This window comes from Thamnophis sirtalis, unplaced genomic scaffold (assembly GCF_051295495.1).
Source record: "Thamnophis sirtalis isolate CommonGarterSnake01/CBP01778 unplaced genomic scaffold, rThaSir2_p1.2 scaffold_2, whole genome shotgun sequence".
NCBI classification, from domain to species: Eukaryota; Metazoa; Chordata; class Lepidosauria; order Squamata; family Natricidae; genus Thamnophis; species Thamnophis sirtalis.
Window position 1 is genome coordinate 63049512 of NW_028261382.1, and position 134696 is coordinate 63184207.

The 134696-nt window shown below is 45.2% G+C and overlaps 2 protein-coding genes across 3 annotated transcripts in view; both read right to left on the minus strand.

Moving 5' to 3' along the window:
* Nucleotides 1-4161, minus strand: part of ULK1 (unc-51 like autophagy activating kinase 1) — a 98390-nt gene extending 94229 nt beyond the window's left edge. The window contains exons 1-5 of one of the 2 annotated variants that reach the window (XM_087705789.1): nucleotides 3909-4161; nucleotides 3201-3272; nucleotides 2662-2758; nucleotides 1066-1158; nucleotides 893-934 (exon numbers count right to left, since the gene is read on the minus strand). In XM_087705789.1, the coding sequence (XP_087561915.1) occupies nucleotides 893-934; nucleotides 1066-1158; nucleotides 2662-2751 (225 nt within the window). In that variant the 5' untranslated portion in view covers nucleotides 2752-2758; nucleotides 3201-3272; nucleotides 3909-4161. The remainder of the gene's footprint in view (nucleotides 1-892; nucleotides 935-1065; nucleotides 1159-2661; nucleotides 2759-3200; nucleotides 3273-3908) is intronic. The other variant, XM_087705790.1, reaches the window with a different exon arrangement.
* A 17901-nt stretch (nucleotides 4162-22062) lies between these two features.
* Nucleotides 22063-109555, minus strand: MMP17 (matrix metallopeptidase 17). Its single transcript, XM_087705791.1, has 10 exons — nucleotides 108832-109555; nucleotides 49333-49465; nucleotides 45038-45164; nucleotides 36804-37087; nucleotides 33588-33764; nucleotides 32580-32679; nucleotides 29319-29401; nucleotides 24911-25063; nucleotides 23402-23659; nucleotides 22063-22757 (listed from the first exon to the last, which is right to left on the minus strand). Exons 1-10 carry the CDS (start codon nucleotides 108964-108966, stop codon nucleotides 22435-22437), a joined length of 1773 nt encoding a protein of 590 aa, XP_087561917.1. The 5' UTR covers nucleotides 108967-109555; the 3' UTR covers nucleotides 22063-22434.
* Between the last annotated feature and the right edge of the window lie 25141 nt (nucleotides 109556-134696).

The following is a 134696-nucleotide window of genomic DNA, read 5'->3' on the forward strand; positions in this document are numbered from 1 at the left end:
GATGGCCCTTTTTTGCCACTGCAGGCCAAAACAGCTTGGCCCAGAGATTTTTTTTTCTACATGCCATCATTTTCCTGAACACCTAATTCCCATAGCGTTGTCTTATATTTAAAGAAATTTTACCCATGTAGTAAGGTACTACTATTATCCTTCTCATTTTTTCTACTACCTTCTCCGATGGGTACCTCATCATTATATGCCTTTGTTGTTTGAACCAATTCCTTATATGTCCAATCACACTTGGCCAACAAAGAATATTATATATATATATAAAAGCCAAATGCCACACAGTCATCACGAAATCCCCAGAACCGTAAAGCCTACAAATGTGAAATTTGGCACGTATGTTCCTCTTGGCTTCTAGGTACTCTCTGAGAAAGGATTTTTCGAAATGGCCATTAGATCATTAGTATTTCTTATACAGTAATTAACACACTCTGATGCTAAGGAGTTCTACTCCCCCTCCCCACCTGAAAAGAACTCTGTTCCAACCGCCAGTTGCCCTATATTAACACGCCGTGATGCTAAGGAGTTACACATTCTACATTAATGTCCAAGGTTTAAGTGTCAATGTATCAAGCCCCATCGTAACTACTCATTAATTTTCAAGCTTTAAGGGTCAATTTATCAAGCCCGATCACATAATTTTGTAGTGAAGCACGGGTATCCAGCTAGTATTCCATACACAAAGTTATCCATTTCAGCTGAAGACCTCCAGCCCCATGGGTTAGAGGTCAACCTAGCTGGTATTTGGATCAAATCTTCATCCTTGTAGTCATCTCCTATAAAAAGCTAATTAAACAACACCCTCTCTTCCCCCGTTGGCTTGGCCCATCAACCCTCCTCTCTCTCCCCCACATAAATCTTTGGACCTGAATTTGGAGCAAAATACCTGGAAGTCGTAGAGAGCCACGATGTTATCATGTTTCAGTTCCTAGAAAGAGAGAGATTGGAGGGGGGGGGGAAGAACCGTTACTTATCAAACAAACAAAAACACAGTTCGTAATTCAAGTGGACGCCAAAGTTCTTTCTCCGAAGTCACTTCCCCTTTTCCCTTCAATTTACCTTCAATATCTTGATCTCCTTCCCCAAGAGAGTCTGGGATTTCGCCAAGTTTTTCTTGTTGATGCATTTGATGGCCACTTCAACTTCAGGCTTCTGAAAGTTGGAATATCAAGGGAAGACGGTAAATAGGGCCCCCCTCCCCCGGGGTTTTCCATCACACACTTCCACAGACCCACCAAGCTGGGTTCATGAGAGTTTGTTGACCTATTCACAAGCAGCTATGCCCCAAAACCCATGGTACAAGATATTTTGTACCGCAGACTGGGTCAAACGCAGACAAACAACATTTTGGGTAGTTTGAGTCACTCGAAGCCTCGAGATAGGCAGGCAAACAAATTTGATAATAATTGACAGTATAAAAGTTGGTCTGAAACGGTTGGGTTTATTTGGTTTTCTAGTCTTTAGCCAAGACAAGTTCAGACTTGCCCTCCCTGATTTAATTTTCTTTCCCTTCTTAACAGGATCTCCAGCACCAAAACCTCTTCCAAATGAAATAAGGCCTTATTTCTAGCAACAAGCCTTACGAAGGATGTGAATCTCCTTCTGTCTTCATCTCTTTGCCCTTCAAGTCCCCAAATAGATAATTGCACATTTACTTTATTACAAGCAATGCAGGAGAGGATACAATAGACAATCCGGAGACGCTTGTTTTTAGCGCGAATGGCTGCTATAGAAGCCATTCTAATTTTGCAAACTCTTTGCCAAGATCCTTCCTACTCAAAACAAAAATGGCGAAACAAAACCTTTATCACCTTTCTTCCTCCAATCATAAGACTTTGGAGATGTGCCCACCAATAACTTATTCATACATAAAATGCAGGCCTTACTCCCTGCTCCCACCCTAAAAGCACTCCAGGTGTCTTGCCTAAAGATTCTTAAGTCTCCCATAGTGACCAAATAGAAACCCGAAATATATTTATTTATAGATCCTCCGAGACACAACAAAGAGTTTTTTCCCTTGCTTTGTGGCTGCTTTGAGATAGGGAAACCTTGCCAATCCTGTAAGATAAGGCCTGCTTTGCTTTGTGCCTAAGCAAATTCTCCATGTCTTTCCCCTAATTGCATCAGCCCCATGATTCAGTCTCTACCCATTTTGCAGTTCCTTGAGAAAATCTTAGCAGATTTTAACAGATCTTTGGGGATCTTAAGAGAGGCATGCCGTGACCTGCATCGTCCGGCTTACTTGTGGATTAATTTGAAATTTTGGGGTTGCTTGAAAAGTTAGAGAAGTTTCTTAGAAGGAGCTGGGGGGAAGGAGCTTGTCTAAAGTCCCAACTTAGATTTAGAAGTTTTATCTTGTTCCTTTGCCTGCTTGTTTGCACCTAGTTGGTTGAATCAACGATTCAAGGACTCCTTTTTTCACCGTCATATCAGATATTGTCATTTCACAGAGAGAGAGAGAGAGAGAGAGAGAGAGAGAGAGAGAGAGAGAGAGAGAGAGAGAGAGAGAGAGAGAGAGAAAGAAAGAGAAAGAAAGAAAGAGAAAGAAAGAAAGAGAATCGAGAATGCCCCCCTCCTTGTTCCCAGTAGAAAAATCACCCCAAATCCCTCCCATTTTCTTTTGAACTTTTAAAATAAAATAAAATCCTCATTTACCTCTTTGTGCCTGCCTTTGAAGACCACAGCAAAAGCTCCATGCCCGATCAGATCTTTCCTGCTGAATTCAAATTTTCCAACCGCTTCCATGTCGTTTCTGAAGGCGGGTAGCACAAAATAAACAAGTTTAAAAAAAATATTACAAAATTGGAACGGAGAAGGGGGGAGATATGGGGTGGGGAGGAAATCCAAGCATTGAGAGAGCCAATTTTTTTCTTTCCCATAAGAAGGGGGGGGACCCAGGAGCCGGTTTTCAAAGTAGCTCCTCTCTCCCTCTCCTGCGAATCAATCTCACCAGGAACTAGAAACTTGAAAAAGCAAAGGTTTTTCTTGGAAGACCCAGGTATGTGTGTCTGGGGGGTGGGGGAGTTTAATACCCATATGGCCCCCTGCCCTTGGTTGGAAAGAGATCGTGGGACTATCCTGGCAGCCTCCCACTTCCACTAATTCTGCGGGCCAGGGAAATAAGCGCTTGGGGGCACCCTTAAACCAAGCCAACCCCACCCCCCCAAAGCCGGCGCGACAAGCTCGCTCCCCACCTTAAACGCCCCCAGGCGGACGCGAGGCGCTCATCGCCCCCGGGAGCCGCTCCGATCCGTCGCCAAGGCCACCTTCAAGATCCCAAGAAGAAGGGGGAGGGGGGAGAGAAAAAACACTTTATTAAAGTCCCGCCCCCAAAGGAAAGGGGGGTGGGAAAACTTCCCCCCTCCCCAAGCCTCCTTAAGAGCAGTCACCAAGTTCCCCCAAAAGGGGGAAGGGGAGGCCTTATTAAAGTGCTGCCACCCCCCGCAGTAAAATGGAATAGGGGTGAGCAAATCATCCCCCTCGTTGCTCCCCCCCAGCCCCAAGCCTCCTTAAAAGCCAAAAGCCCCCTTGCCCCCTCCCATTCCTAAGCCCCACCTTCAGGATCCCCAAAAGGGGGTGGAAGAGACTTTATTAAAAGTCCTCCCCTCCCAACATCCCCTCTCCTCAAAAGAGCATTAAAAGTCCTCCCTCCCAACAAAAGGGGGTGGCGAAATCCTCACCCCCACCCCTCACCCTCCTTAAAAGCCAAAAGCCCCTTTCCACCCTCACCCCCCAATTCCCAAACCCCACCTTCAGGATCCCCAAAAGAGGGGGGGGGAGACTTTATTAAAAGTACTCCCCCTCCCAACAAAAGGAAAAGGGGCTGGGAAAATCCTCAACCCCCCCCTCCCATCCCACCAGGTCCCCCCCCATTCCCCCCCGCAACCCTCCTGGGAAGCCACCTTAAGCGCCGTGGCCTTTCGGGGCGATGCCGGGCGAGGCTGTGCGACCCCCGCGGCGCCCCCGCCGGCCGCGCCACCTCTGGCCAGATGCGCCCCGGGGCGAGGGAGGATGCGGCGGCTGGGCTGGCGGGGAGGACGGAGGGGCGTCCGCCCCCCAAAGGCGGCGGGGAAGCGTCCAAGGCGGGCGAGGAAGGGCGGGCGGGCGAGCGGCTCTCCGGCTGCCTTGCGCTGCGCTGCTGGCGGGGCTTCTGCTTGGCTGGGTTGGAGGAGGCGCTGGTCCGCTCGGTCGATCGCTAGGGCAGCGCAGGCGCCGCCGAGCCCAGGGCCGCTTGCCAGCCAGCCAGGTCCAGCCTCTTCGAAGCAGCCGGGGAGGCGGCGAGGGCGGCCTTTTAAAGGCGCAGCCGCCGCGGGTGAGTCAGGCGCCTGCTCGCCCAGGAGGAAAGGAGAGGCTGAGCTGGGGAGAAGGAGGCTGGGGTCTGGAGGAGGAAGGGGGGAAGGCTCCTCTTAAGGGGACAGGGAGAGCAGGGGGGGTGGGAGACTGATGCGGGAGGGGAGGAGAGGGAGAAACCAAGGCAGGGGTGGGGTCGATGGAACAGTCCGCCACTTGAAGTTGGCCCTGGTGCAGGTCCCCTTCCTGGGAAGGGTTATTAAAAAAAATAATGTTCCTAGCTGAGAGAATGAAGTGGAAGAAAGGGAGGAGAAGGCAGGAAAAGGAGGTAAGGAGGAGGAGAAACAAAGAAATGAAGGAGGAAGAGAAAAAGGAGAAGGAAGAGAAGAAAAAGAAGAGAGAGAAGGAGGAGAAGAGAAAGGAAAAGGAGATTATTATTATTTTTTGAAATAATGTTCGTAGCTGAGAGAAGGAGAAGGAAGAGGAGGGAGGGAGAGGCTCCTCTTAAGGGGACAGGGAGAGCAGGGAGGGGGAGACTGATGGAAGAGCGGGAGGAGAGAGAGGGAGGGTCCAAGGCAGCGGTGGGGGTGATGGAACAGCTCGCCACTTGATGTTTGGCCCTGGCGCACGCCCCCTTGATGGGAAGGTTTTTTTAAAAAAAAATAATGTTCCTAGCTGGGAGAATGAAGAGGAAGGAGGGAAGGAGAAGGGAAAACAAACAAAAGAAGGAGAAGGAAGAAGAGAAAAAGAAGAAGAGAGAGAAGAAGGAAGAGAAGAAGAGAAAGGAAAAGGAGATTATTATTATTTTTAAAATAATGTTCCTGGCTGAGAGAAGGAGAAGGAAAAGGGGGGAGGGGGAGGCTCCTCTTAGGGGGACAGGGAGAGCAAGGGGGTGGGAGACTGATAGGGGAGGGGGAGGAGAGAGAAAGAGTGAGGTAGGAGGGTCTAAGATGGGGGGGAAGTTAGCCCTGGCCCACGTCCCCTTGATGGGAAGGGTGTTTTTTTAAAAAAAAATGTTCCTAGCTGAGAGAAGGGGAGGAGAAGGAGGGGGAGGAGATGGAAGAGAAGAGGAAGAAGGAGGAAGAGAAGCGAGAGAAAGTAAAGGAAGAGGAGGAATGAAAGGAGGGGAAGAAAGAGGAGAAGGAAAAGGAAGGAGAAGGAGGAAGAAGCCAGAAAAAGTAAAGGAAGAGGAGAGAAGGAAGAGGAAGAATGAAAGGAGAAGAAGGGGGAAAGGGGAGGAGGAAAAGAAGAGGAAGAAGGAGAAGAAGCGAGAGAAAGTAAAGAAAGGAGAAGGATAGAGGAGAGGTGGAGGAAAGAAAGAGGAAGAATGCAAGGAGAAGGAGGGGAAGAAAGAGAAGGAGGAGGAAAAGGAAGGAGAAGGAGGAAGAAGCCAGAAAAAGTAAAGGAAGAGGAGAGAAGGAAGATGAAGAATGAAAGGAGAAGAAGGGGGAAAGGGGAGGAGGAAAAGAAGAGGAAGAAGGAGAAGAAGCGAGAGAAAGTAAAGAAAGGAGAAGGATAGAGGAGAGGTGGAGGAAAGAAAGAGGAAGAATGCAAGGAGAAGGAGGGGAAGAAAGAGAAGGAGGAGGAAAAGGAAGGAGAAGGAGGAAGAAGCCAGAAAAAGTAAAGGAAGAGCAGAGAAGGAAGAGGAAAAATGAAAGAAGAAGGGGGGGAAAGGGGAGGAGGAAAAGGAAAAGAAGAGGAAGAAGGAGAAGAAGCGAGAGAAAGTAAAGAAAGAGGAGAAGGATAGAGGAGAGGTGGAGGAAAGAAAGGGGAAGAATGCAAGGGGAACAAAGAGAAGGAAGAAGAGGAAGGAAAAGAAGCAAGAGAAAGTAAAGGAAGAGGAGCGGCAGAGAGAAGGAAGAGGAAGAATGGAAGGAGAAGAAAGGAGAAGGAGGAAGAAGGAAGAGAAACAAAAGAAGGAGAAGGAAGAGGAGAAGGAGAGGAAGAGAAAAGGGGAAGGAAAAGAAGAAAGAGAAGAAGAGAAAGGAAAAAAGGAAATTATTTCTCATAATTTTGGTAGAGATGGGGAAGGAAGAGAACTTTTTTCATAATAATGGAGAAGAAGGAGATTCCCCTCCCCTCCCCATAATATCAGAGGAGAAAACTCACTTAAAATATTCACAGTATCACCCTAAGAGCCACCCCTGTTTATAAACACCAAAACATTTACCACTTCATCCCAACTCTCTGCATCTACTACACATCTCCCCCAATCCCCCATCCTTAGGAAGGGAATGTTGTGATGTTTTTCTAGAAAATATATTAAGTCTTCTTTTGATGGCTAGAATCCCTACTATTATATTAGTCGCCCTGCTCTTTTATTAATACTGCCATTCCCTGAAGTTCCCACTGCTGTCGTAATCTGCTCTAATGATTAACCCAAACACCTACGAGGCAGATTTGTATTCTAATACCTGCTACTGGTCTTGTTCTGAAATGAATTCTGGATTTATTTAGACTTCTCCTGAAGGAAGAGTCTGTCTCGCCTACTCTTTCCTCGTGGCCTCCTGTCCCAGGCGGGCAAGGTTCTGTTTACAAACAAACAAACAAAGACAAGGCCAAGCCACTGTTTTTAAGGCAAAAAAGACAGATGTAAATGCCAGCAGAGATGGGGGGCAGCGTTGGCTGGGAAGGTGCATTAACAGATTAACAGAGTTGAAGGAAGAAAGAGGTAAGGAGAGCAGGGTGGAAGGGAGAGAAAGAGAAGGAGAGAGGATAGGAAGGGGAAGAGTAGAAGTAGGGAAGAGGTAAGGGAATAAGAAATGATACTAAACTATATTGGGGTTTACGGAAATACCATCCCAAGAAAACATAAATTGAGATTTGAAAGAGATGCCTATAACAACAGAAAAAGAAAGGGAGAGAGGACGAGAGGAAGAGGAGGGAAGGAAGAAAGAGGTAAGGAGAGGATGGTGGAAGAAAGAGAAGGAGAGAGGGTAGGAAGAGTAGGAGTAGGAGAGAGGTAAGGGAAGAAGGAAGGGGAAGGAGAGGAGGAAGGAAGGAAGTAGAGAAGGGAGGGAGGGAGAAAAGAAAGGAAAAGTAAGGTGGTGTTAAAACAGAAGGAAGGGATAGTAAATAAAGCAACCCAAACTGTATATTATAACCTATTAAATGGAATAACAAATGTATAAGAATGACAAATGTAAAGAAGAATAACAACTATGTGAATGTATACTTAAAATGGTATGTAAGAGAATAAAAAAAAATTGGGAAAAAAGATTAACAGAGTTGTAAGGGACCTTGCAGGTCATCTAGTCCAACCCCCTGCCCAAATAGGAGACCCTACATCTGCCTCTACCTAGGATTGAATTCACAACCTCCCGGGCCCTTAGCAGGCGGCTCAAGGTTTGATTCTTGCATTCCCATTGATAACTGCAGAGTGCAAAAAAGTGATAAAATATGTTTCAGCCCTTCGAGGCAGTCCAGAAGAGGAGAGCTGGCTGGCTCTTTATTGCAAGGCTCCATTGACAGAATCTTGCAAATCTGAATGTCTTTCTCTCCTTCTGAAATGCTTTCCACACCTCCCCCCTGCTGTGGGCTGAGACACACCAGGTGTACCATCTGTGGCTCTTCCTCCAATCTTGGGAGGGAGGGGAAAGAGATGGGACAAGGGAGGGAGGGAGGAAGAGGGGAGGGAGGGAGGAAAATGAGAGGGAGGGAGGGAGGAAGGAAGGAAAATGGGAGGGTAGGATAGAATAGAAACAGAACAGAGTAGAGTAAAATTGAGAGTAGAATAGAATAGAAATACAAATAGAAATAGAAGAGAAATAGAAAAGAATAGGAACAGAACAGAATAGAATTCTTTATTGGCCAAGTGTGATTGGATACACAAGGAATTTGTCTTTAGTGCATAATTTGGTGCATGAGGTGCTTTTAGTGTACATAAAAAGAAAAGATACATTCGTCAAGAATCATAAGGTACAACACTTAATGATAGTCATAGGGTACAAATAAGCAATCAAATCACACTAGGAAACAATCAGTATAAACCGTTATGATACAAGCTACAAAGTTGCAGTCATACAATCATACGTGGGAGGGACTAGATGGGTGATAGGAACGATGAGAAGACTAATAGTAATAGTAATACAGACTTGGTAAATAGTTTGACAGTGTTGGGAGAATTAATTGTTTAGCAGAGTTCAGGGGGGAAAACTGTCCTTGTGTCTAGTTGTTCTGGTGTGCAGCGCCCTATAGCGTTGTTGTGAGGGTAGGAGTTGAAACAATTTATGTCTAAGATGCGAGGGGTCTAGATATTTTCACAGCCCTCTTGTTGTGTGCAGTGTGCAGGTCCTCAATGGAAGGCAGGTTGGTAGCCATTGTTTTTTCTGCAGTTATAATGGGAGGGAAGAAAGGGAGGGAGGGAAATGAGAGCGAGGAAGGATTTCTCTGATTTGAAAATGATAGATTGACTCTAAACTTGTATTCTCTTTTTCTAAACCGCCAAATCCCACTGCTCAATAATCTTCACCTTGTGGTCAACTTTCATTACAGTTTTTCCTCAAACAACTGATTACCAAGATAGATGCCTACTTGAGTGTGTTAAACAATTATTCTGGCCTGAATCTTTCCTTCGTCCCCTATGGATCCATACATTCCTCAACAACATCCAAGGGAAGGTTTTATCTCTGGTATCTTGAATCAGAGAAGCAGGCCTTCAGTAAGGACATTTCTTTCCATCTGCGCCTTTCCATCTCCAATGACCATCAGCCTCAGCCTACATGCTAGATGGGAGTTGTGGTCTAATAAACTTGGATAGTCCCTGGATCTACTGTCAGCCCAATACAGGTGGAAATTTGTAGTCTATGCTATTCCATCCACTATCGATAGTCAGATGTGAGATATGTGCCAGGAAGAACAGTTCATTGAAAAATTGCTACCAATTCATGGTCATCTGCCAAGGAAGCTATGAGTCATCCAGTCCTGGGTTCGTTAGTTCTAACGTTGCTTGTCCTTAGATCTTATTGAAGTTGGTCCTAACAAAAGGGAGGACTTCAAAAATATTGGTCAAACATAAAACATTTGGGAAGAAGGAGGAAGAAGGGGGAGGGGAAGGAGAGGAGGAGGAGGAGGTAGAAGAAGGCAGAGGGAGGAAGGAGGAGGAGGAAGGAGAAGGGAGAAGAGGAAGGAGAAGGAGGAAGAGGAGGAAGAGGAGGAAGGAAGAAGAGGAAATAGGAGGAAGAATGAAGATGGAGAAGGAAGAGAAGGAAAAGAGCAGGAGGAGAAAGAAGAGGTAGAAGAAGGTGAGAGGAAGGAGGACAAGAAGAAGAGAAGGAGGAGGAGGAGGTTGATATAAAGTATGTGGTTATGTTGACTTGGTGCATTGGACTCTCTTTATCAATATTTAACCTACCAGTGCAATTTCCTCTAACATTGGCCTAAGTAATCCTGGTTTTGGATAAAATAGGGGTTAACTCTTGTCTTCCTTTCAGCTTTGAAAGTATTGGATGTATCACTGCTTAATTATCAAGATTGGGCTCATTATGCTAAGCAGTTGTTTGATTATATAATGAATTTAGTGATGCCACAGACAATACCCTGGCTGCAAGGACAGACGGGAGGTGTGCATGAGTTTGGGAGAATTCCACCGGAGTCATTCTGGGAGAAAGACGTCAAAAAGTTGAAGGATGGTTGTTGAGTAATCCTTCCCTTTGTTAGGCTAATTCCTGTGGTCAATCTAGCCTTACCTGGAGCTCACCAGATGTTCTTTGATGACCACTCCCAGATTTTCCAGTCAGCAAGACCCAGGTCCTTGCTAAACCACCTGACCATGGTTTTACTGATTCTTCCACCGCCTCCTGAGTCTACACATCTACACCGTTTATAAGCATGGTGTCTGGGTTAGATCCCTTTCTGATTCCATGGTATGAGGAACTCAACCCCTCTAAATCCCCTGAACATTTTGTTGATCTTTCCAGAATAAATATATTCACCTGAATGTGTAGCCAAGATAATCTCTCAGTAGTTTCTTTGATGCAGCTGTAGTACTTAGACTTATATGCTGCTTCACAGTGCTTTCTAGCTCTCTCTAAGGGGTTTGCAGAGTCAGCCTCTTGCCCCCAACAACCGGGATCCTCATTTTACCCACCTCGGAAGGATGGGAGGCTGAGTCAACCTTGAGCCGTTCAGGATCGAGGTGCTGGCAGTTGGCTGAATTAGCCTACATTTTAACCACAGTGCCACCACAGCAATACATATGTCCACATAGTCCTCATGATAACATCCCATACATGGTTTGCCATTCCATTCTTCTAGAATGTTCTTTCAAGTCATCTCAAGTCATCTATCTTTCATCAACTTATCTATTTTATCTATCTTATCTACCATCCGTCTGTCTTACTGGTATCTACCTACCTACCTATCCCTATTTCCTCTATGTATCATTTTATTATTCTATCTATCTCTATATCAATCTCATCTATCTACATCTATCTATCTAATCACATATTTCATGTATCTGCTGTATCCATCTATTATCCATCCATCCATCCAATATCATCCTGTCTTTATCTGTCCTATCTCTATCTATCTGTCTGTCCATCCGTCCATCCATCCATCCATATCATCCATCTATCTATCCATCCATCCATCCATCAATCCATATCTATCTATCCATCCATCCATCAATCCATATAATCAATCAATCAATCAATCAATCAATCCTATCTATCTATCTATCTATCTGTCATATGTGTATGTGTATTTGTACTTATATTTATTTATCATCTATTATCCATCTATTCTCTCTATAATATCTCGCTCTCTCATCTATCTATCTATCTATCTATCTATCTATCTATCTATCTATCTCTATCTATCTATCTATCTATATGTATGTATGTATGTATATATTTACATTTATATTTATCATCATTTATCTATTATCTATCTATTCTCACTATAATCTCTTGCTCTCTCATCTATCTATCTATCTATCTATCTATCTATCTATCTATCTATCTATCTATCTATCATATGTCTAATTATTTGAGGAAGCGGGTGATATGGTTGAGGTTTTCCCCCATGCCCTGATTTATTTTTGGTGACCTCAGCTTCTTCAATTCTGTCCATCTCTGTCCAAGCTGCGCAATTGTTCCTCTGCCCTTCCCTTGTCATCAGCTCAAGCTCCTTCAAACAGGCCAATCTTAGCGTCTGTCCTGGGAACAGCTGTCAGCTTATGAAAGTGTTGACTCAGCCTGGATGGGGAGCTGCCCTGAGAAATATTTGGAAGGCTGTAAGAGCCAGACGTGACACAGGCTGGATAGGAACAGGAAGTGAGCTGCAAGAGTGAAGCTCAGAGGTTGCCCGTTTGGTTCACCACAAGAAGCTGCTTGCTGTTCTCTCCATCGGCTGTTTTGCACACCTTGCAAAAAGCCACATCAAGAAGTTTCAGTTTGTTCAGAAGCAAAACTTCCCCACTCTGATAAAGAACACGGCTTCCTTGCAAGTAGAAAAGTTTTCTTCCAGCTCTTTCCAAAAAGTGCTAGTTTACACTACATAGTGTACACTACATAAAGGTAAAGGTTCCCCTCGCACATAAGTGTAGGCATTCCCGCCTCTAGGGGGCAGTGCTCATCTCCATTACAAAGCCGAAGAGCCAGCGCTGTCCGAAGATGTCTCCGTGGTCATGTGGCCGGCATGACTCAATGCCGAAGGCGTACGGAACGCTGTTCCCTTCCCATCAAAGGTGGTTCCTATTTTTCTACTTGCATTTTTATGTGCTTTCGAACTGCTAGTTTGGCAGAAGCTGAGACAAGTAACAGGAGCTCACTCCGTTATACAGCACTAGGGATTCGAACCGCCAAACTGCCGACCTTTCTGATCGACAAACTCAGCATCTTAGCCACTGAGCCACCGTGTCCCAGAACACATGGAAGAGTTAGAAGCCCTCTCTTCTGTCTCCAGCTCCCCTTCCTTGGTGCCCTTCCTTGGCTATTTGATATGCCATGTTCTTTTATCTTGCTAGGGGCCATTCCCCCCCAAAATAATAATAATAATAATAATAATAATAATAATAATAATAATAATCCAGATTGGTGTAATAGGTGGCAGCCTCTTATCTTCTAAGGGTGAGCTTGTCTAAGTTGGGATGCTGTTAGTGGTTGAACAGGAGATAAACAGGAAATGCTTGGGGTTGCAATTGTGACTCCCTCTGTGCGATGATAAGCACCAGCCACATAGCAAAGCATGGAGGTGGACATGGAGATGGGCATGAAGAGAAGAGGAAATAGAAGGGAGGAGAGGAGAAGGGAAGAGAAGAGAGAAGAGGAAATAGAAGGGAGGAGAGAAGGGAAGGGAAAATACACAAAGAAGAAAGAAAACGAGAGAGAAGAGAAAAGATACACAGAAGAAGAAAAACAAGAGAGAAGGGAAAATACACAGAAGAAAAAAAGAGGAGAGAAGAAGAGAAGATCCACAGAAGAAAAAAAGAAAATGATAGAGAAGATACACAGAAGAAGAAAAAGAAGAGAAAGAAGAGAAGGGAAAATACACAAGAAAAAAGAAGAGAAGAGAATATACATAGAAGAAAAAAGAAAAGGAGAGAGAAGGGATGAAGCCAAGAGAGAAGATACACAGAAGATGAAAAAGAAGAGAAGGGAAAATACACAGAAGAAAAAAGAAAACGAGAGAGAAGGGAAGAGAAGAGAAAAAAATACACAGGAAAAAAAAAGAAAACAAGAGAGAGGAAAGGAGAGGGGGAGAGGAGAGAAGAGGGACAGATTTCTGCCAGCTTCATTGACAAATCCATCCTGATTTTTTTGGCAGAAGAAGCACACTTTTAAAGCAAGGTTTTTCAACCTTCCCAGCTTTTAAGATCTGTGGACTTCAACTCCCAGAATCCCTCAGCCAGCATGAATTCTGGGAGTTGAAATCCACGCATCTTACAAGTTGTCAAGGTTGAAAAACGTTTGATTTTAAAGCATTTCCTATTCGCTCTTTGACTATTGCACTGCCAGCCGACTGGGTGTTTTTAACTCAACACTTCATTCGCGCACCTTTGGAAGTTGAATTTCTGGAAATCATTGGTGAAGTAACTGCGTTTCTAGATCTGACGCTTCTTGCCTTCCTCTAATGAGTCAGTTTGATTCCAGCACCGGAGTGAGTCATCCTCTACCAGTTTGATCTTTCAACAAAAGTAAACAAGGGCCAAAATAAATATTATTATTATTAATAATAAGGATGCTAGCGTTGAGCTGCTGACCAGTCACAAGGCCCCTGCTGTCGAAAAGCAAGACAGAACATTGAGGTCTTTAGCTCCAGCGATGAGGTAGGAAAAGTTCTCAGCTGATTCACAAAGAATCCTGGGAATTAATTATGTCATTAAATTAATGAATTGGCCCCAGCCTGGGAAATGGGCCTTCCCCGATCTGCTGACCTCAAGGAGCACTAGGAGTCCATCGGAGTGTTGTGTATTCACACTTTGGTTGCTCATAGGCAAAACTAAGATGTGGACGCCAGGCTAGTTGTGTTGTTCTCTCTGTTACATCATTAGCAAGAGATGTTGTGATGAGATATCATCCATGCTGGGGCTCAGAAGCATGAGAGGAGACATGGTCATAGGTAGGAGCACCAAATCTGGGTTGCAACAATTCAGATGACTTCTAGAGGGCAGTAGAGAGGCAGAAAAGGCTTGCATGTGGCTGCCACCTAGTGGTCGTTCCAAAATTTTGCACCACAGCTATGGGAAGCATAGGCATACCCTACTTGCAGTTGCAGACAATATAAAGCAGGTAGCAAGAACTGGGAAGTAGCCACGTCACATATCTGTGCATAATAGGTGTAGAGAGGGCAGTCACTGACTTAAATATTCCAATTTTAGACTTCTGGGCATATGTATGTGGGTATAAGTGCACTATACACACTGTACCGGAATTGCAACTGAAACCAGTAATTTTCCATTTTCACCTGGAAATTCACTTATAGCATGATCCAGAGGCACAAAGGCAGAGTTTGGTTCTGCTCCCCTAATGCTCTCCGTATCAATTTAGAAAGGGACACTTCATTTGGAAGGAAAATGTAATGATTTCCTAGCAAATTTGAAAAATGCACAAAACGCCTAATTTTCCCCAAAAGTACAATTAACAAGCTTGAAAGAAAAGTAAGTAAAAGAAAATAAGTACAGTAATGAGAAAGCACAAGAGGGAGAGAGGGAGGAGGGAGGGAGGGAAGGAAAGAAAAACAAAGGAGGAAAGGAAGGGGGAGGGCGAGAGAGAAAGGGGGGGAGAAGAAAGAAAGGGTGGGAAGGAAGGAAAAAGAAAAAAGGGAGAGGGAGGGAGAGGGAGGGAAAAAAGAGGAAGGGTGGAAGGAAGGAAAAAAGGAAAGGAGGGAAGGGAGGGAGGAAAGAAAGAAAGAGAAAGGAGGGAGGAACATGAGGAAAGGGTGGAAGGAAGGAAAAAAGGGAGGGAGGAAAGAAAGGAAGGAAAGAAAGAAAGTGGGAGGGAGGAAAGAAAGGAGGGAGGGAGGAAAATGAGGGGAAGGGTGGAAGGAAGGAAAAAAGGAAAGGGGGGAAGGAGGGAGGACAGAAAGAAAGGAAGGAAGGAAACAAAGAAAGAGAAAGAAATAAAGGAGGGAAGGAGGAAAATGAGAGGAAGGGTGGAAGAAAGACAGATAATTTCAGCATATCTCCATATCCAGTATTAAATAATATACAAAATGTAATTGGAAGGGCAAAAAAAGAGATTCTGGTCTAAACTGTTTCATCAACATATTCTACCTTTAATGAATATCCCAAAGAATGCATCAGAAAGGATGGACTTTAAGATTTACCTGCCTCTCCTCACATGGTCATAGGGATCTCCCTTGGAACCCCCAGATCCCAGATGTGAGGTCTCATGTCCAACTCAACCATCAACACCAAAAGGAAATCAACTATGAGTGACGGCACCAGCCCAAACAACCATGAAGCATCCTTAGCTTCAGAGGTGATTTGAACGACATCCTCCCGGATGTATTTTGACAGATCTGTCTATTCTCTTGGCCTGTTGGGTCTCTCCACTAAGTCCAGATCCGATCCAACTCTCGGATCTACCAAGACCAGCTCAAGACCATCAACCAATTCTACAAGGACGCCTGAGCAGTTGAAAACTGGCCATCGTAAAGAAGAGAAGAGATGGCCTTCTTAAACTCTAAAATATCTCGGAGAACTATCTCCCCACTTTTTGTCTGCACTACCTTGCAATTATTCCAGAGTGGCTCAACCTGTTTTGTATCCTTTGAAACAAGGTCATGTTAGCAGATGCCGTTGGAGTTGCCCTGCCAGAAGCGAACAATTTAAGGATCGTATTTCAAACTTCACCTGCTCTTTTTTTCTCATCTGGAGTGATCCAGAGGTGTGCAGGAGATGCCAGGCAGATGCCAATTCTCTCTTGTCACTCCCAATGACGTTGGCAGCAACCCAAGATCTGCTCCCCATCCAAGGGGCGTGATGTCAGTCGCCCTTTCCCTGGCCCGTCTTGCGATTTGCAAAGAGTCGCACAACTCGATTTAGTAAAAGTGACTCGGTAAGATCACGTTACCGCAGCATGACCAGGGAGGACACCCATGTGCAGCTCAGCTGCGTCATACAGGAAAAGAAGCAATTTTTTTCATAGAGTAAGGATGAGATCATGTCCATAGGGAGAACTCACTTGGCTGCTGCAGAGTTCTTGGTACTCTCTTGGAGCTGGGTTGGTTTTTTTGAGATGTTTCATAACCCAACTAGGTAACATCATCAGAGATAGTAGAAAAGGACCCAACTCAGAGAGCACCAAGGATTCCACAATTCAACCCCGAGCTACAAATATTATCTTCTTCTAGCTGATATCCCGGCGTTGCTTGGGTATTTATTTATTAAAGCGGGGAAATGTCCTGATCAAACATAATTTCTAATGTTGGATTTTCCTCTTTACCAGAGGGAGCACCCTTGTGGAGCACTGTGAAGCCGTTACCTGTGCAGTAGAAGCCATTTTACAACAGTACAGTAGAAGCCATTTGAAGGCACGACAGGCTGTATCTTAACAGAACACACACCCCGAGGGGAGTTAGAGGAATCTTACTCCCCACAGTATTTGTTTCCAGAGAGTAAGCCATCTGCATACTAAGTTTGGTTGAAATTGCTCAAGGCATGCCAGGGTTAACTAGAAGCATAGGCAGCTGCACAAACAGGCTGAAGAACAGTTTTTATCCATGGGCTGTCAATAACTCTACAACAACATAGTATGATTGATTTGCGGGATCAGGGTGATGTGCTATCAGGTCACAATAGGTGCAATAGGACTGTGTGTTTCCTAGTAGGATTCCCCTTGGTTGGGGAGTCTTTTTGTCTTTCACTGTGTGTTGTGTTGGGGAGGCTCCGTTGTATTGTGCATGAAGGGAGGCTCAGCCAATCTCATGGTACACATGTTGTACTATGACAATAAAGATTTGAATATTGAATCAAAGTAGGAGGTGGGAGGACAACGTTCTCACCACCAACCAACACCAAAGGCCTTCTAGAGATCGTTGCAGTTCCTCCTCCCGATTTCCTAAGAAATGCAGTTGTAACACATTTTACCACTCGTTTTATTGCCCAGTTAGTTGGTTATCAGCAAATCGGTTGAGCTGGCAATGGTCCATATCAACAAACTAGGTGTTTGAACCGTCTCTGTGCCAGCCATTAATTCCCAGTTTGTTTTTATTGTCCTATGGTTGACTGCCAAGATCCTTATCAGCAGGTGGAACTAATGTCTGCATTCATTGTGTATCAAAGACGCAGGTAAGAAAGAAAGAAAGAAAATAGGGAAGGGAGAGATTCCACCTGGCTAGAATCCAAGCTAAGAAGGGTCACAATTGAGAGAATCCAACTATTTGGGGTCAAGAATCCAAGGCAAGGTGCCAACACTACCAAATCTGTCCTGAGAAGGTGACATTAGCCTTGCATGTTGCATTAAATTAGAACGCAGAATAACAGAGTTGGATGGGACCTTGGAGGTCATCTAATCCAACTCCCTGTATGAGCAGGAGAGTCTATGCCATTTCAGATAAATAGCTGCCCAGTCTCTTCTTGGAAGCCTCCAGAGATAGGGCATCCACTGCTTCTGAAGGCAAGGTCTTCCTCTGATCGATTGTTCTCTCCATTAGGAAATTTCTCCTTAGTTCTAGGTTGCTTCTCTCCTTGATAATAGAATGGAATGGACGGGGGGAGGAGAGGAGACGAGAGGAAAGAAGAGAAGAGAAGAGAAGAGAAGAGAAGAGAAGAGAAGAGAAGAGGGAGATGGAATGGAATAGAATAGAAGAGAATGGAAGGAAGAGAAGAGGAATATGGAATGGAATGGAATGAAGGGGAAGGGAAGGGAAGGGAAGGGAAGGAGCTGGAGGTCTTCTAGTCCAACCCCCTGCTCAAGCAGGAGACCCTATACCATTTAAGATAACTGACTATTTAGTCTCTTCTTAAAAACATCCAGTGATGGAGTGCCCACAATTTATGGAGGCAACTTCTGTTCCACTTGTTAATTGTCCTCACTGTTAGGAAGTTTCTCCTTAATTCCAAGTTGCTTCTCTCCTTGATTAGTTTCCAAACATGGTTTCTTGTCCTGCCTTCTGGTGCTTTGGAAAATAAATTGACCCCCCCCCTCTTCTTTATGGCAGCCCCTCAAATACTGGAATGCTGCTATTATGTCACCCCTAAGTCTTCTCTTCTTTAGACTAGCCAAACCCCAAATCCTGCAGCCGCTCTTCATATCTTTTAGTCTCCAGGCCTTTGATCATCTTAGTTGCTCTTTTCTGAACTTTTTCCAACATCTTTTTTGTAATATGGCGACCAAAATTGGTTGCAGTTATTGCATCCATTCATTCTTGTCTTGTTTTTGCTTTTTGATGCTTTGGTAAATAGTTTGTCCCCATCATTTTTGTGGCAACCCCTCAAATATTGGATCATATTCCCCCCTACATCTTCTTTTCACTAGACTAAACATGCTCAATTCCTGCAATCATTCTTCATATTCTTAGTTTCCAGTCCCTTAATCATCTTCGTTGCTCTTCTCTGCACTCTTTCCAGCATCTCAACATAAATTATGGAGAGGGTTATTTGATTCTGACATTAAAGGTTGCATGAGCCTGGTCAGGAGTCTTATCAAAATGGTGCACAGATGGTGAGGTAGGACTCCAATCCATCAGGGCTTCATGCACGCCTAGGAGTAGCAAAACACAGGTTAGTGTGTGACATACAAATCAACCTATTTCTCCATTTAGGCTCTGGATGGTGGATGGTCCATCTAGTTTGTTCTCCATTGTGTGTTGAAATCAAAATCTTCAGCCTTCAACCAAGATGTCCCAAAGGTGCTTTTTCAGGAGGCAACTGGACTTTCTTGTTTGTTTTCTTTTGAAGATGTTTCCCTTATCATCCAAGAAGCTTCTTCAGCTTCCCCACCATCCAGTCTGAGCTGAAGAAGCTTCTTGGATGAGAAGTAAAATGTCTTCAAAAAAAACAAACCCAGAAAGTCCAGTTGCCTCTTGAAAAAGCACCTTTGGGACAACCATCTCTACAGACTTTTAGCTATACAATTTGGGATGCCTTTGAATGGTGTGGAAGTAAGAATGGATTTCCAGAAAAAAAAAACTGGAATCATTTGCACCACTCAGGTGACCCTGAGGACACAGAGAAACCTCCAAGTGGCCTCAATGACCCTCTAAAAGGATGCAAATGGCCAGCTCTCTGCAAGGAGTATAAATCTTTCTGTTCCCCACCATCCAGTCAGAGCTGAAGAAGCTTCTTGGATGAGAAGTGAAATGTCTTCAAAAGAAAAAATAAAACAAGAAAGTCCAGTTGCCTCCTGAAAAAGCACCTTTGGGATAACCAGGACCTGGATGGCTGAGAATCTCTACAGACTTCAACCAAGATGAGTTTCTTTTCAAAAGCCGCAATTTCCAGAAAGTCTCCCATCTCCACAGTTGGCCCTCCCCTTCTCCGTTTTCGCTCTCTCCTTGGGAATCCCCACAGCATGTTTTCATGCAGATAACGCAATGTCGTAGGATTACATCCCTGGATTCAATATCACAAAAAAACAACTTTCTGGGCAATCCCGCTCAAGTGATGCCAATTCAGGTTTATAGAATCTCCTGGAGCTGGTTGAAGTTGGAGTTTAATTTTCCGATGCTCCTCACGGCCGTTTTAAGACTTTTGATGCAAAGTCCTCCCCTACCCCCAGGGTGTGTCATCAATCACATTCGCCAACGGGGCAGTTTTGGGAGTTGTAGAGATCACTCCTCTCTGGCCGCTGTAGGTAACCCTGGGAGACAGCCTTGAGATAGACAAGTCTGGAATGTGTATCTGTGTTTTGTTTTGTTTTGTTGCTGCCATGCCATTTCATTGGTTTTCCATCCCCGCTTTCCCATGGCAACTTGAGAGCAGGCCAGGGACGCTTTGCGAGTTGAAACCAAGGTTCCCCGCCCCCCGCAAATCCATGCAACCCCAACATTGCAGTGAAGACGCTGGATTGAGTCCTTGTTACAAAAAAAATCACTTTTGTTTCTAAAGTTCTCGCTTTGTTCTGCCAAATTTTATAATCTCTGCTGCCCTCATCTGGCAATTCATGACTTGTTTTTTTCCCTCGCTTTTAAAATCATAATTGGGCAATGCAGGTAGTCTTCAACTTAATGGCCACAATTGAGCCCAACATTTATGCTGCTAAGTGAGACGTTTGTTAAGTGGGTTTTGCCCCGTTTTGCATTTTTTATTGCTGTAGTCGTCATTTTAGTGGTTAAGTTAGTCACACGGTTGTTAAGTGAATCTGGCTTCCCCCCCATTGACTTCACTTGTCAGAAGGTCGCAAAAGAGGATCATAAGAACCCGGGACGCCGAGACCATCATAAACATGATTCCGTTGCCAAGCAACTGAATTTCAATCACATGTTCCTGGGGCGCTACAACGGCGGTCGTAAGTGTGAAAAAATAACCCTAACTCTCTTTGTTCATTGCCTTCGTAATTTTGGAGAGTCACTAAGTGAACTGTTGTAAGTCGAGGACTAGCGGTACATGTAGTCCTCGACTTACAACCATTTGTTCCGTGGTTCAAGTTACAACCAGTTAGAACTGAAAAAATGTGACAGGTTTGTTTTTCACACTTAGCGACCGTTGTAGAATCCCCATGATTACATGATATAATTAATATATGTGGGTCAGGGGTGAAATGCTACCGGTTCAGGCGAATCTCTATTTCTGACAATCAGCTGTGACGCGGGATTTATATTAGCTGGGATCCTTGGATTTCCTGCTTTCCAGCTAATCTAAATCGCCTGGCACAGCGGATTTCCCCCCTCCCCCCCCCCGGCTGTTCTCCTTAACTTTGCAGGCGCGCTTGATAGCAGGCTCATCCCCTTTTGATGCTCTGTGCATGCAGGGAAGGTCCTGAGCATGAGCAGAGGTGGCGCATGCAAGCGAAGTGTGCACGTGCTCATATGGCTTCCAAACCGATAGCAAAGGTAAATTGATTTCACCTCTGATGTGGGTTTATGCAGAATTCTGTATTTCTCTGTATTTCTCTGTATTTATCTGTATTTATTTATTTATTCCGTTAGATTATGTCGTGGGTATTGGAGGTGGAGACCTTTTGAGAGCTGTAGGCAACGGAAGTTCACTTTAATGTATGCTGATTAATGTGCATTCAAAATGATAATAAAGTTATTGTTCTGTTCTGTTCTGTTCTGTTCTGTTCTACTCTACTCTACTCTACTCTACTCTACACTCTACTCTACTCTACTCTACTCTACCCTTCCCTTCCACTCCATTCCATTCCATTCTCTTCTCTTTTATTCCAGTCCATATTTCTCTTCTCTTGTCTTCTCTTTCTCTTCCCTTCCCTTTTCCCCTTCCCCTTCCCTCCCACTCCATTCTCTTCTCTTCCATTCCATTCCATATCTCTCTTCTCTTCTCTTCCTTCCCCTTCCCCTTCCCCTTCCCCTCCACTCCATTCCATATCTCTCTTCTCTTCTCTTCTCTTCTCTTCTCTTCTCTTCCCTTCCCTTCCCTTCCCTTCCACTCCACTCCACTCCACTCCACTCCACTCTATTCCATATCCCTCTTCTCTTCTCTTTCCTTTTCTTCCCTTCCCTTCCACTCCACTCCATTCCATTCTCTTCCATTCCATATTCCTCTCTTCTCTTCCCTTCCACTTCACTCCATTCTCTTCCATTCCATTCCATATTCCTCTTCTCTTCCCTTCCCTTCCACTCCACTCTATTCCATTTTCTCTTCCCTCCCCTCCCCTCTTCTCTCTTCTATTCTACTCTCTTCCATTCTAATGTAGTGTTATTTTATCCTATCCTACGATCAAAATTCAGGTGCTTGGCAACTTGCATGTACTTTTTACAGTTGCAGCGTCCCGGGGGTGACATGAGCCACTTTTCTGACCTTCCCAGCCAGCTCCCGACAACCCAAAGTCACCTTTACAGATTCACCTAGCGACTGCACGGTTCCCTTAACAACGATGGCAGAAACATATGGTCAAATGGGGCAAAACTCACTTAGCAAGGGCTTGGCTTAATCACGGACCTTTTGGACCCCATTGTGGTCATAATATGAAGACTAACAGTAATCCCGCCCTCCAACGTTCCCCCAATTCCCTGGGGACTAAATTCTCAGCGGTCCCACCTTGACCGATCCTGAAATTAAAGGCTGATTTCTCCCCCTTTTGTTTTCGTAAGGTTGATGGGCAGGGGGTTGTAGTTTAAATACCCCGAGCAAGAGAGAGAATAAATAACCCCATGGGAATAGGATGACTATGTGGGCAGGTGAAAAAAAAACTTTTTATTCGTAGGTTTGTATGCTGGGGGAAGAGGAGACCGGAGGATGTGAGAAAACCTGCGAAGTCTGGCGTGAAAAGCAAGTGAGTTTTTAAAAAAGAATAAAATAAAAACAAAAAATAAAATAAAAATGGGAACCGTCAACCCATCTCAGCCAACCGAAGGAAATCAGGATGACAATACTAATTCATCAGGATCATGAAAAATGCTCTTTTGCTTCTCATGGAGAATCTGAAACTAATTCCACATCACATTGCTAAGAATGTTAGATGTTGCTTTCGGAACACCGCTGCGGCGGGGAGACCTAGGAGGTCATTGGTTCCTCCCCCCAGCGTCCATTGGCGCCCCTGAATTGCTGCAGTCTGAAGCGACACCCTTGGGTCATAGAGGTCCATGCACCAATACCGCTGTCCAAAGAGTGAGCAAGAGCAAGCCGCCGCAGAGTCTGAGGGAGGTGCAGGGTGGGAGGTCGGAGGAAGAGGAGGTGCAAGAGCAGACTTCACTTTCCGATCGGCTTTCATCATGGTATCCCTGCTTGGAGCGGCCCCCGGTCCTGGAGCGCTCGGCTGGCTCGGGCGCATCGGCCTGCATGTCGCTGCACACCAGCCAGTCTTTCGCGATCGAGCGGGGATAGCCTGATTCAGACTCCAGGTTGCTGTCCGTAACTTTCCAATACTCCTTGCCCTTGAAAAAGTAGGTGGCCCCTGGAAGGAGAGAGAGAGACAGAAAGAGAGAAAAAAGTTTATGTCCAGACACAGAACGGGACAACTCACCACCGCCAACTCCATGCAGCTAGCTCAACACCGACAACTCAATGTGGCCAACTCGCTATGGGACAACTCGCCACAGCCAACTCAACGTGGCCAACTCAACACAGCCAACTCAATGTGACCAACTCGCTAATGGGACAGCTCGCCAAAGCCAACTCAACATGGCCAACTCAACACAGCCAACTCAACACAACCAACTCAATGTGACCAACTCGCTATGGGACAATCGCCACAGCTATCTCAACCTGGTTAACTCATCATGGACAACTCACCATCAGACAACTCAACACAGCCAATTCAATGGGGACAACTTGCCATGGGGCAACTCACCACGGCCAACTCACAACGGCCAATTCACCATGGCCAACTTGCCGTGGGACAATTCCCCAGAGCCAACTCACCATGGCCAATTCACCATGGCCAACTTACCATGGGACAATTTGCTTCCAACTCTGTTAATCTGTAAGACCACCGGTATGTATATTGGTGTTCTGTCCTAATTGGGAGATATTCCCAGCGGTCTCCTTACTTCCAGCCAAAGTTGTCTCAAAAAAAGCTCTCTGAACGTCCAAACTCACCATCTGACCAGTGCGTGGCATCGTCCAGCTGGCTGGGAATGCCTTTCCACAGCGTGCTTTCTAAAGGATAGCCGGCCTCCATTCTCTGCTGGTGGTCATCGTAGCACCAGTAGAGATGGTCTTTGAAGAAATAGGTCCTGTCGTTCTGAGCCCAGGAGAAGGCTGCGTCGATGCCTCCTAGGGGCAAGCCAAAATCCGAGATGGGCCGAGGGTAGCCTTCTTCAACATTGTTGTCTTTGAACACCCAATAGCGGTCTCCTGGGGAGAAGAAAGAGGTAAGGAAGCAATCATGTCTCCCTCCTTTTGGAAGAAATATCCATCTCGGTTCCGTTCCAAGCGGGGAGAAAGACACTGGAAACATGGAGGCTGATTTGGAAAGATGGTTCAATGAGGAAGCAGAACCATGAAGCACATGGAGTTGAAAGAGAGAGGTATTTATACCCTCTCTTGGGCTTTGCCCTTGAGCTTCCTGTTCCTGTGCAAGAACATGTATTCTATGGGCTATTGTCAGACTCCCATAGGGCCATGTACAAATCCTAGGAATTTGACTGAGCTACATTTGGTTGAGGTTTGGCTGATGCAATGAAGAGGTTTGTTGGGCAATTCCTATTGTGGCTGAAGGCTAACCCTACCTCTGTTCAGAGCCTGCTGCAGGCAGTAATGGATTACCAAATCTGCATTTCTAAAGCTGCCCCAGCTCAGTACCTGCTTCAGGGAGGGAGGAGAGGGGAGGGGGGCAGGGAGCTGAGGCTCTGAGTTTCTTTCTCCCTTAAGGTTTGTATTTCTCTTTTAGGGGAAATATTTTATCCTGCCTTTTTAAAATAGTTCTCAAAATATTTCAGAGCTGCGGTGGCGCAGGGGTTAAAATGCAGTACTTGCAAACTACTTCTGCTCACCGCTGGCTGCCTGCAATTTGGCAGTTCAAATCTCACTAGGCTGAAGGCTGACTCAGCCTTCCATCCTTCCAAGGTGGGTCAAATGAGGACCCAGATTGTTGGAGGCAAGAAGCTGACTCTGTAAATCACTTAGGGCTGTAAAAACATTATGAAGTGGTATATAAGTGCTATTCCTATTGCTTTGCTTTTCCTTTTCTCCTTCCTTCCTTCCTTCCTTCCTCTGTCCCCTGCCAGCAGTTCAATCCTGACTGGCTCAAGGTTGACTCAGCCTTCCATCCTTCTGAGGTTTGTGAAATGAGGACTCAAATTGTTGGAGGCAAGAGGTTGACTCTGCAAGCTGCTTAGAGAGGGCTGGAAAGCACTGTGAAGCGGTATATAAGTGTATTGCTATTACTATTCTTCTAGGAGTGGTTAGCTTCCCACAGGGCAAACCTTGCCCAGAATGCTGTAAGTCAGTGATGGCATCAGCTCACATGGCATTAAGAGAATGAAAACAACCTTCCACATGAATGTCCAGTAAGGAATGAAACAAACTTTCCATCACCGTATGGAAACTAAACATTTGGGGAAAGGAGAGTCACAAATAGAAAGCATGGGAGATGTTTCCTTCTACCTTTGAAGAAGACTATCTTGTGGTCATGGGTCCTCTCGTATACCGCGTCCACACTGTCCAAGTTAAGAGGCAATCCCTTCCAGAAACGATGGATCTGAGCTGGCTGAAGGGACACCAAATTCTTGTTGCGAGTAAGCCTCCAAAAATACTTGCCTGGATGGGAAAACACCAGTTAGTAATGATGACTTATTCACAAGACAACCAAAAGTGAGGATTAGCATGCCACTAGACTCAGTGGCTAAAATGCTGAGCTTGTCAATCAGAAAGGTTGGTGGTTTGGCGGTTCGAATCCCTAGTGCCGCGTAACGGAGTGAGCTCCCGTTACTTGTCCCAGCTTCTGCCAACCTAGCAGTTTGAAAGCATGTAAAAAATGAAAGTAGAAAAAGAGGAACCACCTTTGGTGAGAAGGTAACAGCGTTCTGTGCGCCTTCAGCATTGAGTCATGCCGGTCACACAACCACGGAGACATCTTCGGACAGCGCTGGCTCTTCGGCTTCGAAAAGGAGATGAGCACTGCCCCCTAGAGTCAGGAATGACTAGCACATATGTGTGAGGGGAACCTTTACCTTTTAGACTTTCTCTCCTCTCCAGAAGTGAGTAGACCAGGGTTGTCCAACCTGGGAAACTTTTAAGATTGTTGGATTTCAACTCCCAGAATTCCCCAATCAATTGCAATGGCTGTGGAGGGTTGGGGAATTCTGGGAACTGAAGTCTACTCATCTTAAAGTTGCCAAGGTTGAAAAACATTGGTTTAAAGCTTAGGTTAAACTATCCAACAACCATAGAGTCTTATCTAGAGAAGTCAGGCTCTGGGGAATTCTGGGAGTTGAAGTTGATCCATTTTAAGATTGCCAAAGTGCTTTATAAAGCCTTGGTAAGGCAACACCTGGAATATGGCATCCAATTTGGGTCACCACATTACAAAAAAGATGTTGAGACATTGGAAGAAGTAGAAAGAAGAGCAACTAAGATGATGAAAGCCTGGAGACCAAAACATATGAAGAACGATTGGGGGATTTGGGTCTGGCTAGTCTAAGGAAAAGAAGAATTAGGGGAGACATGATAGTAGTATTCCAGTATTTGTGGGGCTGCCCCAAAGAGTAGGGGGGTGTGTGTCAACCTATACTCCAAAGCACCAGAAGGCAAGATAAGAAACAACAGATGGAAACTAATCAAGGAGAGAAGCAACCTGGAATTAAGGAGAAACTTCCTAACAGAGCGGACAATTCACCAGTGGGACAGAAATTGTGGGCACTCCATCACTGGAGGTTTTTAAAGAAAAGACTGAACAGTCACTTGTCTGAAATGGCAAAGGGTTGTGATGGCCACAGGTGGCATGTACCACCCTCTCTATGGGCAGGCGAGCCGTCGCCCTAGTTCAGCCCCACCGCGCATGCGTGAGCCCCTCCTGCCAGCCAGCTGGTCATCGGGTCTCTGCCCCGCATAGCATACGTAGGGGGCGTGCAAGTGGCCATGTGCATGGGGGGGTGCGTGCAAGGTGGGCCTGCACAGGGGTGGGGCACATGCGGAGTGACCGCATGCATGCCCAGGGGGTGGGGCACACCCCTGGGGCTGTGCGGGTATTGCATTTTGGAGGTTTGCATGCAAGCACTCAGTCTGGAAAAGTTTAGCCATCACGGGCATAGGGTGCCCTGCTTGAGCAAAGGGTTGGACTAGAAGAGCCGAGGTGGCGCAGTGGTTAAATGCAGCACTGCAGTTCTGCAGTTCGGCTGTTCAAATCTCACCGGCTCAGGGTTGACTCAGCCTTCCATCCTTCCGAGATGGGTAAAATGAGGACCCGGATTGATGTTGGGGGCAATATGCTGACTCTGTAAACCGCTTAGAGAGGGCTGAAAGCCCTATGAAGCGGTATATAAGTCTAACTGCTATTGCTAACTGCTATTGCTAGAAGACCTCCAAGGTCCCTTCCAGCTCTATTCTGATTCTGGACTAAACCCAAAAAGGTAGCGAGAAAGGATTAAATCTGTCCCCACTGCTGTAGAGATTATGCGTAGCTCCGTGGAGGACATGTATGGCTCTTTGAAGAATTTCTGGCGTCTCAAAGGCAGAGACTGCAAGGCCAAACCTCCCCATAGCAAAAAAAATAATAATACTTTTTGGAAGTCAAGATAGTCCACACCCGCCCCCCCCCAAAAATACATATCCAGGAGATCATCGGCCTTCTCCAGTGTTAGCAGCTGGTGACATTGCATTTACACTCTTGGGGGACATTAAGCCCCAACTGAAAAACAGAGAACCGAGCAGAATGTCTAACCCCTGAAACATCTGCAGAATAGCTCTTTAAAAAAATATATAAATTAAATTACCATTCTGTAAATTCATATCGCTTTGCTCCTTCTTTCCTCCTTCGCTTTATTTGACATTGATCGATGTGGGAATAACACCCCCATCCTGAGGAAGTGGGATTTATAAATCCTTACATAACAGCGAAAGGGAGGGAAGATGGGAAGATGGAAGAAGCCAGGGAGCCGAGGTGGCCCCTTTGCATCTTTATACTTTTCCCTTGCACATATATTCTAGTCGTTCCCGACTCTAGGGGGCGCTGCTCATCTCCCTTTCAAAGCCAAAGAGCCAGCGCTGCCCGAAGACATCTCCATGGTCACGTGGCTGGCATGACTCAACGCCGAAGACGCACGGAACACTGTTACCTTCCCACCAAAGGTGGCTCCTATTTTTCTACTTGCATTTTTTACATGCTTTCGAACTGCTAGATTGGCAGAAGCTGGGACAAGTCATGGGAGCTCACTCCATTACGCAGCGCTAGGGATTCAAACCGCCGAACTGCCGACTTTTTTCATCAACTAGCTCAGCGTCATAGCCACTGTGCCACCGCGTGCCTCAATCCTTATGAGAACTTGATGCGATAAAATCAACATCTTCCTGGCATCGGAAATGAGGGTTTTACCGCGCCATGGGGGATCAGACCATTTTGTTTCCGATGGCTTTGGGAGAAATGCCAATGATTTAAGTGGCTTCTTCTCCTAAAATGATATTTTGGAAGCTCAAAGTTCAATGTGCTCCAGAAACTAATTTGACAGGAGGAGAAACGGCATGAGGGATGCAGAGGTTGGAGACGGCACGCGCTTCGCATACCAACGCTTACAGGTTTCGTTCGTGGCAGCTCTAAACTGGGATGAGAAATTCCTGTTGGAGGCCATTAAAAAGGTAAAACTTGGTCGAGATTCACCAGGGGAGGAATTTGGGGAAAGAATGATTACAAGGCAGGAAACACGGAGAAATTGAACTTGGCAGAGGCTGACATTCTTCATGTCAGTGGGCTCCCAGATATTCTCTGAGCTTGGGGGGGTTTCTTGCAGATGTTTTGTAACCCAGCTAGGTAACATCATCAGTGCTAGAAGGGAGGAGGAGGAGGAAGATTGTGGGGTCCGTGGTGCTCTCTGAGCTTGGTGGTTTTCTTGCAGACATTTCATGACCTAACTAGGTAACATCATCAGTGCTAGAAGGGAGTGGGATTTCTAGACTGAAGGGGGAAGGGAGGAGAAGAAGGAGGAATGTGGGGTCCTTGATGCTCTCTGAGCTTGGTGGTTTTCTTGCAGACGTTTCATGACCCAACTAAGTTACATCATCAGTGCTAAAAGGAAGCGAGTTTTACTTGAGTATTGATGATGTAACCTACTTTGGTCACGAAACCACTAAACTCAGGGAGCATCAAGGATTCTACAATCCTCCTCCTCTACTCCACTCCAGAAACCCCACTCCCTTCTAGCACTGATGATGTCACCTAGTTTGGTCATGAAACGTCTGAAAGGAAACCACCAAGCTCAGAGAGCACCCAGGATCCCACAGTCCTCCTCCTCTTCCTCCCCCATTCCCTCCTAGCACTGATGGTGTTGCCTAGTTGGGCCATGAAACGTTTGCAAGGAAACCACCCAGCTCAGAGAGCACCAAGGACTCCACAGTCATTCCTCCTCCTCCTCCTCCTCCTCCTCCTCCTCCTCCTCCTCCTCCTCCTCCTCCTCCTCCTCCTCCTCCTCCTCCTCCTCCTCCTCCTCCCCTCCTCCTCCTCCCCCTCTCTGCCCCACTCCCTTCTAGCACTGATTATGTTACCTAGTTAGGTCATGAAATGCCTGCAAGAAAACCACCCAGCTCAGAGAGCACCCAGGACCCCCTATTTTTCTACCCCCTTGTCTTTCCTTCTCAGGAGGTCCCCAAAGGTGATCCCATCTACACCCATCATAAATACAGTCCAGGCCAGTTGCCAAGTGTCTGAATTTTGATCATGTGACCACGGAGGAATGTCGCAACGGTTATGAGTGTGAAAAACAATCACCGGTCACTGGTACCATTGCCATCGTAACTTTGAATGGTCACTGAACGAAATGGTTGTAAGTCGAGCACATCACCTGTATTTCTGACATTAGCTCACCTTTGAAAAAGAAAACCTCTCCCCGGATTTGAGCCACGGCATCGAAGTGGGTGCTGCATCTATTTGGCACGTCTCTTCTAAACCTGACGGAAAAGGGGGAGATTGAAAAATATGCAAAATTCACAAAGCCGTCATCTAACAGATTAACAGAGTTGGAAGGGACCTTACAGGTCATCTAGTCCAACCCCCATGCCCAAGCAGGAGACCCTACAGCATTTCTGACCAATAGCAGTCCAGTCTCTTCTTGAAAGCCTCCAGGGATGAAGCTGCCACAACTTCGGAAGGCAACTTCTGTTCCTTCTGTTGATTGTTCTCACTGTCAGGAAACTCCTCCTTATTTCCAGGTTGAATCTCTTGATCAGTTTCCATCCATTATTCCTTGTCTGGCCTTCAGGTGCTTTAGGAAATAGCTTGACCCCCTCATCTCTGTGGCAGCCCCTCAAATATTGGAAGAGGCTATCCTGTCTCCCCTGATCCTTCTCTTCACTAGAGTAGCCTTGCCCAGTTCCTGCAACCGTTCTTCGTAGATTTTATCCCCAGTCCCCTCATCATCCTGGTTGCTCTTCTCTGCACTTTTTCTAGAGTCTCAACATCTTTTTTATACTGTGGTGACCAAAACTGGATGCAGAAGTCTAGGTGTGCTCTTACTAAGGCTTTATAGAGTGATGTTAGTACCTCACTTGATCTTGATTGTATCCCTCTGTAGATGCAATTTAGGATTGCATTGGCTTTTTTGGCTGCCGCCACATACTGCTGCCTCATATTTAGCTGGTTATTCACTAAAACAGATTAATTGATTAACATAGTTGGAAGGGACCTTGTACATCATCTAGTGAAACCCCCAGCTCAAGCAGAAGACCCTACACCATTTCTGACCAATGGCAGTCCAGTCTCTTCTTGAAAGCCTCCAGTGATGAAGCTCCCACAACTTGTGATGGCAACTTCTGTTCCATCGGTTGATTGTTCTCACTGTCAGGAAATTTCTCCTTATTTCTCAGTTGAATCTCTCCTTGGTCAGTTTCCATCCAGTATTGCTTTTCTGGCCTTCAGGTGCTTTGGGAAATAGCTTGACCCCCTCTTCTCTGGGGCAGCCCCTCAAGTATTGGAAGACTGCTCTCCTGTCTCCCCTGGTCCTTCTCTTCACTAGACTAGCTATGCCCAGTTCCTGTAACCGTCCATGGTATGTTTTGGCCTCCAGTCCCCTCATCAGCTGAGGTGCCGCAGTGGTTAGGATGCAGTACTGCAAGCCACTTCAGCTGACTGTTATCTGCAGTTCAGCGGTTCTAATCTCACTGGCTCAAGGTTGACTCAGCCTTCCATCCTTCCGAGGTGGGTGAAATGAGGACCCAGACTGTGGGGGCAATATGCTGACTCTGTAAACCGCTTAGAGAGGGCTGAAAGCCCTATGAAGCGGTATATAAGTCTAACTGCTATTGCTATTGCTGTTGCTATCATCTTGGTTGCTTTTTTCTGCACTCTTTCTAGAGTCTCAACATCTTTTTTGTAGTGTGGTGACCAAAACTGGATGCAGTACTCTAGATGTGATCTTACTAAGGCTTTGTAGAGTGGTATTAGTACCTCCCTTCATCTTGATTGTATCCCTCATTTAATGCAACTTAGGATTACATCTACCTTTGGCTCAAACTCAAATGAAAATTCTTTTAATTCTTGTCAATTTCTGCAAGAGATATTTGGAATGTGCCAAGGAGAACAAGGAAGCGGAGGCGAACTATGCTTGTCTTCCTTAAAGGTCTTCTCCCTTTATTTATTTATGTTTTAAATTAACATCCTGGGAGGGACTCGTTATCAAGCAGGTTTGCAAAATCCAGGCAGCATATAGGATGGGAATGACCTATTTTCCCTGCATTTAAAAAAAAAGCAAAATTCTGCAGCTCTAATTTACTCAAATTCATCTGAAGTTATCACAAAATTACATCTGCCGAAGAGAGGAGAGAAATTGGGTGCAACTGAGCGGGCTTGGAAGCTGTGGCCTGCACTCTGCTTCCTGCAAAAAATAAAAATAAAATGACTTTGAAGGAGAAAGCACCGCTAATGTCTCTTCATCACTCGGGATTGTGAAAATGGGACACGAGAGATTGGCCATTTTCAAGGAGGTTGTTGTTGTTGTTGTTGTTCCTCTTCCTCTTCCTCTTCTTCTTCCTCCTCCTCCTCCTCCTCCTCTTCCTCTTCCTCTTCCTCTTCCTCTTCCTCCTCCTCCTCCTCCTCCTCCTCCTCCTCCTCCTCCTCCTCCTCCTCTTCTTCTTCTTCTTCTTCTTCTTCTTCTTCTTCTTCTTCTTCTTCTTCTTCTTCTTCTTCTTCTTCTTCTTCTTCTTAAGAGTGGCCACTTTTGTCTTCCAATCAGAAAGCCACCTCTTCATTATTGGCCAAGTATGGGTCTCTCCCCAAAGGACGGGATGAAGGAGGCAAACTTCATTTTGTGGAACAGTGGTGAAAAATCGTAAGGAATCTTGGACTTCATCAAACATCAGGTCCATATGAGATCTCTCCAAGAAAACCAGGTTCAAACAAAGATTGGGTTTGAAACTCATGGTCATATCCTCATGGTCCCATTAGTGTTTAAAACTGGATTCCCAATCTTTCCAAAATGGGAATTTAGGACACAATAACCCCATCTACCAATCTATCTTAGATGTCTCCTCTCCAGAATTTGGTCTTCAACTCCATAATATCCACCATTTCTGCGGATATCTGATGGCTGCTACACACCTTCCTTGTTTGAAGCACTTGAGGGGCTGCCACAAAGAGCGGGGAGGTGTCAAATTATTCACCAAAGCACCTGAAGGCAGGACAAGAAACAATGGATGGAAACTAATCAAGGAGAGAAGCAACCTGGAATTAAGGAGACATTTCCTGACAGTGAGGACAATTAACCAGTGGAACAGAAGTTGCTTCCAGTAATCATGGGTGCTTCATTCCTGGAGAATTTTAAGAGGAGTCTAGACAGTCACTTATCTGAAATATTATAAGTTCTCCTGCTTGAGCAGGGGGCTGGACTAGAAGACCTCCAAGGTCCCTTCCAGCTCACTCATTCTATAGAAAGGCCTACATCTTTGATAGATGCACCCGATTCATGAAGTCAACTATTTCCTGCTCTAAATTGAAGAGAGGACATCTGGAGTTGAGATGGCAGAACACGTCTGTTCTGCTGATGCGAAACCCAAATTTCGCCTGATTCTAGTTCAATGGTCTTTTCAGCTTCTATTCCTTCCCAAAGAAATGGGGATGTACAATTGAGCTTACGGGACAGTGGAGCGATTCTCAGGGAAATCTGGGAGGACGGGATGGTCACCTGCGTTCGATATTTCAGGCTTGGCCGTCGGAGACACAGATTCTCTGACTCCTGCAGAGGAAAAACAAGGATGGATTAAAGCAAAATGGACGTCAAGCAGATCATCCAGGCCAATGTTTCCAGAGGCAGCAATTTCCAAGATCATCTTTTAACAACCCCATAATCCCTTGCAAAGTGGAGTCTGGGCAACTGAATGGGGCTAGGTGTTTACTGGCCGGATGCCCTTCCTGTCACCAGTGCAGAGCTAGATTGATGAGCCGTAGTGGCGCAGTGGTTAGTAGAGCGCAGTACTTGCAGCCTACTTCTGCTGATCACCGGCTGCCAGCAGTTTGGCAGATTTGTCAAGTGAACCTTGCTGTCAGGATTCCGACAGCCAAGCATCCAAAGAAATCCAGTTATTTATTAGGAGCAACATGTCAGCAAGTGAAGCCAGCTCTGACCCCACGTAATTTACGGCCCAATTATGACCCTGTTTCCCCCCCTTCTCCCAGGGTGTGTCATAAATCATGTTCTCCAATGGAGCACTTTTGCGGGCTGTCACACCCCTCCGGTTGTTGCAGGTAACCTGGGAGACAGCCTTGAGAAAGGTATGCGTGGAATGTGCTTCTGGTTGTGGCTGCCATGTTGCTCCGTTCAATTCCCCCCCTCCTGTCTATGGCAACTCGAGAGCAGGCCAGGGATGTTTTGCAAGCTGACACTGCCTTCCCCATTGACTTTGCTTGTCCAAGGGTCACCCCAGGACACTGCAGCCATCATAAGTACATGCCAGTTGCCAAGCATCGAAGTTTTGATCATGTGATCACGGAGATGCTGCAATGGTTGTAAATGTGAAAAACAGGCATAAATCCCTCTTTTCAGTACTGTTGAGGACTATCTGTAATGGCCTTTTAGGGTTTGTATTTTTTAAATAATAAAACATGTGCCCTTCTCCAATTAGCTGGGAGGCGTCGGACATTCACCGTACAACTGCCAAATCCGCACTTTGTCTTCATACGGCAAATCATATTTCAAGGGGTCTCCAACAGGTCCCTGGTAGTATGGCCTCATGATTGATTCGGTGGCAGAGATGTGGGTTAAGCCAATGGCGTGGCCAAATTCGTGGACTGCCACAGCGAACAGATCCATCCCGTCGGTATCTGAAATTAAGAGGGAAGAGCGATGTAGACCGATGCACAAATGAGGAGCTTCTAACTTTCCCGTAGGTTCTCGTACACATATAAAATTTTTTAAAAAATTACTGGGTCTTCCATTGGCACCATAAGACAGTTCTAGATAGTCCTTGGCTGAAAATGTTGACTTAAGGTAGGCCTGACTGTTGCTTGCTATGGCTGTCTGGTGAGAAGTCAGCCTGTGCTATCGGTTGACGCAACTCTCCTGCTATTGTGGTACAACATATAAAGAACGGTTGCGGGAACTGGGTATGTCTACCCCAGGGGTCAGCAATCTTAAATACTCAAAGAGCCACAAAGGTCCTAACCGGAAGCCCCCTGTTCAATTCTGGAGCCGACCGGAAGTCTTGTTTCCCCACCATAGAGTCTCCTCCTAGTGTGGCGTCCTTTTTCCTCTTCCTGCCCTAACCAAAAGCCCTATCATGAGAAAACCCGCCCCTTGCCATAGAGTCTCCTTTTGGCGCACCCTGCTTCCCCCTTCCCTAAACCGGAAGCTCCTCTCAAAATTGTGGTGCCGACTGGCAACAGGGAGCCACAGCAGCGGGATGAAAGAGCCACATGTGGCTCCAGAGCCACAGTTTGCTGACCCCTGGTCTAGTCTGATGAAAAGAAGGGCTAGGGCAGGGATGGCTAACCTTTTTTGGATCGCGCACCAAAAGCAAGGGAAGCACAGTGGGGTCGTGCGCGGGTGTGCCCATACCCATAATGCTATGTGCGTGACCCCAGCCCGCATGTGCATACAACCCCAGTGTGCATGTGTGTGCGACCAGCACTTCCCCCTGCTTTTGGAGTGCTTTTTTGCCCTCCCCAGGCTCCAGAGGCTTTCTAGGAGCCTGGGGAGGGCAAAAACAGCCCCCCTGCCCCCTGGAGGCTTCAGGAGCTTCCCTGAAGCCTCCAGAGTGTGAAAAACCAGCCCTAAGGGCAAACAGGAAGTTTGGGAATGGACTTCCGGTTTGCTTGGAGGTCTGTTTTTCACCCTCCTGAGCTTTCAGGAGGCTTCAGGAGCCTTCAGGAGGGCGAAAACTGGCCCTATGAGCAAACCGGAAGTCTGTTCCCGAACTTCCGGTTTTTTCCCCACACTCTGGAGGCTTCAAGAAAGCCTCCAGGGGGCGAAAAAAAGCCTTAAAAGAAGGCCGAAGTCAGCTGGTGCCATAGGTTTGCCATGATGGAACTAGGGGCAGTGGTGGGAGAACTGGTAGTTCCAATTATCAGTTGGCACTGCCCACCCGCCCCTGCCCTCTTCTGTCCTATATTTCCATGATTTTCAGCTCAGCTGATTGGCTCAGCACAGTGGATTGTCGCGCCTCAGCTGTTTTACTCACTGGAGTTGCAATAGAAGGTAAGTTTTAGCTTAAAATGAGTGGGTTTTGAAGGCTGCGTGCATGCGCCAATCACACATTCACCGAACTGGTTGTTAAACTGGCTGAATTGCACCACTGACTAAGGGTGACATGATAGCAGTGTCCCAATATTTGAGGGGCTGCCCCAAAGAAGAGGGAGTCCACCTATTCTCCAAAGCACCTGAGGGCAGGACAAGAAGTAAAGGATGGAAACTCATCAAGGAGAGAAGCAACCTAGAATTAAGGAAAATATTCCTGACAGTGGGAATGGAACAGTGGAACAGTTTGAATACAGATTGTTAGGAATATAATCTAATGGTTGAGTTGGCAATATATAAATCATGTAACAATGTTGTACCTGTTTCATTGAATCATACTGTAAAATGTGATTGGTTGCTGTTTTCCTCAATCGGCCATAAGAAGGAGCCAGAACGACTGTTAGTTCTCTCTCTGTTTCGTTAGATACTGGGCTGATCTGATCTGAGTGTTTTGGAAGCTGGCTGTTAGAAAGTGCCGTGAGCTATTGTAAGTTTTGCAACTGTTAGCAAACATTGAGTACTGATGTTGTGAATGCTCCAACACTGGAAGTTTTAAAGATGAGACTGGGCAACCATTTGTCTGAAGTGGTGTAGTGTTTCCTGCCTAAGCAGGGGGTTGGACTAGAAGACCTCCAAGGTCCCTTCTAACTCTCTAGTCTAGTCTAGTCTAGTCTAGTCTAGTCTAGTCTAGTCTCTATTCTATTCTATTCTATTCTATTCTATTCTATTCTCATCTTCTTAAATTCAACCCCAACTCTATTGAGCCAACTCTTCCGCAACTCCAGTTTGCCTCTGCAGTCTAGATGTTGACAGTGCAACATCTTGGCTTTTCCCTATCCTGTTGAGTCTCCATGGTTGGATACTTTTAGCCTATCTTGCTTTGGTCTTATTCTTACTCTTTCATTCCTGCATTGTTAACACTGATGCAAAACCATCTTTTATAAATTAGAATGAAGAAGAACAGAAAACGATAGGGTTGGAGGGGGACCTTTTAGTCCAATCCCTTGCTCAAGTAGGAGATGCTATACCAAGAGCCGTGGTGGTACAGTGGTTAGAGTGCAGTACTGCAGGCTCCTTCTGCTGCCTGCCACCTGCCTGCAATTTGGCAGATTGAATCTCACCAGGCTCAAGGTTGACTCAGCCTTCCGTCCTTCCGAGGTGGGTAAAATGAGGAGCCAGATTGTTGGGGGCAAGAGGCTGACTCTGTAAACCACTTAGAGTAAAGCACTGTGAAGTGGTATATAAGTCTAAGTGCTATTGCTATTCTGGACAAGTAGCTATCCAATCTCTTCTTGAAAGCTTCCAGTGATGGAGCATCCACAACTTCTGAAGGCAAGTTGTTCCATTGATTGTTTTCACTGTCATGAATTTCTCCTAAGTTCTAGGTTGGATCTCTCCTAAGTTTCCATCCATTACTTCTTGTCCTGCCTCCAGATGACTTTGGAGAACAAGTCAACCCCTTCTTCACTGTGACAGCCCCTCAAGTACTGGAAGACTGCTATCATGTCACCCTTAGACCTTCTCTTCATCAGACTAGATGTGCCCAAGTTCCCTCAATCATCCATCCCATGGTTTCAAACACTTTGCTCCTTGAGGGTGGTCCTTGGTCCTTCTCCTGGCCCACGTACCTGATGACCGGAAGGTCCAATATTCATCATCATCAAAGTGAGTGTCTCCAGCAGTATGATGTTCTCCTGGGAAGAACGCATGGGCTACCGTGCCCCCAGGGCCATCAAAGGGGTAGTCATCATTGTGATCGGTTTTGGAGAAGTCAATCTGGATGTCCGCATTGTTGCCGGCCACTTCATGGAAATTCAGGGGTGTGATGTCACTCCACACCTTCAAGGCGTAGTACATCAGGGCGCGAACCGTGTCATGGCCCAGGTGGGATTCTTTGGGGAATGTTCGAACCCTGAAAGAGAAGAAACTTGGATCAACAAAGCATCCTTTCAAATGTCTATGGAGATTCTTAGTCCTCCAGGCCATGGTTGCCCCAAAGGTGCTTTATTTTTTTTCCAAGAGGCAACTGGACTTTCTGGGTTTTTTTCCCCCCTTTGAAGACGTTTCGCTTTTCATCCAACTGAGGAAGAGCTGAAGAAGCTTCTTGGATGAGAAGTGAAATGTCTTCAGAGAAAAACAAGAAAGTCTAGTTGTCTCGTGAAAGAGCACTTTGGGGAAAGAAGGGAAGGGAAGGAGGAAGGGAAGGGAGGGAAAGGAAGAGAAAGGAAAGAAGGAAGGGAAGGGAAGGGAAGGAGGAAGGGAATGAAAGGGAAGGAAAGGAAAGGAGGAAGAGAAGGAAAGGAAAGGAAGGGAAAGTAAAGGAGGAAGGGAAGGGAAGGAAAGAAAAGGGAAGGGAAGGAGGAAGGAAAAGAAAGGGAAGGAAAGGAAGGGAAAGGGAAAGAAGGGAGGGAAAGGGAAGGAAGGGAAAGGAAAGGAAAGGAGGAAGGGAAGGAAAGGAAAGGAAGGGAAGGAATATGGAGATTCACAGTTGTCCAGGTTCATGGTTGTCCCAAAGGTGCTTTGTTTTCAAGAGGCAACTGGTTTTTCTGATTTTTCTTTGAATACATTTCGTATTCTCATCCAAGAAGCTTCTTCACTTCCGACTGGATGGTGGGGAATGGAAAGATTGATGCTCCTTGCAGACAGCTGGTCATTTGCGTCCTTTCAGAGGGTCATTAAGGCCACTTGGAGGCTTGTCTGTGTCCTCAGGGTCACCTGAGTGGTGCAAATGGGTGCGGAGCCTTCTCGGAACTGCTGAAAGGACTCCTGTGTTGTAGACTGGAGATGGACAATGTCGGATCCTTCCTCCTCTGTTGAGAGAGGGCTGCCAATTTTGACATTGATGGCCTCTTTGACCCCTCTTTCAACCCATTTGCACCATTCAGGTGACCCTGAGGACACAAATAAACCTCCAAGTGGCCTCAGCGACCATCCAAAAGGATGCAAATGACCAGCTGTCTGCAAGGAATATAAATCCTTCCGTTCCCCACCATCCATCAGAACTGAAGAAGCTTCTTGGATGAGAATACGAAACGCATTCAAGGGAAAAAACCAGAAAGTCCAGGGGTCTCTTGGAAAATAAAGGACCTTTGGGACATCCATCTTTCAACCACCACAATATATCTCTGTCTTTCTTAGCTTCTGGTCCTGCAACTCCCAGAATTGGAAAAAAAAAACGCAAAACACTTAGCTAAGAATTTTGATTCCTAGAGCACAGGTAGTCCTCGACTTACAACAGTTCATTTAGTGACAGTCCAAAGTTACAATGGCACTGAAAAAAAGTGACATGACCGTTTTTCACAGCCACATCACCATGCTCATGTGATCAAAATTCAGATGCTTGGCAAAGGGTTCATAGTTATGACTGTTGCCATGTCTCGGAGTCTCGTGATCCCCTTTTGCAACCTACTGACAAGCAAACACAATGAGGGTTAGATTCACTTAACAACCGGGTTTTCAACTTATCAACTGCCTATGATTCACTTAACAACCGTGGCAAGAAAGGTTGTTAAATGGGACAAAACTCACTTGATCAAATGTCTCACTTAACCACAGACATTTGGGGCTCAAATAATGGTCATAAGTTAAGGACTCCCTGGAGTAATGCCAACCTCCTTATTTAACTCCATTAAGTTCTTTATGGCATAAAGGTAAAGGTTCCCCTCACACATATGTGCTAGTCGTTCCTGACTCTAGGGAGCGGTGCTCATCTCCGTTTCAAAGCCGAAGAGCCAGCGCTGTCCGAAGACATCTCCATGGTCATGTGGCTGGCATGACTCAACGCCAAAGGCGCACGGAACACTGTTACCTTCCCACCAAAGGTGGTGCCTATTTTTCTACTTGCATTTTTACATGCTTTCGAACTGCTAGTTTGGCAGAAGCTGGGACAAGTCATGGGAGCTCACTCCGTTACGTGGTGCTAGGGATTCGAACCGCTGAACTGCTGACCTTTCTGATTGACAAGCTCATCATCTTAGCCACTGAGCCACTGCGTCCCTCTGAGCTTATCAGCTCAGCTTTCTTTAAGTAGCCATCGTGCTTCATTTTTAAACAATTGTCTGGTTTTATGGCTTTTTTTAAAAGCCATAAAACCAGACAATTATTTAAAAATGAAGCACGATGGCTACTTAAAGAAAGCTGAACTGATCAATAAAGTAAATTTCAAGTCATTTGTTTAAAGCTATGCATCCCTCACCCTGGATAGAGCAATCTATACATCATGCTCTCTGCATTTCTGCAGAGAGCATCTCCTACAGCGAAAAAACTGGATCTGCTTATCTAGAGCCGGCTGGATTCAAGTGTCGTCCATAGAAGTGGAGAGCTTCACTGTTTTTTAAACAATCTGTCCAGAGCTGGTGTTTTATTCCCCTGCCTCCAAGAGCTTGCTTGCAAAATGATTTAATGAAAAAGTGATTTGTTTTCGTCAGCAAAGCTCAACTCTCAACAGTTGCCATAAACCACTGGAAAAAACCCTCACCCACAGATAATACAGCATTATGACCTTAGCTTCATATGAGTAACTCCTTTTTTAAAAAAATCCTGCGAATCAATCAACCTTTCTTCCTTCCTTCCTTCCTTCCTTCCTTCCTTCCTTCCTTCCTTCCTTCCTTTCTCTCTCTCTTTCTTTCTTTCTCCTTTCTTCCTCTCTTCCTTTCCTCTCCTTTCCACCCTCCGTCCATTTCCTTCCTTCTTCTCTCTCTCCCTTCTTTAATCTCCTTCCTTCCTTCATCCTTCCCTCCCTCTTTCCTTTCCTCTTCTCTCCTTCTTTTGTCCCTCCCTTCGTCCCTCCCTCGCTCCTCTTTCTCTTTCCTTTCTCTTTCCTTTCCTTTCTCCCTCCCTCTCCCTTCCTTCTTACCCCTGTCTCTCTCCCACTCCCTCCCTCCCTCCCTCCCTCCCTCCCTCCCTCCCTTCTGGCTCCTTTAAGGATGAAGGCTGAAAGACAGCAATCTATCGGACTATGACACAGAGCAGAATCCACTAGTTGCTGGTCGAGCTTTCTGATAAAAATGGGGTGGAAAACAGCTGATTTTTTTGGGAAGCTGGTGGCTTTTCATCCAGTCATCACAAGGGACCGAAATTCATTTCCGATTTGGCAAGGTCCGCATTCGCAGGAAGCCAAGTGGAGAAATTCGTCAGTTCAAAGTGTCAACGAATAAACTCTCGCTGCTCGCCCAGAAGCCCATAAATGGCTCATTATCTCCACATGCAGGTAAAGCATTTTCTTTCCGCTTTTGGCACCTGCAAAGGTCTTCTTATCCTCCACTGAACATCCGCAGCCATAAAAGAAGACCTAGCTCCAGGCGCTGCTTTATTAATGGATTGCGTTTTTAACCTCTTTTATGTCCGACCAGATTCAGGCGGGGGAATCTGAAGCAGGAGAGGAAATAATTCAGAGGAAGCAGGCAAAGGAGGATGGAGTTTCTTTGCTTCGTCTCCCCACCAGGTCTCAACGGGTTTACACCTGTCCAGAGGTGGATGCAGATGAGTGAGCGGCCAGGCTGGTACAGGTTTGCAGTCCCATAGTTGCTGCTTGGGGACTCAGAATGTCCTCATGAGAAGTAGGCCAGAGGGGTCTTCCTTCTTTCCATTCTTGACTCCAGGGAAAATGACAAATTGGGAAAACAAAGTCAGGTCAAAGAAGGTGAAGCAGAAATGGAAGAAGATGGAGGGACAAGATATAAAAGATGGCTTATAATGCCATCATATAACGATGGTGGAGGCCTCCAGAAGAGCAAGTCAGGACTCTGCAGCTCTCCTGATACCTGGAATGGTAAAAGAAGGAGGGGGGAAGGAGGGGAGGAGGAAGAGGAGGAGGAAGAAGAGGAGGGAAGGAAGAGCAGGAGGAGGAGGAAGAGAAAAGGAAGAGAGGAGGAGGAGGAGGAAGAGGAGGGAAGGAGAAAGAGAAGGAAGAGGAGAAAGAGGAGGAGAAGGAGGAAAAAAGGAAGGGAGGAGGAGGAAAAGGAGGAGAGGAGAAAGAGGAAGGGAAAGGAGGAGGAAGAAGGAGGCAGAGGAGGAGGAGGAGGAGGAAAAAAGGAAGGGAGGATGAGGATAAAGAGGGGAGGAGAAAGAGGAGGGAGAAGGAGGAAGAGGAGGAGGAGAAAGAGGTGGGGAGAAGGGGGAGGAGGAGGAAGAAGGAGGAGGAAGAGGAGGAGGAGGAGGAAGAAAAAAGGAAGGGAGAAGGAGGAGGAAAAGGAGGGGAGGAGAAAGAGAGGCGGAAGGAGGAGGAAGAGGAGGATAAAGAGGCAGGGAGGAGGAAGGAGGATCAGGGGGAAGGAGGAGGAGGATAAAGAGGCAGGGTGGAGGGAGGAGGGGGAAACAAACAGGTAGTGGGCCCTCCCGCCCTCCCTCCTCTCTCTTTCTCCTTACTCCATGTTCACTTAACCAACCACAGCTCCTACATTGACTAGTGGCTTAGTCGCTGAACTTGAAGGGGCTCAACACAACGGGATCATGGCAAGCTTGTTGATCTTCACTGTGGAGCCCTGAGAAGAAGCCAGAGCTTCTCCATTCTCCTCTAATCGCACTGCGATCCTCAGTTCCGCTCCGCTGCCTTGTTTACACTCTTTCTGCTATGGACACCAACCAGCCTTCTGTGCTTCGTTCTGGTCCAGAAATCGATGGGTGGCTGTAGCCACCATCTTTGGGGAGCAGTGGTTGGAGAAGAGGCTCCTTCCTTCTGCAAGATTTTTGGAAAACCTAGGATGCTGCTCAGACACACAGCGGCAAGGAATCCTAGGATTGGAAGGGACCTTGGAGGTCTTCTAGTCCAACTCTTTGCCTAAGGCAGGAGACCATCTTGCATCTTGGACAAACGGCTATCCAATTTTCTTTTTTTGAAGACCTCCAGTGATGGAACTGCAGCCTGAGGACCTCTCGGGAGGGCTTCTTCCTCCACGCTTTCCTTCCTTACACTCTTCTTGATTGTTATCATCACAAACTCGCCACCAACTCTCCAAAGCGGCAGTAGAGGGAGCTCTGGCCACATCGCTGAATTTGGATGTGTTGCTGAGGTCAAGAGAAGCCAATGGAAGAACTTGTTCATTGTGCAAAATTCTCTCCGGAGAGAGAGCTCCCTGGCTCACGTTGATGTTAAGAGTCCTAGAGAGGAAATAAATCATGCCCAATGGCCAAATTGATCTCTTCCCCTACACGATCTAGGTTCAGATCCAAAGACTTCGGTGGCAAGGGAACGGTAGTTAAGAGGGTTTAGTAACTCACAACCCATTCTGCGAAAACATCCCCTTCTATTTCCCCCTCCCTCCACTGCCTCTTCTAATTCCTAGATCCTTCTGCTTTCAGTTTTTACACATATATGAAAAGGTAAAGGTTCCTCTCGCACATATGTACTAGTCATTCCCGACTCTAGAGGGTGGTGATCATCTCTGTTTCAAAGCCAAAGAGCCAGCGCTGTCCGAAGATGTCTCCGTGGTCTTGCGGCCAGCATGACTCAACGCTGAAGGCGCATGGAACGCTGTTACCTTCCCCCCAAAGGTGGTTCCTATTTTTCTCCTTGCATTTTTTATGTGCTTTCGAACTGCTAGATTGGCAGAAGCTGGGACAGGTAACAGGAGCTTATATATACTATATCTATATCTATATCTATATCTATATCTATATCTATATCTATATCTATATCTATATCTATATCTATATCTATATCTATATCTATATCTATATCTATATCTATATCTATATCTATATCTATATCTATATCTATATCTATATCTATATCTATATCTATATCTATATCTATATCTCTATATCTATATCTATATCTATATCTATATCTATATCATCTATATCATCTCTATCTCTATCTCTATCTCTATCTCTATCTCTATCTCTATCTCTATCTATATCTATATCTATATCTATATCTATATCTATATCTCTATCTATATATCTATATCTATATCTATATCTATCTCTCTATCTCTCTCTAAATATATACACACACACACACATACACACATACACACACACATATATACATACATACATATATTGGAGATATGTATATATGTATATATGTATATATGTATATATGTATATATGTATATATGTATATATGTATATATGTATATATGTATATATGTATATATGTATATATGTATATATGTATATATGTATATATGTATATATGTATATATGTATATATGTATATATGTATATATGTATATATGTATATATGTATATATGTATATATGTATATATGTATATATGTATATATGTATATATGTATATATGTATATATGTATATATGTATATATGTATATATGTATATATGTATATATGATGTATATATGATGTATATATGATGTATATGATGTATATATATATAGTTATTCGGGTTTTCTCCCGCATAGAATTAGAGATGTCTTGGCGACGTTTTGACGAAGTCTCATTCGTCATCTTCAGGCTACTTCAGGCTACTTCAGGCTTGGTGTTTCCAGGAGTAATGTGAGCTCTCGGCTGTTTCTTCCTTTTAACTGCCAGTGGAAGAAACAGCCGAGAGCTCACATTACTCCTGGAAACACCAAGCCTGAAGTAGCCTGAAGATGACGAATGAGACTTCGTCGAAACGTCGCCAAGACATCTCCAATTCTACGCGGGAGAAAACCCGAATAACTAGAGACCTACATACTAACACCCGCGAAAACCTCAGAAAACATATATATATACATACACACACACACACACACACACACACACAAACACACAGACATACACACACTATATATATATAATATAATTTTTACTATATATATATAATACTATAATACTATATATAGTATAATTTTTTAAAATATGCATCCATAATATGTTTGAACATAGTTGGTTCTGGGTATCACACATATTAATCCAATTCACAGTAACAATGTTATTACAGTATTGTTATTATGTTAATAATATGTTAATATAACACAATATAATTATGTTATTATGTTAATAACAATGTTATTAACAATGTTAATAATCTCTATCACATTTATCAAAATTGAGTAATCTTCATTATATTGTTTAAACATCTATACACTTCTAATCTTTCTATTATTTCCTCTCCAAATCACGATTTGTAACCCGACCAACAAAACTTACCAAACAACCCAACAAGCTACCCTGTTTCCCCAAAAATAAGACCTCTTGGGATAATAAGCTCAGTCAGGCTTTTGAGCGCATACTCTAAAATACGATCTCCCCCCAAAATAATCCCTCCCCCAAAATATTGCAACACAGCAGCAGCCATGAGGTGACCACACTCGCCGCCTCCTGCACCTCAAAAATAATAAGATCTCCCCGAAAATAAGGCCAAGCGCTTATTTTGGGGGGGGGGTTTGAAAGAAAATTAGACCCTGTCTTATTTCCGGGAAAACATGGTAGAACTCTTCAGTTTGGACCACAAGCAAACCAAAGCTCTTTCTGGAGGCTGAAGGAACCAAGACACCTCATCACTTTTAATTATAACAGAGACTAAATTTGAGAGTATTTTCATCCAACCTGTGTTAAATGGCATCAGTCCAGGTGATTATACTATCCTTGGCAGAGGTAGGTTGCTACCGGTTCGCACCGGTTCGGGTGAATTGATAGTGGCATGTTGGCCTGGGTTGCAGAATCGGCAGTGACACAGGCTGGCCACGCCCCCGAACCAGTTCTCTCATCTTTGCTGCCATTGCCGGCATGTTTTTTAGTCCATCTCAAATGTTTTGTGCATGTGCAGATCAATTTACAGGCAACTGTGCAAAGCGGGTGTATAAAGCAGTAACATCGACAGCAACCCACCCCCGATCCTTGGTGAGAAGACCTTCCTTCCTCCCTCACCAAAAGGGATGACGTGAATGGCATGAATGATTTCATTTCCTACCTCCAGGATAAATTCCTTTTGTTCCATTTGGCAGCCCCTTGGGTATACCGCTTCTTCCTCGTCTTTGATTCCCCAAGATCCGGCAAAGAGCAACGTGGTGTCTTCATCAGTTTGAAGGTGGCTTCATCTACAGATGAAATATAAGTGTTTTTTTTTTTAACAAAATCAGTGTGGTGGAAGGCAAAGGGAATAAACCTACTCAGGAATATATGTTGTTTTGGTGGGGATAAGGGCATAATTAGAATATATTGTATATTTTTTAGTTGTTACAGAAGGAGAAATATAATGGGGGGAAACAGGGTCTCCGGGGGATGGGGATGCACTGTAATATTAGTTTTTTTCCTTTTTCTTTCTTTCTTTCTTTCTTTTCTTTTTGTATTTAGATATATATGTTGTCAGGCCTGCAAGCCATCTTTTCTTTTGGACTTCAGGCCTGCCACTCTTTCTATTGTCCACTTTCTATTGTGGGGAAATGGGAAGGGGAATTACACGGAGTTGGGTAATATGTAGCCATAGTAACATTCTTTTTGGAAACTCAAGGTCATCTTTGTCTCTGCATCTGACCGGAACTGGATGGGTGGAACTGCCAGGCATGGCAGAGGAAGATTGGACCATGTGATGGACTTGTGGGTTTGGGGGCAAGATCATGAACTTTCAACTGGGTGGGAAAACCGGGAAACTTTCAGATTCAGGTTTTCCCAGATGTGTCAACGTGGCTTCTTTAATAAATTGGAGTTTTGAGGAAGCACAAGCCTCAGACTCTTAATGTGTGTGTGTGTATTATTTTTGTATTATTTGTATTTAAAAAAACAAAAAAGTATTAAGAAACAACAAGGCCAGAAACGAGAAAGAGAAAAAAATAATAATAACTTTTGCAAGAAATGTTCTTTCGATTAGTCTTTCCAAAGAGAAGAAGCTGCTGCACGCTCGGTTTTGAACCTTAAGTGGCGTGCCTTTTCCATCTCAACCCTTGGAGAGCAGATGCATTTGGGAACAAAAAGAAGAAGAGACTCAACCGTTCTTCGTTTCGCTCCCAGGCGACTTGGAGCATCTAATAAGATGGGAAAGGAAAGGAAAAGAAAAGGGGGGGGAAAAACTCCATAATAATAATGACAGCTCCTTAATTAAGAAACAAGGCGACAAGAACTCTGGCCAAGGGCTGCTGGAGGATGGGGCGAAGAGCCTTTGAAGAGGGCTGCCAGAAAAGAGGCAGGGGTTGCGGAGTCCCCTAAGCAGCCAATCAGCGGTCCCGTCCTCCTTGTTCACAAGAGGGGGGGCTCTCTAATGAGCAGAAGGCCATCTGAGGGCAGAGGATGGCATGGGTGATGGGAAAGCTGGCTGGTTTTACAGGCAGGGCAATGCGGCTTTTGCACTTTCCATGCTGGCAAGGGGGCGATCTTATACTTTTAAGTAACGAGGCTAGAGTCGTCGTTGTAACAGTAACGGTTTCTAACAGATTTATTATAACAGGTCTAGCTACAGAGAGGATTCAGAACGCAGACAGACCCTGACCAACTGACAGCTCTTTATATACCCGAGCTGTCAGTTGGCCAGCCAATGGGTGATCGGCTGTTCTCCCGCCAGCCGGCAGGTGCGCCGCAGCCAATCAGGTAACGGCTGCTCCGGCCCCGCCCGTCAGCTGGCACGGGAGGACGCAACATATACAAGGAGTGTTTTCCTTTCCTTGGTGGTCTCTGAGCTTTGGTGGTTTGCTTGCAGATGTTTCATTACCCAACTAGGTAACATCATCAGTGCTAGAAAGGAGGGGAGTTGTGAGGAGGAGGAGGAGGAGAAGGAGTGTAAGGTCCTTGGTGATCTCTGAGCTCGGTGGTTTGCTTGCAGGTATTTCATTACCCAACTAGGTAACATCATCAGTGCTGGGGGTGGGTGGATTGTGGAGAGGAAGAGGAGGAGGAAAGGGGAGGGGAGGAAGAGGAGGAAGAGGAAGAGAAAGGATGATGATGATGATGATGATGATAAGGTCCTTGATGGTTTCTGAGCTTGGCAGTTTGCTTGCAGAAGTTTCATTATCGAACTAGGTGATGTCATTAGTGTAGGAAGGGATTTGGGTAGAGGAAGAGTAGGAGGAAGGGGAGGGGAGGAAGAGGGATGATGATGATGTTGTTGATGATGATGATGATGATGATGATGATGATGTCCTTGGTGGTCTCTGAGCTGGATGGTTTGTTTGCAGATGTTTCATTACCCAATTAGGTAATGTTATCAGTGCTAGAAGGGAGGGGAGGTTGTGAAGAAGAAGAAGAAGAGGAGGAAGAAGAGCAGAAGGAGGAGGAGGAGTGTGAGGTCCTTGTTGGTCTCTGAGCTTTGCAGTTTTGTTGCAGACATTTCACTACCTAACTAGATAACATCATCAGTGCTACAAGGGAGTGGGGTTGTGGAGAGGAAGAGGAGGGGGACGGAGGAGGAGGAGTGGGAGGTCCTTACTGGTCTCTAAGCTTGGAGGTTTCTTTGCAGACCTTTCATTACCCAACTAGCTAATATCATCAGTGCTAGCCTTTTCTAGCTTGCTAATGAAACGCCTGCAAGGAAACCAACAAGCTCAGAGACCCCCGAGGACCCCACAGTTCTCATCCCATGACCACACCCAAGGGCTGGAGAAAATGCCAGAGGATCTGCATCTAGAGAGTGCGGGGGGGGGGCGTCAGACTTCAATCCTAGAGTTGGCAGCCGCTGCTTTCCTTCATGACGAAGGGCCTTCCTGCTATCAATAGATCTTATCAGAAGGCTGCCCTTGAATTCCCTGGCTTGAAGCCTCCAATTTCCGAGATTGGTCTGGGAAAGCCCAAAAGGCATCCATGGATTTATGGCTTGTCCTTCAACTCCCCAGCACAGAATGTTCTTCCTTGAAGATGTAGGGGAGGCCTCTCCCGTGATGCCTGCATCCCATCACTGGTGGGATTCAAATAATTGAACAACCGGCTCTCTGCCCTCATGATTTCTTCCAACAACCAGTTCACCAAACTGCTCAGAAAGCTAACAACCGATTCTCCCGAATGGTATGAACTGGCTGAATCCCACCACTGGGGAGCCTTTATCTTTACCTGGAACATAAATGGAACTATTGTCTCCCAAACCAGGGGTTCCCAACCTTTCGGACCTCAGGGACCACTAAATTCATAATTTTAAATCCTGCAGACCACTAATACGATCTGCCTAATGACTGGCTGGGTGGTCATGTGACTTGGGTGGGCGTGGCCAACTCAATGTCACTCACATCGAAAGGCGCCTCGCCATCCTCTACTCTCCTCTCCCCTCCCAGCCCCTCCTCCCCTGCCCACCCGGGCTCCTTAGGGCCCCAACAGGAAGCAGTTGCTGGAGCTAAGCAGCCACCAGGAGAAAGAGTTGGCCAAAGAGCTCAGTTCAAATTGGATTTGACCGAGAAGGAGGCTCAGCAGAAGTTCCTCACTGAGGACTACCAGCATAGGCTTTCCAAGCAGAGGGAAGACCTGCGGGAGTGAAAGGCCAGGTGCTGCCGCCTGGAGGCTCAGCAGGCTGAGATGGTCAGCCAATTTCAGGCCATGATGCAGTCCCACTGGAACGAGGCCCTCCGGCTCTTCACCACCAGTGATATTTCCCTCCAGCCTTCGGCCAAAGCCCCAGACCAGGAGGCTGAAGCAGACCCCACGTCAGAATTTCTGCCCCCCCTCTGACCCACACAAAAAGACCCCAAAGGGGTAGGTTCCACCACAAAACCGCGGACGACAAAATCGCGGTCAACGAAAGCGCGTATGTGACGTCATCACAGCGTGACGAAAAAGATCAAAAATTGTAAAAATAAAGCGAAAACCGTACCCTAACCCCCCCAAACCTAACCCTAAACCTAACCCTAAACCTAACCCTTAACCTAACGAAAAACCTAACGCTAACCCTTAACCTAACGCTAAACGTAACGCTAACGCTCTAAACCTAACCCTAACCCTTAACCTAACCCTTACCTTTATGTGAATCGGCTTGCTGTAATTTAATTTTTATTTCAATTTTTCGATCTTTTTCGTCGCGTTGTGATGACGTCACATACGCGATTTCGTTGACCGCGCTTTTGTGGAACGCGGTTTTGACAGGTCACGAAGGGGGAGACTCTCTGCAGCAACATAAGCATTCATTGCACGTATCCATCCCAGGGGACGTAGTTTGAGGACCCCCTGATTGAGTGCAATATAAAAAATGCAATTGATTTTTCTGTGGACCACCCAAATTTTCTTGTGGGCTACCTGTGGTCCACGGACCACCAGTTGGTGACCGCTGTCCCAAATCATTCCTGGTTCTTGACTCACCTAGAATCCCCGTGGCTTCAAGCCCTCCAAACTGTTGCATGACCATAATGGCTTTGGTGAGCTCTTCTTGGGTCTGCAGTTGTCCTGTGATGGGATCTGGTGGGGGCAGGTAGCCAAACTTGGTCAGCCAATCCTGTTGGAAATGAAAAGAGGGAGAAAGAAAGAAGAGGATTCAGAAAAGCCCAAAGTCCTTCTGATTCTGCTTCATCTAGAAGATAGGACAATAGGGTTGGGAGGGAGCCTAGGAGGTCTTCTAGTCCAACCCGCTGCTCAAGCAGAACCAAACAGAAAGAATAACAGAGTTGGAAGGGACCTTGGGGGTCTTCTAGTCCAGTGTTTTTCAACCTTGGCAACTTGAAGATGTCTGAATTCTGGGAGTTGAAGTCCAGACATCTTCAAGTTGCCAAGGTTGAAAAACACTGTTCTAGTCCAACCCCCTGCTCAGGCAGGAAACCCTGTACCATTCCTGACAAAGGGTTGTCCAATCTTTTCTTGAAAACCTCCAGTGATGGAGCACCCACAACTTCTGGAGGCAAGTCATTCCACTGATTAATTCTTCTAACTGCTAGGAAATTTCTCCTTAGTTCCATGTTGGATGCCTTTTTGCTTAGTTTCCACCCATTGCTTCTTGTCCCACCTTCAGGCGCTTTGGAGAACAGCTTGACTCCCTCTTCTTTGGGGCAGCCCCTGAGAGATTGGAACACTGCTATCATGTCATCCCTAATCCTTTTCCCCATTAGATTAGACCAGTGTTTCTCAACCTTGGCAACTTGAAGATGTCCGGACTTCAACTCCCAGAATTCCCCAGCCAGCATTCGCTGGCTGGGGAATTCTGGGAGTTGAAGTCCGGACATCTTCAAGTTGCTAAGGTTGGGAAACACTGGATTAGACGGACCTAATTCTCTCAACCATTCATCATATGGTTTATTCTATCCAGGACATGGCACTTAAGTGATGCTTGAACTATATATTAATACGGCATGTATATTATGTTTGTTATGTATGCGCATGGATCATTTTAAAGGTTATCTTATCTTGTCTTGACTTTTCATATCATATCCTATCCTGACTTGATTTATCCTATCCTATTCTATCCTGAGTTGATTTGACTTATCCTATCCTATCCTGAGAACTTGACTTATCCTATCCTATCCTGTCCTGAGAACTGATGTATCCTATCCTATCCTATCCTGACTTGATTTGTCTTATCCTATCCTATCCTATTCTATCCTATCCTGAGAACTTGGCTTATCCTATCCTATCCTATCCAATTCTATCCTATCCAATCCTATCCTATCCTATCCTATCCTACCCTACCCTACCCTATTCTATCCTATCCTGAGAACTTGGCTTATCCTATCCTATCCTATCCAATCCTATCCTACCCTACCCTATTCTTTCCTATCCTGAGAACTTGGCTTATCTTATCCTATCCTTACTTGATTTGACTTATCCTATCCTATCCTATCCGATCCTATCCTATCCTAGGAAGGGACAGTAGCTAAAGCGCTGAGCTTATTAATCAGAAAGGTCAGCAGTTTGGCGGTTCGAATCCCTAGCGCCACATAACGGAATGAGCTCCCGTGACTTGTCCCAGCTTCTGCCAACCTAGCTGTTTGAAAGCACGTAAAAAATGCAAGTAGAAAAATAGGAACCATCTTTGGTGGGAAGGGAACAGTGTTCCGTGTGCCTTCGGCGTTGAGTCATGCTGGCCACATGACCACGGAGACATCTTCGGACAGGGCTGGCTCTTCGACTTTGAAACGGAAATGAGCACCGTGCCCTAGAGTTGGGAATGACTAGTACATGTGTGCGAGGGGAACCTTTGCCTTTACTTTACCCTGTTCTATCCTATCCTGAATTGATTTGACTTCTCCTATCCTATCCTCTAGTCTCACTCATTTGCATATCCCCACCCAGCTCCCACTCAATGGCTGTCCCTGACTGATCAATGGACGTGTCAAGGCAGATCTGTGTACATTACTTTAGGTAATAAAATCCAGTGACCTTCATGCGTTCCAGGGCTGACATTTAATTCTCTCAACCAACTAAGAAAACATCTCGGATTACGGCCCGCAGCCCGCACGCCTCCATCTTTGATTTTCTACTTTGTCGGACCTGGCAGCTCATCAATTTGAGAATTCAACGGAGGGTAAGGGAAGATCTTAATAGGAGCAGTGCTGAGCGGAGAAAAAGAGCTTCCTTCGCAAACGAGAGAAACCTTGCGCTTAGAAAAGGAGGGAAAAGTGAGACAACAGAAAAGTGGATCCCATTGCAGAGATATGCCGAGAATCAAAAGGGCCTCTTCCCACATTGCTTAAATTGCCCTAGATCCTCTTTCAGGCTGTTTACGGTTGCACGGAGTTTGCTAATCATCCATAATAGGTTTAAGCAATGACTAGAATGCAGAAGCAACATTTGCCCGCCTAACGGAAGGTTTGCACCGCGGCCATCGCCATGACTACCCATTCAGCTTCAAGGGAAGAAGAAATGGGACGGGACAGACAGGTGTCAATCAGAAGGCTGGACTAGCACCAGAGCCAGGCCGCCATCGCCACTCAACCACGACCTTGGTTACCTTCCCTGCTTAGGGAATCTTGTAGCGTGTGAGGGAAGAGTTTGATACAACTCTAAGCTCACTCTCTTTTTAGATCTTCTGGTCAGAAGATTCAGCATCTGACTATCATCCCATCAAATTGAACAGAATAACAGAGTTGGAAGGGACCTTGGAGGTCTTCTAGTCCAACCTTTTGCTCAGGCAGAAAACCCTACACCACTTAAAACAAATGGTTATCCAATCTCTTTTTAAACACTTCAAGAATAATTATGGAATAGAATAGAATAGAATAGAATAGAATATGGAATGGAATAGAAGAGAATATGGAATGGAATAGAATGGAATAGAATATGGAATGGAATAGAATGGAATATGGAATAGAATAGAATAGAATAGTAGAATAGAATATGGAATGGAATAGAATAGAATATGGAATGGATTAGAATAGAATAGAATATGGAATGGAATGGAATAGAATAGAATAGAATATGGAATGAAATGGAATGGAATAGAATTAAATTTGGAATGGAATGGAATAGAATGGAATAGAATAGAATATGGAATGGAATGGAATGGAATAGAATATGGAATGGAATAGAATAGAATAGAATAGTAGAATAGAATATGGAATGGATTAGAATAGAATAGAATATGGAATAGAATGGAATATGGAATGGAATGGAATAGAATAGAATATGGAATGGAATGGAATAGAATATGGAATGAAATAGAATAGAATAGTAGAATAGAATATGGAATGGAATGGACTAGAATAGAATAGAATATGGAATAGAATGGAATATGGAATGGAATGGAATAGAATATGGAATGGAATGGAATAGAATATGGAATGAAATAGAATAGAATAGTAGAATAGAATATGGAATGGAATAGAATAGAATAGAATGGAATAGAAGAACAGAGTTGGAAGGGACCTTGGAGGTCTTCTAGGAAATCTATATCAGTGATGGCTAACCTTTTTGTTGAGGTGTGCCAAAAGTGTGGGGAGTGTGTGTGGGTGGTGTTGCATGCACATGTGCCCGCACTAATAATGCAATACTCTCCCCCATGTGCACAACCCCCCTTGTGCATGCGTGCAGGCCTCCAGACTTTCCTGAAGCCTCGAGACTTCCAGGAGGCTTACCTTACTAAGAACAGCTACATCATTTTGTGCTTCTATCCTGATTAATTGTTTTAACTGTCAAATTGACTCCTTTTACTACCAGTTTGCGCGTGCACCTGAACTGGTAGTAAAAAAATTGGCAAACCCATCATTGATATGCATCATTAAAGATGTACTCTGAGAACTTCTAGGTAAGAGCCTTCTTAATTCTCTCCTATCCAAGCTTCACTGCCTCTTCTTCCTTCCTTCCTTCCTTCCTTCCTTCCTTCCTTCCTTCCTTCCTTCCTTCCTTCCTTCCTTCCTTCCTCTCCTGTCCTTCCCTTCCTTCCTTCTTCTCTCCCGTCCTTCCTTCCTTCCTTTCTTTCCCTCCTTCCTTCCCTGTCCTTCCTTTCTTCCCTTCCTTCCCTATTCTCCCTCCCTCCTTCCCCTGTCCTTCCCTTCCCTGTCCTTCCTTCCCTGTCCTTCCTTCCCTTCTTCCATTTCCTCTTTTCCTTCCCTATCCTTCCTCCCTCCCTCCCCTAACCTTCCTTCCTTCCCTCCTTCTCTTTCCTTTCTTTTCCTTCCTTCCTTCCCTGTCCTTCTATCCTTCCTTCCATCTTTCCTTCCATCCTCCCCCCTGTCCTCCCTTCCCTTTCCTTCCTTTTCCTCCCTTCCCTCCCTCACTCCTTCATTTTCTTCCTTTCTTCCTTTCTTCCTTCCTTCCTTCCTTCCCTCTTTCCTCCCTCCCTCCCCTCCCAGTTGGCTTCCTTGGAAGAGTGTCCGTTTTTCAAAATCAACTGTTTGAAAACCAAGTGAGGAACCTTCGAGCAATTGTAACTGATCATCCAAGGCACAGAACTAATTACAATGTAAGCTTTAATAACCCACCTGATGCTTTTATTAGCTCCCTGAGACATCGCCCTAGAATTGAGCCAAGAATTCCAGCTAGCGGGGCTTCTTCGGAACTGTCCAAGGTACCAAACTTCCCCTGTCCCAGGTATAAAAAGCTTCTCCCACTCAAGTTTATTCAGCTGGAAACCTGCATCTCTCACTAACAAATCTCGACCTGACTTCAGAGTCTGCTGGCTGCCCGTGAGAGCTTCAAGCACCCACCGAAGAGGAGAGGAGGCCATTTGCTACCCTCAGCATTCGCATCATGCAAATGTGCTGCTCTTCAAAACATCTGTCTGAGAGAGATTCCAGCTTGCAGAAGTGCCTGCAGTGCAGCTATTTTCAGCTCCATAAACAGTGGATGGTCGATTACTGTGGGATTGACTCTTTCTGTAGGAGGCACAGACAGCTGCTCCTAAAATAAGACAGCCTTGCTGTCTTCAAGTTAGCATCTAGGTTTCCCTTTTGAGCAGGGGTGTCAAACTCAAGGCCCCAGGGGCCGGATCCGACTCGCCGGGTGCGTAGATCTGGCCCGCGGGGCTGCCATGGAAACCACGAAAGACTGGCCCGTGGTGCCTCTGCCAGTGAAAACCGAGCTCAAGAGGGCTGCGGGTGGAGGGTCGCAGGAAACAGTCACAACCTAAAACGGAGCTCGTGATGGCCATGGGTGACCCTTCTGAGCTCCGTTTTTGGTTGCAGGAGGCAGTGGCAGTTGAGAACGGAGTTTGGGAGTCTTCTCTAGTGGAGCGCTCAGGCCACCACAGGCACCCCTGACACGAGTGGCACAGGTGGCCCCGACAAGGTGGCCACACCCACCCTGGCCATGCCCACCCCAGACCCCTGAGGTCAAACACAGCCTTGATGTGGCTCCCAACGAAATCGAGAAAACGCATGTTAGGAAAGCAATAAAGAGAAGAAAGATCAAGAAACTCCAAAACAAATACAAAACCGCAAAATGAACAAGAGGCAGAAATACAAGTAGACTGTAGATAAAAATAGTATGAAATTGAGACATAACAGGATTAAATGTATATAAAGGACATTATATAGAATTAATAGAAAAAGACATATGAATGTGTGTGTGTGTGTTGTATTTGTGCTGATACAACACAAATGTAACAAAGGCAACAGTAAAAATATTGGCTTTCTGTCTGGATGGGCTCTTGTGATGAGCCGATAGACAGAGAAAGGAAGCAGTATGCCTCCTCCCATATTTGGGCATACCAGGGGTTGTGACACTAAATAAATAAATAAATAAATAAATACATACATACATACATACATACATACGTGTTGCAATTGTGCTGATAAATATATATATATTGTGCCACAACCCCTGGTATGCCCAAATATGGGAGGAGGCATACTGCTTCCTTTCTCTGTCTATTGGCTCATCACAAGAGACCATCCAGACAGAAAACCATTATTTTACTGTTGCCTTTGTTGCAATGCAACACACACACACACACACACACACACACACACATATACACACACACAAAATAGATAGATAGAGAGGATGGGTAATAGATGATAGATAGAAAAATAGATAGATAGATAGATAGATAGATAGATAGATAGATAGATAGATAGATAGATAGATAGATAAAGTTAGATAAGATTTACATGTAAAGACAAAGGAAACAATGGATATGTAAAAGATGTAAAATGTGTTGCAAAGATAATATGATTGTGTAAATAAAATAAAAAAATTAAATAAATCAAAAAAGAAGACACACATGGTCTCTATCCAGCAAAGTTGGGCTTTCTAAAGAGGTCTAGAGGCCAAAGGATCGAGGGAACTGGGTGTGTCTAGTCTGAGAAAGAGAAGGATTAGGGATGATACGATAGATACCTTCCAGTACTTGAGGGGCTGTTACAGAGAATTGAGGGTCAACTTATTTTCCAAAGCACTAGAAGGCAGAACAAAAAGCAATGGATGGGAAGTAATCAAGGAGAGAACCAACTCAGGAGAAACGTCCTGATAATTAGAGCAATTAATTGATGGACTGGTTTGCCTCCAGTAATTGTGGGTGCTCCATCACTGGAGGTTTTTAGGAAGAGATTGTGGACAATCATTTGTCTGAAATGATCTAGGGCTTCCTAGTTGACAAGGGGGATGGAGTAGAAGACCTCCAAGGCCCTTCCAACTCTGTTATTCTGTTATCATCAAAGAGAGAGGCAACCTAGAACTAAGGAGAAATGTTCTGACAGCGAGAGCAGTTAATTAATGGAATGGCTGATCTCCATAGGTTGTTGGGTGCTCCATCATGGAAGACTTTCAAATATGAGACTAGATTCTTCACTGCCAGTTTGTTTGGAAAGATATATAGGGTCTCCTGCTATGGTCAGGGGTTTGGACTAGAAGACTTCCAATGTCCCTTCCAAGCCTGTTATTGAATGTCCTTCTCAACTGTTTCCCCTTCCTTCCTTCCTTCCTTCCTTCCTTCCTTCCTTCCTTCCTTCCTTCCTTCCTTCCTTCCTTCCTTCCATTGTCCTTCATCTCTTCCTCCTACCCATCTTCCTTGCTCCCTCCTATAATCCTTCCTTCCTTCCTTCCTTCCTTCCTTCCTTCCTTCCTTCCTTCCTTCCTTCCTTCCTTCCATTGTCCTTCATCCCTTCCTCCTACCCATCTTCCTTGCCCCTTCCTTCCCTCCCTCCTATAATCCTTCCTTCCTTCCTCTCTCCCTCCCTTCTATAAACCCAAATACCACTTTCATCTTGACTGTCACTGTATTTTAATCTTCTGCTTATCCTCATCTCTGGAGGAGATGGTAATTGCTGTGACAACTGGAGTTTTCTTCACTGATGTCCAGGATATAGCAAGTTATTGAACGGGTACGGCTATAATCGATCTAAGCTTTCTATTTGTTCAATATCCCCATTAAGTTCTCTCTCTGTGATGATTGATGTCAGACACCAATGTCACATTAAAACATGCCTGTCTGGTTGCTTCATATCTTAGCTGTCCTCAAGAGACAAACTGGGGTACGATAGGAGATTATTCTCTGCAGGGGTGGAATTCACATACTTTCCCTAAAAGTAAAAAGGCAAAGGTTTTCCTTGCACATCTGTGCTAGTTGTTCCTGACTCTAGGGGGCAGTGCACATCTCTGTTTCAAAGCCAGAGAGCCAGCGCTGTCTGAAGACATCTCCGTGGTCATGTGGCCGGCATGACTCAACACTGAAGGTGCACAGAACGCTGTTACCTACCCACCAAAGGTGGTCCCTGTTTTTCTACTTACATTTTTTACGTGCTTTCGAACTGCTCGGTTGGCAGAAGCTGGGACAAGTCACGGGAGCTCACTCCATTATGTGGTGCTAGGGATTTGAACCGCCGAACTGTCAACCTTCCGATCAACAAGCTCAGCCTCTTAGCCACTGAGCCACCGCGTCCCTGCTTTCCCTACCCGGTTGCAAATGTGAGCACACATGCCCCCTCAATGCATGTGTATGGCCATCCACACATGCACTTTGCTCTCACATACGGCTTACACGCATGCGCATGGCTTGAAAACTTGCTTAAATAGAATGGCATAGAATTGGGGTGGGTGGACAGGCCCTCCTGCGATGTCCACTACTGGCTAAGGTGAACTGGTCTAAACTGGCTGAACACCAGCTATGATTCTCCAGCTCGTACCCATCCTTACCTCCCACCCATTCCCACCCATGTCTTTGGCATTTGGGTGTGCACCGCTGATTCTATCATCCCGGCGCTGATGAGGCAAGGGGAAAGGCAGTGAGGCAGCGTTTTGCTTCTAAAAGCAGAAACGTGTTATTTATTTAGCGATTTTAGAAAAATGGTACGATTTCCACCACCGTAACAAGTTTGGGTAGCTTCCAAGGAAAAAGTTATAAACATTCATCAGCTCCGCCTGGAAACAGATGGGATTCATGCAAATGCGACTTCCCACGAATGTTCTTCCAGGCTGACGTTGAACTATGGGGTTTGCAGTTAGGAAGGGAGGGAGGGAGGGAGGGGGAGGGAGGGGAGGAAGGAAGGAAGGGGGGAAGGAAAGAAGAATGTCAGAGCGGGGGAGGGAGAAAGGAAGGGGAGGAAAGGAGGGAAACTGTGAGAGAGGAGGGGGGAGGAGGAGAGGAGGAAGGAAGAATGTGAGAGGGAGGGATGGAGAAAGGAAGAAGAGGAGAGGAAGGGAAGGAGAAAGAAACAAAGAAGGAAAGAAAGAAAGAAAGAAGGGAGGGAGGGAGAGGGAGGGAAACTGTGTCTGTGTGTGTGTGTAAGAGAGAGGGAGGAGGTGAGAGGGAGATAGGGAGCAAGCAAGGAAGAGGTAAATAGAAAGGAGTGAGGGAAACTGTGTTCCCTCTTCCTCCCTCCCTCCCTCTCTGACACCCTCAGGTTGCCTCCCTCCTTTTTGTCTGTCCATCTCTTCCTTCCTTGTTTGCTTCCTCCCTCCCTCCTTCTCTCTCATGGAAGGAAGGAAGGATTTATGATCCCATCTATTGATAGTAGACTTCTTAGGCGATACAAAGCAGGCTATTTAGCACCTGCTACTTCTTAGCAACTATTACTCAAAAGGAACAGTTGACTTTACCCTGTGATAGGATTGTCCCTCTTTCATACTTGCTAAGTGTTTAGTCTTTCCACCAATTCCCTTTTAACTTATAGAAACTGCCCAACCTTCCCTCCTAGGCTATTCCATCCGTCCATCTGTCCATCCGTCCGTCCATCCATCCATCCATCCATTCATCTATCTGCCTCTCCATCCATCTGTCCATCTATCCACTCATCTATCCACTCACCCATCTATCCAACCACTCACCCATCCACCCACCCACCCGTCCACCCACCTGTCCACCCGTCCGTCCATCCATCCATCCATCCATCCATCCATCCATCCATCCACCTGTCCATCTGTCCATCAATATTCACCCATCTATCCATCCATCCACCTGTCCACCCACCCACCCACCCATCCATCCACCTGTCCACCCAATCCATCCACCTGTCCACCCCTCTATCCATCCATCAACACACCCATCCATCCATCCATCCATCCATCCACCCATCTATCCATCCATCCTTCCATCCACCCATCCATCCACTTGTCCACCCATCTATCCATCCATCCACCCATCCACCCATCCACCTGTCCACCCATCCATCCATCCACCTATCTATCCATCCATTCACCTGTCTACCCATCTATCTATCCATCCATCCATCCACCTGTCCACCCATCCATCCATCCACCCGTCCACCCACCCACCCGTCCACCCACCCACCCGTCCACCCACCCACCCGTCCACCCACCCACCCGTCCACCCACCCACCCATCCATCCACCCACCCATCCATCAATATCCACTCATCTATCCACTTGTCTACTCATGTATCCACCCACCCACCCACCCACCCAACCCCGTCACTGATTGCTCTTCTCAGCTAGATTTTAACTGCTCTGCTTCTCCAGGAGGCATCTCATCCTTTCGCCATGCTAGAAGAATCTCCTAAAAGGCAGGCCAGAGATTTCCTGACTGCGGCAATTCATCCTCCTGCAACCGTGAATGAGTTGGTGACAGAAATTAGGTCCCTTAATTCAGTCCTGATGTCGTCTGACAAATCATCTCTGGCAGGCCAACCGATGTTGCCCTCTGAATGGCCGAAGCCTGGCAGGGAATAATTGGCTTTGCTCAACTACAATGCGTTGGTGTTGCTAATCATTGCAGATCCTTCGGGATGTTGTTGCATCGATGCATTTCCATTTCCTACGAAGCATTTATGGAAGGAGGCTAAGATCATCCATTGAACCACCATTCACAGTTGCCACCATCATCGCCATCATCATCATCATCATCATCATCATCATCATCATCATCATCATCATCATCATCATATTTTTCTCACAGTTCCAAGGTCCGCTTTTCTGGTCAACAAGCACCATTAAACGTAGCATCTGTGTCTAACTGAGCATTTTTCACATATGCATTTATTGTAATTTATTGACCGCATTTCCACCCACTCTAGTAATACATTTACTAAATTTGCAGATGATACAACAGTGGTGTGACTAATCTCTGGGTGGTGGTGGGAGGATGAGTCTGCCTATCGAGATGAGGTGGACCGCTTGCTTTCGTGGTGTGGAGACAATAGCTTGGTCCTTAACACCAAATAAGACCAAGGAGCTTATGAAGGAATAGATCAGACATCTAGCCCTTATCAAGGGAGACCGAGTGGAGCAAGTGGCAAGTTTTAAGTTTTTGGATGTCGTCATAACAGAGGACCTGATCTGGGGCAACTCACATTGCAACCCTGGTCAAAAGGGCCCAGCAGACATTATACAACCCGAGACTTCTCAGGAAACAACAACTGAATGGAAAACTGGTGGTGACCTTCTACCACTGCACCACAGAGAACATTTTAACTTACTGCACAAACTGTGTCTGGTTTGCCAATTGCACAGGAGCAGATGGGGCAGCACTCCAGAGGGTCAACATCATTGCCCAGAGGACCATGGGATGCCCTCTCCCCTCTTTGGAAGAGCTTTATAGCTTTAAACTGCCTTAAGAAAGTGCAAAACATCCTTAAAGATCCATCTCATCCTGGGCACACTTTTTTTTTTGGAACTATTACCATCTGGCAGCCGGTACAGGGCAATAAAGACAAGGACAAATAGGCTGAAAAACAGCTTCTACCCCAGAGAAGTAACCATATTGAATTCTATAGTGCAATATCGGGTTTTCAATCTCAATTATGTAGAAAGTAATATGGGGTCATGGAGTGGGGTAGAAATGGAGATTTTACAGTATCCTTTCCCCCAGGAGTAGGGAGGGAATCGGAATTTTGCAATATCATTACCCTGCCACACCCACCAAGCCACACCCCGCCCACCAAGCCACACCCACAGAACCGGTAGTAAAATATTTTGAGTCCCAACATGCCCGGGAGGGGCGGGGCAGGAGGGGAGGAGTGCAATGAAATTTAGCCAGAGCTGTGAAATCAAGGAAGGGTGCAGATCAGTGGTGGGTTCTGGATCCCGTTGCAACCGGTACACTGCAATGGGGCTGGGCGTCCACCATGGGCACATGTGCTATGCACGCATGGGCACCCACTGCCTGCAATGCTCCAGCTGCTCGGTGGAGCATTGCGCATGTGCCATATGCTGCGCGCGCAAATGGCCCGTTTCCTTCAAATACAGGTTGAAACGAGAGCCAGCGGGTGGATGAGCCCTCCAAAGCACCGTTCCGGCAGGGTGGCTGCTGCTTCCGGCAGGCACTGGTATGCGTGCCGAGGCGTACCTCCCGGAACCCACCACTGGTGCAGATCATCGGAGATTAATTCCTGAAATACAAGTACTTTGTGCCGGCAAGAACATCATCCAAATATTTATTTCCTTCAAAGCGGCGAACAAGAGGACATTCTAGCCAACAGATGATTCCCCGTCAATTTGGTTTTTCGGTCCAGATTTCCTGTGGAGAATGCTTGCCCCATTTTTCACCCTCTAATAGTTTGATCAATGCAAGCACACATGCTTCCCTCCCTCCTTCCCATCCACCCCCGTTCCTTTTTTTGTGACTTTGGCAAGGTTTCCGATCTTGGATGCGTTCTGGCAAGGATTTCCCAACCGAGCTAGGAACCGTGCCCATTAATTAGAAGGACTCATATGGAGGGGAACTCTCGCTTTGCAGCCCCTCCCAAAGATGTGGGAGTCCTTTGATTTCTTCTCGTCTATTCACGGGCCAACCGTTTCTCTCCGATGGATGAGATTCCCCCTCTTGACGCCTCATTCTCATGAAGGGGAAGACGGGAATTCTGGAACTCACGGAAGCTCGGGAATGTCATTCTCAATGCCCCCAAGGCCGTCGTTTTATGTCAATTAATTTGAAGTCCCAACCTTTGGCAGAAACAACATTCTCTCAATAAAGGAGAATATTTGCAGTTCAGGGTTGAAATGGGAGGGGGTCTGTTCAGACCGAGGCTTCCCAAGAGCCTGAAGCAAACTCCTCGTCCCGACAAAAAACTCTTTTTATTAATTTGCTGTGAATTCTGATCATTCACATCCAGCAAAGTGTTTCAAGGGAGGATTTACAGTCACAGACCTTCTCTGGCTTGGAGAGCTGCCAGGCTGATATCTGCAAAACTTGGCAAGGAGCCTCGGAGAGTCACGAACCAATTAAGCGAACTGATTGTCTCCTAGGTAATTAGGTAACATCATTAGTGCTAAAAGATGATACAGATACAGAATAACAGAATTGGAAGGGACTGTGGAGGTCTTCTAGTCCAACTCTCTGCTCAGGGTTGAAACCCTATGCCATTTCAGACAAGTGGTTGTCCAATCTCTTCTGAAAAACTTCCATTGTTGGAGAATTCACTACTTCTGGAGACATGTTGTTCCACTGATTAATTGTTCTAATTCTCAGAAAACTTCTCCTTAGTTCCAGGTTGCTTCTGTCCTTGATTAGTTTCCACCCATTGCTTCTTCTCCTGCCTTCAGGTGCTTTGGAGAATAGCATGACTCCTTCTTCTTTGGGGCAGCCCCTGAGATATTGGTAGACTGCTATTGTGTCTCCCCTAGTCCTTCTTTTAATTAAACTAGACATATGCAATTCCTGCAACCGTTCTTCATATGTTTTAGCCTCCAGTCACCTTATCATCTTTGCTGCTCTTCTCTGCCCTCTTTCTAGAGTCTCCACATCTTTTCTACATCGTGGCGACCAAAACTGGATGCCGTATTCCAAGGGTGGCCTTACCAAGGCATTATACAGTGGTATTAACACTTCACGGGATCTTGATTCTGTCTCTCTGTTTATGCAGCCTAGAACAGTGTTGGCTTTTTTGGCAGCTGCTGCACACGGCTGGCTCCTATTTAAGTAACTGTCCACTAGGACTCCAAAATCCCTTTCACAGTTACTACTATTGAGCAAGGTACCACCTATTCTGTACCTGGGCATTTTTGTTTTTGTTGCCTAAATGTAGAACCTCCCTTTTTTCACCCTTCTCACATAAGTGAGAAGGCATTTGCTGCTCGGCTTTCTACACAATCAAAGGCTGAGCAATCTCACCAATAAAGCTGGGAGACTGACTGATGGGATGCCACACTTGGCACACACCCGATGTCTAAATTACAACAGGTGTGCCTCAGTATCTCTCCATCTGTGCATCCTCCCAGCTTGTTGCTCTGGGTTGCTATAGCAATGGCTTAGCGGTAACTATTTTATCAATCAACTGCCTTGTTTCAAAGCCGGCCTGGCAAGTCAGCTGCAAGATGTCCAGGCATCCGGTTTAATAAACTGTTTTCTCCCCTCAGTCCTTTTCCTTCCGGTCAACTTTTTAAAAATCAACTTTGGGTTGAGGGACAGCCTTTGGGGCAGAGAAGGTAGAGAGAACGGCTGGAGAAGTGGCTCCTGAAATCTTGCTCTCAGACAGGCTGAGATGTCACCCCTGAAGCCATTTTGGGAGCATCTCCAGGGCTGCCGGTTGCAGCTGTGAAAACATAAGGGAAAAGAGAGAGATAGCTGGGGACGTGTAGCCAAAACAACATTCTTTCCCATGGGAGCCAAGGACGCTCTACCACCGTGATTGTCAAGCTATGGCACGCGTGCCAGAGGTGGCACGCAGAGCCCTCTCTGTGGGCACGTGTGCCGTTGCCATCTGCTCTTCGTATGCATGCCGGCCAGCTAGTCTTCACAGGTGCCAGAGCACTGGAGTGCCAGAAAATGGCCCCAAAAACAGCCAAAAGGAGGCTGGTTTTCAGGTCATTTTCTGGGTTGTTTTGAGGCCGTTTTGGGGGCCAAAAACAACCTGAAAAAATGGCCTGAAAACAGCTGGAAAAAAGTCTGGAAATGGTCCAAAAATGGCCAGAAAAACAGGCATGCACGGTGCCATTCAGCTGGTCTTTGGGCTTCCAGCACTCCAGTGCGCATACATGCACGCATGTTTTGCTTTGGTGCCGAAAAGGTTTGCCATCACTGCTCTATCAGGTGTTGGAGAGGCGTGGACCAAAACCAGCCAGGATGGTGAAAAACACGCCTTCCGGAAGTTCCAGAGAGCCTCCGGAGCCCGGGAGAGCAAACACACACACAGAAACCACCTGACCATGGTGCAGGAGGCCGACTAGGCCCCGCCCACCATGGCCCCACCCACCCAGCAACTAGGCAGAGAACCCGTTGCTAAAAATTATTTTATAAAAAGTTTTTATTTTTAGACAAACATAAACAGACAAAACAAGAGCATAAAACCATCTTCCATTACAAAAAGTGTGTCGATTGGTTGCAAGATTTTTCTGCATTGTTTCCGTAGTCATCACTTACCATTTATATAAAATCACGTAATATCAAATCAAATATATTTGAATACATTATTATTATTATGTCTCATTTGCTTGACTATCACCATTATTTCTTCATTTTAAATGAGATACAGCAGATATTGAATTCATTTATGTTATAACAATTCATTACATCATCCTAAATGTCTTCAGTAATAAAATGTTTTTATGTTGTATTCTATATCATTCCATTATTCTTGTATTTACAACATTCTCTGATAACTTTCATTTCCATGTTTTTTATCTAACCACTGATAAAATAAATCCCACATCCTATAAAATCGTTTATCTTCTTGTTCTCTAATTTCAAATGTCAATTTACTCATTTCAGCACATTCCGTTATTTTGTGAATAACTTCCTCCTACGTTGGTATTTTCTCATTTTTCCAATTTTTAGCAAATACAATTCTAGCTGCTGTTAGCACATTTACAATCAAGTATTTCAGTTCTCTTTTGTATGTTTCCAGTATAATTCCCAATAAAAAAAATCTCTGGTTTAAAGTCTGTGTTTTTGTATCATTTTTCCTAACCAAGTGTGGATTTTAGTTCAATATCATTTAGCTTCTGTGCAAGTCCACCACATATGGTAATATGAGCCCGGTATCTGATGGCATTTCCAACACTTTTCCAATTTATTCTTGAATAAATATTCTTGCTAAAAAAATTTGAAGCCCACCCCTGAACTAGAAGCAATCTACGGTCTCATTCTCAAATAGGAGATGGTCCTGCTTTGAGTCAAAAGACCAGGTTCTGTAAAGGGCTGTGAGAATAACCTTGAGGAGAGAGGGAAACAGAAGCTAGGCAATCAAGGCAACAGCCAGATCAATGAAATTGGAGTCCAGGGCAGAAAATGTAATTTGAAAAGCACCTTAGACTTGACCTTCCCTTGTTCTCTTGATGATGGACGCAAGGAAGGCAAATTCATACTTGCAAGATTTGATTACTGTAATCCTATAATAATAGTAGCATGAGTCTTCATAACTTGAGTTTCCTGGTCTGACCTAGCTCGAAAGCTAACAGCATCTTATTTAATTGAAATTGCACCAATTTGGGGGGAGTCGTCAGCTGCTGCCCCCTTACGCTAGCTTTCTCCTAAATACAAAATGTCAAAGAAGCAGGACTTATTTTCTCAAAGGACTCACTGAAGAGTGGCCAGCATTAGAAAAACAATATAGCCTTTTGCTTTTAAATTCCCATGTCTTCTTAAACCAGTTCCTATCAGGATCCTACAGGCCAGCCAAATCCTAACTCCAATGCATTGATCGGTTGTCTGCTTTCATGCCTGAATCCTGGTGGCACAGTGGTTAGAGTACAGTATTTCAGGCAAACTCTACCCACCGCCTAGAGTTCAATCTTCACGGGACTCAAGGTTGACTCAGCCTTCCAAGGTTGATAAAATGAGAATCCAGATGGTTGGGGGAAATAGTCCAACCACAAATAGGTTTGTGGATCCAGTTGTGACACATATATGGCTGTGAATGTTGGACCATAAGAAAGGCTGAGCACCAAAGAAGAGCACCAGGCCTTTCAACTCTGGTGCTGGAGAAGACTCCTGTGAGTCCCTTGGACTGCAAGGTGATCCAACTGGTCAGTCCTAGAGGTCTCCAGGCCTCCCTGTCCTCTACCATCCTCTGGAGTCCATTTACGTCCATGCCAACTGCTTCAGTGACTCCATCCAGCCACCTCCTTCTCTGCCGTCCCCTCCTTCTTGCCCTCCATCGTTCCCAGCATTGGGCTCTTCTCCAGGGAGTCTTTCCTTCTCATTAGGTGGCCAAAGTCTTTGAGTTTCCTCTTCAGGATCTGGTCTTTTAAAAAACAGTCAGGGTTGATCTCCTCTAAGACTGACCGGTTGGAGTGCCTTGCACTCTTAAAGGTAAAGGTTTCCTTTGCACATGTGTGCTAATCGTTCCCAACTCTAGGGGGCAGTGCTCATCTCCATTTCAAAGCCGAAGAGGCAGTGCTGTCTCCATGGTCATGTGGCTGGCATGACTAAATGCCCAAGGCGCACGGAGCACTGTTACCTTCCCACAAAATGTGGTTCCTATTTTTCTACTTGCATTTTTATGCGTTTTCGGATGGCTAGGTTGGCAGAAGCTGGGACCAGCCACGGGAGCTCACTCCATTACAGGTTGCTTGGGATTCGAACTGCCGAATTGCTGACCTTTCTGATCGACAAGCTCAAAGTCTTAGTCACGTCCCACCACATCCCTTGCATTCTTAAGACCCTCTCTTAACATCTTCCTTCTGTCTAACTGGAGATTCCACCACATTAGGTTTCAAATCTTCAGCAGTAGCCCTTCTCCAGACATTGTTGATAAGTTCAAGAACTGCTTTTAAACCTGGAGGCTCTTCCTCACCCCCACCCCAGCTATTCAATTAGCCACGTCCTTAAAAACATGGCAATTTCCCAGTCATGTAGAGTAATTGCCTCCCTCAGCTGAGAGGACCGGAGCTTGCTCTGCTACATTCTCCCTCCAGCAATTCCTCCTTGTAAACTGCCACCATTTTCAACATTAAGTGTTTCTGGCAGGTTCCAGCAGCGATTCATCTGGATAAAGACATTTGTGGATAGCCTCCCCCCAGCCCCTTACACGGAAAAAGACAATGCAAAAATGAAGAAGGATTGTTTCCAACCCATCTGCTTCTAGAGATTGGTCTCCCCCAAGAGTCCCGAGAACGATGATAAGAAATTTGGGATCTGCTGACTCGCCACCTTTGGAGACTTCCTTGCATCCCAAGTTCTAGATAACGAGGAAACGACAATCAATTTAGGATTTTGTGGGGAAACGACAATCAATCTGGGGTGCCTATCCCTTGGGGGATGTGGTGGCTCAGTGGCTAAGACGCTGAGCTTGTCAATGAAAAATGTCGGCAGTTCAGTGGTTCAATTCCCCAGCGCCGCATAATGAAGTGAGCTCTGGTTCCTTGTCCCAGCTTCTGCCAACCTAGCTGTTCGAAAACACATAAAAAATGCAAGTAGAAAAATAGGAACCACCTTTGGTGGGAAGGGAACAGGGTTCCATGCACCTTCGGTGTTGAGTCATGCCAGCCACATGACTACGGAGACGTCTTCGGACAGAGTGATACAATGACGGATACGGCACAAGAAGAAGATCCCTTGAGAAGAGTTCATGGTCACCAAAACCTACTCTAGAATCTGGTAAGTTTTTAGGATGAAATTAGGAAAACTAAATTGTATCATAACTGGATCCACACTTATTAGACCACTCTTGTTACTTTTGATGTCAACAATACTCCAGAATTTTAGAATGAATATGTCGAGATTTGGGTTAATGTCAGGGTTTCAAATAACATCCCCAACAAAAGAAAACTTTGAGACTTAAGGTTCCTCAAAGTTCCATTGTCAGGCCTGCAGTCATATTCTTTTTAGGATCTTTGGCCTGCCACACTTTCTATTATTTTACTATGCTGTTTCATTAGTGGGGTAATTGGGAGGGGGAATAGTAAGGAGTAGAATTGTAGAATGTGTTGTTGTCAAAATAAAACATTCATTTCTAGAAACCCAAGGTCATCTTTTGTCTCCGCACCTGACCAGAACTGGATGGGTGTAAATGCCAGTGTGGCAGAGCAAGATTGGACCATGTGATGGACTTGTGGGTGTGGGGGCAAGGACTTGAACTTTCAACTTGGTGGAAACCCAGGAAGCTTTCAGATTCGGGTTTCCACAGTTTGTACCAACGTGTCTCTCTTAGTAAATTGGAACTTTGATGAAAGCTCTGCCTTGAACTCTGATTTAATTCTGGATGATATTTGGAATGCTGACATCCATTTTATTATAGATGTCATATTGGCACATCTGGGAAAACCCCAATCTGAAAGTTTCCAGGTTTTCCCCACCCAAAAGAAAGTCCTGTGAGGGTTCCAAATAGCACCCAAAATTAAATCAGAGTCCGAGGCAAAAGATGATTTGCAGGCCTGACAAGTCCCTGCCAAATACCCACATGTCCATTCCATGGTCCAATCAGGTACCTCCAAAATTAGAGATGCCTCCCAGTCACGCCCCTCCAGGTGCAGGGCAAGATGTCCTTGACTCTCTGAGAAAGGAATGTTATTTTGACTATATCTCACCCATACTCCATATAATCCCTCCTCCCATTTTTTCCTCAATAGAAAATGTGGCAGGCCTGAAGGCCCAACGCAAAAAATGGCTTTCAGGTGTGACAGAATTATTTTCCCAAGCCCACCTGAAGATACTTGAAGATCAAATTTGGGAACTTTACAAACACGGAAGCTACTGAGCTACGGTGCCTTCCTCCAAGGCAGTACCTGTGTTAGTCACAGTTTCATTGCAGTCACTAACTTACTTTTTGTACCATTACTGTAGGAGGTTACAAGATTCTAATTAAAATGCAAAAACTCCATTCCCGGAAGCTTAATAGAAGTAAATACAATGGTTCAGACTACTAAACACAATGAAACTAATGCTTAAAAAAATAATCTACATACTTAAATGGGATTGTCTGAATTGTAAAAAACTACTTTGTACCTGTAATACTGAAATGCTAACATACTGAATTACTTGTATGAGAGAGACAGAGATGAGATGTATATATTCAACCCAAGTCACCTCACTGCAGGATTGTCAGCCTCCTGGGAAAACCTGATAGGAATTATAATCAGACGAGCTACTTCAATGTTAATGTAAAGCTACGTTGACAGACTGAGTCTTGACGGTTTGAAAGTACCGATCTCCCATCGTCTCCTTTACAGCCTGAGAAACTAGGGAGGGTCTTTTCTGAGCCACTTGCCTCACCTATTGTCCAGCTGTGAACTAAGTGGTCCCTTATCTGACTGTTCCCTTGGAAGCATCTCTTTGCCCAGTCCCCCAAAGAGTTTCCCACATACCATAACCATCTCCTTTACAGGCTGAGAAACTAGGGAGGGTCCCTCCTGACTCTATTTCTTCACCTATTATGCAGCGGGGGGGGGGGGCACATACCTTCTCTTACCTGACTGTTCCCTAAACAATCATGTGACTTTTCTTCGTCCCCCAAGGTCTTTCCCACATACCATAACCGTCTCATTTACAGGCTGAGAAACTAAGGAGGGTCCTTTCTGAGTCTCTTTCTCCACCCAGTAAGCATCTGAGGGCTAAGCGGTCTCTTATTTGCCCATTCCCTTGGCAGTATCTCTTCACTCAGTCTCCCAAGGCCTTTCTCACATACCATCGCAAAGATGTAGACCTCTTAATTGAATATTATAGCAATAGCAATATACCTTAGACTTATATACCACGTCATAGTGCTATGCAGCCCTCTCTAAGCGATTTACAGAGTCGGCATCCTTCCCCCAACAATCTGGGCCCTCCTTTTAACGACCTTGAAAAGAGGGAAGGCTGGCCGTGAGCAGTGATTTAGCCTGCAATACTGTTTTTTTCTAGCCACTGTGCCACTACAGCTCATAATGGACAGTAACCTACCACATTGACCCAGTGAAGTCTGGTAGAACAATGTTTTTGACTTCCTAGTGTAGGACTTCTTGTGTCCAGCCTAAGGACACTCAGCAGCCTCTAGACCTAAAGGGAGACTAGAACCTCCTTCTACTATTCTTTAGACCTTTAGTCTAAACAGAGTTGGAAGGGACCTTGTAGGTCATCTGGTCCAACCCTTCTGCCCAAGCAGGTGACCCTACACCATCCTTTTTGGTGCTGAGTGCCCAAAACCATGCACATGTGTGAATGCCCAAAATGCAATGCGAGCAGCCCTGCGTATGTGTCCCACCCCTGTGAAATGCACACACATCCCTAGCACATGCACCCTCCCGCACCTTGGTTTGGCTTCCAGGGCAGCAGAAATGAAGGAGAAAGGTAGGGCATGCTGGGGGGTATTTGCGGAGATCAGAGCAGGCCCCACCCTCCATGCCTGCGTGGCAGAGATCCGAAGACCAAGCAGACAATGGGAGGTGTGTACATATGCGCAGTGGAACTGAGCTGGGGCTGTGTGTGCCCCCTGTGGCATGTGTGCCAGAGGTTTGCCATCCCGGTTCTAGGTTAAGATTAAGGTTGTTCACCCTGGCTCTCATCCTTTCAAGAAGAAGCTTGGTGGATAGAGACAATGTTCAACCCTGTTGCGTTTCTTGTTTTGGCTCCTTCCTAGATGTGGTCTCCACGGCCCCTTCCTCCAAGCAAACTGCCTCCATCTCTCCGTCCTCTTACAGTGGTCAGATTTGCTATTGTCTTATTTTTATGGTGGTTGACTCAGGGACTTTCACAGCTTCCATTTGATGCAGGTTGAGTGGCATCCCAATCTATAATCTGGGAGTTACAAGACATTGACAATATTTGAGGGGCTGCCACAGAAACGAGGGGGTCAAATTATTCTCCAAAGCACCTGAAGGCCAGACAAGGAATAATGGATGGAAACTGACAAGGAGAGATTCAACCTGGAAATAAGAAGGAATTTATGCCTTCAGAAGTTGTGGGAGCTTCATCACTGGACTTTCAAGAAGAGACTGGACTGCCATCTGTCAGAAGTGGTGTAGGGTCTCCTGCTTGGGCAGGGGGTTGGATTAGATGACCTACAAGGTCCCTTCCAACTCTGTTAAATCAGTTAAAGGCGGTGGTTTGGGAAGCCACGAGGTCTCCTGAGGTGTCTCCTGAGCATCTTCTTCTCTTCTTCCATCCCCAGTTGGGTTGGACAGCCTGCTCCTTTTAACGCAGCTGGAGGGAGAGACGAGGCAATCTGTTCTTACCCTGGGACAATCCTTCCCTTGAGAGAAGGCTGGCTGAATTGTCTTCCAGCAGCAGATGGGATTCAAGCTTGCCAGAGGAGGAACATCTGCAGTGGGGTCAAGAATCTGGGGTTGCTTTCAGAAAAACCCTGGGCTCTAGCATCCTCCACCAGGTCACTTGGAACCAAAAGTTTTCTCCAGGGTGCCCATAAATCAATCTGGATTTGTTGATTCAACACACAAAAAAGCAACCGATGGGACGGTAGGTTTGGCCCAACAGACCCGGAAGAGATGTCATCCGATCGTACGGAGAATCTGTTCCCAGTTCTATATTCTGAATCCCGTTTCTACTCCAAGCATTACCAGATGGGAGAAAATAAATACTAGCAATTTACACAGATGGGGAGGAAGGAAAAGAAAAAAGAAAAGAAAGAAGAAATCTCTCTTAACAACTACAGTTCACAGTTTACCCACACCCAGCACAAGTGCAAACATGTCACGGCTTAGCAACTTCCACGGGGTGTGTATTTTGGGTCGAAGTCACGGCCTGCTAACGCCAGCCTTTTAGCGACTTAATTACAGCAACTCGTCCCATTAATGGACAAACTGGCTGTGGTTTTTTTTTCCCTGATTAAAATGCAAATAGCTGGAATATCCAACATTTTTGGGGGAGTCAAATATCTCTGCCTGCAACTCAGCTCCTTTGGAAGGAAAGGGGTTCTTCAGAAATTCGAATTGGCCGCGTGAGCATAACCCAGAATTAAAATGTCCCGGAACATGAATAAAAGATGCTGAGACTTTGGGAAAAGTTCAGAGAAGCGCGACTAAGATGATCAAAGGCCTGGAGACTAAGACATGTGAAGAGCGGTTGCAGGATTTGGGTTTGGCTAGTCTAAAGAAGAGAAGACTTAGGGGTGACATAATAGCAGCATTCCAGTATTTGAGGGGCTGCCCAAAGAAAAGGGGGGGGGGTGAATTTATTCTCCAAAGCACCAGAAGGCAGGACAAGAAACCATGGCTGGAAACTAAAGACAGAAGCAACCTGGAATTAAGGAGAAACTTCCTAACAGTAAGGACAATTAACCAGTGGAACAGCTTGCCACCAGAAATTGTAGGAGCTCCATCACTGGAGGCTTTTAAGAAGAGACGGGACAGCCACTTGTCTTAGATGGTATAGGTTCTGGTTCAGCAGCAGGCTGGACTAGAAGACCTCCAAGGTCCCTTCCAGTTCTATTCTATTCTATTCTATTCTATTTTTATTCCATTCTGTTCTATTCCCATTCCATTCCGACAGAAGGACCTGCGATGGGAAGGTTAGAATGGAAAAGAAAAGGGCCATTTTGCCAACAAGATCTCAAATTTGGAGCAAATCTTTTTGAAGAAAATAAAGATAGTTCTCGACTTAAAACAGTTCAGAGGGGAAGTAGAGTAGGAAAGGATGATGGAGGGAAGAAAGAAGGTAGGAGAGAGGTAGACGAAAGAGGTGTATGGAGAGCAGAAGAACTAATAATGGGTTTTTTATCTTTCTGGGCGTTGATGACAAGAGGAACTGATGTAATTACTACTTAATACAATAGGATACTGGCTATGTAATAGTATACATGTGATTATATGTTATGAAAATGGAAAATAAAAAAGTATATTTGAAAAAAAAAACCAGTTCATTCAGTGACCATTCAACGGCACTAAAAAAAAGCGACTTATGATCATTTTTCACACTTAGGAGTGTTGTAGCACACCCATGTCCAAGCGATCAAAACACAAACGTTCATGGCACATATCCATCCCAGGGGGATGTAGTTTGAGGAACCCTGATTTAGTGCAATATAAAAAAGGCAAATAATTTTTCTGTGGACCCCCGAAATTTTCTCATGGACCACTGGTTGGTGACCGCTGCTCTAGACCAACCCCCCACCCAAGCAGGAGACCCTACCCCCATTTCTCCTTTCAGTTTCTTTTAGTTTTAAAAAAAAACAAACCCCATGTTGATCCTCCAGGAAAAAAAAAATTCTTGGAAAAAGAATTTCCAGTCTATCCGCGCGAACAACTTGTCGTTTCGGTAACCCCGGGTCCCCAAGAGAGAAAATAAAATTGCGCAGCTCCCTCCAGGTGATGTATTCGTTCTGCCACTCTTTCCCATCACACAGCTCTGCTTGTCAAACTGGAAAGCCACATGCGCATAGGGCCCTCATTAAAGGCTATTTTGCTGAGTTGAAGCCTTAGGGCAAAAATCAGAAATCGGCAAGGGGGAAAAAAAACAACCACCAGGCTACGATTCCCTCATGTCAGGAAGAAAGAAACTTGGTGTGCCATAATTAAGATGATTTAAGCATCTGCAGAGCTAAGAGAGTTCCTCAGATTCTCAGGCAGCGTGGGTGGGGGGTGGGGGGAGCTGCTTTTACTGTTAAAATCATGCACCTTTTAGAAGTGGGGAAGGATCCTTTAATAAGGCTTAAAACCAAAGAGTGGTTCTGACTCGGCTCCCCAACCACAACAAACCCTCCATTGTGAACTCAAAGGATTCCTTCATCAGGAGCACCGGCAGCTCCAGTAAAAAGTTTCTCTCGCAGGCTAACAGGTCCTGCTGGTGGGAAGATGAATAGTGGCCTGCCACATCTATTCATCTTCACTCCTTGCCTTTTATCCCCAGAGTTAGGGTGGAGCCTCACTAGCAGCGGTGGAGTAATGTCCTGGAGTAAGAATAATTAATCAGCGGAACTGGCTTGGCTCCAGAGGTTGTGGGGCTCCATCACTGGAGGTTTGCAAGAAAGTCTTTGGCTCAGCTAGGGGGTTGGACTAGAGGACCTCCAAGGTCCCTTCCAGCTCTGTTACTGTGTATTCTCCTCTGTTCTGTATCTGAAGGATCAGATGATGGAACATATGCACAGATGGGGCCCTGAGGATTAGAGGAAGGGAAATATGTGGAGATAGGACCCAGGTATGGATGGAATGGACACAAGAGTGAGGAATATGAATTCTGATAAAACATTTTCTCTTGTCTTCATTTCTTCACCTTGGCAATTAAGACCTTTGCTCCTTTCCTGTCTCTCTCACTGCAGAGGGATGGCGGGGCAGTGGGGTGGGTGGGTTTGTTGCCCCAGACAAAAGTTTTAAACTGATTTTACTTTTCTCTGTGGAAGGAGTGGGGGTGCTGACAAAACTGTTTGTCTTTTTATTCTGCTCTGCAATAAGAAGGGAGGAGGCTGCACACTCACAGCAAGACAGAAGTTAGCACCTTACAGTACCTGTTAGAAAACCACTAGCCAGGATATTAGGAAAAAGAATAGCTCACTTATAAGAAAAAAAAAACCAAACCCATAGATAGCTGGCACATTTTGCAAGATACCCGGGACCTGGGGGGAAAAACAGGTGACGTGACATTTAGCTTTTTAACATAACAAGCATAAATATCTTGAAGGCTGAAATCCAAATAATCAATCAAAATTACCTGTTCTGCATGCATTATTAGGGGAAGGGCAAAGGGTTGAATGTGACCATCCCTTGACTATAAAAACTGCTGTAAGATTCCAATCTTGGCCCCTTTGGTGAGCTTTTCAAAACGGGGTCCTTATATCTTGGCACCAAAATAAAAATGTAATTCTGTATCACACCTTGTGTCCGGTGACTTATCGGCTTCGACACCAAGCAAGAGCCCAGGTTTGGGGACGACAAGGGCAAGACAAGAAGCAATGGATGGAAACTTATCAAAGAGAGATATAATGTAGAATTAAGGAGAAATGTCCTGGAGTAAGAATAATTAATCAGCGGAACTGGCTTGGCTCCAGAAGTTGTGGGGCTCCATCACTGGAGGTTTGCAAGAAAGTCTTTGGCTCAGATAGGAGGTTGGATTAGAAGACCTCCAAGGTCCCTTTCATCTCTTTTATTCTCTATTCTGTTCTATATCCATACACGTATCTACACATACCTAGGTAAAGGTTTCCCTCGCATATATGTGTAAGTCATTCCCAACTCTAGAGGGCGGTGCTCATCTCCGTTTCAAACCCGAAGAGCCAGCACTGTCTGAAGACGTCGCCATGGTCATGTGGCCAGCATGACTAAATGCCGAAGGTGCACGGAACACTGTTCCCTTCCCACCAAAGGTGGTCCCTATTTTTCTACTTGCATTTTTACGTGCTTTCGAACTGCTAGGTTGGCAGAAGCTGGAAAACATCACGGGAGCTCACTCCGTTACGTGGCACTAGGGATTTGAACAGCTGAACTGCCGACCTTTCTGACTGACAAGCTCAGCGTCTTAGCCACGGAGCCACCGCGTCCCTATCTTTTTGAATTGAAACCTGAGCAGCCCAGAGGCACACGGATCATCGTGGAAGGAGTCCCAATCAATCTGAACAAAATCGGCTCAGATATATCCAATTTCATCCAGCATCCGGACACCTCATTCGATTAGGTGACTCCATCAGGTTGCCTTTCAGTCAAATCCCTCCACTGAATCTTGGCGCAGATCTAATCCAACATCTTCTTAAGCCTTCAAATGTGACACTAACGTGCGCTCGAGACAACCCAATTTTCAGTATTACAGCTAATGCAATTCTGGGTTTGAAAAACAGATCAGAAGTTCTTATTTTCTACACCGAGAAGAAATTCCCCGCAAACTGAAATCTCTTGCTTGCCACTCCTTCTGGCCAAAAGGGAGTTCCCAAACCCATCCTTCACATACAGGTAAGCCTCGACTTAAGCGAAACACTGCCATCGTTAAGTGAATTGCATGGTCATTAAACGTTCCCCCTTGTTGGAAGCTGTCTGAAAGAGCCCATCCTTCACTTTTACAGTGCAAACACCGATCTTGTGGAACGGACATTGCTCCAACATTGGAGGCTTTGAAGAAGGGATTGGGCAGGTGGTTGGACTAGAAGAGCTTCAGAAGTTATGTGTGCTTCATCGTTGGAGGTTTCTAACAACAGTTTGGAGAGCCCATTTATCTGGCATGGTATAGGGTCTCCTGCTTGAGCAGGGGGTTGGACCAGAAGATCGAGTTGAACTTTGCAGGAACTGGGTATGGCTAGTCTAGTGAAGAGAAGGACCAGAGGAGACACAATAGCAGTCTTCCAGTATGAGCCAACAATGTGTTGTGGCAGCCAAAAAAGCCAATGCAATCCTAAATTGCATTAACAGAGGGATACAATCAAGATCAAGGGAGCTACTAACACCACTCTATAAAGCCTTAGTAAGACCACACCTAGAGTACTGTACCCATTTTTGGTCACCACACTATGAAAAATATATTGAGACTCTAGAAAGAGTACAGAGAAGAGCAACAAAGAGGATTAGGGGAATGGAGACTAAAACATACAATGGTTACAGGAATTGGGCATGGCTAGTCTAGTGAAGAGAAGGACCATGGGAGACATGATAGCAGTCTTCCAATATTTGAGGGGCTGCCACAGAGAGGAGGGGGATGTCAAGCTATTCTCCAAAACACCTGAAGGCCAGACAAGGAATAATGGATGGAAACTGATCAAGGAGAGATTCAACCTGGAAAGAAGGAGACATTTTCTGACAGGGAGAAAAATCAACCCATGGAACAGAGGTTGTAGGAGCCTCGTCCCTGGATGCTTTCAAGAAGAGACCGGACTGCCATCTGTCAGAAATGATGTAGGTTCTCCTGCTTGGGTGGATGGGTGTGTTGGATTAGATGACCTCCAAGGTCCCTTCCAACTCTGTCATTCTGCTATCTTCAATCAATCAGAATAGAACTGGAAGGGACCTTGGAGGTCTTCTAGACCCCACTCCCCACTTGAGCAGGAGGCCCAATACCATTTCAGAAAAGTGACTGTCCATTCTCTTCTTGAAAACCTCCAGTGATGGAGCACCCACAACTTCTGAAGGCAAGCCGTTCCACTGGTTAATTGTCCTCACCGGTACTATGGTTCTCCTTAATTCCAGGTTGCTTCTCTCCTTAATGAGTCTCCATCCCTTGTTTCTTATCTTGCTTTCTGGTGCTTGGGAAAATAAGTTGACCTCCTCTTCTTTGTGGCAGTCCCTCAAATGCTGGATTCTTCTGTGCTGACATCTCAGCGTCGGCTACAAGAACCTCAAACATAAGTGTCTGCATCAGATTATCCGAGTCCTGATTTCCCCCTCCCCGTAGTGTTTGCCTGCTGCTTGGAAACGTTGTGTGAATCTAATTGAGGGTTTCGTTAGATGAGCAGAGCACAGCTTTGGGTCATCAGAAAACTGGGTCAACCGAGGGCTCAAAAATCTGGAAGCCCACCGATGCTCAAGTCTGCGGCAGTGAACACGCAGCGAGACAGACACAGCTGAGCCCAGCAACATTGTGCCAAGTCAGACTGTTGTGTTAGCCAATGCCAGTATTGTGGCCCGCCAGAAGCCAGCAGAGCTGGCAGAAGAGTCGGACAGTGAGGAGGTTGGGGAGGAACATGGGCCAGTCCTGGAGTCTGGGGAAGGCTCTGATGAGGGCTCTGTGTTGGAGGCAGAGAGGGGACCAGGGCCGTCTGGCAGTGATCAGGTGCATTCGGAGCTAGACAGCAGTGAGGCAGAGGAACAGCTTGAGCCTGTTCCCAGTGTGCGCATGCATAGAGCTGCCAGAAGAAAAGAACAGCTCAGAAATCAGGGCTGACTTGGGAGTAAAGTCACAAGTGGAAGGTGATTTGGCCCCTCCCATAGGAAATAAAAGAGGAGGGAAAGGGGAAGGGACTTTTGCAGGAAACAATTTGTTTGTTTGATTCGTTTCAGGAATGTGAAGATCTGTCCGTGAATCTTAGAGACTCTGTGCCCAGCCTTTCCTTGCACAGCACTTCATTTGGAAAATATTGACATGGCAGCTTTCCAAGATAGATAAGGTCTGTAGTCATAAATATTCCTTTGAAGGACTGTTTGCCAGGCCTTGGCTGAATGTGAATGAGAGGAATTCACATTCATTGAATAAAAGGGGCGTTGTCGGGACCAGGACTCTGCCTCGTGCTTTTTGGGGAAGCCTAGGTCAGAAAAAGCCACGCCAGGCCCTGCGAACTCTCTACCTTCCCTCTCGCTGCAAACCAGCATGTCCAACAGAAAGGTAACTTCCCAAAACTTCCTTCCCTCCAGAAAATAAATCGGCCACTGCCAGCAAGCCGTCGCTAATGGAGCGAATCTGATGGGAGGTGACGGCTTGTGCTGACAACCAAACTACCACGCCTGGGAAGCACAGAAGGTTTTCTTGAAAAGGAAAAACTGGCTAAATCCAAAGTTTGCAGCCACAAAGCTCACATACCAGGAGGGCCTGGAAGCCCTTTGGCGTTCGGCCCAGTTCTATGCAAAACCGGGGATTTATAAGGATAGAATGAGCAGGCATGAAAAGATGCCCTTCAAATTGGACTTTTTTAAAAAAAAAACAAACTTCTCTCCACTCCGCGGAGAGGAAAATCAGTGTGTCCTTTGGCAAAGTCTCTGGCCTTTTTTTAAAAAAAATCCCAGCTTCAAAGCCCCCTCATTAAAGAAATATAAAAGAGGTGCGTGTGGGGGAAAGAATGCATTATTCTTCCTTTTAACCCCTTTCCAGCAAATGCTCTGCGAATAAAACCGTGACAAAAAGAGGGAAAGGGCTGACAGCTTGATGGGAGTTGAAACAGCCGCTGAGTGGGCTTACTTAGGAAAGAGGGAGAATTAAAGACGGGATTAAAGGCGTTTTAGAGGAGTGATTTTCAGGCGTTTGTGAAAGAAGGTTAAAATCTCACTCTGGCCATGACAGCACTTGGCAGTTCTGCAAAGAACTCGGGTGGACCGAAGGTTAGAAACGTCCCGGAGCCAAATGTCACGGAGAGCATCCATTAATGTACAGCCAGATCCTAAAGATAATGTGTCTGCTAGAATCTGGATGTTTCATTCGTTTAATTTTTCTCTCCGCTCACATTCTTGCAAAAATCTCCATTTGAAGAGGAAATCGGGCCCTGCTTTAGGGAATTTTTTGAATTTAGAATAGAATAGAGCTGGAAGGGACCTTGGAGGTCTTCTAGTCCAGCCCCCCCCCCGCTCAAGCAGGAGAACCTATACCGTTTCAGACAAATAGTTGTCCGATCTCTTAAAAACTTCCAGGGATGGAAGTTCTTAAAAACCTCCAGTGATGGAGAAGGAAGGAAGGAAGGAAGGAAGGAAGGAAGGAAGGAAGGAAGGAAGGAAGGATAGCAGAGTTGGAAGGGACCTTGGAGGTCTTCTAGTCCAGCCCCCCTGCTCAAGCAGGAGAACCTATACTAAGGTGACCAGACGTCCCGATTTCAGTGGGACAATCACTCTTTATAACAATTTGTCCCGTGTCCCGGGCCATTTTAAAAAAGTCCCGATTTTCTGGCTTCATGTTGAAAGCCCAGTGGATTTGCTTAAGAAATCCTAACCGGGGCAAGACAAAAGACACGCTGTCTAACCTCTCTCTCTCTGTCTCAGTACTTTCATTGAAGATATTAAAACATTTAAGCAACAAAACAGACCCCCCCGCACCCCTTTTACCTCATTTTATAAGAAAAAAATGACCAAGTACCATAGAGCTGCAGGAAACACTTGGCTAGAGAGGTCGCGAGTGTTACTTCCTGGATTTACCGGAGGGGAGGGGCACGGAGGTAGGAGGTCTGCTTGTGTACAAAAAATGGTGGCAAAGTTTCTTTGAAAAATATTTCCCTGACTAATTTCACCATTTCAATTTGCTCAGTTCTTTGTATTAACATCTACATCATTCTGGGTTGACTTGGAATGCTCACTTGTGCCTGCTGGTAAGTGAGCTGGGTTTTTTTCTTTTATTTTTTTTAATGTATTTTAAAATAATATTTTATTTATTGTGCATAGGATTTTTTAAAATTCTGTGTGGATTCTTTTTTTAAATTGTCTGAAGACTATTTAAAAAAGATTCTATCCAAAATAAATTGAAGTGAAACCATGTTTAAAAATTCTATGCACAATACTTTGAAATATATTGTGCATAGAAAGAATAGTTTGAAATGTTTTACTTCAATTTATTCTGTGTGGATTCTTTTTTTAAATTGTCTTAGGCTTTTAAAAAAAGATTCTATCCAAAATACAAAATACCAGCTGCAGTTATTCACTTAAGAACTGTGGCAAGAAAGGTGATATAATGGGCTTAGTGACCAAAGTTACAATGGCATTGAAAAAAGTGACTGATGACCATTTTTCACACTTAGCGACCATTTTTACACTTAGCAACCGTTGCAGCATCCTCATGGTCACACGATCAAAATTTTGATGTTTGGCAACAGATTCGTATTTATGATGGTTTCAGTGTCCTGGGGTCATATAATCACCTTTTGACAAAGTCAAATGGGGAAACCAGATTCACTTATGTTACTAACTTATCAGCTGCAGTTATTCACTTAAGAACTGTGGCCAGAAAGGTGGTATAGTGACCAAAGTTACAATGGCATTGAAAAAAGTGACTGATGACCATTTTTCACATTTAGCGACCATTTTCACATTTAGCGACCATTGCAGCATCCTCATGGTCATGTGATCAAAATTTTGATGTTTGGCAACAGTTACAATTTATATTTGTAAATTGTAGTTATGTTGAAGTAAAAAAAAATATTACAATACTATTTTTGCGTTGTATGAAAATTTTTGTTGCTTCGTATAAAATTTTTAATCAACCCCCCACCCCACCCCACCCTGGTCAAAGGTGTCCCTCTTTACCAATCTGAAAATCTGGTCACCTTATCCTTCCTCCTTTTCTTCCTTCCTTCCTTCCTCCCTCTCCCTCCCTCCCTCTTTCTTTCCTTTCTTTTTCTTTCTTTCTCTTTTCACTTTTTCTTCCTTCCTTTCTTCCTTCCTTCCTTTCCACTTCACCTCTTATCTACCTTGCTTTTGATTTTCCTCCGTATAGTCCTCAACTTACAACAGTATGTTTAGTGAACATTTGAAGCTACCACAGCACTGGGGAAAAAAGTGATTTACAGCCATTTTTCACACTTACGACCGTTGCGGTCTCCTCAGGGTCATGTGAAGAGAATTTGGACGCTTGGCAACTGACTCATATATATGACGGTTGCAGTGTCCTGGAGGTGACCCCCTTTTGCGACCTTTGGACATGCAAAGTCCATGGGGGAAGCGAGATTCACTTAATTGCCATGTTAGTAACTTAACAACGGTAGTGATTCACTTAACAACGGTCGTAAAATGAGGAAAGCTCACTTAACAAATGCCTCACTTAGCAACATAAATGTTGGGCTCAATGGTTGTCATCAATCGTCATCGTAAGTCAAGACTACCTGTAGTAACGGGGTTGTTTGTTTGTAGTTTGGTCAATCTGCACAAATTCCTAGTGAGATACAAACTCTACATTAACGGTGGGCGTTACACCCTGGTTGTACTCTGATCTATTCCACTCTCTTTTATTCTCTATCAGACTCTCCCCAAACATTCCTCCCATATAGAGACTACACGTCCAAGAATCCACAGCCAAGAGGACCATCCAAATTCAATTCCAGTTTTGGCCACCATGCTATAAAAAAGATGTTGAGGCTCTAGAAAGAGTGCAGAGAAGACAACCAGGATGATGAGGGGACTGGAGGCTAAAACATATGATGGATGGTTGCAGGAACTGGGCATGGCTGGTCTAGTGAAGAGAAGGACCAGGGGAGACATGATAGCAGTCTTCCAGTATTTGAAGGGCTGCCACAGAGAGAGGGGGTCACGCTATTTTCAAAAGCACCTGAAGGAATAACGGATGGAAAATGAACAAGGAGAGATTCAACCTAGAAATAAGGAGGAACTTTCTGACAGTGAGAACGATCAAGCGATGGAATAGAAGTTGCCTTCGGAAGTTGTAGGAACTTCATCACTGGAGGCTTTCAAGAAGAGACTGGACTGTAATCTGTGAGAAATGGTGTAGGGTCTCCTGCTTGGGTGGGGGGCTTGACTAGATGGCCTACAAGGTCCCTTCCAAATCTATTAATCTGAATCTATCTAAGATGATCAAAAGCCTGGAGACTAAAACATACGATGAACAGTTGCAGGAACTGGGCCTGGATAGTCTAGGGAAGAAAAGGACCAGGGGAGACAGGAGAGTATCTTCCAATATTTGAGAGGTTGCCACAGAGAGGTGGGGGTCAAGCTATTTTCCACAGTACTTTAAGGCCAGACAAGGAATAGTGAGAGCAATCAACCAATGGAACCGAAGTTGCCTTCGGAAGTTGTGGGAGCTTCATCATTGGAGGCTTTCAAGAAGAGACCAGACTGCCATCTGTCAGAAGTGGTGTAGGGTCTCCTGCTTGGGCAGGGGGTTGGAGTAGGTGACCTACAAAGTCCCTTCCAATTCTGTTATTCTATATTCAATGGAAAAAACTTGCCTTGAGAAGTTGTGGGAACTTCATCACTGGAGGCTTTCAAAGAGAGACTGGACTGTCACTTGTCAGAAATGGTGTAGAATCTCCTTCTTGAGCAGGGGGGGGATTGGACTAGATGACCTCCAAGGTCCCTTCCAACTCTGATAATCTAATCTAATCCTAGCGGGAGATCACACTGTCCCCTTCCCAAGAGCAGCTCGACAGCATTGAAAAATAAAAATAAAAATGGAGATTAGATGTGGAACACGCACTCAAACCCACAAACACACAGGCAGGCAGCCTGGTATACGCCAGAAGTTGGAAATATAGCCCAAACTGCCTCCAGACAATGACACTAATCCTATCTAATTAGCTGATTTTTCTGCCATTGTCGCCAGCACAGCGGGTTAAATGGGTGTCGGAAAGCATTTGGCAATAGCAGCAATGATCTGCCAAGGATAACAGAAAAAAACATAAAAAGCGGAATTTAGCCCCAGGATCGAGAAGGCTGCAGCTTGGATGCGTCCATTGCCTACAAAGCTGGCTTTTTCTTGGATCCCTGAATGAAGGTCATCTCTTATCCTCTAGCACACACCATGATGGTCGCCACCATGTAAAAAAGGACATTGAGACTCTAGAAAGAGTGCAGAGAAGAGCAACCAGGAGGATGAAGGGACTGGAGGCTAAAACATACGATGAATGGTTGAAGGAACTGGGCATGGCTAGGCTAGTGAAGAGAAGGACCAGGGGAGACAGAATGAGATTTCAGGGGCTGCCACAGAGAGGAGCGGGTCAAGCTGTTTTTCAAGGCATCTGAAGGCAGGACAAGAAGCAACACAGGAACCTAACAAGGAGGAATTTCCTGACAGTGGGAACAATTAACCAGTGGGACAACTTGCCTCCAGAAGTTGTGAATGCTCCAACACTGGAATTTTTAAACATGAGATTGAATAACTGTTTGTCTGAAGTGGTGTAGGATTTCCTGCCTAAGCAGGGGGTTGGACTAGAAGATCACCAAGGTCCCTTCCAACTCTGTTCTTCTATTCTATTCTATTCCATTCCATTTTCTGTTCTATTCTGTTCTATTTTGTTCTGTTCTGTTGTATTGTATTGTATTGTATTGTATTGTATTGTATTGTATTGTATTGTATTGTATTGTATTGTATTCCATTCCATTCCATTCCATTCCATATTCCATTCCATTCCATTCCATATTCTATTCTTCTCTTCCCTTCCATATTCTATTCTATTCTTCTCTTCCCTTCCATATTCTATTCTATTCTATTCTATTCTTCTCTTCCCTTCCATATTCTATTCTATTCTATTCTATTCTATTCTATTCTATTCTATTCTATTCTATTCTATGCCATTCCATATTCTATTCTAGAAGTTTTTAGAAAGAGATTGGATAACCATTTGTCTGAAGTGGTGTAGGGTTTCCTGCCTAAGCAGCTCCCTTAGTGCTGCAGGAGGCAGTCCAGGCTGAAAACGGGTCGCGCAGGGCCTCACGCAGCTCCCCCTCCCTGCACTCCATTTTGGTTGCCAGAGGCACTGCGGGCTGGTCCTTTGCTATTTCCACAGGCCGGCCCCGTGGGCTGGATTTAAGCACTCCACGGCCCGCATCCAACCTACGGGCCTTGCGTTTGACACCCCTGTGTTAGCACGAGACACGAATACGATGAGAAGTGATTTTTGTTTTCCCCTAAAAAGGCAAACGCTGAATCTGGTTGCAGCATTTAGGAGTGGCAGGCGAAGAGGAAGAGGCTCAACATCTGTTGACTTCTGCTTTAAGGCTCTGCAGACAATCACGCCCAGCAATGAAACTGCAGCAGAATCAAAAAAAAAAAAAATGCCCTTGCCAGGGGAAAGTTTATTATGACAAGACAATGTTTTGTTAGAGGGTTTTTTTTGCTCATCATGGTCGGTGACGCATGAAACGCCCCAGCGCCGCTCTGAACAAAGTGGGAGCATGTCAGGAAGGGCAGCTGAGGGTGACCCCCAGCGAACACCAATTGGTACGTTGATGTGTTTATAAATAGGTGGACGGGATGAGTAAGCTTGTTACTTGTCACTAAGGTAGCAAGTTGGCAGTTCTCCGTTGAGGCTGTGTGAAAATGTTACGGATGACTAAATGGCCATGGAGATTCTCCATCATCCAAGTCATGGTTGTCCCAAAGGTGCTTCTTCAGGAGGCAATGGGACTTTCTTAGTTTTTTTTCTTTTTTTAATGAAAATGTTGAAAAACAAACTTTTACAAATATTTACTTCCCTCCCCCCCCCCCAACCTCCCCCCCCCCCCGGCTTCCCAGAACCAATACAGGGTATAAATCTTTAACAAAAACATTCTCAAACAAACTTTTAAAAAAGTTAATAACATCTTTCATTTGAGCTTTAACTCCTCCTTGCTAGGCTAACTCTAAACAGATTATATCATTCCTAGTTTCTTTAGTCATAAGCTATCTGAAATTTCTTAGTCCCATATTTATTTTGAGTATAATCAATCTATCTCTTCCACTCCAGTTTATATCTCTCGTTGGAATGGTCCTTGAGATATGCAGATATTTTAGCCATCTCTGCTAGGTTTGTTACTTTCAGTGTCCATTCTTGAATAGTAGGCAAATCTTCCTTCTTCCAGTATTGCGCCACCAACAGTCTAGCTGCGGTTATTAAATTATTAGTTATTAGTTTTTTCTTTGAAGACGTTTCACTTCTCATCCAAGAAGCTTCTTCAGTTCTCTGACTATTCACCTCTCTCTGCCCATTTACAGTTCTCTTCTCCAATTCTCCTTACACATTTTCTTTCTTTCTGTTACCACACCAGACCGAGTTGCATCCTTGGGACTCTGCCAACAATCCTCTAACGCTGGTACTATTGCCTTGGGATCCCCTTATTGGCATTTCAATGAAGGCTGAATGATCAGCGGCATTAATGGCAAAATGCTCCGGAGCGCTGCTGTGTTATCTAGGGAACGTTGCGAGTAATTGCCATGGGGCCTCCAGACGCTCACTGAAATCCTGACTACTACCATCACCACAATCCTCTCCCCGGCAGATTCTGAGTCTCCTTTTCACAGGAGAACCAGAAGAGCGAAAAGGAAAAATGGCTTGCCAACTGGCGATCTGTGCCTAGGAAGCCATGGTGGTTAGTCCTGGAGGGGGTCTTTGACCATTTGCCATGGCCAACCCATTGTCACCTGGTGGCAAACATCAAGTAGGGCATAATTGCAAGCTGAGATGGGGCATGTGGTGTCCAGCGGCCAGCATCCTCATCACCGTTCACTTGATGCTGCTTGCTAAAATTTAGGGAGACATCAATAATAATCCATCAGAGCTGGAAGTGACCTTGGAGGTCATCCAGTCCAACCCCCTGCTCAAGCATGGCCTTCTCATCACAAGACAACTCGCCATGGGACAAGAGTTACACTAATACCAAAGAAATGGTGGAATACAATCATTAAACAAAGGATGCAAAAGGAAGGGCAGAATAAAATGCAAATGGCAAACATTCAAATAATTATGATTTATCATATATATATATATATATATATATATATATATATATATATATATATATATATATATATATATATATATATATATATATATATATATATATATATATATATATATATATACTTAAAGTCACAACCCCTGGTATGCCCAAGTGTGGGAGGAAGGTCACACTTCCACTCTCTGTCATTAGGCTCGTCACAAGAGTCCATCCAGACAGAAACCCAATATTTTTACTGTTGCCTTTGTTATATTTGTGTTTTTATTTATTTTTAGCTGATGAGAGCTAAATAGCTTGAAATAGATCTATACTAGTCTTCCTTTATTTATTTATCAGCACAAATAAAAACATATATATATATATATATATATATATACACACACACACACACACACATACATACATACATACATACATACATACATATATGGCTGTGTGTGTGTGTGTTTCTGTGTGTGTGTTCCAGCATAACTCTGGAACGCCTTGAGCAATTTCAACCAAAATTGGTAGATGACTTATTCTCTGAAAACAAATAAGACACCCCTAATACGCCTCGGAGTGTGTGTTCTGTAAGATACAGCCTGTTGTGCCTTAAAATGGCTTATACCGTACTGTCATAAAATGGCTTCTACTGTACAGCGCAGTGGAGTTGCCATAATAACAGTTTCACAGTACTCCACAAGGGGGCTACCTCTGATAAGGGGAAAAATCCAACATTAGAAATTACGTTTGGTCCGGACATTTTCCCCCTATAAACAAATACCAGGGCAATGTCGGGTTATCAGCTAGTTTTAGATAATTAAATAGAATGGTTAACTTGTCCTGCAGTGAGTTGGCCATGATGAGTTGGCTTTGGAGAGTTGGCCATTGGGAGTTGGCCACATAGCAAGTTGGCTATGGCAAGTGATTCCATTGCCATCCCAAAGAGACTGCATCAGCAACTTCCCAACAGCAGTTCATTGGCATCATCCTGCCAGTTCCTACTTATTAAGAAAAGGATTCTGTAGGCGATGACCAAGAAGAATGGTTGCAGGATTTGGGTTTGGCTAGTCTAGAGAAAAGAAGGATTAGAGGGGCATGATAGCAGTGTTCCAATATCTCAAGGACTGCCACAAAGAAGAGGGAGCCAAGCTATTCTCCAAAGCACCAGAGGGCAGGACAAGAAGCAATGGGTGGAAACTAATCAAGGAGAGATTCAATCTAGAACTAAGGAGAAACTTCCTGACAGTGAGGACAATTATGGTAACCAATGGAAAAGCTTGACTTCGGAAATCATGGGTGCTCAACCACTAGAGGTTTTTAAGAAGAGTCTGGACATGTCTACGAACAGGTCGTGGTTGTTTCAAAGGTAGTTTTTTCAAGAGGCTAGTGTACTTTCTGGTTTTTCTTTGAAGACGTTTCGCTTCTCATCCAAGAAGGTTCTTCAGCTCTGAAGCTGAAGAATCTTCTTGGATGAGAAGCGAAACATCTTCAAAGAAAAAAAAACAAAAAGCCCACTTGCCTCTTGAAAAAGCAACTTTAGGATAAGAGTCTGGACAGCCATTTGGCTGAAATGGTATAGGGTCTCTTGCTTGAGCAGGGGGTTAGATCTCTAAGATCTCTAAGATCCCTCCAGATCTATTCTGATTGATTGGTTGGTTGGTTGGTTGATTGACCAGGCTGATCCTGAGGGGGGGTCAAACACATCATCAGTCTCAAATCCCTTCATGCCTACAAGATATAAATCGGGTCCAACTTAAATTCTGTTGACAATTTGCTTTGACCGTTAGTAGTTCAGATTCTTTTTTTAAATTTTTTTATTGTTTTTATTAAAGGAAAACACACACAAAAAAATCATCTTTCATTACATCTTGTAGAAAGCGTATCCATTGGTTACAGGTACATTTTGTGCATTTCTTCCACAATCACATATATTTCATTCAGCTTAAATTGTACATTTTAGAATTTATATATTTTACTATCACTATACCACCATTTTCATTTAATAGGGTTTTAAGGACACAGCCACCTGCTGGCATTTCCCCCCCAGTCTCAATGAATCTGCCGTAACTTTGCATCTTTATAACTTATTCTAGAAAAAAGTCAGTTAAAAAGATATCTAACATTCCCTCTCCCTTCCCCTCCCCAACTCACAAATTGATGCTTCTGTCCATTTTACTTTTACTAGTACATCGTACCAGCTTGTATCATTAAATATTATCCATTAACATTTCTTTGTTATTATTGTAGTTAGCTAAAGATTATTTATTTTTCTCACCTCTCCTCTCCACAGGCCCGAGAGAGATTTACCTTTATAACCATCTCTAAACAGTAGTTCAGATTCTTGTTGAGAGCTTAAGCTTGCAATAAAGCTTTATATTCTGGATAGAAACTCTGCCTAAAGTTCCTGATTTCCCCGGCAGTTGACAGATTCTTTCAGAAAGTTGATCTAAAGGAGACTTCCTTTGGAGTGTTTGCCAAACCCAGTTCCTCAGGCTGACAACAACTCCAGAACCTTTCCTCCCTTGGCAAGCAATACTTCTGGTCTTCGCTGGCTGATTAGAGAAGCAAACAAGAATTCTAGAAGATGCAGCAATGCTACACCAGTGTTTCTCAACCTTGGTTGCTTTCAGAAGTGTGGACTTTAACACACTTTCAGATGTGTCGATAGAAGTCCACATTTCTGAAAGCCAACAAAGTTGAGAAATGCTGCCCTACAGGTTCTTGAAGCCAAGTTCCTGATATCCACCATGATGGATGCACCACCTGTTTTGAGAAGATGAAGGAGCTGTCCAAGCAATCAAGGTACTGAATTCTCAAGGGGGCTGTTTGACCAAAGAGGAACAGGGATTCTTGTGAGTCCCTTGGACTGCAAGGTGGTCAAACAGGTCCATCCTAGAGGAGATCAACCTTGACTGCTCTTTAGAAGGCCAGATCCTGAAGTGGAAACTCAAATACTTTGGCCACCAAATGAGAAGGAAGGACTTGGTGGAGAAGCAAAATGGATGTCAAAAGAAGAAGGGGACAGCAGAAAGGAGGTGGCTGGATGGAGTCACCAAAGCAGTCGGCGTGAGCTTAAATGGACTACACAGGATGGTAGCAGAAAGGAAGGCCTGGAGGAACATTGTCCATGGGGTTGTGATGGGTTGGACATGACTTCGCAACTAACAACAGCAACAAAGGAGCTATCCAAGCAATCAAGGTGCTGAATTCTCAAGGGGGCTGTTTGACCAAAGAAGAACAGAAGGATAGCAATAGCATTTAGCCCTTAAGACTTATATACCGCTTCACAGTGCTTTCACAGCCCTCTCCGAGCGGTTTACAGAGTCAGCCTCTTGCCCCCAACCATCTGGGTCCTCATTTGACCCACCTCAGAAGGATGGAAGACTGAGTCAACTTTGAGCCTGGTGAGATTTGAACTGAGATTCGAATTTGAATTCGAATTCAAATTGCAGGCAGCAGAAGTAGCCTGCAGTACTCTACTCTAACCACTGCGCCACCGTGGCTCATAATAGGAGTGATATTGGAATCAACTCGACATAGCAACTGAAATATTTTTCAACCATCCGATTCTTGGAAGACTAGCCGCCACCTGTCCTGGAACAGGTTTCAATTGGACACATAACCAAATTCACATCAAAAGAGGCCGAGAGATGCACAATGGGGGGGACATCTGTCTCTTTTCATCAACCGCAGACCAGAATTCTCGTTTATCTGCTTCCATGTGATCCGCAGAACAATAAGATTTCTGTTAGGCTGATAGACGGCATCTGTTCCCAATCCAAACTGATTCTCAAAATATGAGAACCTACCCTTCCCTTGGCCAACAACTTGGACTTACAAGCCACATTTCTGGAGGGGAGACATTTCAGGTCTCCAAGCCAACAAGAAAAACCATGAAGTAGACATGGTAATGAAGGGCCACCATCAAGAGAACATGCCTGCAGTGCTTTCTTTAAAACACACGAAAACAAATCACAAAAATACCCTCACAAAAACCTCAAGTCAGATCTTTTCTTCCCTTAACCAACAATATTTATATGGTTCTATAACATCGCCGTGGTGGCTCAGTGGCTAAGAGGCTGAACTCGTTGATCAAAAAGGTCGGCAGTTTGGCGGTTGGAATCCCTAGTGCTGCGTAATAGAGTGAGCTCCCGTGACTTGTCCCAGCTTCTGCCAACCTAGCAGTTCTACTTGCACGTAAAAATGCAAGTAGAAAAATAGGAACCACCTTTGGTGGGAAGGGAACAGCGTTCTGTGCGCCTTCAGCGTTGAGTCATGCCAGCCATATGACCACGGAGATGTCTTCGGACAGCGCTGGCTCTTCGGCTTTGAAACAGAGAGGAGCACCGCCCCCTAGAGTCGGGAATGACTAGCACATATGTGTGAGGGGAACCTTTACCTTTACCTGACTGTTTGCTTTGCCATCAAAAACGATAACACAGTGCAAATGGTTCATCGGTTTAGGAAGTGGCATAATGGAGATGCAACGGCCTTAGCTAGGTAGCGTAGATGGCAACGGGCTTGGCCAGGTGGCAATGTTAAATTGGTTGTTATCCCAGGTGCAATGATTTCTCTCCACTGGCCTTAGAATAGAATAACAGAGTTGGAAGGGACCTTGGAGGTCTTCTACTTCAACCCCCCAGCTCAAGCAAGAGACCCTACAGCAGGGGTCAACAACCCACAGCTCTGGAGCTGCATGTGGCTCTTTCATCCCTCTGCTGCGGCTCCCTGTTGCTCAAAATATGTGTCACAACCACCAATGTGCGACACGTGATTTGTTTAGCTTTTTGATCCCTGGTATGCCAACCATGGATAAATCCAAGAAAAGAAAAGTTTCAGAAGAAAACAGAACCTTTAATTCAACTACATAGGCTAGTTTTGTGGCCGCTCAGGAAATAGTCAGGCGCTGGAAGGATTTTGTGGCTCCCGGTGTTTTCTTTTCTGTGGGAAACGGGTCCAAATGGCTCTTTGAGTGTTTAAGGTTGCCGACCCCTGTCCTATATCATGCTAGACAAATGGCTGTCCAATCTCTTCTTAAAAACCACCAATGATGAAGCAACCAGGGCTTCTGGAGGCAAGCTGTTCCACTGATTAATTGTCCTGACTCTCAGCAAATTTCTCCTTCATTCTAGGTTGTTTCTCTCCTTGATTAGCTTCAATCCTTTGCTTCTTGTCCTGCCTTCATGTGCTTTGGAGAATAGGTTGACCCCCTCCTCTCTGTGGCAGCCTCTCCAATATTGGAAGACTGCTATCATCTCACCTCTAGTCCTTCTTTTCATTAAATTCCATATTTCCAATGCTTGCAACTCTTCTCCCCTGCATTCTTTCCAGAGCCTCAAAATCTTTTTTTTTAATATCCTAGGGACCGAAACTCAATGCAATATTCCAAGTGTGGTCTTACCGAGGCATTATAAAGCATTACTAATCCTTCATGTGATCTTGGCAACCCTCATGCTGTAATCTAATTTGCTTCAAAGGGAACAAAGATGTGGAAATAAACAAAATCCAGATGTAGCTACAAAGCTATCATCCCTTGACAGAAGAGCCTGGACTTTTGAGTTGTGTTTCCTGGTCAAACAGATTATCATCCAAGGGTGAAGTAGGTTTTGAATCAGCCCTTCACGGAGCACAAGCACACACCTGGCTATCCACAGCAAACACAACAGTGTGGGAAGACTTGTTCAACAAATCACAGCAAAATAAAGCTTGCTTCTTTCCCTTCTTTAGTTCAGATTTATGAGTCCATTCAGACCATGAAATATGCTTTTGATCTGAAAATAGATAGTGCTCCTCAAGCATCTTTAATCTAAGTTCAATCGTGGACAGCCGCTTGTCTGAAAGGGTATACGATCTCCTGCTTGAGTAGAGGGCTGGGCTAGAAGACCTCCCAGGTCTCTTCTGACTCTATTCTGATTGAGTGACGATAGCAGAATGAGAGAGTTGGAAGGTACCTTGGAGGTCATCTAGTCCAACCTCCCACCCAAGCAGGAATCCCTATACATTTCTGATAGATGGCAGTCCAGTCTCTTCTTGAAAACTTCCAGTGATGAAGCTCCCACAACTTCTGAAGGCAACTTCTTATTACTATCTTCTTATTACTTCATATACTTCTTATAATTAATACCGTTGGCATCTCCAGATGCATCTTGACTGACTTGAACCCTGGGCCCTATCTAAGAAAATGAAATTCAGTGTAGGGAAAAGTAAAGTCCTACACTTAGGTAAGAAAAACCAAAAGGACACATATAGACTGGGTGAAACCAGGCTTAATAGCAGTGACTGTGAGAGGGATCTTGGAGTCTTACTGGACAACAAATTAAATATGAGGCAACAGTGTGCGGCAGCAGCCAAAAAAGCCAATGCAATCCTAAACTGCATTAACAGAGGGATACAATCAAGATTAAGAGAGGTGTTACTAATGCCCCTCTGTAAAGCCTTAGTAAAACCTCACGTAGAATATACTGCATCCAGTTTTGATCACCACACTATAAAAAAGATGTTGAGACTCTAGAAAGAGTGCAGAGAAGAGTAACCAGGATGATGAGGGGACGGGAGGCTAAATGAACGATTGCTGGAACTGGAACTGGCTACTCTAGTGAAGAGAAGGACCAGGGGAGACATGATAGCAGTCTTCCAATATTTGAGGGGCTGCCACAGAGAGGAGGGGGGTCAAGCTATTTTCTAAAGGACCTGAAGGTCAGACAAGGAATAATGGATGGAAACTGACCAAGGAGAGATTCAACCTAGAAATAAGTGAAATGTTTTGACAATGAGAACAATCAACCCATGGAACAGAAGATGCCTTTGGAAGTTGTAGGAATTTCATTCCCGGAGGCTTTCAAGAAGAGACTGGACTGCCATCTGTCAGAAATGATGTAGCGTCTCCTGCTTGGGCAGGGGCGTTGGATTAGATGACCTCCAAGGTCCCTTCCAACTCTGTTAATCTGTTATCAAAGATTTCATTTCCTGGGGAATATCAGCATTTCTTCCCCTCTTTGGGCCAAATTGCATTTTCTGCTACAAAATATTAGTGGTGACAAAGTCCATCTACATCTCAAATGGCTTTGCCGGAGGACCTTCTCTGAGTGTTGAACCCAGAGCCAACTTTTGCATCCGCTGAGAAAGAAAGGAACCTCAAAAAGGAAGCTGAACTTTGTTCCTTTCCCCTATTTGTACTTACAATCTCCAAATCACTCAATTCTTTGACCTGGAAACCACAGCCGATCCTCTTTAAAAAAACACGTCAACGATCAATAATTCATCCCTTCTTTCCTTAATTTACACTTGTGTGTGTATAGGAGTCCAAAAGAACTCTGAAACACACCTGCTTTTAATGCAATTTGAAAGAATGAGAGAATGCGTGGACCAGGGAAAAAAACATATATTTTTTGCTCTCCAATGCTTTTTTCCCCATCATCGTTCCCACCTTAGTTCGCTCTTATGTTTCTAGTGGGATCGGCTACCCTGCTGATTTCAGCACGGAATGGTATTTTATCAGTAGGAATCCAGGGGTATCCAGCCAGAGATTTCAAAGGAAAGTACCGCTCTCTTTTTCTTGAATGACAGCTTGTTATTTTTCCTCCTCTTCCCTCCCCCTGTTCTCTCTCTTTTTCCTCAAAACAGCAATGAGAAACATGTTTGGCAACGAGTTCGGAGATCATCCCAAGAGGCGTTTTGAAGTGAATGGAGTGGGGCGGGGAATCACACCGCATTCCTTTTCTTTCCCACGTTGTCTTGATTAGCTGGAGGTCCCCATGGGTCAAAGAACACAACTGCCAAAATGACCATTGAAGTCTCTCCTATCCGCCGAATGGCCTGGGTCCCATTGCCACTCCCGTGGCTGCCCTGGTCAAAAGGGCCCAGCAGAGATTATACGACCTGAGACTTCTCAGGAAACAACAACTGAATGAAAAACCGCTGGTGACCTTCTACTGCTGCACCATAGAGAGTATTTTAACTCACTGCGCCTGTGTCTGGTTTGCCAATTGCACAGGGGCAGATGGGACAGCGCTCCAGGGGGTCAACGTCATTGCCCAGAGGACCTTGGGTTGCCCTCTCCCCTCTTTGGAAGAGCTTTATAGCTCCCGCTGCCTTAAGAAAGTTCAAAACATCCTTAAAGATCCATCTCATCCTGGCCACCCGTTTTTTTTTTGAACTATTACCATCTGGCAGCCGGTACAGGGCAATAAAGACAAGGACAAATAGGCTGAAAAACAGCTTCTATCCCAGAGCAGCAACCATATTGAATTCTACAGTATAGTGCAATATTAATGCAATATGTTCAATTCAGTTGCACAGAATGTGAAGGATGTGTGTTTGTCTTTTTATTTTTATAGTTATAATGTGCACTGAAGATGGCATTTAATTTGTTGTACGAGGTGCAATGACAAGTAAACTAAACTAGGATAAAGGTAAAGGTTCACCTGGCACATATGTGCTAGTGGTTCCCGACTCTAGGGGGGCGGTGTCATCGTCTCAAAGCTGAAGAGCCAGTGCTGTCTGAAAACGTCTCCATGGTCATGTGGCCGGCATGACTCAACACTGAAGGTGCACAGAACACTGTTACCTTCCCACCAAAGGTGGTTCCTATTTTTCTACTTGCATTTTTCACATGCTTTCGAACTGCTAGGTTTGCAGAAGCTTGGACAAGTAACAGAAGCTCACTCCGTTACGTGGCGCTAGCGATTCGAACTGCCAAGCTGCCGATCTTTCTGATCGACAAGTTCAGTGTCTTAGCCACTGAGCCACCACATCCCAAATAAACTAAAAAACAAAATATTTTTCAGCCAACAAGAAAGTGTCTTTTACTATCCCCTCTTCCACCCCCTGCCCCAGCAGAGAACACAAGGACCCTCTGAACGTACAGTAGACAGTGGTGAAATTTAATTTGTTTTACTACCAGTTCTGTGGAGGTGGCTTGGTGGGCATGGCAGGAGAAGGACAATGCAAAATCCCCATTCCCTCTCACTCCTGGGGGAAGGATACTGCAAAATCTCCATTCCCTCCCCACTCCTGATTGAAGGATACTGCAAAATTTCCATTCCCTCCCCAGTCCAGGGGAAAGATACTGCAAAATCCCCATTTCCTCCACACTCTTGATTGAAGGATACTGCAAAATCTCCATTCCCTCCCCACTCTGGGGCCAGCCAGAGGTGGCATTTGCCAGTTCTCCAAACTACTCAAAATTTCTGCTACCGGTTCTCCAGAACGTGTCAGAACCTGCTGGATTTCACACCTGACAGTAGACTCTTCAAAGACCGACTTGGAAAAAACAGCCATCTGTGAGCCATTGCAGGTTTGCAAAGCCTGCTCAGATGCGTTGGCAGAGGCCACGTATTGAGGCCAAGGGGACTCGCTGATGGGTCCCAGAGAAGAAGGGATGAAGATGGAATCCTGCTCTGGCGCTCGCCAACTCTGGAAGGCAAAGTCGAGCCAGTCACACAAGTCAGCAGAACAGATTGCTGAGGCTGGCATCTTGAGAAGGAAGTTGGCACTTTTGCAAAAGAAATAAGAAAAGGGCTTGGAAAAGCAAGCAGTTTTGCCAGGAGAGGTTTAGAAGTGCCAATGGAAGAAGATCCGCTGAAGAAAAGGTAACTCTAACCCTGGGATTGGAAGGAACCTTGGAGGTCATTTATTCCAGGGGTCCCCAACCTTTCGGACTTCAGGGATCACTAAATTTATAATGTTTAATCCTGCGGACCACTAACACAATCTGCCTAATGACTGGCTGGGTGGGCGTGGCTAGGTAGTCATGTGACTGGGTGGGCTGGCCAACTCGATGTCACTCACGTCGAGGGGTGCCTTGCCAGCCTCTACTTGCCCCTCCCCGCCCAGCTCCTACTCGCCTGCCCGCCCGGGCTCCTTAGGGCCCCAACAGGAAGCAGTTGCTGGAGCTAAGCAGCTACCATGAGAAAGAGTTGGCAAAACAGCTCAGTTCAAATTGGATCTCTCCGAGAAGGAGGCTCAGCAGAAGCACCTCACTGAGGACTACCAGCATAGGCTTTCCAAGCAGAGGGAAGACTTGCAGGAGTGCAAGGCTGGATACCAGCGCCTGGAGGCTCAGTGGGCTGAGATGGTCAGCCAGTTCCAGGCCATGATGCAGTCCCACTGGAATGAGGCCCTCCGGCTCTTCACCACCAATGGTTTTTCCCTCCCACCTTCGCCCAAAGCCCCCCACCAGGAGGCTGAAGCAGACCCCAAGTTTGAATTTCTGCCCCCCTCCGACTCGCACAAAGAGACCCCAAAGGGGAGACTCACTGCAGCAACACAAGCGTTCATTGCACGTATCCATCCCAGGGGCCGTAGTTTGAGGACTCCTGATTGAGTGCAATATAAAAAACGCAAATAATTTTTCTGCTGACCACCAAAGTTTTCTCACAGACCACCAGTGGTCCACGGACCACCATTTGGTGACCATTGCTCTAGTCCAACCTCCCTGGACAACCAGAAGACTCTCTACACGGAGTCCTGATTCACAGCAGTTCATCAGAGCCAAGGTGGCGCAGTGGTTAAATGCAGCACTGCAGGCTACTGCTAGATCAGCAGTTCAGCGGTTCAAATCTCACCGGCTCAGGGTTGACTCAGCCTTCCATCCTTCCGAGGTGGGTAAAATGAGGACCCAGATTGTTGTTGGGGGCGATATGCTGACTCTGTAAACCGCTTAGAGAGGGCTGAAAGCCCTATGAAGCGGTATATAAGTCTACTGCTATTGCTATTTGGGGACTGTTCTAAGTGACGCCACAACTGGAAAAAAAATCATGATGATTTTTTAGAGCTACAACCTTTGCAGCATCCCTCAATGCTCACGGGATCAAAATTCAGAGGCACGGCAACTGGTTCATCCTTACGTCGGTTGCAGGCAGCGTCCCGGGGTTACGTGATTCCCCTTTTGCGACCTTTTGACAAGCAAAGTCAAATGGAGAAGCTTGGTTGTTTTTTTGCAGATGTTTCAGTACCCAAACTAGGTAGCAATAGCAATAGCAGTTAGACTTATATACTGCTTCATAGGGCTTTCAGCCCTCTCTAAGCGGTTTACAGAGTCATCATATTGCCCCCAACAACAATCCGGGTCCTCATTTCACCCACCTCGGAAGGATGGAAGGCTGAGTCAACCCTGAGCCGGTGAGATTTGAACCGCTGAACTAGCAGTCAGCTGAAGTGGCCTGCAGTACTGCACTCTACCCACTGCGCCACCTCGGCTCTAGGTAACATCATCAGGGCCAGAAGGGGGGTAAGATTTGCTCCCCCTTGATATACTAAAGCAAGCCCCACTCTCTTCTGGAACTGATGATGCTACCTAGTTGGGTAATGTCTGCAAGAAAATAACCAAAGGCAGAGATCACCAATGACTCCATAATCATTGTCCTCCTCCTCCTCTTCTTCTGCACAAACCCCACTCCCTTCCAGCACTGATGATGTTATCTAGTTGGGCCATGAAATGTCTGAAAGCACAAAGGACCCCACAATCCTCCCCTCTCCTCCTCACCACCAACCTTACTCTCCTCTAGCACCGATGATGTTGCCTAGTTGGGCCATGACACATCTGTAAGAAAGCAACCATGTTCAGAGAGCACCAAGGACCCCACAGTCCTCCTCCTCCTCCTCTCTGCAAATCCCACTCCCTTCTAGCACTGATGATGTTACCTAGTTGGGTAATGAAACATCTGAAAGAAAACAACCAAGTTCAGAGAGCACCAAGGACCCCACAGCCCTCCTCCTCCTCCTCTTCTTCTCCACACACCCCACTCTCTTCCAGCACTGATGATGTTATCTAGTTCAGCCATGAAACGTCTGCAAGGAAACAACCAAGCTCAGAGGGCACCAAGGACCGCACAGCCCTCCTCCTCCTCCTCTCCACAAACCTCCCTCCCTCCTAGCCCTGATGATGTTGCCTAGTTTGGGCAATGAAAAATTTGTAAGAAAACAACTAAGCTCAGAGAGCACCAAGGACCCTTCAAAATGAAAATGCTTGTCTCCCATTCCCGGCCAAGAAACCTGGCTCAATTTATTTCTCTTGTATTAAATCTTGGCTGCAAACCTCAGGCTTCTATTGCAGGCTGTATTTTAAGTTAGATCTTAGTTGGACGAAATACTCAACGATAGCAAACAGCATTATTTATTAAAGAAGCTGGAGGGATTTCTATAGTATCCCAAGGCAAGAGAAAGAAAGAAAGAAAAAGAAAACAGAAGCTCAGTAGTGGCTAGATTATTCAAGGTATTATTCTCCTCTGCTTTCTTTTTATTTTAAAAAAACAATGTTTCTGTATAATTTTGGCGGAGTGGGAACTGGTGCCTCACCACACCGTGAGGGCAGCCAGATTTACACAAGAATTGAAAATTCCATCTATTTGAAAAGACACCAATTTTGCAGAGCGTTTAGAAATATTTTATAGATCTGACAGCAGAAGCCTGGGTGCAGGACAGAGCCCAGGATTTCTAGTGGGCAGGAGGTGGGCATCCAAGAATTCCTAGTGGATAAGAGGTGGGCATCCCAGAATTCCTAGCAGATAGGAGGTGGGTATCCCAGAATTCCCAGCAGGCAGGAGATGGGTATCCCAGAATTCCTAGTGAGCAGGAGGTGGGCATTGCAGAATTCCTAGCAAGCAGGAGATGAGTATCCCAGAATTCCCAGCGGGCAGGAGATGGGTATCCCATAATTCCTAGTGAGCAGGAGGTGGGCATTGCAGAATTCCTAGCAAGCAGGAGATGAGTATCCCAGAATTCCCAGCGGGCAGGAGATGGGTATTCCAGAATCCCTAGTGGGCAGGAAGTGGGTTTCAGACTCAAGGGAAAAAAATAAGTTGCAGGAACACCTTTTCCACCTAAGCGTAAAATATTATCCAGTGCCACAATGGCAGGAAAAAGCAGGAAGGCCTCCTGCTTCAAACACAACGCTGTGTTGTGGTTATCAACCCACAACCACAAGTTATGCCCTTCTTAATCTTGTTCTTGTATCAAATCTAAAAGTGGTTGGTTGAAAATTAAGGGTGGGTTTTTTTCGAGAGGAAGCGCCTAGAGATGGGCAGTCACTTATTGTTCTGACCCAGGCGTCCTTAAAAAGCAAGAAGCAGAGTCTTGGTCCCGGCAAAATCTCTTTCATTTACACGACTGTGTATTCCTTTCATTCACAGTCAGCCAGGCTTAGCAAACAGTCTTTCAGAGGAATGTTTATCCACATGAACCTTATCTCGCTTGGAGAGATGCCAGGTAGCTAGTTTCCAAACACGGGGCAAGGCAACACTTGGCAAAGAGTCTCTTATAGTCACAAACAGAACTTTCCACTCTTGAAACGACCGAAGGAATGAATTGTTTCCTGCAAAAGCCCTCTCCCCATTCACTCCTCTTTTGTTTCCTATGGGAGGGGCCAATCACCTCCAAGGGGTGGCTTTACTCTTAAGTCGACCCTGCTTTCTTAATTGTTCTTGTCTTCTGGTAGCTCTGCGCAGGCGCACACTGGGAACAGGCTCCAGCTGTTCTTCTGCTTCAGTGCTGTCTAGCTCCCCCTCTGCCTCCGATGCAGAGCCCTTGTCTGAGCTTTCCTCACCCCCAGGACTGGCCCCTGTTCCTCCCCAACCTCCTCACTGTCCGACTCTGCTGCCAGCTCCACTGACCGCCGATGGGCCACAACACTCACCTCCTTCCGATGTTTGAAACCTACAATTGTTATAAATATTGACAGAGAGTGTCTTAACATCTGAAGGGGGATCTACAGTTCTTCCAAACAAAACTGCATTAAGGAATTGATCGAGGACAGATTCAAAAATGATTCAACGTGATCCCCATTCTTTCCCTGACCAAGACCCTGCTTTCAGTTTGGCGCGTATTTTATTGTAACGATCTATTTCCCCACCTTTCAAGTCAAGTTTTATTACAGCCCTAAAGCCAGACACGGAACAAAATACCGAATAAAAAAGGTACCTCAATGCTTCCGTATATCTGTAGCCGTGTATAAGAGGAAAAACAACACAAGTAGTCCTCAACTTACAATGGTTTGTTTGGTGACCGTTCAAAACTATGACGGCACTGAAAAAAGCGACTTATGACCATTTACCACACTTACAACCGTTGTAGCATCCCTGTGGTCACGTGATCCAAATTCAGATGCTTGGCCATTGATTCATATTTACGATGGAGTCACGTGATTCCCTTTCTGATGAGCAAAGTCAGTGGGGAAGCCAGATTCACTTAATGACAGTGTTACTAACATAACAACTGCAGTGATTCACTTAACAACTGCAGGAAGCCCGGTCTTAAAATGGGGTGAAACTCACCAAAGGAACGTCTCGCTTAGCCACAGAAATTCTGGGCTCCATTTGTGCTCATAAGTCGAGGATTATCGGTATTACAAACACAAACCTTTTCAAAGACTCATCTACTTTGTTATTTCACCAAAGACACGCCGTAATCTGTGACCGCAATGCCGGTTGACTCTCATTCTGGATAAACAAAATACATTTTTAACACATTAGTCTTCCACTAATGTTTTGGTTTTGCAGATGTGCGCAACGCACACGTTTGCAAAACTAAGCCTTGCATTCCATTCTTCCTTCCAAGTTTCCCCAGATGGGAAAGGCATGGTTGTTTGTTTTCGCCAAGACAATTTGTGCAGCTGTAACGCAATGCTGTAAGCTTCCCACCCCCCCAAACTGGCTAGTTTACACCCTCTTCAATCGAAGCCTCGCGGTTGATTTTACAGATTACAGATTCACAGAGTTGGAAGGGACCTTGTAGGTCATCTCATCCAACCAGAGGTGCTATTCTGCTGGTTTGCACTGGTTTGGGGGAACTGGTATGGCAGTGGTGCGCACCTCTGCTACCGAACTGGTAGCGGAGATAAGAGTACTGCAAAAACCATCCCAAAGTTTCTTTATACTAGCACTTCCTAAACTTTGAGGCAACCTTAATCGACAACCAGAGGCCCTTGAAATGAATGAACTTTAAAAAGGATGGACTGCAACACCCAGAATTCCCACCATCAAGGTCCCCCAGTATGCTAAGGGGGGATTATGGATGCTGAGGTCCTTCCTTTTTCCAGTTCATCCATTTCAAGGGCCTGAGGTTGCCAATTTGCCTTACAAGATCACATTTCCAAGGAGCCTCTGTTAGGAGAAAGAACATGCTCCTTATACGGCCATTTCCCACCGTCAAATCACAAGATGCTTTTTATAATTTTCCAGGACGTCTCACTCAATTACGATCCCTTCTTCCTAGCTTCACCAAAACAAAGCTTTTTTTTTTAAAGTAAAAATTCATCCAAAAGATTTTATTGGTAGGGTTGAGAGCTGCTTAATCCTGCAGTGATCGGGAATGAGAAGGAAATTGATCTCGCACGCTTTGGCCATCCATCCGGCCAATCCCATTCCACAAGAGCTTATCTATTGATGACCTTTGCCGATTCTGCAGAACTCAGATTTCCCAAATGGTGGAGAGATTCTGTACTGCTCCAGTTTTGGAGAGTCAGTTTCATAACACGCAGGCAAACATGCCCACTATAGGCAGTAAAATACTTTAAGAATTAGGAGATATTTGAAAGAAGACACCCATAGGTTTTCCTCAATCCCTCACTCCCTACTTTTCTCATGCCCTTCCTTTCTCCCTCCCTCCCCATTCCCCTCCCTTGTCACTTCCTTCCTTCCTTCTCATTCCCCTTCCTCCTCTCTTCCTTCCTTCTCATTCCCTTCTCTCCTCCCTTCCTCATCTCCCTCCTCCCTCCTTCCCTCTCTCCCTTCCTTCTCATTCCCCTCCCTCCTTCCTTCCTTCCCCATCTCATTCCCTCCTTCCTTCCCTTCGTCTCTGCCTTCCTTCTCATTCCCCTCCCTCTTCTCTTCCTTCCTCATCTCCTTCCTTCCTCCTTCCCTCCCACCCCATTCTCCTCCCTTCCCACTTCCTTCCTTCTCATTCCCCTCCCTCCCTCCTTCCTTCCCCATCCCATTCCTTCTTTCTTTTCCTCCCTCCCTTCTCTTCCCGTCCCTGCCTCCTTCTTCTTTCTTTTTCTTTCTTTTTTTCCTCCCTCCCTCCCTTCTCATTCCCCTCCCTCCTTTTCCTTCCTTCCTTCCTTCCTTCCTTCCTCCCTCCCTCCCTCCCTCCCTCCCTCCCTCCCTCCCTGATTAGGTCTGAGAGCTGGAAACCCACTTATAGCTCCTCTTCTTCTTGAATTGCCACTTTAATTCACAGAGCTTTGATACGATGCAACCGAAGTGGCTTTAACGGCCCCTAGGGGGCTGCAAAAGCTACCTTTACATTTTGGTAAAATAAAAGGGAGGGAAGCCAAACTGTACCTGGAAACTAAGCTGGCTCTGCTTCGTAAGCAAGGCAAGGAGAGCAGGAAAAAGCTCCCTGAATGCTCTCTTGCAAACTCCAAGAGAGCAGCCTCTTGCAAACTCCAAGAGAACCCAATGCCACATGCGCTAATTAGAAGGTAGCATTTTCAAAGGAGCTTTTCATCCAACAGCTATTTTGCCTTTCTTTCTTTCTTTCTTTCTTTCTTTCTTTCTTTCTTTCTTTCTTTCTTTCTTTCTTTCTCTTTCTTTCCTTTCTTTCTTTCTCTTTCTTTCTTTCTTTCTCTTTCTTTCTTTTCTTTCTTTCTTTTTCTTTTTTCTTTCCTTTCCTTCCTTCCTTTTCTTCCCCCCCTCTCTCCTTCCTTCATTCTTCCCTTCCTTCCTTCCCTCTTAAGGGTTGGGGGGGGGTCAGCCTCAGTACGACACCAATTATGCTGGCTTGTACTTTGGCAATGCTATCATATGGCCTGCTTGGTGCTTACCTTAATAGAAGTTGTGAACCCAATTATGGTGGTTGGTTAATGTAATAGGTTAGCGCAGCCAATAGATAGATCAATAGAAAAGATGATAGATAAATAGAGAGACAGACAAATGATGGATGACAGATAGATAGATAGATAGATAGATAGATAGATAGATAGATAGATAGATAGATAGATAGATAGATAGATAGATAGGCAGGCAGGCAGGCAGGCAGGCAGCAGAAAGACAGACAGACAGATGATGATAGATGATAGATAGATAGATAGATAGATAGATAGACAGACAGACAGACAGACAGCAGAAAGACAGACAGATGATGATAGATAGATAGATAGATAGATAGATAGACAGACAGACAGACAGCAGAAAGACAGACAGATGATGATAGATAGATAGATAGATAGATAGATAGATAGATAGATAGATAGATAGATAGATAGATAGGCAGGCAGGCAGGCAGGCAGGCAGACAGCAGAAAGACAGACAGACAGATGATGATAGATGATAGATAGATAGATAGATAGATAGATAGATAGATAGATAGATAGATAGATAGATAGATAAATAGATAGATAGTCGAAAGACAGACAGACAGATGATGGTAGATGATAGATAGATAGATAGATAGATAGATAGATAGATAGATAGATAGATAGATAGATAGATAGACAGACAGACAGATGATAGATAGATGATAGAGAGATAGAGATAGAGAGATGGATAGATAGAATTAGATAGGATGTTGATAATGATGATGAAGATAGATGATTGATAGATAGATTATGATAGACAGACAGACAGACAGACAGACAGACAGAGAAATGGATGATGATAGATAGATGATAGATATTTAGATATATAGATAGATGAATGGATGGATGGATGGATAGACGGACAGAAGAACAGACAAACTAATAGGATTAGTGTGATAGGTTAATCCAGTTGATTCCTGGAGAAGGGACAGTTAACCCTCCAAACTCAGCTGACCCAGTTTTGAAGGCTTCCCAGAGATGTAATCTTAAAATTCCCTTTCTCCCCAGGAAGAAAGAGACAAGGGAAAACCACTTCCAAAAACGCTGCCTAAACTTGGTCACCTAGTCCTAAGGCTTCAGAACTGACTTGGTGGCATCAAAACAAGGCACTGGATTGGTGCTGCGATGAAAGGGGCTGGACCAGAAGCCAGGAGATGGTGAGTTCTAGCCCTTGCCTTAACCGCAAAGCTCGTTGGGTGACTTTGGCCCAATCCTTCTCTCTCAAGCTCCAGGAATGGTGGCAAACACCTTCCAAAACTCTTATCGAGAAAAAAGGCACAGTTGAAAGGAACAAGAAGCTTATGAAGCAAGGTGGAGGGGAGGATTGGATTGGATCAAAACTACAACCCAACTGACTCCATTACAAGGCCTTCAAAACTACAACGGAGGGATGGACTCTGGGAAAAAACCTTATCTGACTTATCTGCTCATCGGTTGGCTCGATCCTATCAGCAAATTCACCTCCCAAATAAAGGAGGATATTTGTAGTCCCGGGTTGCAATGAGGAGGGGTCCTGGGTGCTCTCTGAGCTTCGGGTTTTTCTTGCAGGTGTTTTAAGACCCAACTAGGTAATACCATCAGTGTTGGAAGAGAGTGGGATTTCTAGACTGGAGGAGGAGGGGAGGAGAGAAGGAGGAGGAGCAATGTGGGGTCCTTGGTGCTCTCTGAGCTTGTTGGTTTTCTTGCACACGTTTCATGACCCAGCTAGTAACACTGAAGATGTTACCTCATCATGAAATGTCAAAAACCCCACAGTTGTTCCTCCTCCTCCTCCTCCTCCTCCTCCTCCTCCCTCCTCCTCCTCCTCCTCCTCCTCCTCCTCCTCCTCCTCTTCCTCCTCCTCTCCCTTCTAGCACTGATGATGTTCCCTAGTTGGGTCATGAAACGTCTGCAAGAAAACCACCAAGCTCAGAGAGCACCAAGGATCCACAGACCTCCCAAACCTTCAAGAATCAAGCAGGCATCGAGGCAATACCAAAATGAATGAAGGTAAGACAGCGTTTTCAGTAGCGCCAATGACAGTTTATTCTTGGATATTATCACCAGCTCTTTGCCCTCAACCTAGCCATGAATATCTCCAGCAACACGCTGGAGATTACGAATGAGCCTCAATTGTTTATTTATTTTTTACGAACGAGCCTCAATTGTTTATTTATTTTTTAAAAAAGAAGCAACGTACAGCCGATCGCTTTTCAGTATGCCCCACATCTGCACCCGAAATCACCTCAAACACCCCGTGCCACCAGGAATAAATTTGGACTCAGAAGGAGGAGGAGGAGGAGGAGGAGGAGAGATAGTAAGAGTAATAATTCAGAGTAATAACAGGCAAGAGAAGCCATCTGGGTTTGCATCAAACTAGCAGTTTTCTGCGTCTACATCAGGAGGAGGAGGAGGAGGAGGAGGAGGAGGAGGAGGAGGAGGAGGAGGAGGAGGAGGAGGAGGAGGAGGAGGAGGAGGAGGCAAACTAAATGCACGGCACTAGAACAGAATCACTTAATGATAGCAATGTGGATTCTTCTCCAGTTAAAAGTACACCTCCGGGGAATACTAAGAGTAGTCTTTCCTTAGGGAACGCTACCAACCCGTATTAAATTAAGTGGAACTGTGGAATAATCCCCATTCAATATGGGTTCTCCCAAGGATTGGAAGGATTTAAAAAATGAACTCAATTTACTTAGCTTGTGCTATCTGCTCCAAGATTGGAGAAATCCAGATGTTGCTGGAACAACAACCTCTAGTAGACAAGATGGTCAACAATGAAGAATGCTAGGAGCCTCTGGAGGCCCACCTCTATTCCGTGCCTCCACGTATTCCAGTTCACGAACTAGCAGAAGACATTCTCAACCTAGCTATCTCAAGATGTTGGGTACTCCATGAGCAAACTCACTGAATATGGTTTCTTTCCTCTAGGTAGAGGTAAAGGTACCCCTCGCACATATGTGCTAGTCGTTCCTGGCTCTAGGGGGCGGTGCTCATCTCTGTTTCAAAGCCAAAGAGCCAGCGCTGTCTGAAGACGTCTCCCTGGTCATGTGGCCGGCATGACTCAATGCTGAAGGCGCACAGAATGCTGTTACCTTCCCACCAAATGTGGCTCATATTTTTCTACTTGTATTTTTATGTGTTTTCGGAACAGCTAGGTTGGCAGAAGCCGGGACCAGTAATGGGAGCTCACTCCATTATGTGGCACTAGGGATTCGAACCGCTGAACTGCCGACCGTTCTGATCGACAAGCTCAGCGTCTTAGCCACTGAGCCACCGCATTCCTAGAGTCGGGACCATTTCCACTAGAACATGGTTTTATTTGGGAATTGAAATGTGCCCTTCAAGAGGAAGTTATGACCATTTCCATTAGCCCAATCACTTGGGCAACCTTTACCATCATCCTTAGTTATAGCTTCAGACTATCGTGTTCTCAAACCCAGCAGAATCTGGGACCCTAACCCTAACCCTATCTCAATTTTGCACACGTCATTGAAGCTCCCTAGGCATCCCTATGGGATGCGGTGGCTCAATGGCTAAGACGCTGAGCTTGTCGATCAGAAAGGTCAGCGATTTGCAGTTCGAATCTCCAGCACCGCATAATGGAGTGAGCTCCCGTTACTTGTCCCAGCTTCTGCCAACCTAGCAGTTTGAAAACACGTAAAAAAAGCAAATAGAAAAATAGGGACCACCTTTGGTGGAAAGGTAACAGCATTCCATGCCCCTTCAGCGTTGAGTCATGCCGGCCACATGGCCATGGAGACATCTTCGGACAGCACTGGCTCTTCGGCTTTGAAACAGAGATGAGCACCGCCCCCTAGAGTCCGGAACATCAGCATATATGTGTGTGGGGAACCGTTACCTTTTCCTTAGGCATCCCTACTAGAGCAGCAATGGTCTACTGGGGGATAGAGCTGCCTTTTCCTCATCTGGGGCCTCATCTAAGTAACATGGAGGTAAGATGGACCTATTGTAGAGTCCATGCAACATGAGTCTCAAGAGCTACTTAAAAGATCAGCCTTCCCCTGCAAGGTTTTTTTGACCCTCAGCCACCTCTGTCTACTACCTCTGGAGCAACAATTTCACCCATACACATCCCAGCACGAGCAAACACCATAGTTGATCACTCCCCCATCCAGAGAATAGATCTTGTCTTGTCTCTTTCAAAGACCGAGCACCGTTTTTCAACCAGCAGCGGAAAGGACAGCCCCGTCCCCAAATCTATTTATTTATCTATTAAATTTATATCACCGCCTATTCGCCCATGGTGACTCAAGGCAGCTTACATAATTTAAAACCATGTTAAAAAAGCAATAAAACCAATCAAAGGATCAGATAAATTCATAGAATAAAATCACTCCTACCCACACTTCCCTCCCCAGCGACAGCACATCACATGAGCCATTGAATGGGCTCCATCCTGCTCGGTGTTCCCCAAGCCCACTGGCAGAACCAGGTCTTCAGCGCCTTCCGGAAGAGTGTCAGAGTTCTAATCTGGGGGGGGGGGAGATGAAATTCCAGAGAGTGGGGGCCACCACGGAGAAGGCCCTTCTTCTGGGTCCCACCAGGTGTTTCTCCCTCGGGGATGGAGGGACAGACATTTCCTGGCTCCCTGCCTTGGTGGGTCGGGTAGGTGTGATCGGCAAGAGACAATCCTTCAGATCACCTGGTCCCCAGCCACAGTGGGCTTTAAAGGGGACAACCAGCAAGTTGAACTGCACCCAGAAGCAAGCCGGCAATCCATGCAGCTCCCGCAGGAGAGGGGAGACGTGTGGCACACGGGGGGGTCTGCACAAAATGCCATTTGTTATCCACCCACCCACCCACCCCCAAAATCAAGAGAAAGCGATTCCCACTACGAACGGTTGGAAATGGGTCGGGAATAAGCACGGTTGGTTCGGGAGTCAGGACCTGCCAGGCGTCGTCGTTTTTTTCTGGCTGAGCCATTTTGTTCAAGCTAAAATTGGGGAGGCGCATCTTTCCCCTGCCACGCAGAGAATGTCTTCGCTTCTCCACGGGGGGAATTTTTTTTAAAAAAAGGTTGCGGTTGTTTTGGTACCACCACGACAGGGGCGAGACGGGGGAGGTGGGACGCGGAGGCAAGAAACGGAACGATCTCTACAGATAGCCGGGAAGAGAGTTTAAAAAAATAAAGCCACCATTTCCTTCTGTGCGCGCAAGAGAGCGCCCAAGTGATGAAAAGCCTTTAGTATCAATCGCAGGGTAACATTAAGATGAAGATTTCACCTCCTTCCCACCCGGGACGCCGAGAACGCATAGCAATGCTGAGAAAAGTTGAGGTTTCCGTGGAGTAAAGGAAGGACAAGTGGGAGAGGCGAGGGTAGCATAGCAGCTCCACAGCAACTCTCTCCAGCCCTAGAGACACTGCCGGGTGTAAACAAACAGTAACAGCGTTGGAAGGGATCTTGGAGGACATCTAGTCCAACCCGCTGCTCACGCCCTAGGGATTCGAACCGCCGAACTGACAAGTTCAGTGTCTTAGCCACTGAGCCACCTAGTCAAGTGCACTGCAGGGGTGTTAGTCTATCCTGACGTTCAACAGGGCTTCCTTCAAGTCCCGGAGAAATCGGAACCCTCCCGGGGTGTGGGGGAATAAGTGGCCTTCAACTTTCACAGATTAACAGAGTTGGAAGGGACCCCGGAGGTCATCTAGCCCAACCCCCTTCCCAAGCAAGAGACGCCCCCCCACTACCTCTGCCTCTACCTAAGCGCGAACTCACAACCTCCTGCGACTGTGAGGCGAGAGCCCCACCTCTAGGGAGACTTCTTGACTAAGACGTACCCCCCCCCCCGAAACACGAGAGTCGGAAGGGGGAGAGAGGAAGCGCGTGGAAGCGATTCACACCTAGACCTGATCTCGAGGCTAAAGAGATGCCTCCGGGGCTGATATGCAGAAACCGCAAGGCGACTTGTTTCTCGCCCTTTTCTCCCCCCACCCCCGGCTCTGCCAACCTGCTGCCAAGCTCAGCTATGCCAACCAGCTTCCTCTTCTCTCTCTCTCTTTCTCCCCCGACTCCTGGAGGAGATCCACCCGTCCCCCCCTCCCCACTGTCAGAAGGGGAGAGAATTCTCCCCTTGATCTGTTGACCGTTTGGAAGCCACCGAAGGAATGGAAGCGATCTCTCCTCCAAGGGGGAAGGAGACCCGTATAAGCATCCTCTATTTTGGTCTGGAAGGACCCTCGCCAAGCTCAGCGCGGGTCCCTAGACTCCCTTGCCAAGAAGGGAAGGGGTTTGCTGGGGGCGGCGGGGGTCCTGGCACCGACCTTCTGGATTGGGATGAAACGGTTGCTCGCCTCTTGGCACCCCCCCTCCATCCCCTGGAGAGGTCCCTTCGCTCAGAAGACAAAGCCCCCCACCCCCGAAATATAAAATAAGAGAGAGAAACGACCCCCAGGGCTCCACTTACAACTCCCCGCGTCAGCTCCTCGGCGGTGGGGCTGGGGGCTGCCAGGGTCCGCCGCGTCGCCAAGCAAAAGGCCAGCATCAGAAACATCTCCTGGGTGGGGGACACGGAGGGCCGGGGCCAACAGCTGCCCAACATCCCCTTTAGTCGTCTTCCAGCGCCGCCGCCGCCTTCAGCCGCCGAGCCGCCGAGGAAGGCTGGGGAGGACGCCGGGCGATCCGCAAGGGGGAAGAGGCGGAGGGCGACATCCGCGCTTCAGCGCTGCCGGCGGGGACCGTCGCCGGCGGGGAGAAGCCGCTCCCCTCGCAGCGGCGGCGGCGGCAGCAGCAGAAGCAACAGCCGCCCCCTTCCCTCCAGCCCGTTTCGTCAAGCCGAGGGGCCGTCAAGAAGGCGAGGATGGGGTGGGGGGGGCGCAGTGGCGGAGGATTCCGGAGCCGGGAGGCCTGCGGGTTTGGGGAAGTGGCTGGGCTGGGGGTCGCCGGCTCAGCTGCGCCCAGAGAAGAAGCGCCGAGAGATCCGAGGACGGCGTCGGTCCCAACTTTTCCGGCGCAACCGGTTGCGCCAAACAGACAAAGCAGCAACCGTGGATCAACAGGCGCTCCAAGAAGCGTCCTTAGAAGAGTTGCGAGGGATCCAGCGCTGGCTCTGGATCGCGCCCAGCGGGGAGCGATCCGAAGCCCCCACCCCAAGCCCCTCCAGCTGGGTGCTGGGCGTCGCGGTCCGACAGTTGCCCGTGAAAAAGAAGAAGAAGCGCGCAGTCGCCACCCAGCAACACCGCGCCGCAGCCGCCGGGTCAGTGAAGGGAGCGCAGCTGAGATGGAGAAGTCCTTCGGCCGCGGCAACGAGAGGAGGGCGGAGCGGGGGCGGCGGCGGCAGGGAGGGGGAGGAGAGTGGTCTCGGAGGCGTCGCCGGCCGGGCCGGAGGGGGCGCTGGCGAGCGGGGAGGCGCGCTCCCGGGCTCGGGCACAGGGGGCTCCTTCCCGCGCGTCAAGACGCAGCGCAGCCGCGAGCTTGGATGGATGGAGGATTCCGCGTGGCCCGGGCGCGGGTTGTGCCTCTGGAGAGGTTTTGGGGAGGGGTGGGGTGGGGGCAGAGGAAAAAATGAGGAAGGGGGAGTGCTCTGCAAAATCTAGGCTGGGTGAGGGAGGGGAGCAAGGAGATGCTCCAAGCGTTCCAGGGGCGCAAGTCCTTGCCTGGTCCTGTCCCGACTTCGGAGCGCTCCAGCGCTTTCCTTCCTGTTGGGGATGCTCAGTCATCCAAGTCACAGTTGTCCCAAAGGTGCTTTCCCCCCCCCCCCGAGAGACACCTGGACTTCCTTGTTTTTTTCTTTTGAAGACGTTTTGCTTCTCATCCAAGAAGCTTCTTCAGCTCTGACTGGATGGTGGGGAATCGAAGGATTTATATTCCTTGCAGACAGCTGGTCATTTGCATCCTTTTGGAGAGTAGTTGAGGCCACTTGGAGGTTTATCTATATCCTCAGGATCACCTGAGTGGTAAAAATGGTTCCTGTAGTCTGCAATTTTTTCCTCTGGAAATCCATTCCTGCTCCCACCCCATTCCAAGGGCGTCCATCCCAAATTGTATAGCTAAAGGTCAGTAGAGATTCTCAGCCCTCCAGGTCATGGTTGTCCCAAAGGGGCTTTAGGCAACTGGACTTTTGGGGTTTTCTTTGAAGACGTTTCGCTTCTCACCCAAGAAGCTTCTTCAGCTCTGACTTGGATGGTGGGGAATGGAAGGATTGATACTCCTTGCAGACAGCTGGTCATTTGCATCCTTTTAGAGGGTCATTGAGGCCACCTGGAGGTTTATTTGTGTCCTCAGGGTCACCTGAGTGGGGCCAATGGGTGTGGAGCCTTCTTGGAGCAGGGTTGAAAGGACTGTGTTGTACATGGATGTGTTGAATATGGTGTAGATTGGAGAAAGGTGATGTCGTAGTGAGACACGACAGCGAACGGAGCGAGCCAAACTGGGGAGGGGGCTGTTCTTTGCATCACCATTTTCCATCATCAGCATCGTCTTCGTTGTCATCATCAATCATGGGAATGTTACTCCTCGGAGATAGCGCGGAAGCCCCTTCTCCCTGCGATTTTTTGAAAACCGGAAGCCAACCACAATTCACACATCAACACACACACATCATAAAAGCATACCTGCAGAGAAAGCTAAATAGCTAATTTTTTGTTTTTTTTTAAAGAGAGAGTTTAAGCAACCATTAAGACACATCTTTTTAAAACTGCCAGCCTGGGAAACTAGGCAAAGAGAAACTGGCATGGGAAGGGTCAGATAAAGCAGCGGACACCAACTGGTAGTTCCATGAACCACTGGTGGTCTGCAAGAAAATTGTGGTGGTTGCAGAAAAATTATTTGCATTTTTTATGTTGCACTAAATCAGGGGTCCTCAACTACGGCCCCTGGGATGGATACATGCAATGAACGCCTGTATTGCTGCAGAGAGTCTCCCCCTTTGGGGTCTTTTTGTGTGGGTCGGAGGTGGGCAGAAATTCCGACTTGGGGTCTGCTTTGGCCTCCTGGTGTGGGGCTTTGGGTGAAGGCTGGAGGGAAATATCGCTGGTGGTAAAGAGCCGGAGGCCTCGTTCCAGTGGGACTGCATCACGGCCTGGAACTGGCTGACCATCTCAGCCCACTGAGCCTCCAGGCACCAGTACTTGGCCTTGCACTCCCGCAGGTCTTCCCTCTGTTTGGAAAGCCTATGCTCATAGTCCTCACTGAGGTGCTTTTGCTGAGCCTCCTTCTCGGTCAGATCCAATCTGAACTGAGCTGTTTTGCCAACTCTTTTTCATGGTGGCTGCTTAGCTCCAGCAACTGCTTCCCGTTGGGGCCCTGGGAGTAGAGGCGCCCCTTGACATAAGTGACGTTGAGTTGGCCATGCCCCTCCAGTCACATGACTGCCTAGCCACCCCTACCTAGCCAGTCATTAGGCAGATCATGTTAGTGGTCCCTGGGGTCCAAAATGTTGGTGATCCCTGAGATAAAGAGATGGCATAGCCCATGGCTGCATAATGAGCCAAGCAAGGTTTTCAGAAGGGACTCTCCCTAGTTTCTTAGGCTGTAAAGGAGGGGGCTGAAATGGTGTTTGAGAAAGACCCTGAGAAACAGGGCGGGGAGATGCTGTTTAGGGCAGGGGTCCCCAATCTCTGGGCCTCAGCCCATTAGATTATTAGGAAGCTCACTGAAAAAAAAGTATCATAAAAATAGTCTTATTTTTTGGTTTCTTGATTTCAAAGTCAGAAACAACATTTTTTTTCTCACTCTGTCGATGAAGGATGGAGAAACTTGGATCTGCAGACCGATTGCAGCTCATAATTTATGGGCTTTGTTTAAATCCTCTTATATTTTTTATTTGTAATTTATTTGTATCCTGCCTTTTATTATTTTTACAAATAACGCAAAGGGTGTGAACTTATCCCATACTTCTTCCTCCTCCAATTGTCCTCACAACAACAACTCTGTGAGGTAGGTAAGAGCTGAGAGAAAGGGACTGGTCCAAGGGCACCCAATTGGCCCTCATGCCTAAGGTAGGACTTGAACACAATGTCTTCTGTTGATTGGCTCAAAGTCACCCAATTGGCTTCCATGCCTAAGGAGTGACTAGAACTCACCCTGTCCTGTTGATTGGCCCAAAGTCACCCAACTGATTTTCTTGTCTAAGGTGGGATTAGAACTTCCAGTCTCCTGTTGATTGGCCCAAAATCAACCAATTGGCTTTCATGCCTAGGAGTGACTAGAACTCACCCTCTCCTGGTGATTGGCCCAGAATCACCCAATTGGCTTTCGTGCCTAAGGCAGGACTATAATTCACTGTTTCCTGACATCTAGCTGGTGCCTTTACTATTAGACTAAAGTAGTGTTAGGGGCGGAGCTTAATGTAGAAGTAAAGTCCCACCTCCTTAATGCTCCGCCTCCTGCTAAATCGAGCTCTTGAATTCTCCACCCTTTCGCATTTTCTGAAACCTGTTGGATTCCCTAGTCAATAGGATATTATTTTTATTGATTCACTTCGGTATTTATCTCTCACCTTGCCATGACGATGCATAAGGCCGCCTCACATGTTGTTTTAAAGAAAAGCAAAATTAGAATACAACTCTGCCAATAAAACAGGAGGCACGACACAGCCATTGAATAGCCCCATAAAACATATTCCACACACAGCAAAATAAATTACAACCTGAGCAGCTCTAAACAAGAAGACAGGGAAAACGGTTAGAATAAAATACGTTGAGGGGGCACCCAGGAACGAAGCTGCCTATGGTGTCTCTGTGTTTTGTGTGTGTGCATAAGGATATTGTTACTTGGCAGATGAAGACAAGGAGTAAGAGGCACAAGAGCAGGGACTGATACAAGGAGGAGGAGGTGGGCAGGGGGGAAGGATTGTGTGGTCCATTAGTGCTAGAAGGGAGTGAGGTTTGCAGGGAGAGGGGGGGAGGAGAAGCAGAGAAGAGAAGAGAAGAGAAGAGGAAAAAAGTGGGAGGAGGAGAAAGGAAATAGAATAGAATAGAACAGAACAAGAGGAGGAGGAGAAACAGAATAGAATAGAATTGAATTGAATGGAATAGAATAGAATTTAGGATGGAATGGAGTGGAGTAGAGTAGAGCAAAATAAAGAATAGAGTAGAGTAGAATAGAATAGAATAGAATAACAAAGTTGGAAGGGACCTTGGAGGTCTTCTAGTCCACCCCCTTGCTTAGGCAGGAAACCCTACACCTCTTCAGATAAATGGTTATCCAACATCTTCTTTAAAACTTCCAGTGTTGGGGCATTCACAACTTCTGGAGGCAGGTTGTTCCACTGATTAATTGTTCTCACTGTCAAGAAATTTCTCCTTAGTTCTAAGTTGCTTCTCTCCTTGATTAGTTTCCACCCATTGCTTCTTGTTCTACCCTCAGATGCTTTGGAGAATAGCTTGACTCCCTCTTCTTTGTGGCAGCCCCTGAGATATTGGAAGACTGCTATCATGTCTCCCCTAGTCCTTCTTTTCATTAAACTAGCCATGCCCAGTTCCAGCAACCGTTCTTTACATGTTTTAGCCTCCTAATCATCTTTGTTGCTCTTCTCTACACTCTTTCTAGAGTCTCAGCATTTTTTTTTACATTGTGACGACCAAAACTGGATGCAGGATTCCAAGTGTGGCCTTACCAAGGCCTTATAAAGTAATATTAACCCTTCATGTGACCTTTCTGTCAGCTTCGGCTGATTTATGCTAACTTCCAATCTTTGCCACCTTCCAAGCAAACAGTCCTTTGCCCCGAAGTTGCACGTTTCATATTTGCCTTCCCCTCTGAGCTCCCCTGGAAAACCTCCCGGTGTGTTCCATCTCATCCGTCCATCCCAAGCCCTCTTTTCTCATTGGTGGAAAGCTTTGCCTTGCCACCCAATCCGATCCTTGCCAAAATCATCAGAGTTATAAGTTGGTGCTTATTAAAATCCCTCCAGGCGTGTTTTGAAATGCTGCCTGCCGCGTTTCATTTGTAAGAAATATTATCTTGGAGTATTTTGTGACAAGTCACCCATTGCTTAGCAACATCGTGTTAGAGTGATTTTTTCAACTAAGTTCATAATCCTTCTCATATGAGGAATTATATCACTTGGCAGTTGAGACGACCTCGGGCTGATTCACTGTTTTCCTGCAGTGCAGCACAAAGCCAGGGGAAAGCCGGCGGAATCCACTTCGATCAATCAGGTTGGTCTATTTGTTTGGGGGAATGACAAAGAGATCACTTTCGTTTTTACCTTGAAAGTATAACGGCTACAATTTTATCCCAAACTGAGAGGGTGTGGATGGCCTGTACCATGCACATCATTAAAGATACATTCTGAGAATCAGAATGAGTCCTTTGGGATTGGGCGGCATATAAAAGCTTTAAATAAATAAATAAATAAATAATAAATCACTAAGGAGCAGCTGTCTTAATTCTCTTTCTCCCAGGAAGATCACCTAAACTTTGCCATCTTTTTGCTCTCTGGAATCCAGCCCTTCTCTCCTTTGGAATCCAGACAGCATTCCACCACACTCCCTGTCAAACAGAGTAGATATTGTTCTGACCTAGGCTTCTTGAAAGCCTGAAGCAAACTCCTCGTCCCGACAAAAACCCCTTTTATTAATTGACTATGAATTCTGCTCATTCACTTCCAGCAAAGTCTTTCAAGGGTGGATTTGCAGTCACAGATCTTATCTGTCTTGGAGAGTTGCCAGGCCGATATCTGCAAAACTTGCAATGAGTCTGGGAGGGTCACGAACCAATTAAGCATACTAATGGTCTCCTGAAATCTCTCCTCCCCTTTTGCTCCTCTTTTATCTTCTCTGGGAGGGACCATTCATCCTCCACCTGAGGTCTTACTCCCAAGTTGACCCCTGTTCTTTAGCTATTCCCTTCATCTGGCAACTCTGCGCATGCACACACTGGGAAAAGGCTCCAGCTGTTCGTCTGCCTGACCCTGAAGGCAGCTGATAACTGGCATACGGCCCTGGCCCCCTCTCTGCCTCTGACACAGAGCCCTCATCAGAGCCTTCCCCAGACTCCAGGACTGGCCCATGTTCCTCCCCAACCTCCTCACTGTCCGAATCTGCTGCCAGTTCTGCTGGCTGCTGGCAGGCCATAACAGATACAATCAACTATTTTCTTCTAAAAATCTTATGCCAAATCCAGCTAACCGAGTAGCTCCAAACTTGGAATTTGCTATTTCTATCTAGAGCAGGGTTTCCCAACCAGGAGTGCGAGACAATATTCCAGGGGCGTGCAAAAACGGGCTTTAAAAGTTTCAAAATTATAGTGTATGTGCATAATTCAAACCAGGTATTTACTTTTGTAAGGGGTGTGAGAATATATTAGAAGCATTCTAGGGGTGCGGGGTATAGAAAAGGTTGGGAACCCCTCATCTAGAGGCTTAAAAGTTGTCCGATCATGAGAACCCGTTTCCTACTCAGTGTAAAACTAGACATAGGCATTATCGGAAGGAAACCTGACAGCACGCAATCTGCTAGAGTGAAATTCCCCGAGGATGGGATCCAGCACGAGTCTGAAAGCTCAGAAGACAAAACCTCTGGTCCTGGGAAGTGACCCAGATTGGATCCTGCAACATTATCTGGGAACACGTACATTCACTTTCATTTGGGAGATCTCCTGATCCAATCAGCCAAATACCCTCTCAACACATACACCCAAGCACAGTTCTACTTGGATCAGCCTGTTGTAGGAGACGACCAGAATGACCCAGAGGGCAGGGTGTGGTCAAATGCGTCATCAGTCTCGAGTCCCTGCGTACCAACAAGAGATCTAAGTTCAGCCCACCTTGAATTCTGTTGACTGTTATCTAGTGCCTATTTGCTTTAACTGTTAAGAGTCCAGATTCTTGTAGAGAATGTTAGCATACAATCAACTTTTACATTCATTTGAATTGCCTGGATTTTCTGATTTCCTTGGCACTTGATACTGGTTCTTTTTACTTTCACAGAGATGTGTGTGGTAGATGGGCACAGCAAATGGCGAAGGCATTTAGCTCCCTGTCCATCAAGAAACCACAGTCTATTGGATTTGAGGGCAATGTGATGATGATCAAAGGTGATATTCAGCTGGTTCGGACTGGTTTGGGTGAACTGGAAGCTCCGACGATAAGTTGTTCCCCGCCCACCTGCCCCTGCCCCAGCCTGTCCTTTCTAGCTCATCTCAATTGCTGATTTCTCCCCACTCGCTGTTTTACTTACCGTTGCTGACTTGGAAGATAAGTAGCTGAGCTTCTAAAATGCTCCATTTTCACCGTTGTGTCCAAGTGCTTTAAGCACATGGGCGCGCAAAGAGCGCGCTCACCGGACCGGTTGTCTGGGGAATTCTGGGAGTTGAAGTCCACAAGTCTTAAGGTTCCCAAGTTTGGAGAGCCCTGTTCCAATTGGATTATATTTTGGATCACCCACCAGAATCCCTGAGGGTTTTGGAGCAACCATATAGCTAGGGAAAAGAAGAAGAAAATTGTCAGTGTGATACTTGATAACAGCAGAGCATTTTCATAATTAAAAGAATGGACTGGGATATTTTTCTCTTGCTCAAGCCCTGGCATTTTATTCCAAAGCTGAAATGGATTTCATCGATAAATATCTGGATTAAATCAAAACTCCACGGAGGAACAGAAAACTGCATTTGTGTTATCAGACATAAATCCCCCAAGACTGTTACTGGGATGAGATGCAGATCTAAATTGTAGAATTAGGTTTTTTGTTTTTTTATAAAGCCATTTGGTCCCTTCAGCAATTTTTTTAAAAAAACAACTGTTTTTGCTTTCACAGCCAGGGAGAAAGGATCTCAGCTTCCAACATTTGCAAATTTGCTTGCTTGGTTTAAATTTGAATGCCATTTTAAAATCACATCTCATTTGGAGGTGGGCATGAAAAGCTCAGTCCATTAATATTTTTAATGGCTTTGCAGCACAAGCTACTCTCAAAAAACTTCCTTTCCAAGATTGCTGGTAGGCAGAATAGAAGAATAGGATAGAATAGGATAGAATAGGATAGAATGAGGAGGAAAGAAGGAAGGAGAAAATAGAATAGAATAATAGAATAGAATAGAATGAGGAAAGAAGGAAGGAAGGAGAAATCAGAATAGAATAGAATAGAATGAGGAGGAAAGAAGAAAGGAAGGAGAAAATAAAATAGAATAAGGAGGAAAGAAGGAAGGAAGGAGAAAATAGAATAGAATAACAGAATAGAATAGAATGAGGAGGAAAGAAGGAAGGATAAAATAGAATAGAATAAGAAAAGAAGGAAGGATAAAATAGAATAGAATTTAGGATAGAATGGAATGGAATAGAATAGAAATTAATATGGAATGGAATAGAATAGAATAAGAATAAAGAGTAGAATAGAGAATAGAATAGAATTCTTTATTGGCCAAGTGTGATTGAACACACAAGGAATTTGTCCACACGAGGACCGCACAGTTCAACTCTTGAGCTACAAATCTTCTCTTCTAGAATAGTGTCCACTTTCTAAAAATACCAGGCAAGGGAACTACCAGACTAAGACTTGGAACGTGACCCTGAAGCCATCAGGTCCAACCCCCTGTTCTTTGGAAACCCTCTCTGGGAGATGGTTCCCCCCCCCCTTCGCTCAAACACAGCTGCTGGAGAGAAGTCCACCCACTCTCTCAGTACTTGATTTTTTTTATAGAGAAGGCTTGCTTAGCATTCATATGAAGCTTAATTCTCTGCAACCATTATTCTGTGGTGTCCTTGATGCTATCTGAGCTTGGTCGAACAGAGCCAAGCTCAGAGAGCACAAGGACATCACAGTCGTTCTCCCTCCTCCTCCTCCTCCTCCCTGCAAACCTCCCTCCCTTCTATAGCCCTGATGATGTTGACTACTTGGGTCCTAAAATGTCTTCAAGAAAACAACCAAGCTCAGAGCACCAAGGACCCCACAATCATCCTTCCTCCTCCTCCTCCTCCCCACAAACTCCACTCCCTTCTTGCACTGATAATGTTACCTACTTGGGTCATGAAATGTCTTCAAGAAAACCACCAGGCTCAGAGAGCACCAAGGACCCCACAATTCAACCCCATCTACGAATAGTGTCTTCCTATGAAGCCTACGAAGTCTCATTATTCTTTGTCATTGGCCATGCCGCCTAGTTAGGTTGGAAGCATCAGTTCATCAATAGCTGGAGACTTAGAGTTGCTCCAGTCCTTAGAGAGAAGAAGCTTTTCTCCACCTAAGAAGATGGCTCTCATTTTTTTCCTTTGCAAAAATGGCACCTGGAAGCACCTGGGTAGGATGACTTAAAGCCAGGAGCAAGCTTGATCTCTTTGCTCTCACTATCTCTCATTTGGAAGAAATTGCCATCAACAGCCTGGGAAACTACAGGTCCCTCATTCCTGGCCCTGTGAAATAAATAAATAAAAAAGCGATGGTTGAACTGCTGCCTTTCTCATTATGAGTCTTTAATGAGCTTTTTTGCCATTTTTTCTTTCTTGAAGGAGTAAAAAAAAAGAGAGAAGATCAAGGACGAAAACCCTGCGCAGCAGGGTGACAAGTGACTGACGAATTTAATTGACAGGCAACCTTGGTCACCTGGAGAGAGGTCTGCTAAGAGGACTCTCCGTACGCCAAACATGTCACACCGGAGAGGGATGCTTCAAGAGCCATTTCACCCCTCCCCTCTTCGAAAGCATCAATTTTAAGTGCTCTTTCCGTTTGGCGTAATTGACTAGTGGAATGACATCAGAAAGATGCTGGGAACACAGATTTATTTTAACTCCACCAAGTGTCTTTGGAGTTGCTTTGCCAGCCCGGCCAGAATTAAATTAGGAGTAGTTCCAAGCAGTTGGAAGGGGTCCACCGTTAGTCCTTGTAACGATATGTGGGGAAGACCTTGGGAGACAGGCGAAGAGGCGCTGTGGGGTGAGGGGGGAGGTCAAAGAAGAGACAGCCCAGGCCACAACTGCATAAGGGACTCTCCCTAGTGTCCTGGGCTGTAAAAGAGATGGGGGGAAGGGAAGAAAGAGAATTGTACTTTCAGATCTGCAAGATTCTTCTAATATAGCTTATAAGAAAACAGAATCCGCTCATCTAATTGTGATTGCTACCTGGTTTACTCCGCAAGGGCTGACCTAACAGACTTGGAAGGGACCTTAAAGGTCTTCTTGTCCAACCCCTGCTCAAGCAGGAGACCCTATGCCATTTCAGAGAAATGGCTGTCCAGTCTCTTCTTAGAAACATCCATTGATGCAGCACACGCAACTTCTGAAGGTCTTCTACTCCAACTCGCTGCTCAAGTAGGAGATCCTATACCATTTCAGATAAATAGTTGTCTAATCTCTTCTTAGAAACTTCCAGTGATGGAGCACCCACAACTTCTGAAGGTCTTCTGAAGGTCTTCTAGCCCAAGTCCTTGCTCAAGCAGGAGACCCTGTTCCATTTCAGGCAAATGGTTGTCTAATCTCTTCTTAGAAATCTCCAGTGCTGGAGCATTCACAACTTCTGGAGGCAAGTTGTTCCACTGATTAATTGTTCTCACTGTCAGGAAATTTCTCCTTAGTTCTAGGTTGGATCTCTCTTTAATGATCTTCCACCCATTACGTATTCTCCTGGCCAATGATGCTTTGGAGAATAAGTCAATCCCCTCTTCTCCTTAAAGGTAAAGGTTCCCCATGGAGATATGTGCTAGTCGTTCATGACTCTAGGGGGCGGTGCTCATCTCCGTTTCAAAGCCGAAGAGCCAGCGCTGTCTGAAGACGTCTCCGTGGTCATGGGGCCAGCATGACTAAACGCCAAAGGTGCACGGAACACTGTTACCTTCCCACCAAAGATGGTTCCTATTTTTCTACTTGCATTTTTTTACATCCTTTCGAACTGCTAGGTTGGCAGAAGCTGGGACAAGTCACAGGAGCTCACTTCGTTACGCAGCGCTAGGGATTCGAACTGCTGAACTGCCGACCTTTCTGATCGACAAGCTCAGCATCTTAGCCACTGTACCACTGTGTCCCCTCTTCTCCTTAGGATAGTCCAAATTGTGGAGCTATCCCATATGCTATTTCGTTTTTTAAAAAAAGGTGCAGTTCTAATACAGTTGGTGTATTTAAGGGGAGGGGGAAAAAGCCAAATGCTTTGTTTAAATGGAAATTTAGGAAAATCATTTTCAGTACCGTTCATGCACTGAATCTCATTCCAGCTCTTGCAAATGGCATATCGTAACGATCACTTTGCCATGATGGCATCTCACAATGCTTGTATCCGGCACCCAACCTTTTCTCCGGGCTGCGTTTTAAGCTTTGGAGTGGTGATTTGGAGAGAAGCCCATCCCAAAGCAGCAGATGGGCTGATGACAAAACCCAAATTGGATTCCATTCCTATTTAAGCGTAATTGATAATAAAAGAGGTGATTCTGTCGTTGGTGTATTTACTCATTTCCTCTTCCCGCCACATAACATGTAAATCGAGAAACTTACCCTATAATGTAAAGAAAATAACCTTTCACGATGGTAAGGAAAGACGGTGATTACATGACAGAAATCCTCCATCAGTTGTCAGCCCCTCTCTGAGTCAGATACTGAGAGAGCCGCTTTAGAGGAAGTATCTCAGGGGGAAGAACGCCTGGGTGGGACAACCTCTTCAAGGGGTGCTCTCCAGGCACAGACGGTGAGGAGGGGGGCAAGAAGGAACTTTGCTTGGTGTAGGGGCAAGGCGGAAGAGCATTCTGATTTCGGGTTTAGAGACGCAATTTGACTGCTTCTTAAGGCTCTTCTTCTGCTACGTATTCAAAATGGATTGTGATTAATACACATACACACACACCCGCACACACACACACCCATACATGCACATACATATAGCTGTGCTTTTTTATATATAAAGAAAACTCTGTCTCTGTCTGTCTGTCTCTCTCTATCATCTATCTGTCTGTCTGTCTGTCTGTCTGTCTGTCTGTCTGTCTGTCTATCTATCTATCTATCTATCTATCTATCTATCTATCTATCTATCATCTATCTATTTTTCTATCAATAAATCTACCTACCTACTTATATGTATCTATTTACTCTCTCTCATCTGTCTATATCTACCTAGCTACATACCTGTCATCTATCTATCCATCTATCTATAGAGAGGGAGGGAGGGAGGGTGAGAGAGACAGAAAGCATATGCATCTCTCCCTCTCTCTCTCTCTCTCCACCTCTCTCTCTATGTATCTCTCTATCATCTATCTATCTATCTATCTATCTATCTATCTATCTATCTATCTATCTATCTATCTATCTATCTATCTATCATCTATCTATCATCTATCTATTTTTCTATCAATAAATCTACCTACCTATATGTATCTATCTATCCGTCTATCTATAGAGAGGGAGGGAGAGAGAGGCAGAAAGCATATGCAGCTCTTTCTCTCTCTCTCTCTCCCTCCCTCCCTCCCTCCCTCTCTCTCTCTCTCTCTCTCTCTCTCTCTTGAGAGCAGGCATCGGAATTTCATTTTTCAATGTCTGCTAGTGTGTTCATAGAAAAAAAGTGACAATAAAGGTGATATACTGTATCCAGTTTTGGTCACCACGATGTAAAAAAGATGTTGAGACTCTAGAAAGAGTGCAGAGAAAAGTAACCAAGATGTTTAGGAGGCTAAAACATGTAAAGAACAGTTGCAGGAACTAGTTTAATGAAAAGAAGGACCTTGGGAGGCATGATAGTAGTCTCCCAATAGCTCAGGGGCTGTCAAAAAGAAGAGAAAATCAATCTATTCTCCTGAGAGTAGGACAAGAAGCAATGGGTGGAAACTAATCAAGGAGAGAAGCCATCTAGAACTAAGGAGAAATTTCCTGACAGTGAGAAGAATTAATCAGTGTCACAACTTGTCTCCAGAAGTTGTGAATGCTCCGATACTGGAGGTTTTTAAGAAGATGTTGGATAACTATTTGTCTGAAGTGGTGTAGGGTTTCCTCCCTAAGCAGGAGGTTGGACTAGAAGACCTACAAAGTCCCTTCCAACTCTATTTTATTCTATGAAGAGCTGCAAACGTTCACTTTCAAATATTTAGAGACAGCTTTGCTTACTGTTTCATTGTGTGAACTTTCAGTTTTAAACCTGTGGCTCTGGAACACTTCAGTCCTTCCCTCTGGATTTTTCCTGCACAACAGAAGCATAAAACATTCCACTGCATCAGTGCAATCGTTAGCACAATCAAATAATAGGCATTGTTAATTAGCCAAGTTGTTTTCTTGATCTTAAAAGGTCACCCTTTGGCATGTTTTAAAAATCAAGGTATATTTGACTTCTCTCCAGATGTTTGATAGAAATCTTGTTTTGACTGATAATCTAGATCCTGTTTGGTTTTGGCAAATGATATTCCAAAAACATCAAGACTGATATTTATTCATTCATTTAAGTACCTTATTTATATAGCCAGCCACACAAAAAAGCGGGCAGCATACAACAAATATTTTATTTATTAAATTTATATGCACCTATTTATTGAATTCATTATTTATTCCTATTTATGAAATCTATATATTCCATTTTTATCAAACCTATATATTGTGGGATTTATATTTATTGATTAAATTTATATTTATTGATTAAATTTATATTTATTGATTAAATTTATATTTATTGATTAAATTTATATTTATTGATTAAATTTATATTTATTGATTAAATTTATATGCCACCTGTCCCACTATCAAATAACTCTGGACAGCTTGCAACGTAATAAGAGCTAAACGTAGCAAAGCATTGAAACATTAAATACTAAAATGAATAAAGGTTAACTAAATTAAAACCCAAATATTTTTCCAAACTCCCTCTAAGGTTGTATACCAGTAATCCTTGACTAACATCAATTCATCTAGTGACTGTTCAAAGTTACGACGGCACTGAAAAGAGTGACCTATGACCATTTTCACACTTATGACTGTTGCAGCATGTCACATGATCAAAAACCAGAGGCTTGGCAACTGACTGATATTTATGATGGTTGCCCCATCCAGGGATCATGTGATCTCCTTTTGTAACCTTCTGACAAGCCAGCCAATGGAGGAGAAGCCAGATTCCCTTAGCAACTGTACTACTGACTTAACAACTGCAGTGATTCTTTAGAACTTTAATAGATTAAGAGTTGGAAGGGGCCTTGTAGGTCATCTAGTCCAGTGTTTCTCAACCTTGGCAACTTGAAGATGTCCGGACTTCAACTCCCAGAATTCCCCAGCCAGCATTCGCTGGCTGGGGAATTCTGGGAGTTGAAGTCCGGACATCTTCAAGTTGCCAAGGTTGAGAAACACTGATCTAGTCCACGCCCCTCCAAGCAGGAGACCTTACACCATTTCTGACAAATCTCTTCTTGAAAGCTTCCAGTGATGAAGCTCCGAAGGCAACTTCTGTTCCATGGGTTGATTGTTCTCACTGTCAGAAAATTTCTCCTTGAATTGGTCACTTTCCATCCATTATTCCTTATCTGGCCTTCTGGTGCTTTGGAGAATAGCTTGACCCCCCCCTCTCTGTGGCAGCCCCTCAAATACTGGAAGACTGCTATCCTGTCTCCCCTGGTCCTTCTCTTCACTAGACAACCATGCCCAGTTCCTGCAACTGTTCATTGTATTTTTTTAAAGTAAGGTTTTTTATTTTTCTCTTATAAATTCATTCACAAATATACATTCTTATAATTGCTATTAACATTTATCTATTCATCATTTATCTTTATTTTCTTACAAATATATAGAATACAGTTTGGGTCCTTTTCTTACCACCCTGTGTCTCCATTTTATTTTGCAATAACCTTGCTCCTTCCATCTTCTCAACCTCCCTTCTCTGCCTTCTTCTTTCTTCCTTTCCTTCCTCCTTTCTTCTTCCCCTTTCTTACTCCCCCTCCTCCTTTCTTTTCTTCCTCCTGACTCTCTCTCCTACTCTTAATTCCCCTCCTTTATTTCCTCTGCTTTACCCTTTCTTCCTTTCCCTCCTCATCCCCCCTCCTTTCCATTGTGCCCTTGCTTACTTACTTTCTCTGATGGGTTCATCATATGTTTTAATCTCCAGTCCCGTAATCATTCTAGTTGCTCTTCTCTGCACTCTTTCTAGAGTCTCAACATCTTTTTATAATGTGGCGACCAACTTCCGAAGGCAACTTTTGTTCCATGGGTTGATTGTCTCACTGTCAGAAAATCCTTCCTTATTTCCAGATTGAATCTCTCCTTGATCAGTTTCCATCCATTATTCCTTGTCTGACCTTCAGGTGCTTTAGAAAATAGCTTGACCCCCCTCCTCTCTGTGGCAGCCCCTCAAATATTGGAAGAGGCTATCATGTCTCCCCTGGTCCTTCTCTTCACTAGACTAGCCAGGCCCAGTTCCTGCAACCGTTTAGTCTCCAGTCCCCTAATCATCCTGGTTGCTCTTCTCTGCACTCTTTCTAGAGTCTCAACATCTTTTTTATAGTGTGGTGATCAAAACTGGATGCAGGAGTTTAGATGTGGCTTCACTAGGGCTTTATAGAATGGTATCAGTACCTCCCTTGATCTTGATTGTATCCCTCTGTTAATGCAATTTAGGATTGCATTGGCTTTTTTTTGGCTGCCGCCGCATTCAGCTGGCTCATTTTGGAAGACTACTATCCTGTCTCCCTTGCTCCTTTTCTTCACTCTTCACCTTCTCTTCACTCTTCTCTTAACAACGCTGGCAGGAAAGGTTCGTAAAATTCACTTAACAAAAAGTCTCCCTTAGCAACCAAAATTTTGGGTCTCCGTCATGATAGTTTCTCCATATGGTAGTTTCAGTCTGAAGCCTATTTGATTGAATGCCTGAACTGAACTGCCTTAAATGCTTGGGAAATCAAGTCTAATAGACTCGGCTTGATTCAAGTATTCAGAAAAAAAATATCAAGCCAAATGGACCGGATGCAACTTTTGTTTAATTTCCCCATTCAGGAAAGCAAACAAGTCAACCGATCCAACTTTTCCCCGAGTCAAAAAACTAACCTCAATTGACTCTGATTTGACTCAATTTTCTCAACTGACTGGCCCCGCTTGGCGAAACGCGATAACCGAAACATGACTTGCTTGACTTCACACTGTAAAACCCGGAGACTGGTGGTCTATAAAGATTTATTGCTCGCCATTTTCGGTGAACTCTTGTCTGCCTGATTTGAAAGGTTAAAAAGAGGCATCCCTAGATGTAAGAAAAATTCTACAAGGGAGTGGAGAAACTAGTTTATTTTTCCAGCTCTCATTTCTCAAGAGAGAAATATTGTTCATATAACAATCAGTTGTAAATGCATAAAGCTCTTTCATATTTAACCTTCGACGCAGAGTTGATTTTCAGCATGACAAAACATGTTAAATAGGATTTCGGGTGGAGGAGGAAAAAAAGATATTGGAGAGAATAAGAGGCTAAAACATAGAAAACTCATTTACCACCACCACCACCCCCTGGTTTTCACTTTAAGGTTCCCTCATCTCCGTTTCAAAGCCGAAGAGCCAGTGCTGTCCGAAGACGTCTCCGTGGTCATGTGGCCAGCATGACTCAACACCGAAGGTGCATGGAACACTGTTACCTTCCCAACAAAGGTGATTCCTATTTTTCTACTTGCATTTTTTATGTGCTTTCGAACTGCTAGGTTGGCAGAAGCTGGGACAAGTTAACGGAAGCTCACTCGGTTATATGGTGCTAGGGATTCGAACTGCAGAACAGCTGACCTTTCTGATCCATAAGCTCAGCGTCTTAGCCACTGAGCCACTGCATCCCTTTTCACCTTAGATCGATATTATTCAGAGAGATATCTTAATCATTGAAGGATAGAGTTTGACCTTTCCCTGATTTTGATGGAACTGTATTTACGGGCCTCATTAAGTGATAATGAAGAAGCAACATCTCCATCAATGTTGGAGAAATTAAAAGGTTAAGGAAGAGATAGATCAGAAAATGTTTTGTCTCCTTTCACAGAGAAATCCATCACGGCCCAGATCTTTACAGTTACTCCAAGTTAAGATAACAGTTTGTTTTAGACATTTCATCCGCTGGAAATGCAATTGCTCATTCTGGAAGGTCAATTCTGGCAAGGAAAAACCTCTGTTGATGTTCATGAGATACTTCTTCAGCTGGATGATACCGGTAGTCTTCGACTTACGACCACAGTTGAGCCCAACATTTCTGTTGCTAAGCGAGACAGTTGATAAGTGAATTTTGCGACCTTTCTTGCCACAATTGTTAAGTGAATCCCTGCCATTGTTAAATTAATAACAGGGATGTTGTTCAGTTAGTAACACAGTTGTTAAGTGAATCGGGTTTCCCAATTGATTTTGCTTGTCAGAAGATCACAAAAGACACAGAAACTGTTCTTTAGCTGCTTCCTTCATCTGGCAACTCTACGCATGTGCGCACTGGGAACAGGCTCCAGCTGTTCTTCTGCCCCACTGATGTCTGACTCTGAAGGCAGCTGATAACTGTCGGAGGCCCCATCTCTGCCTCTGACACAGAGCCCTCATCCGAGCCTTCCCCAGACTCCAGGACTGGCCCAGGTTCCTCCCCAACCTCCTCACTGTCCAAATCTGCTGGCAGGCCACAATATACTCAACCCAACATGGAAGAAAACATCTTAAATGCTGAGCAGTGGTCCTCGTTATTATGTTTTCTTGATGGTCTCTTTTGTGGCTTTCTGGCGACACAGGTGAGTGCCTTCTTCCCTCTCTGAGCAGTGATGTGATTGAAAAATAATGGAAATGACATCTCTTTGGTGTCTTCTTTTCCCCAACCTCTCCTCTTGTGTCCCTCAACAAATGATGATCTCGGCCACTCCGCTGTAATTTCCACGCAGTAAAACATGGGAGAAATCTGTTACCTCCTGTTTGTTCTTCGTACGGATCGTTGCGTTGTTTGACCCATCCCAACTAAGAAGCGGTACATTAAAAAAAAAGGACATGGTCCCAGAAGATCCATTGCAGACACTTAACCGGCATCTGGCATCCAAATGGCAGGTGAGAGACCAAAACGCTGTGACAATGGAGGAACAGAATTGCTTGGTTTGGTCTCAGAAAGGAACACCCTCTGGTGCTGGGCAAGATGGAACAATTTAGAACCAATGGTGTCATGGTGAAGGCGATGGAGATGAGGATTGCCTTGCCAGGCCAAGGCCCATCTTCTCATCCTCCTGGTTTTGATCATGAACCGAGTCAGTCCTTGACTTCTGACCACAGCTGGGCCCTGAATTTCCATGGCTAAGCAAGGCGGTTTATAAGCAAGTTGCACCTGGGTTTACGAATTCTTTTTTTTTGCCATGGTTGTTAAGCGAATCACTGCAGCTAAGGAAATCTTGTGGTCATTAAGCAAAGCTAGCTTCCTCCATTGACTTTGCTCGTTTGAAGCAGCTGGCAAGATCACACATGTGTCATGCCTGCAAGCCATCTTTTCTTTTTGGACTTCAGGTTTGCCACACTTTCTATTGTGGGAAACTGGGAGGGGGGATTATGTGGAGTTAGCTGATATGTAGCCATAATAACATTCTTCTTAGAAAGTCAAGGTCACCTTTGTCTCTGCACCTGGCTGGATCTGGATGGGAGGAATGTGTCTTCGTGGCAGTGGAAGATTGGACCATGTGATGAACTTGTGGGTATTGGGGCAGGATCTTCAGTTTTCAACTGGGTGGGAAAACTGAGAAGGTTTCAGATTAGGGTTTTCCCAGATGTGCCAACATGGCTCTCTTAATAAATTGGAACTTTGAGGAATCCTTTGCCTCATACTCTGATTTTATTTTGGATGCTATTTGGAACTCTGACAGCATGGCTATCTATCATGTGTCTTCAGGATGCTGCAACCGCCATAAACACATGCCAGTTGCCAAACTCCCAAATTCTGACCCCATAACTTTGGGAATGCTGTAACGGTTGTAAGTTGGAGGACCAGTTGCGGGCTTTTTTTTTAGTGGTGTTATAATTTTGAATGGTCATTAAACAAATAGTTGTAATTTGCGGATTATCTTTACTGGGGGGGGGAAGACTTCAGTAGGATGTTCAAGACTCCCCCAAATTGGCAGCCTACAAACACCAATTTAAATAGCCAAGTCTTTTTTTAAAAAAAATTCAGGAGCTCGGGTCATGACTTCCCCAGATGTTTCCCCAGATAACTCTCCAGATGTCAGCTTGGGGGAGGATGAACCTGTTCCAGGCACATTGGGAGATCAGTTGGTCAATGGATCCAAGCAGCCATTGGAGATGGATTTGGCTCAAGAGAAGCTGCAGCAGGACAGTCCTGAGACTTCAGGTGAGGAAAGCGTGCAGCTGCAGCTGGTTGGCGATGAGGGAGAGGAACTGCCTTCTTTCCCTGATCCAAGAACACATAGAGCAAAGAATAGGCAGCCAGGAGCAGCGAAGGTCAGCCAGATTACTGATGAGGAGGCAGCCTTTCTCTTCTCAATGGGCTGCACCAGAATCTCGCTGTTTAGCACAGCAGACAAGAGGGGGGCGATGCTGGGAACAACCTGTTCATTTCCTAGCTGTGTGTTTTCTGGTTGTAGTGATTCTTGCCTCGCTTTGGACCGACACTGTGTCTTGATTTGGAGTGTGCCTTGTAAACTCTGGGTTTTTCTTTCTCCGTGAACCCTCTTGCATTGTGGATTTAATTTTGGCTGATGGATTTCATTTTAATTGGGAAACTTTCAATCGCCTTGTGGACTCATTGGTCATTGCTCTGTGGTGTAGCATTGGCTTGTGGCTGGACTTAATTGGGACAGTTCTGGGGTTTTGGTGAAGAGAGTTGTGGCAGAATCCACTAAACCAGTTATGTGTATGTGTGTGTGTGCGAGCAGGACAGCACAGTTCAGCTGTTAAAGCATCCTTGTTCCCTCACCTTTCTTTTTTAGATTTAGAATAGAATAACAGAGTTGGACAGGGCTTTGGAGGTCTTCTAGTCCAACCCCCTGCTTAGGGAGACTCTATACCATTTCAAATGGTTGTCCAAACTCTTCTTAAAAACTTCCAGTGTTGGAGCATGGACATCTGGATTCACACTGTTCCACTGATTAATTCTTCTGCCAGGAAATTCCTCCTTAGTTCTACATTGCTTCTCTCCTTGATTAGCTTCTATCTGTTGCTTCTCATCCTGCCTTCAGGTTCCTTGGAGAATAGAATAGCAGAAAGGGACCTTGGAGGTCTTCTAGTCTAACCCCTTGCTTAGGCAGGAAACCCTATACCATTTCAGACAAATGGTTGTCCAATCTCTTCTTAAAAATTTCCAGTGTTGGAGCATCCACAACTTCTGTAGACAAATTCTTCTACTGAATAATTGTTCTGTCCAGTGGTGGGATTTACTTACCTTCACTACCGGTTCGCAAATGTGAGTGCACTCGCTATGGTCATACACACCACCTTCTGTGCATGCACAGGTCATACACTACGTCGGGGTGTGTGGGTGGAGTCTCTAGCTGCCACTGCTTCGCCCGAATTGGTAAGAACTGGCAGAATACCAGCACTAGTTCTTCCAGGAAATTTCTCCTAAATTCTAGGTTAGATCTCTGTGAAAAAATGTCCATCCTTTCTTATCCTGCCTACTGATGCTTTGAAGAATAGGTTGACCCCATCTTTTCTGTGGCAACCCCTCAAATATTGGAACACTGCTATCATGTCACCCCCCCCCCCCAGCCTTTCTTTTCATTAAACAAGACATGCTCAATACCAGCAACCGTTCTTTATATGTTTTAGCCTCCAGTCCCCTAATCATCAGATTATCTTAATCCTTGAAGTTTTCATTTTTGGATTTTGCTTTGTCCCCTGTCTAAACATACCTTTAGCTTAAACATAGCTTTGATAAAAACCCTGGGGATTTGCTGTCAGGTTATAAAGATGACCAGTAAATCCAATACAACTCGATTGTTGATGGCTTGGTTTTCATTTTGTGTCACCGCAACCCAAATCCCAGGATCTCATGTTATTCTAAGATAACGGGTGTCTTGTAAAATGGGTCTTTGTGGTCTGCCCCCTTGTTTTGGAGAGAGGAGAGCTATGGGGGAAAAAAATCTTCCTGTTGTGTCCCATCAACAGCCAGCAGAGCTGGCAGCAGATTCGGACAGTGAAGAGGTTGGGGAGGAACCTGGGCCAGTCCTGGAGTCTGGGAAAGGCTCTGGTGAGGGCTCTGTGTCTGAGGCAGGGGAGGGGGGGGGGCAGAGCCTTATGCCAGTTATCAGCTGCCTTCAGAGTCTGACATCAGTGAGGCAGAGGAACAGATGGAGCCTGTTCCCAGTGTGCGCATGCACAGAGTTGTCAGACGAATGGAATAGCTAAAGAACGGGGGTCGATTTGGGAGGAAGGCCACAGGTGGACCATGAATGGCCCCTCCCAGAGGAAATAAAAGAGGAGAGAAAGGGGAGTGGAGTTTGCAGGAGACAATTAGATGGCTTCATTGGTTTGTGACTCTCTGAGGCTCCTTGCCAACTTTTGCAGATATTGGCCTGGCAGCTCTCCAAGCCAGATCAGGTCTGTGACTGTAAATCCTCCCTCTAAAGACTTTGCTGGATGTGAATGAGCAGAATTCAGTCAATTAATAAAAGGGGTTTTTGTCGAGACAAGGAATTTGCTTCATGCTCTTGGAAAGCCTCGGTCAGAACCCCCCCCCCCCAATCAGTGGTGTTCTCTTGTCTTTAACTCCACCAGAAATTGCTGCTTTCATAGGGCTAGAAATGAATAGATGGGTCTGCCGTTGATTTTCAAGAGTATTTATTTAATCGAGATGATTGGGTCTCGTTTTTGAACGAATAAAAGAAATTAAGGAAAGTCTCCAAAAATAAGTTTAGAGGCTTTGCTTTAGAAAAAAAAATGCAGCACAGAAAGATGTCAAACCCACCCCCCTCCCCACCGAAGTTGAAAATAGCCCTGCCTGTTAACCGCATGCCTTTTCGGAATCCAAATTATTTTCCCAATTGCTGTATCAGTATCGTCTGAGCACACTTAGCCAGAATGAAAAGATCTCCCATTTTCTACAGGAAAAATAAAGGTATTCTTTCACAATTACCAAATGTTAACTTAACTGGTAATTTGCAACGGTGCATATGCCAAACATCTATTATGGATGAAGAAGGAAAAAAAAGTTACCAGTCATGAATTCTTGTCTGTAATCTTCACTGTGGTCAAATGTCACTTAAGAAGTGTGGCATTTGCTGAGAATTTTTTTAAAAAAACATTAAGCCAGGCTGGAATGAACCATACTGATTTCTTCTCTTTCAAAGCATTTATGCCACATTTTGAAAGAAAAGTGAAGGTCCTGGAGGGCAAAATGTCTGCATTTTGAAGAGCTCTCATCTCGCAACGCGTCAATTCGATGTGAATGATAATCTGTTCAGAATCTGCAAATCTTTTAACTCCAGCACTGAATCCCTTAAACCCGATATTTCAGGGAGTAAAAAGTGAACTGGCTTACCTCCAAATGACAGTTTATCTTCAATCATCATAGCCAAATTGATTTTGTTTTCTTTTAACATCTTTTTCCTCGTGTCGATTTTTTTTCCCTCCAGAGGAAAAAATATTGATCCCCTTGTTTTTGTTTTAATATATCTGTGGTTATAATAGATCTTTGTGGCAACATCAGAAGTGCATGGTCCCTTACCCTAACCAATATTAATTATAACAACTAATAATGGAATGATAAGGATAAGGGATACAGTTAATGATATATACATATATGTACTACCATAACAAAAGGAATCTGTACACAAATTGTAAACAGTGACTTGGAAAAAAAAGGTTTAGAAACTTTGTCAACTAATCTCTATTTAGAATAGTTATAAAGATTCAAGGCTATTGGATGATTTTGTAATAATTAATGAAATGCCATCACGTGGTTGTGTTCTTTAACTATGGATTATTTTAGGCAAAAGGACATGAAACAATTTCAGTCAAATAAGAACTATGCTATGTTGATAGTAAGACTCATTAAGAATCTTTGACATTTGATATGAATCTAAGTAATGACTGAGCAAAAAAAAAGAAGTGCATGGACGGGAATGTAAATGTATGTGTAATTTTCTAGATCAATGGCGTCACATTATTAGGTGGTAAGCCAAAAGATTTCCAGCGAATGTTGGAGGGATTGTATAATGCAATGGGGATTATAGATCTGAAAATTAATTTATCTTGATAATGTATTAATCGAAGAAAACAGAATAAATTACAACTAATCACTTTGCAGCAAATGCTGGAGAGAGTGTATAATGCAGTGAGGATTATAGATCTTGATAGATAATTAATTTACAGATAATTTATAATTAATTATAATTAATTTATCTTGGTGATGTATTAATCAAGGAATAAAATCATATTTAAATGGGGGGAAAAAACTACAGCAAATAGATACATTTCTTCATCTTGGCAAATGTTCATTAACGATAAGGAAAGAGATGAATAAACTTTTAAGAAATGCAAATGGTGTAGCAAAAAGAATGGGCAGTATGTGTGTGCTAGGGTTGGAAATAAAAGTCAAAAGAAAGGGAAAAAAATCTGTTTGTCCAGCTTCCCAAATATCTCTGATTCTCTTTAGAAAGTCAACTTTTGGACAAGATTGTTGAGAAGAGTCCAAACTTTCAAGGACAAACTTTCAACTATTTTTGGCTTCTGTAAAAAAAGTCTCTTGAATGGGTTTAATATTTGCCTCTAGGCAGCCTGGAGTGAAAAGCCTATCTTTCCTCCAACTACTTTAATGGAAATGTATGTGGGTGATTTCAATTATGTCCAGACCCATTTCAACAAATTTATGGTCAGCTAAGTGGTTATTAATATTATATAGAAGTAGCAATTGAAAGCAAAGGCTTTCTATCTTTTTACATATTGTCTCTGTGGTGTGGCAAAACACTTATTAAAAAAAATGGAGATGGAGCAGCCAAAATCCTTGTAAAAAGTATTGAGAAATATGTCCCACTGTGTTCTAGAAAAGATGAAAGCAGTGTTAAGTTGGTTCCTTCTTTTTGCAAAGGGGCAACCAAGGAAGGATAAATACAGATAGTCCTTGACTTGCGATCACAATTGAGCCCAAAATTTGGCCTGATGGCAGCTGCAATTCAAGGTGGCCTTGATTTTCTGAGAAAGAATGTTATTATGGCTACATATCACCCACACTGTATATAATCCCCCCTCCCGTTTTTCCACAGTAGAAAATGTGGCAGGCCTGAAGTCCCAAAGGTTAAAAGATGGCTTCCAGGTCTGACAGTCGCTAAGTGAGACATTTAAGTGAGCTTTGGCCCATTTCTTGCCACCGTTGTTAAGCAGATCATGGCAATTGTTACATTAGTCTCACGGTTGGGAAGTAAATCTGGCTTCCCCGTAGACCCTGCTTGTCAGAATGTCGCAAAAGGGGACCCCGGGACACTGCAACCGTCAAAAATACGAGTCAGTTGCCAAGGTTCTGATTTTATCTCATGTGACCATGGAGATGCTGCAATGGTCATAAGGGTGAAAAATTGTCATTTTTTCTAGTGCTGTTACAACAGTCACTAAATGAACTGTTGTAAGTTGAGGGCAGAAAGTGAAGAGGAACTAAAGAGCCTCTTGATGCGGGTGAAAAAGGAGAGTGCAAATGTTGGCTTGAAACTCAACATTAAGAAAACTAAGATCATGGCATCCGGCCCTCTCAATTCCCGGCAAATAGATGGGGAAGAAATGGAGGTAGTGACAGATTTATTTTCCTGGGCTTCAAGATCACCGCAGATGGGGACGGCAGCCAAGGAATTAAAAGACGCTTGCTCCTGGGGAGGAAAGTGATGGCAAATCTAGATAGCCTACTAAAAAGCAAAGACATCACCCTGCCAACAAAAGTGTGTCTAGTCAAGACTATGGTTTTCCCAGTTGCCATGGATGACTGTGAAGGTTGGACCATAAGAAAGGCTGAGGGCCAAAGAATGGAGGCCTTTGAACTCTGGTGCTGGAGAAGACTCCTGCATTGAGTCCCTTGGACTGCAAGGCCATCCAACCGGTCAGTCCTAGAGGAGATCAACCCTGACTGCTCTTTAGAAGGCCAGATCCTGAAGAAGAAAGTCAAATCCTCTGGCCACCTAATGAGAAGGAAGGACTCCCTGGAGAAGAGCCACATGCTGGGAACGATGGAAGGTAAAAGAAGAAGGGGACAGGAGAGAAAGAGGTGGCTGGGTGGAGTCACTGAAGCAGTCGGCGTGAACTTAAATGGACTCTGGATGGTAGAGGACAGGAAGGCCTGGAGGAATGTGGCCCATGGGGTAGCGATGGGTAGGACACAACTTCACATCTAACAACAACAAAGTCAAGGGCTACCTGTATCTAAAGATCTGAGAGTAGCAGAGTTATCTAAAGAACTTGGGCAAAATAATTGCTTAAGTTCTTTCTGGACATCCAAATGGATGGAATGTGGCTAGATTGGAAGTCATTGTCATCATACCAGG

Coding starts and splice junctions, on each gene's coding strand:
- MMP17 (XM_087705791.1), bottom strand. CDS start 108,966: ATGTTGGGCAGCTGTTGGCCCCGGCCCTCCGTGTCCCCCACCCAGGAG. Junction 29,402..32,579: donor GAGAATCGCTCCACTGTCCC/GTAAGCTCAATT, acceptor CTTTTCCGTCAG/GTTTAGAAGAGACGTGCCAA. Junction 22,758..23,401: donor TGCCACGCACTGGTCAGATG/GTGAGTTTGGAC, acceptor CTCTCCTTCCAG/GGGCCACCTACTTTTTCAAG.